This window comes from Triticum aestivum, chromosome 2D (genome assembly GCF_018294505.1).
Source record: "Triticum aestivum cultivar Chinese Spring chromosome 2D, IWGSC CS RefSeq v2.1, whole genome shotgun sequence".
In the NCBI taxonomy this organism is placed as follows: domain Eukaryota; kingdom Viridiplantae; phylum Streptophyta; class Magnoliopsida; order Poales; family Poaceae; genus Triticum; species Triticum aestivum.
This window is the reverse complement of record NC_057799.1, coordinates 541942031-542086209: the sequence shown is the minus strand read 5'-3', so window position 1 is coordinate 542086209 and position 144179 is coordinate 541942031. Positions and strand designations below refer to the sequence as shown.

At 46.3% G+C, this 144179-nt stretch overlaps 3 protein-coding genes and 1 pseudogene across 3 annotated transcripts; 2 read left to right on the top strand and 2 right to left on the bottom strand.

Annotated features, from left to right (window-relative positions):
• The first annotated feature begins 64406 nt into the window (after window positions 1–64406).
• LOC123054361 (DNA-directed RNA polymerase II subunit RPB1-like) lies at window positions 64407–72654 on the top strand (annotated as a pseudogene).
• Window positions 72655–80055: 7401 nt separating this feature from the next.
• Window positions 80056–84527, top strand: LOC123054360 (glutamic acid-rich protein). The gene is made up of 3 exons (XM_044478124.1): window positions 80056–80606; window positions 81004–82948; window positions 84123–84527. The coding sequence occupies exons 1-2, from the start codon at window positions 80218–80220 to the stop codon at window positions 82925–82927; spliced, it is 2313 nt and encodes a 770-aa protein (XP_044334059.1). The 5' UTR covers window positions 80056–80217; the 3' UTR covers window positions 82928–82948; window positions 84123–84527.
• Window positions 84528–88117: 3590 nt separating this feature from the next.
• LOC123049869 (uncharacterized) lies at window positions 88118–90470 on the bottom strand. Its single transcript, XM_044472733.1, has 2 exons — window positions 90057–90470; window positions 88118–89195 (listed from the first exon to the last, which is right to left on the bottom strand). The coding sequence occupies exons 1-2, from the start codon at window positions 90301–90303 to the stop codon at window positions 88273–88275; spliced, it is 1170 nt and encodes a 389-aa protein (XP_044328668.1). The 5' UTR covers window positions 90304–90470; the 3' UTR covers window positions 88118–88272.
• Window positions 90471–92465: 1995 nt separating this feature from the next.
• LOC123049868 (ent-kaurene oxidase 2-like) lies at window positions 92466–97534 on the bottom strand. The gene is made up of 8 exons (XM_044472732.1): window positions 97402–97534; window positions 95348–95508; window positions 94306–94467; window positions 94061–94201; window positions 93439–93693; window positions 93165–93323; window positions 92893–93087; window positions 92466–92789 (listed from the first exon to the last, which is right to left on the bottom strand). The coding sequence occupies exons 1-8, from the start codon at window positions 97532–97534 to the stop codon at window positions 92466–92468; spliced, it is 1530 nt and encodes a 509-aa protein (XP_044328667.1).
• Between the last annotated feature and the right edge of the window lie 46645 nt (window positions 97535–144179).

Below are 144179 nucleotides of genomic sequence, written 5' to 3'. Positions count from 1 at the left end.
TCCTCCATACAACGATAGCCAATCCATTCCCAAAATCACATCCAAACCTTGTGATTCCAAAACAATGAGGTCTGAGGGGAAAACATGCCTACCAATGGCCAATGGTATCTGAAAACATCCTTGGGTGGCCATATACTCTGCTCCTGGCGAGGTTACTAACATAGGGTTTCTGAGAACTTTGGTGGACATCTTAAACTTATTCACGAATCCCCTTGATATGTATGAATGCGATGCACCAGTATCGAAAAGAACAGTTGCAGTAAATGACTTAACCAAAAACTTACCTATTACTGCATCAGGCTGAGCTTCAACCTCCTCTACGCTCACGTGGTTCACGTGTCCTTTGTTGAACGGGTTCGGCTTCTTCCCAGAGCTTCCATTGTCATTTCCATTTTGGGCTTCAGGACATTCATTGGCATAATGTCCATTCTTCTGGCACTTAAAGCAAGTGACTTGGCTCAGGTCCCTCTTGGCTGGGGTAGATGGGTTGGTGCAGTTCTGTCCGTTGCTTCCTCCATTCCCATTACCATTTTTAGAGCCATTATGGTTGTGCGAACTACCTCCTCCATGGGTATGCTGAAACTGTCCTCCCGGCTTTGGGGTAAATCGAGGCTTCTGCTGAGCTCCTGAGTTATACTTCCCTTGTCCATACTTCCTCTTACGGTTTTCAATCTGCTGTTGCTTCCCTTCAATCATGAGAGCTCTATCTACCAGCTCCTGGTAGTTGTTGAAGGTTGCTACCATCAACTGCATACTCAGCTCATCATTCAGTCCTTCCAAAAACTTCTCATGCTTGGCTGCATCTGTAGCAACGTCATCTGGTGCATAACGTGCTAACTTACTGAATTCCTCCACATACTGGCCTACGGTGCGTCCTCCTTGGCGTAGGTTGCGAAACTCATGCTTCTTCATAGCCATAGCTCCTGCTGAAACATGAGCTGTACGGAAGGCTTGCTGAAACTGGTCCCATGTGACAGTGTCAATAGGGTGCGTGGCTGTATAATTCTCCCACCATGATGCTGCGGGTCCATCAAGCTGATGTGCGGCAAAACGCACTCTTTCCGCAGCTGTGCATCCTGCAGTGGTCAACTCCCTTCCAACTTTGCGGAGCCAATCATCTGCTACAATCGGCTCGGTGCTACTGGAAAACACCGGCGGGTTTAGCCTTAGGAAACGGGCTAAGTGATCAACAGGTGGTGGTGGCGGTGGGTTGTTGTTGTTGTTGTTGCCTTGGTTCTGCACTAACACTTGCATCAGGGCATTCTGTTGCTGAATCAACTGGGTGATCTCTGGCGGGAAAACAAATCCGGTGTCGTGTCTCGGAGGCATCTGATAGGTTTAGAAAAGATGAGAGTTAAGAATAGAATGAGGTCTAGAGAGAGAACACTGCCCAATGCTCATGAGACAAATTCAATCAATATCACTAAATCAATTCAAACAAGGCAAAACAATCGATCTAACTAGCGTTACAAAGTGCTTGAACTATACTATTAAATGGGGGAAAACTACTACTGATATGGTGGTCTACTAGAAATTCTGATCCGTTGAAGACTCCATGATGTCTGCTCTAGCTTCATCAATCCAGTCGTCTTCACTTGGTTCCGAGTCGGTGTCGTCCATGATGATGTAGTTATCCGGACAAGTGCATTCGTCGACTTCTGCTTTTGGCACTGGATTTCCCACGAATACTCCAATCTTCCTCTCCAGGTCGTCAATCTTCCCTACTAGTGCGTTGATTTCCTCCAAATAATCTTCGCGTGTAGACTTGAGTTCTTCTTGGAGCTCCTTGATCTTCGTTAATGCCTTCTTCAGTTCTTCCTTGTCCGTGCACATCTGATTCTCCCGGCGTCGAATATGTTGGTTTTGCTCCTGGATGTAAGGTGCAATTGATCCATCCTTCTTGGTCTTGATCATCTCCCATTGCGCGTCTCGACGTCCACAAATTTGGTAAATTGTATCCTTAAGCTCCTGGTGGTAGACTTCTCCAATGCGTCCCATGACAATGTGTGCGGCCATGCTCTTCCCTAAACTCCAAGTTGGTGCTTCGAAAACCAATCTCATGGGTTCCGTAATTGGCACAAACGTCCTTCCTGGAATGATAACTTGAATCTTCCAGCTCTCCTCTTCAGGTAATGTGGCGTTGTAGGTTCCGGTGATGCTTGGTATTCCTATGTTCAAGTACTTGGTGACTTCCTTCAAATGTCGACCAAACGGCGTGTCTTCATCTGGTTGCATGAACTTGCTCCTTGCATTCGCCATTCCTAAAAGAGTAGAAAGTGGAGAGGGGTCAGAAATGAGAAGAGAGAAGCTTTCTAGGGCTTAAACTTAGTGGTCGTGTCCTATAGTCAGCGTGTGCTCTGATACCAACTTTGTAGCGACCAGACCTCAAATGGTCTGTGCTGCTGTGCACCAGTGTCATCCCTGGATCAGTAATGCTGACACGCACAGTACAAATGGAGGATTTATAACAGAGTAGCAATCACACACTTATTACATCGAATATCTCCAAAGAGATTAAGTATGATAAACATGGCTTAAGGCCATCTAAAATGATAACAGCGGAAGACTTGGAAGATAAGTGAGTCCATCAACTCCAGCGGCATCACTGAGTATAAGACCACGACCTAAGGCACCTTACTCGTCGTCTGAAAAGTCTGCAACATGAAACGTTGCAGCCCGAAAACGGGTCAGCACATAGAATATGCTGGCAATGTAACACATAGAGAATAATGAACAATGGTAATGCTATACTACATGCATATATGGCTGGTGGAAAGCTCTATGGTTACAGTTTTGCGAAAAGCCAATTTTATCCTACTTCAAAGGAATAAATTTTATTTAACTATCATGGTGGTTGTGAAACATTGAGATGGTTGACAGCATCTCAATCCCAATTAAATGTCATCAAAACCCAACAAAATTAACTAGTAGTAACATAGTGTTGAGACTCACATGATAATCCAAGTACTAGATACTCAAGTTGTCCATAACCGGGGACACGGCTAACCATGATTAGTTTGTACACTCTGCAGAGGTTTGTGCACTTTTCCCCACAAGACTTGATCTCCTCCGTTGGATTACTCGCACTACATGGTGTTTGAGTAACGGATGACCAAGACACAGTCTTTCAGAAGTGTTTGCACCTTACGTATGGGTAGACAGTTACACCTACTTTCCCCTACATCTGCTAGCCTACCACTGTAAGAGTTCACACAACTTAGTCAACTATGCTAGAGCCCATAATAGCTTGCGGCTGCACACGGAAGTTTCTAGCATGAATAATCTCATGATCCCTTTGAACCTGGGTGGCGGTCCAAAAGAAAAACAGGCAATCCTGGAATACCCAGGTACCTCAATCCACCCAGATGTGAGTTTAAGTTGCCACCTTAAGTAAACCATTAATTAACAATCTCACATCTGTCATGAATTTCACTCAAACCCAATCCACGTCTACGAGCATAGCATGGCAATAATAATAGCAACGTAGAAGTAACTCCCAAGGGTTTGATAATAAAACAGGTAATAGGTACTACCTCAACTACTTCCCAATACCCACAATTTAATTAGATCCTAATCATGCAAGTGTTTGAGGAAAACAGATCTAATGCAATAAAAACTGGGTATGGAAGGTATATGATCAAAGTGTTACTTGCCTTGCTGATGATCCGCAAAACCTAGCGATTCGAAGTAACAAGCGGCACACTCCGGGTACTCTATCGCAAACAAACAAGCATACAATCAGTACTCATCTAATGCACAGGTAAAACTCGAATGAAAGATCCAACCAGAAAGTTCAACTTAAGAACTCCGGTTTTGCAAAAAGAATCAACTCGAAAGAAGCAACAAAAGTCAAACAGCGAAAGAAAGAAACTTCGTTTACTAATCTGGATCTAGGTCAAATTTTACTGTAGCAAAACTTGTTTGAGTAGGTTAATCGAAAAAAGAATTTCGAGACGAAACTCTAGGCGCTTGAATCGCCTGATTCCGATAAACGAGCGAGAAGTTAAACAGAATCGAAAATTCGATCAGAAATCGAATCTAAGAAAATAACGAGAAAATCCGATGAAAAAGAAAAAACGGACGAACGGTTAAAGAACGGACGTTCGTTAACAGAGAAAAACCGACGAACGCGTTCGTTAAAACGAACGGTTCGGTGAACGCTCGCAAAATAATAAAACCGAAAAAAACCGATCGAGGGTTTTTTTTAAACGAAGGGTTTTTTTTAAAAACGAAAACCGGCAAAGTCAACGGGCGGCGGCAGTACCTCGTCGGGCGGCTCCGGCGAGGGCTTCCGGCAGGCGCGGGGCTTGGCGGCGGGGTGCGGGGCTCGGGGGGGGGGGACTCCGGTGGCGAGGGGCGGCGGCTCCGGCGGCTCCCGGCGGCGGCGGCGCCGGGCAAGTGCGGCGGCGGCGCTCGGCGAGATGAGGGGCGGCGGCGGCGGCGCTCGGCGAGATGAGGGGCGGCGGCGGCGGCTCAAGGTGAGGAAAGAGAGAGGGAGGGGGTATTTAAGGAGGGGGGTGGCGGTGCCTTGGGGAGGGGGCAAGGGCGGCGGGCGGCGGCGTAGCCGGCCGGGACTCGGGCGGCGGTCCCGTCTCCGGGGCGGAGACGACGGGGCGGCGGGGCTGGGCCGTCGGCTGGGCCTTTGGCCCAGTCGGCGCACGGGCGGATTTTTTTTTAAGTTCCGCGAAAAAAATTACGTAGAAAAATAAATAAAAATCAGAAAAATATGAAATAAATTTTCCCCGTCTAGTTAGAAAATCTAGAATAGGGTGAACATTTTTTTAACACAAAATAAATATTTTGAAAACATGCAATATTTTTAATGCAATAAAAAAATTGCATATAAAATCCAAATAAATTCCAAAAATGATTTTAACAATTTTTCCTCCAGTATTTCAATTGTTTTGGAGAAGTCATATTTTCTCCTCTCGTTTATTTTAAAATGAAATATTTTTCCGGAGAGAAAAATAATTAAAACCAAAATCCTCGTCTTATTATTTGATGAAAATCAAATATGAAAATTCGAGAAAATCCCCAACTCTCTCCGAGGGTCCTTGAGTTGCTTAGGATTTATCGAGGATTTGTCAAAATGCAATAAAACATGATATGCAATGATGATCTATGTATAACATACCAAATTGAAAATTTGGGATGTTACAAACCACTTCTCCTTGGGGAGATCAACATAAGTAGCAAAAGATTCACAGAAAGAAGCTACTATCTCAGAGTCAAGTCCATATTTAGTGCTAAATTTACGGAAAACATCGGTATCCATAAAATATTTAACACAATCAAACTTAGGTGTCATACCTGACTCCTTACCTTCGTCGACATCCCAATCTTCAGAGTTGCGTTTAATTCTATCCAATAAATCCCATTTGAATTCAATAGTCTTCATCATAAAAGAGCCAGCGCAAGAAGTATCGAGCATGGTGCGATTGTTATCAGAAAGCCGAGCGTAAAAACTTTGAATAATTATTTCTCTTGGGAGCTCATGATTGGGGCATGAATATAACATTGATTGAAGCCTCCCCCAAGCTTGAGCGGTGCTTTCTCCTTCACGAGGCCAAAAATTATATATATAATTGCGATCACGATGAACAAGATGCATAGGATAAAATTTCTGATGAAATTCCAATTTCAATCATTTGTAGTTCCATGATCCCGTATCATCACATAGCCTATACCATATCAATGCATCTCCCTCCAAAGATAAAGGGAAGACCTTCTTCTTAATAAAATCACCGCGTATACCTGCAAGCTTAAATAATCCACAAACTTCATCCACATATATTAGGTGCTCATCAGGATGCTTTGTTCCGTCTCCTGCATAAGGATTAGCTAGCAGTTTTTCTAACATACCCGAAGGAATCTCAAAGTGGACATTTTCATTTTCAGTAGGTTCAGTAGGTTGAGGAGCAACTCTTTGCTCTACTGGTCGGGGTGAAGATACCCCGAACAAGCCCCTCAGAGGATTACTTTCCATAGTAACAAGTGACAGTAAATTTCAGCACACTATATAAATTTTCCTTACCAAATTCCACCTACCAAAGGCGCTTCACTCCCCGGCAGCGGCGCCAGAAGAGAGTCTTGATGACCCACAAGTATAGGGGATCTATCGTAGTCCTTTTGATAAGTAAGAGTGTCGAACCCAACGAGGAGCAGAAGGAAATGATAAGCGGTTTTCAGCAAGGTATTCTCTGCAAGCACTGAAATAATAGGTAACAGATAGTTTTGTGATAAGATAAATTGTAACGAGCAACAAGTAACAAAAGTAAATAAAGTGCAGCAAGGTGGCCTAATCCTTTTTGTAGCAAAGGACAAGCCTGGACAAACTCTTATATAGAGAAAAGCGCTCCCGAGGACATATGGGAATTATCGTCAAGCTAGTTTTCATCACGTTCATATGATTCGCGTTCGGTACTTTGATAATTTGATATGTGGGTGGACCGGTGCTTGGGTGCTGTTCTTACTTGAACAAGAATCCCACTTATGATTAACCTCCATTGCAAGCATCCGCAACTACAACAAAAGTATTAAGGTAAACCTAACCATAGCATGAAACATATGGATCCAAATCAGCCCCTTACGAAGCAACGCATAAACTAGGGTTTAAGCTTCTGTCACTCTAGCAACCCATAATCTACTTATTAATTCCCAATGCCTTCCTCTAGGCCCAAATAATGGTGAAGTGTCATGTAGTCGACGTTCACATAACACCACTAGAGGATAGACAACATACATCTCATCAAAATATCGAACGAATACCAAATTCACATGACTACTAATAGCAAGACTTCTCCCATGTCCTCAGGAACAAACGTAACTACTCACAAAGCATATTCATGTTCATAATCAGAGGAGTATTAATATGGATATAGGATCTGAACATATGATCTTCCACCAAATAAACCAACTAGCATCAACTACAAGGAGTAATCAACACTACTAGCAACCTAGAGGTACCAATCCCAGACTTGGAGACAAGAATTGGATACAATAGATGAACTAGGGTTTGATAGGAGATGGTGCTGGTGAAGATGTTGATGGAGATTGCGCTCTCCCGATGAGAGGAGCGTTGGTGATGACGATGGCGATGATTTCCCCCTCCCGGAGGGAAGTGTCCCCGGCAGAACAGCTCTGCGGGAGCCCTAGATTGGTTTCGCCAAGGTTCCGCCTCGTGGCGGCGGAGTCTCGTCCCGAAAGCGTGCTTATGATTTTTCTTCGGACGAAAGACTTCATATAGCAGAAGATGGGCATCGGAGGGCCAACAGGGGGCCCACGAGGCAGGGGGCGCGCCAGGGGGGTAGGGCGCGCCCCCACTCTCATGGCTAGGTGGAGGCCCCCCTAACGTATTTCTTCCGCTCAATATTTTTATTATTTCCAAAAATAACTTTCGTGGAGTTTCAGGACTTTTGGAGTTGTGCAGAATAGGTCTCTAATATTTGCTCCTTTTCCAGCCCAGAATTCCAGCTGGCGGCATTCTCCCTCCTTATGTAAACCTTGTAAAATAAGAGAGAATAGGCGTAAGTATTGTGACATAATGTGTAATAACAGCCCATAATGCAATAAATATCGATAAAAAAGCATGATGCAAAATGGACGTATCACTTTACTTTATCACTAAGCAGTAGCGATAGTCGTAGAAGTAATAGTTGGCGAGACGACAACGATGCTACGATGGAGATCAAGGTGTCGCGCCGGTGACGATGGTGATCATGACGGTGCTTCGAAGATGGAGATCACAAGCACAAGATGATGATGGCCATATCATATCACTTATATTGATTGCTTGTGATGTTTATCCTTTATGCATCTTATTTTGCTTTGATTGACGGTAGCATTATAAGATGATCTCTCACTAAATTTCAAGATAAAAGTGTTCTCCCTGAGTATGCACCGTTGCCAAAGTTCGTCGTGCCGAGACACCACGTGATGATCGGGTGTGATAAGCTCTACGTTCGTCTACAACGGGTGCAAGCCAGTTTTGCACACGCAGAATACTCGGGTTAAACTTGACGAGCCTAGCATATGCAGATATGGCCTCGGAACACTAGAAACCGAAAGGTCAGGCGTGAAACATATAGTAGATATGATCAACATGGTGATGTTCACCATTGAAAACTACTCCATCTCACGTGATGATCGGACATGGTTTAGTTGATTTGGATCACGTGATCACTTGATGATTCGAGGGATGTCTATCTAAGTGGGAGTTCTTAAGTAATATGATTAATTGAACTTTAATTTATCATGAACTTAGTCCTGGTAGTATTAGCATATCTATGTTGTAGATCAATAGCTCGCGTTTAGCTCCCTGTTTTATTTTTGATATGATCCTAGAGAAAACTAAGTTGAAAGATGTTAGTAGCAATGATGCGGATTGGATCCGTGATCTGAGGATTATCCTCATTACTGCACAGAAGAATTATGTCCTTGATGCACCGCTAGGTGACGGACCTATTGCATGAGCATATGCAGACGTTATGAATGTTTGGCAAAGCTCGGTATGATGACTACTTGATAGTTTAGTGCACCATGCTTTACGGCTTAGAATCGGGGCTTCAAAGACGTTTTTTGAAACGCCACGGAACATATAAGATGTTCCAAGAGTTGAAATTAGTATTTCAGACTCATGCCCATGTCAAAAGGTATGAGACCTTTGACAAGTACTTTCCCTACAAGATGGAGGAGAATAGCTCAGCTAGTGAGCATGTGCTCAGAATGTCTGAGTACCACAATCACTTGAATCAAGTGGGAGTTAATCTTCCAGATAAGATAGTGATTGACAGTGTTCTCTAGTCACTATCACCAAGTTGCTAGAACTTCGCGATGAACTATAATATGCAAAGGATAACGAAAATGATTCCCAAGCGTGATGCTAAAATCGACGAAGGTAGAAATCAAGAAAAACATCAAGTGTTGATGGTTGACAAGACCACTAGTTTCAAGAAAAGGGCAAAAGGGAAGAAGGGGAAATTCAAGAAGAATGGCAAGCAATTTGCCACTCAAGTGAAGAAGCCCAAGTCTGGACCTAAGCCTGAGACTAAGTGCTTCTACTGCAAAGGGACTGGTCACTGGAAACGGAACCGCCCCAAGTATTTGGCGGATAAGAAGGATGGCAAAGTGAACAAAAGTATATATGATATACATGTTATTGATGTGTGCTTTACTAGTGTTTATAGCAACCCCTCGGTATTTGATACTGGTTCAGTTGCTAAGAGTAGTAACTCGAAACGGGAGTTGCAGAATGAACAGAAACTAGTTAAGGGTGAAGTGACGATGTGTGTTGGAAGCAGTTCCAAGATTGATATGATCATCATTGCACACTCCCTATACTTTCGGGATTAGTGTTGAACCTAAATAAATGTTATTTGGTGTTTGCATTGAGCATGAATATGATTTGATCATGTTTATTGCAATACGGTTATTCATTTAAATTAGAGAATAATTGTTGTTCTGTTTACATGAATAAAACCTTCGATGGTCATACACCCAATGAAAATAGTTTTTTTGGATCTCGATTGTAGTGATACACATATTCATAATATTGAAACCAAAAGATGCAAAGTTCATAATGATAGTGCAACTTGTATGTGGCACTGCCGTTTAGGTCATATTGGTGTAAAGCGCATGAAGAAACTCCATGCTGATGGGCTTTTGGAATCACTTGATTATGAATCACTAGATGCTTGCGAACCATGCCTCATGGGCAAGATGACTAAGACTCCGTTCTCCGGAACAATGGAGCGAGCCACTGACTTGTTGGAAATAATACATACCGATGTATGCAGTCCAATGAGTGTTGAGGCTCACAGCGGGTATCATTGTTTTCTGACCTCCATAGATGATTTGAGCAGATATGGGTATATCTACTTGATGAAAGACAAGTCTGAAACATTTGAAAAGTTCAAAGAATTTCAGAGTGAAGTAGAGAATCATCGTAACAAGAAAATAAAGTTTCTACGATCTGATCGTAGAGGCAAATATTTGAGTTACGAGTTTGGCCTTCAATTAAAACAATGTGGAATAGTTTCACAAACTCATGCCACCTGGAACACCATAACCGTACTTTATTGGATATAGTGCAATCTATGATGTTTCTTATCGATTTACCACTATCGTTTTGGGGTTATGCATTAGAGACAGCTGCATTCATGTTAAAAGGGCACCATCTAAATCTGTTGAGACGACACCATATGAACTATGGTTTGGCAAGAAACCAAAGTTGTCGTTTCTTAAAGTTTGGGACTGCGATGCTTATGTGAAGTTTCAACATGATAAGCTCAAACCCAAGTCAGAGAAATGTGTCTTCATAGGATACCCAAAGAGACAGTTGGGTACACCTTCTATCACAGATCTGAAGGCAAGACATTCGTTGCTAAGAATGGATCCTTTCTAGAGAAGGAGTTTCTCTCGAAAGAAGTGAGTGGGAGGAAAGTAGAACTTGATGAGGTAACTGTACCTGCTCCCTTATTGGAAAGTAGTTCATCACAGAAATCTGTTCCTGTGACTCCTACACCAATTAGTGAGGAAGCTAATGATGATGATCATGTAACTTCAGATCAAGTTACTACCGAACCTCGTAGGTCAACCAGAGTAAGATCCGCACCAGAGTGGTACGGTAATCCTGTTCTGGAGGTCATGTTACTAGACCATGAGGAACCTACGAACTATGAGGAAGCGATGGTGGGCCCAGATTCCGCAAAATGGCTTGAGGACAAAGTGTGGACTTTGGTTGACTTGCCCGATGATCGGCAAGTCATAGAAAATAAATGGATCTTTAAGAGGAAGACACACGCTGATAGTAGTGTTACTGTATACAAAGCTAGACTTGTCGAAAAAGGTTTTGACAAAGTTTAAGGTGTTGACTACGATGAGATTTTCTCACTCGTAGCAATGCTTAAGTCTGTCCGAATCATATTAGCAAATTGCCACATTTTATGAAATCTGGCAAATGGATGTCAAAACTACATTCCTTAATGGATTTCTTAAAGAAGAGTTGTATATAATGCAACCAGAAGGTTTTGTCGATCCTAAAGGTGCTGACAAAAATGTGCAGGCTCCAGCGATCCATCTATGGACTGGTGCAAGCATCTCAGAGTTGGAATATACGCTTTGATGAGTTGATCAAAGCATATAGTTTTATACAGACTTGCGGTGAAGCCTGTATTTACAAGAAAGTGAGTGGGAGCACTACAGCATTTTTGATAAATATATGTGAATGACATATTGTTGATCGGAAATAATGTAGAATTTTCTGGAAAGCATAAAGGAGTATTTAAAAGGAGTTTTTCAAAGAAAGACCTCGGTGAAGCTGCTTACATATTGAGCATCAAGATCTATAGAGATAGATCAAGACGCTTGATAAGTTTTTTCAATAAGTACATACCTTGACAAGATTTTGAAGTAGTTCAAAATGGAACAGTCAAAGAACGAGTTCTTTCCTATGTTACAAGGTGTGAAATTGAGTAAGACTCAAAGCCCGACCACGGCAGAAGATAGAAAGAGAATGAATGTCATTCCCTATGCCTCAGCCATAGGTTCTATAAAGTATGCCATGCTATGTACCAGATCTATTGTATACCCTACACTAATTTCAGCAAGGGAGTACAATAGTGATCTAGGAGTAGATCACTGGACAGCGGTCAAAAACTATCCTTAGTGGAATAAGGATATGTTTCTCGATTATGGAGGTGACAAAAGGTTGGTCGTAAAGGGTTACGTCGATACAAGTTTTTACACTGATTCAGATGACTCTAAATCTCAATCTAGATACATATTGAAAGTGGGAGCAATTAGCTAGAGTAGCTCCGTGCAGAGCATTGATTGACATAGATATTTGCAAAATACATACGGATCTGAATGTGGCAGACCCGTTGACTAAACTTCTCTCACAAGCAAAACATGATCACACCTTAGTACTCTTTTGGGTGTTAATCACATAGCGATGTGAACTAGATTATTGACTCTAGTAAACACTTTGGGTGTTGGTCACATAACGATGTGAACTATGGGTGTTAATCACATGGTGATGTGAACTATTGGTGTTAAATCACATGGCGATGTGAACTAGATTATTGACTCTAGTGCAAGTGGGAGACTGAAGGAAATATGCCCTAGAGGCAATAATAAAGTTATTATTTATTTCCTTATTTCATGATAAATGTTTATTATTCATGCCAGAATTGTATTAACCGGAAACATAATACATGTGTGAATACATAGACAAACAGAGTGTCACTAGTATGCCTATACTTGACTAGCTCGTTGATCAAAGATGGTTAAGTTTCCTAACCATAGACATGGGTTGTCATTTGATAAACGGTATCACATCATTAGGAGAATTATGTGATTGACTTGACCCATTCCGTTAGCTTAGCACTTGATCGTTTAGTTTGTTGCTATTGCTTTCTTCATGACTTATACATGTTCCTATGACTATGAGATTATGCAACTCCCGATTACCGGAGGAACACTTTGTGTGCTACCAAACGTCACAAGTAACTGGGTGATTATAAAGGTGCTCTACAGGTGTCTCCGAAGGTACTTGTTGAGTTGGCGTATTTCGAGATAAGGATTTTTCACTCTGATTGTCGGAGAGGTATCTCTGGGCCCACTCGGTAATACACATCACTATAAGCCTTGCAAGCATTGTAACTACTGAGTTAGTTGCGGGATGATGTATTACGGAACGAGTAAAGAGACTTGCCGGTAACGAGATTGAACTAGGTATTGAGATACCGACGATCGAATCTCGGGCAAGTAACATACCGATGACAAAGGGAACAACGTATGTTGTTATGCGGTTTGACCGATAAAGATCTTCGTAGAATATGTAGGAGCCAATATGAGCATCCAGGTTCCGCTATTGGTTATTGACCGGAGACGTGTCTCGGTCATGTCTACATAGTTCTCGAACCCGTAGGGTCCGCACGCTTAACGTTTGGTGACGATTTGTATTATGAGTTTATGTGTTTTGATGTACCGAAGGTAGTTCGGAGTCCCGGATGAGATCGGGGACATGGCGAGGAGTCTCGAAATGGTCGATACGTAAAGATCGATATATTGGGCGACTATATTCGGACACTGGAAAGGTTTCGAGTGATTCAGGTATTTTTCGGAGTACCGGAGAGTTATGGGAATTCGCCGGGGAGTATATGGGCCTTATTGGGCTTTAGGGGAAAGAGAGAGGAGAGGCTGCGCCCCCCCGCCCCCAAGGCCTAGTCCGAATTGGACTAGGGGGAGGGGTTGCGCGCCCTCCTTCCTTCTCTTCTCTCTTCCCTTTCCTTGACTCCTACTCCTACTACTTGGAAGGGGGGGAATCCTACTCCCGGTGGGAGTAGGACTCCTCCAGGGCACGCCATAGGGGCCGGCCCTCTCCCCCCTCCTCCACTCCTTTATATATGTGGCCAGGGGGCACCCCATAGACACAACAACTGATCATTGATCTCTTAGCCGTGTGCGGTGCGCCCTCCACCTTATTCCACCTCGATCATATCGTAGCGGTGCTTAGGCGAAGCCCTGTGTCGGTAGCAACATCATCACCATCATCACGCCGTCGTGCTAACGGAACTCACCCATGAAGCTCTGCTGGATCAGAGTTCGCGGGACGTCATCGAGCTGAAGGTGTGCTGAACTCGGAGGTGCCGTACGTTCGGTACTTGGATCGGTCGGATCGTGAAGACGTACGACTACATCAACCGCGTTGTCATAACGCTTCCGCTTTCGGTCTACGAGGATACATGGACAACACTCTCCCCTCTCGTTGCTATGCATCACCATGATCTTGCGTGTGCGTAGGAATTTTTTTGAAATTACTACGTTCCCCAACAGGTGCCGTACGTTTTATGTGTAGATGTTATATGCACGAGTAGAACACAAGTGAGTTGTGGGCGATACAAGTCATACTGCTTACCAGCATGTCATACTTTGGTTCGGTGGTATTGTTGGATGAAGCGGCCCAGACCGACATTACGCGTACGCTTACGCGAGACTGGTTCTACCGACGTGCTTTGCACACAGGTGGCTGGCGGGTGTCAGTTTCTCCAACTTTAGTTGAACCGAGTGTGGCTACGCCCGGTCCTTGAGAAGGTTAAAACAGCTATAAGTTGACGAACTATCGTTGTGGTTTTGATGCGTAGGTAAGAACGGTTCTTGCTCAGCCCGTAGCAGCCACGTAAAATTTGCAACAACAAAGTAGAGGACGCCTAACTTCTTTTTGCAGGGCATGTTGTGATGTGATATGGTCAAGACATGATGCTATATTTTATTGTATGAGATGATCATGTTTTCTAACCGAGTTATCGGCAACTGGCAGGAGCCATATGGTTGTCGCTTTATTGTATGCAATGCAATCGCTCTGTAATGCTTTACTTTATCACTAAGCGGTAGCGATAGTCGTAGAAGCAATAGTTGGCGAGACGACAACGATGCTATGATGGAGATCAAGGTGTCGCGCCGGTGACGATGGTGATCATGACGGTGCTTCGAAGATGGAGATCACAAGCACAAGATGATGATGGCCATATCATATCACTTCTATTGATTGCATGTGATGTTTATCCTTTATGCATCTTATTTTGCTTTGATTGACGGTAGCATTATAAGATGATCTCTCACTAAATTTCAAGATAAACGTGTTCTCCCTGAGTATGCACCGTTGCCAAAGTTCGTCGTGCCGAGACACCACGTGATGATCGGGTGTGATAAGCTCTACGTTCGTCTACAACGGGTGCAAGCCAGTTTTGCACACGCAGAATACTCGGGTTAAACTTGACGAGCCTAGCATATGGAGATATGGCCTCGGAACACTAGAGACCGAAAGGTCGAGCGTGAAACATATAGTAGATATGATCAACATAGTGATGTTCACCATTGAAAACTACTCCATCTCACGTGATGATTGGACATGGTTTAGTTGATTTGGATCACGTGATCACTTAGATGATTCGAGGGATGTCTATCTAAGTGGGAGTTCTTAAGTAATATGATTAATTGAACTTTAATTTATCATGAAGTTAGTCCTGGTAGTACTAGCATATCTATGTTGTAGATCAATAGCTCGCGTTTAGCTCCCTGTTTTATTTTTGATATGTTCCTAGAGAAAACTAAGTTGAAAGATGTTAGTAGCAATGATGCGGATTGGATCCGTGATCTGAGGATTATCCTCATTGCTGCACAGAAGAATTATGTCCTTGATGCACCGCTAGGTGACGGACCTATTGCAGGAGCATATGCAGACGTTATGAACGTTTGGCAAAGCTCGGTATGATGACTACTTGATAGTTTAGTGCACCATGCTTTACGGCTTAGAATCGGGGCTTCAAAGACGTTTTTTGAAACGCCACGGAACATATAAGATGTTCCAAGAGTTGAAATTAGTATTTCAGACTCATGCCCATGTCAAAAGGTATGAGACCTTTGACAAGTACTTTCCCTACAAGATGGAGGAGAATAGCTCAGCTAGTGAGCATGTGCTCAGAATGTCTGAGTACCACAATCACTTGAATCAAGTGGTGTTAATCTTCCAGATAAGATAGTGATTGACATTGTTCTCTAGTCACTATCATCAAGTTGCTAGAACTTCGTGATGAACTATAATATGCAAAGGATAACGAAAACGATTCCCAAGCTCTTCGTGATGCTAAAATCAACGAAGGTAGAAATCAAGAAAAACATCAAGTGTTGATGGTTGACAAGACCACTAGTTTCAAGAAAAGGGCAAAAGGGAAGAAGGGGAACTTCAAGAAGAATGGCAAGCAAGTTGCTACTCAAGTGAAGAAGCCCAAGTCTGGACCTAAGCCTGAGACTAAGTGTTTCCACTGCAAAGGGACTGGTCACTGGAAACGGAACTGCCCCAAGTATTTGGCGGATAAGAAGGATGGCAAAGTGAACAAAAGTATATATGATATACATGTTATTGATGTGTACTTTACTAGTGTTTATAGAAACCCCTCGGTATTTGATACTGGTTCAGTTGCTAAGAGTAGTAACTCGAAACGGGAGTTGCAAAATGAACAGAAGCTAGTTAAGGGTGAAGTGACGATGTGTGTTGGAAGCAGTTCCAAGATTGATATGATCATCATCGCACACTCCCTATACTTTCGGGATTATTGTTGAACCTAAATAAATGTCAATTGGTGTTTGCGTTGAGCATGAATATGATTTGATCATGTTTATTGCAATACTATTATTCATTTAAATTAGAAAATAATTGTTGTTCTGTTTACATGAATAAAACCTTCGATGATCATACACCCAATGAAAACAGTTTTTTTGGATCTCGATCGTAGTGACACACATATTCATAATATTGAAACCAAAAGATGCAAAGTTAATAATGATAGTGCAACTTGTATGTGGCACTGCCGTTTAGGTCATATTGGTGTAAAGCGCATGAAGAAACTCCATGCTGATGGGCTTTTGGAATCACTTGATTATGAATCACTTGATGCTTGCGAACCATGCCTCATGGGCAAGATGACTAAGACTCCATTCTCCGGAACAATGGAGCGAGCCACTGACTTGTTGGAAATAATACATACCGATGTATGCGGTCGAATGAGTGTTGAGGCTCACAGCGTGTGTCGGGGATATACCCCGCGATGTAAACAGGCCGGAGGTATAACCCGGCCGGACTTGGCGGTTTACTTCAGACCCGGCTGAGACTTGACGATTCACTGGCGACCCATTTGGACCTGGCGGTTTACGATTCATTGGTAATCCGGCAAGCGGGTCAAAGGAGCGACAAAACCCGGTGGCCCAACGGGCGGTTCCTGAAGGCCAATTCATACTATGGTGGGCCGGTTTACAAGGAAAGGCGTGAGGAATATTTGTCTTACAAGGAGTTAAGACCTGGACTTGTATTTGGTTTGTATTAGAGATAGACTAGTCATAATCCTAATAGGACTCCACATGTAACCCGCCCCTTCAACATATATAAGGAGGGGCAGGGCTCCCCAAAGAGGGACAAGGCAACAATCAATAATCTCTAGGGCTAGACACAATTAGAGGAGAGCCGGTTTACGGCGACTCCCTCATGAGCGTAATGAGATCTAGCCTCAAACAGCATGTAGGGTTATTACCGGACGATATTTCCCGGGGCCCGAAGCTGTCTAAATCCTCGTCTTGTGTTGCGTCTCTTGATTCCGCTCAACCCCTCTCAAGCTACTACATAGATGCGCTGGCCTCACGACTAAGTCCTCACCCTAGGACATCTGCCGTGACAAATCCACGACAGTTGGTTATGTTCTTGAAGGGATCTCTTTCCAGTCTAGAAAGCTCGCGACTGGTCAGATAAAGAAAATATGGTTTGATGGTCAGAATCATGTTTAACTTTTGGAGTTTACATCACGAAGGTTTGAAATCAAGATGTTAGGGTTCCGTCGTCTGTGCCGCCAAGCAGGATGAGGCGATCCGCCGAAACCACTTCTGCGCCAAGTCCAAGGTTGACAAGGATTTGATCTGCTGCACGTATACGTACAAATCATTCCAGATTACGGTCAGATCCGCCGGGTTACCCTGTCGATGGCTTCTAAGTCCGAAGGAGGCCATCTGATTTTCGATGAACTGGAACAGCTACTGCTCCCGTGACATTACAAGTTTCTGCCGCTGCTGCTGTTTACCATCAAGCCATCATCAAGCGATCTGTGAAAAAAAATAGAGTTGACCCAGAAGCGGATTGGGTCACGACCCAGAAACGGGGACGACCACAACTCGGTCACCTCCGCCCCGACGGCTGTGGCCTCGCTCGCAAGTTGACCGGCGTTGAGCCGCCGTCTCCACGGCCTGGCCTCCTGCGCCACCCCAGTGCGGGCCCACATCAGACTCGCCAAGCCGCACGTGGTCCGCCGTCAAGCCGCCATGGCCTCACCTACAAGCTACCTCTGTCGGCCGACCTCGACCGCGGCATCGGGCCGCCGACTACATCTGTTCCAGCGGCCGCGGCGACTCTCCGCCGCGGCTCACCTCTACTGCGGCCTCCCCCGAGCCGCCCTCCTCTGTTCGAGTCCGGCTCAACGCCGGCCTTTTCAGGCATGCCGCGCCTCCACTCGGAATCGCCGGACCAGCTTCGCTTCTGAGCCGCGTCTTCTGCCACAAATACGTCGAGTCGCCTCCCACTAGTAGGAAAAGGGGCTTTTACCCCGGTTCATAAGGGCCTTTAGTCCCGGTTCTGGAATCGGGACTAAAGGGTCGTTACTAATGCCCTAGTCCTTTAGTCCCGGTTCTTACACGAACCGGGACTAAAGGCCGTCCACGTGGCCGGTGCGGGGAGCCCAGGCAGGAGGGCCTTTGGTCCCGGTTGGTGCCACCAACCGGGACCAATAGGCATCCACGCGTCAGCACCTGGAAGGAGCTAAGGTTTTTGTTTTTTTGGAAAGGGGGTGGTTTAGGGGTTTTGGGGGGTTAATTTAGGTGTTTCATATATTGTGTTAGCTAGCTAATTAATAGAGAGAAGTGTCCTCTCTTATCTCCGTGCTTGGTCGACGCTACGTACTATATACGTATGGAGAGGAGTAGAAACGCTAGCTAGTAATCAAATGAAGGAAACAGAAGATCGTCATGAACATATGCATACAGAGAGAAGTGATATCGACCACCTCTCCTTCTCCGAGATATTGGTCAAACAACAAGTTCTCGTATATCTATCCGACACTACCGGCTACATATATACAATAGTTATCTCTTACAATACAATCTCCTAATTATATTGTAGGAACACAGGGTCCACATAGTATTCTTCGTTTTCAGCGATCACGTGGTCAAGGAAGAATGCCGCCAATTCCTCTTGAATTCCTCGCATACGATCTGGTGCTAGGAGTTCATCCCGCTTCCGAAACATCTAATTTGAAGAAGGGGGTCAATACATATATATATGAATAAATGAAACTCAACACAAATGATGGTAATAAAATAAAATTGTGAATATTATTGCTTACGCACTTCATATTGTTCTTCAGTGTAGCCCCGCTCACAGGTATGGTAGCGGATGGACTCGCAAACGTAGTATCCACAGTAATTATTCCCGGGTTGCTGCCACAACCACTTTACAAGAAATAGAGGTCAATCAAACTGATAAGCAAGCATGCCAAATGGTATTGATGAAACTACCGCTTGAATCACTAGGAGATGCGCGGAACATGCTACTATAGTACTTACTTTCGGGTGATTAAATTGCAGCTTCTTCTGTAGTCCCGGAGCTTTTGAGGTGAATTTTCTCCAAACCCTGCCAGACAAAGAAAACAATTACTTGATATCAGGAAATTAACAAAGTTGCTGATATGGTGGATAATGATCGATTTAACTTACTTCTGGAGCATTTGAGTCATGTTCGCATAGTCCTGGGGATCTTTTCGTCTCGAGTCTAAGACGGTTACTACTCCCGGCTCTAGCTTAATCTCTAGGAGAATATAGTGGAAGCTGCGCATGCATGCATAAGTCATCAATTACATTACCATAACCTAGACTAATAAGGGAAACCGAATATGCACATGACAGTAACACTCACTTGAAATTGTAAGGAAAGAGTATTATATCTTTGTTTTGATTTAATACCAACGATTGTAGCAAGTTGGCCTCGGCTTCTTTGGGATGTTTTTCAACCGTATATGCATCTATGAGATTTGTGTTAATGAACCCAATATCACCGATTTGTCTTTTCTTCAATTCGGCGATCTTCAATCTGCATAATATAGTGAGGATAAGTATAAATACATGCAATGAAAGAGCTGACCTATATAGAGAGACTTAATGACAGAAGTAGTACTACTTACAGACAGTAGCAAGTGATCGTTGTTTTATCGAGGGCCTTTTGATTGTAAAACTGGAAGAAATCCTCAAATGGAACATTCAGCAGTTCAATTCCAACGAGGTCATGCTCCGGTTTAACTCTCAGCATCAAAGTACTCATCCCATCAGACTCTCTGCAGGTTTTCATGTACCAATCATGTAGTCTTCGCATCATCGTGCTTAGAGATCTGACATCTTTGACGAGAGGCTTCCCGTAATGGTATTTGTGTTCGTCCACCTCCATGATTTCATAATGTACATCGTCGGGAAGGTAATCTCCAAGATTGCTATAACCGGGCACCATACTCAGATCATTAGCGACGATGTCTTTTGACACCTTGAGCGGGGGGCACGATTGGTTCTCTTGTTCGCCGAGCTAGGAAATTTTTTCCCAGCTCGTCGTTCTTTCATCCTTTTATCACTGACAGTACTTCCCGACCGCTCCGCTTCGGCATATGCCTTTGCAAGAACGCGCTCATAGTTGCCTCTCGGCGGAGACTTTGGTGGTTTTGTCAAGGCAGCCAGAGTGCGCTTTGCTTTCACCGGATCTACCTTCTCCTCCGGAGGTGGATGTTTCTTTGCTTTCATGTGACACCCAAGTTTTTATTTGGATTTTTCAAAAGATTTTTATTTGACTTGAGGGGAGTGATTTAAATTTTTCCTTTAAGAGGACTCTCCCTCTCAAATATTTTTTTATGGCAAAAGTTTTATTTGGATTCACCCAAGATCTGTCTTTGGTCTTGGAGGTTCTTGCTTTTCATTTGGACTCAAGACCAAATGTTTTTCTTTTGGGGAAAACAACTTTTAAAAATCTTTTTGGAAATGCACTATGGCTTTTGGAAAACTCCTTTGCCACTTTCAACAATTCCTTCTTGCCATGGCCTTAGTGCAAATCCTCTCTCCTAACCCTTCCCTCACCTTTGGATCATGACCTGCATCAAATCCAGCAAGTTGGACCTCCCCATGTGATCATTTCCATTTGAATATTATTCAAACAAATTTCTGTCTTCTATCCTACTACTTGGAGATTTACAAAGGAACTCCATTTTCTGTTTTGATTTTTGCCCCCAAACCAACTCTCCTCCCTAGTCCTTTGAACCCTCAACCAAGATCCATGAAGATCCACTGGTCTTCAGTTCAAAATTTTCAAACTACACTTGCTGCAAGTTTGGACCAGATTTGTCAAATTTGGTGAAATTCATTCCAAACCTTCTCCAAAAATTCCAAGTAAAATCAGGCAGCCTCTGGGTGCATTGAGTGGTCATCTCACCAAGTTACAGCTCCAGAAAAATTCATCTGATTGCAAAAACCTTCTGTCGAACACCTGCAGTGCACTGTCTTTGTCACATTCAGAAAGTTCAGAGAACACTGCAGTGGCTTGCTGTCGTTTTCTTCAGAGGAGGACGTCGATCTCGCCAGTGCCACCGCGTCGCCTTGCTCCTCGTCCCCGCCCCCTTGTTCCTGCACCGCACGAACGCCTGGCACCTTGCGGGCGGCGGCGACGAGCAGCAGAAGGTGCGCCACCCCGTGACCGACGCCGGCGGCGGCTTTGCGGACGCCAGCGGGAGACACGGCGCCGACGACGCCACCCAGCGCCGCCCAAACCACCGGAGCTCGCCGCGTGGCCTTCCACTCCCCTGAATGCGCTGCCGCTCTCGTCCTGAACCGCAGGGCGCGGAGCACGCTCTCTGCCGCCGTTGAGCCCGTGCGGTCACCTCACCATGGACCGACGCCATTACGCCAAGACCATCTCCGTTTAGCTGTAAAACGACTCCAGTAACCTCCACTGATGCTGCCTGGCCGCTCAAACCCCCTGCCAATCCACTGCTCCGCCGTAATCGCTCGCCGGAGATTCTCCGTTCACGGCCACCCCGTCGATCCGCCTATAAATAGAGGCCCCGAGCTTCAACTCGAGCACCCACCAGCCCTGCACTCCCCCTAGAGCACGCCTAGCCACTGGAAGAGCCCCGAGGAGGTCTCCTTCCTCGACTCCGGCCGCCGCGACCCGCCACGGGATCCAGCCCGATTCGCCCCCGTGTGTGCTCCTCCGCCTCCATGTTTACATTTATTATATCTTATGTCCGAACTGTCTTGCGAGTACTTTCATAGTACTCACCTGGCTTGTTGATTTGGCTAGATGTTGACGAAGGCGATCTCTTGGATGAAGAGTTTGATAGCGCGTCCGATGCCTAGAGGAGTCCCAGTCAGTCCTGCGCGATCCCGGATATTGGTCACTTGTATTGTATACGCTTCCGCCACCCGCAATAAGTCTCCTCGAGCCTCACTCTGACGCTCGAAGAGCTGTAGTCTTCTGGAACCATATCACTCGCTTCGCGGTGATATTTCCACCACCGTTATTATCGTAAGTTAGTAGTTGCCACCCTATCCGCCGTATTGTTTTAGCGGCGTGCTTGTAATAAATTGTTGGGTAGTCTCTGCTCAACCTTGTATTATATTTAGTACTCCTGGTATTTTTCTTCTGTGACCAAGATATTGTCTACCAGTGAGAAGGAATTCTTCCTCGCTGGTCCGTAAAAGGGATTGGTCTCTCAATAATTATTTTATTGAAAAACCGGTCGTGACATTTCACCCCTTCAAAGAAGTTCTTCACTTCGGCTCGCACGATCTCCGTGTTCTCCTTCTCGGTCCTCTCATATGGTAACTTCTCTGGAGTCTTCAGAGAAGGACCGAATCTGTATTGCCTCCCGCCTCTGGCAGCTGTACTGCTAGACGCCGGCAGAGCAGACGGAGCGGCTGCGGCTGTCTTCTTCCTTGCTTACGAGGCAGAGGAGAAGGACTACGACGCGCCGGAGCAGCCGCAACGGCGGCGGGTCTCTTCTGCCCTTGCTGACGAGGCGGAGAAGGAGGAGGCTGGCTGCTCTGGCGCGCCGGCGCTGGCGGAGAAGGAGGCGGAGTGCCGCCACACGCCGGAGAAGGAGGCTGAGTGCCCTGATCACTCGCCGGAGGAGGAGGCGGAGGAGGAGGCGGAGTGCCCTTACTCGCCGGAGCCATCTAGTTCGGAAGCTTGATGAGCTCCTTCCGCCATAGACATTGAGTCTTCAGAGCTAAACCCAGCCGAGTCTCCCCTTCACCGGTAGGGTGGTCAAGCTGGAGGTCCTCAAATCCCTCCGTTATTTCATCCACCATCACCCTAGCATATCCTTCTGGAATCGGCCGGCAGTGGTAGGTTGCACCGGGTTCAGTAGGTAAAACAGAGCCAACAGCCGCCTTGACTTTCAAGTTCTGCCATTCCGCCATAAGGTGGCAATGTTGAGACTCCGTGATAGCATCCCCGCGGTAGCTAGCAGGAGCCGCATGCTCCAGCTGAGGCAGCTCGGTGGAAGCCACGCTGCTTCTCCGCTGAGATGGCGGTGTAGCTTGGGGGGCAGTTTCGGCATCTCGATTGCCGTCTCGTTCCTCTAGCGCTTGAACCCTTTCGTGCAGCTTCTGAATTTGGATCTGCTCCACTTTTTTCCTCCTCTCCTGGGTTTTGTAACCGCCTGCGTATGGAAAACCAGCCTTCCACAGAACGGAGCCTGGCGTGCCTCGTGTCCGTCCAGGGTGCTCAGGATTCCCGAGGGCCATTGTGAGCTCGTCGTTCTCTCTGTCTGGAACGAACGTCCCTTGCTGCGCTGCATCAATATAGTGCTTAAGCTTCTTGACGGGTATTGCAAGTTGCTCGTCCGTCCAATGACACCTCCCTGATACAGGGTCCAAGGTTCCGCCAGCCCCGAAGAACCAAGTCCGGCAACGGTCTGGCCAGTTCATTGTCTCTGGTTCGATCCCTTTATCAAGCAGATCCCTCTCAGACTTGGCCCACTTAGGCCGGGCTTTGAGGTAGCCACCTGACCCCGTGCCATGGTGAAGCTTCTTCTTCGCAGCATTCTTCTTGTTTGTCGCTGACATCTTCTTACTCTTTTCCGATGTCTTGTGGGCCACAAATGCGGGCCAGTGATCTCTGATCTTCTCATACCGGCCGATGAATTATGGTGTCTCTTCTTTGTCGACAAACGTTTTCAGCTCATTCTTCCACCTCCTGAATAGGTCTGCCATCTTCTTAAGAGCATGAGACTTGATTAATTGCTCTATAACTGGCTTCTCCGGATCCTCCTCTGGCGGTAGGGTGAAATTTGCCTTCAGCTCAGTCCAAAGATCATCTTTCTGCATATCATTGACATAAGACACCTCAGGGTCTTCCTTCTTAGGCTTATACCATTGGTGGATGCTGATCAGGATCTTGTCCCTAACTAGAACCCCGCACTGAGCAGCAAAAGCATCCTTTGTCCGGAGGGGTTCAATCGGTTGGCCGTCACGCGCGATTGCTGTGATCTCAAACCTTTCATCCGAGCGCAACTTTCTCTTCGGGCCTCGTCTCTTTACCGCAGTTGTGCTCGATCCGGAGGGCTAGAAAAAAGAAGAAAGACGAGTGTTAATTAATATGTGTACATACCAAAACAATGAATGCATCAATTAGCTAGTCAGCACAGGCTTAACTAATATATTTACCTGGCCGGACTCTGTTCGGTCACCGGAGCCGTCACCACGGGCTCCTTCTTGCACCAGCATCGGGTCACCGTCATGTCTTTCCTCCTCCACTCTTCGATCACCGTAGCCTGCTTCTTCACCCTGTTCTTCCAGACCATCATTGTCGTTAAGATACGACAAGATATCACCTCCGGCTAAGATTATGTCCCCCAACACCTCTTCTGCTTGCTCATCTCGTCCGTGCTCCATTGTTTCTGCAAATATTACAACATGGCAATTATTACACAAACATGACAGCAGGTGGATATATTAGTGCAAACGTAGACCTAGCTTATTCCGGGTTTGGGGTGGCCTAGGCAACGCTTCAAGGGTAGGGGCGCGGCGGGAGGGGGTAGGAGACCGACATCGTTTTTTTCTAGGGTTTGGGTGTCCTCGAGAGTTTTGGTCGAGCGAGAGGGCCGGGGGGTGCTCCCGTGGTATAAGTTATCACGGTCGAGAGGGGGTATACATATCGACCGTCCATCATGTCGAAGTTATCTGGGAGGGAGTTATATATATCGACAACGACGACATACATACACGGGAAAATAATGTTATCGGGGAGGGGGTATATCGACCCCCCCCCACGTGTTGAAGTTATCGGGAGGGGGTTTTATATCGACAACGACGACATACATACACGGGAAAATAATGTTATCGAGGAGGGGGTATATCGACCCCCCCTCGTGTTGAAGTTATCCCCCCTCGTGTTGAAGTTATCGGGAGGGGGTAATATCGACAACGACAACATACATACACGGGAAAATAATGTTATCGGGGAGGGGGTATATCGACCCCCCCCACGTGTTGAAGTTATCAGGAGGGGGTTATATCGACAACGACGACATATATACACGGGAAAATAATGTTATCGGGGAGGGGGTATATCGACCCCCCCCCTCGTGTTGAAGTTATCCCCCCTCGTGTTGAAGTTATCGGGAGGGGTATATATCGACGACGACAGACCCGATAAAACATAAGAAAACGAAGAAGAAATAAAAAGAGGAGAAGAAGAAAGGAATAGAGGAGAGGATTGAAGAAAAAAAGAAGAAGAAAAAAGAGGAGAAGAAGAAAGGAAGAAGAAAAAATAGAAAATATTCTATTTTTTCTTCTTCTCCTCTATTCCTTTCTTCTTCTCCTCTTCTTTTTCTTCTTTTTTCCTCTTCTTATTTATTTCTCCTCTTCTTCCTCTCCTCTTCTTCTTTCTTTCCTCTTCTTATTTTCTTCTTTCCTATCCTTCTTTTTCTTCTTCTTCCCTTCCTAGCTAGATATATAAAACTTTTCTAAAATTGTAACTTTTGCATATATAAAACTTTTCCATGTGGATCATCATTTCTCATATATATCGAATATATATCCATTGTCATATATAAAAACTTTCTATATATGAACAAAAAACTTTCTATGAACAAAAAAACATTTTTGACATATATATTCATACATTTTGAACATCTACATACATACAAATTTTTTTGTTCACATATACATTATAGCCACATACACATATACATCACATATGAACAAAAAAATTAAACTAATAAAAATAAAAAACATATAGCCACATATGAACAAAAACATATAGCCACATACATACACATATACATTATATATATATATGATCAAAAAACAATTAACTAATAAAAAACAGAGCCGGGGCGGCGGCTCTCACAGCGGGGGCGGCTAGGACGATGGCGACGGCGGGGGCGGCGAGGGCGCCGGCGCGCGGGGGCGGGACGGGGCGGGGGCGGCGAGGGCGCCGGCGAGCACGCGCGGGCCGGGCAGGGGGGCTCGGGGCGCCGAGGCGGCGCGCGCGAGCAGGGGAGCACGAGGTGGGGCGGCGCGTGGGGGCAGGGCGACGGCGACGAGCACCGGGCGGCGACCCGTCGAGGCAAGGGCGCGGGGCGACGGCGACGAGGAGCGGGCGGCGACGGCGAGCACGGGCAGCCTGGCGGCGTCGGGGGCAACTGGCGAGGTATCTGAAAATTTCCCAAGTGTTGGCTTATATAGGCACACCTTTGGTCCCGGTTGGTGGCACCAACCGGGACCAATGCCCCCCCTTTAGTCCCGGTTGGTGCCACCAACCGGGACCAAAGGTCCCTTTTCAGCAGCCCAAAGGGCGGGAAGCGGCGGCCTTTGGTCCCGGTTGGTGGCACCAACCGGGACTAAAGGGGGGGCATTGGTCCCGGTTGGTGCCACCAACCGGGACCAAAGGCCTTGCGCTGCCCGCGGCCAAAAGTTTAGTCCCACCTCGCTAGTTGAGAGGGGCTCGGAGTGGTTTATAAGCCCCACTGCGGCTGCCCTCTCGAGCTCCTCTCAAATGCAGGCTTACGGGCCTAATGTCACACTGTGCTGTCTGTGGGCCTATTGGGCCTTCTGCGGGCCTGAATCCTGGCCCAGGTTGGGTTTCTAGTCGTATTCAGGCCGTGGTGGCCCAATAGGTGGCAGTTTTTTTAAAAAAATCCAGTTTTTTGGTTCTGTTTTTTGCATTATTTATTTTCTTTTGTTTTTTGCTTTATTTTTTAATTCTTTTTGCTTTTAGGTCAGCAAAATTATAAACTGTCTGTTAGTGCCATTAGTTTTAGAAAAAATATAAACTTTCTATTAGTGCCATTAGTTCTTTATGAAAATTCTTTTTGCTGTATTTAGTTTTTTTGTTTTCTTTTTTGCTATATTTATTTTGTTTTGTTTCTACTTACAACAAAAAACTTATTTATTTTATTTTATTTTGTTTCTAATTACTTATTTATTTTACTTTATGATAATTCTTTCTGCTATTAAAGTTTCTATCAAAAAAAGTTCTTTATGAAAATTCTTTTTGCTTTTAATGATTAAAAATAAAAAAGAGGCGCAATGCGCGTTGATTTGCTTCAAGCCTTTCGGAATAGTGTAGACTGCACTGCACATAGCTCGATGCAGTCTACCTTATTCCTCAAGGCTTGAAGCTAAGCAACGTGAGCATTGCGCCTCTTCTTCATCGTCTCTGCACTCAGGGCTTATAAACCGCTCCTAGTGCCTCTCAGCTAGCGAGGTGGGACTAAAAAACTGCTTAGCTAGTAAGAAACTCTAGTACCGGTTCGTGCCACGAACAGGTACTAAAGGTGCTCGTGGGGCCACAGCCTCATTAGTACCGGTTCGTGGCACCAACAGGGACCAAAGGGTGGAATTGGTCCCGGTTCGTGCCACCAACCGGGACCAATGGCCTTGCACAGCGGCGTGGTGGTGAGTTTAGTCCCACCTCGCTAGCTAAGAGAGAGCCGCACCTGTTTATAAGGTGCGGTGCGCCTGAGCTGTCGAGCTCCTCTCTAAAGCAGGCTTACGGGCCTAACCTCTCTGTACATGCCTGTGGGCCTACTGGGCCTTCTGCGGGCCTGAATCCTGGCCCATGGATGGGTTTCTAATCGTATTCAGGCCGTGGTGGCCCAGTAGGTGGCATAATTTTTAATTTTTGGCCTGTTATTTTTCATGCATTTACTAATTATTTTGAGCTATAAGACCCTAAAATTGAAAAGCATTTCAAATGAACTCTGAAAAGGTTGAAAGTTGGCATGGTATCATCATTTCATCCACATAGCATGTGCAAGAAAGTTGAGAGGGTTACGGCAAAAACTAGATGCACTTCTTGTACAAAACGGACAATGGTATCATACTCGTCTATTACAAAGTTGGCATGGTATCATCATAATAGTTGCGGGAGAAAGTCTTCACTTTTTCTTCGCTTGTGTCATTTGCTTATTGCGCCGTAACCATGGATAATCTTCATCGTTTATCAGGATGCTTGGGTCAGCCTTGACTTTGAAGGGAGGAATTTCATGAAACTTTTCATAATCTTCAGACATGTCTGTCTTGCCCTCCACTCCCACAATGTCCCTTTTTCCTGAAAGAACTATGTGCCGCTTTGGCTCATCGTATGATGTATTCGCTTCCTTATCTTTTCTTTTCCTCGGTCTGGTAGACATGTCCTTCACATAGATAACCTGTGCCACATCATTGGCTAGGACGAACGGTTCGTCAGTGTACCCAAGATTGTTCAGATCCACTGTTGTCATTCCGTACTGTGGGTCTACCTGTACCCCGCCTCCTGACAGATTGACCCATTTGCACTTAAACAAAGGGACCTTAAAATCATGTCCGTAGTCAAGTTCCCATATGTCCATTATGTAACCATAATATGTGTCCTTTCCCCTCTCGGTTGCTGCATCAAAGCGGACACCGCTGTTTTGGTTGGTGCTCTTTTGATCTTGGGCGATCGTGTAAAATGTATTCCCATTTATCTCGTATCCTTTGTAAGTCAATACAGTCGAAGATGGTCCCCTGGACAACGAGTACAACTCATCACAAACAGTGGTGTCACCTCTGAGACGTGTTTCCAACCAACTGCTGAAAGTCCTGATGTGTTCACATGTAATCCAGTCGTCACACTGCTCCGGGTGTTTGGAGCGCAGACTGTTCTTGTGTTCATCGACATACGGGGTCACCAAGGTAGAGTTCTGTAGAACTGTGTAGTGTGCTTCAGACCAAGAATATCCGTCCCTGCATATTATTGAGTCCCCCCTCCAAGCGTGCCTTTTCCAGTCAGTCTCCCCTCATACCGCGATTTAGGGAGACCTATCTTCTTAAGGCCAGGAATGAAGTCAACACAAAACCCAATGACATCCTCTGTTTGATGGCCCATGGAGATGCTTCCTTCTGGCCTAGCGCGGTTACGGACATATTTCTTTAGGACTCCCATGAACCTCTCAAAGGGGAACATATTGTGTAGAAATACGGGCCCCAGAATGACAATCTCGTCGACTAGATGAACTAGGACGTGCGTCATGATATTGAAGAAGGATGGTGGGAACACCAGCTCGAAACTGACAAGACATTGCGCCACATCACTCCTTAGCCTTGGTATGATTTCTGGATCGATCACCTTCTGAGAGATTGCATTGAGGAATGCACATAGCTTCACAATGGCTAATCGGACGTTTTCCGGTAGAAGCCCCCTCAATGCAACCGGAAGCAGTTGCGTCATAATCACGTGGCAGTCATGAGACTTTAGGTTCTGGAACTTTTTCTCTGGCATATTTATTATTCCCTTTATATTCGACGAGAAGCCAGTCGGGACCTTCATACTGAGCAGGCATTCAAAGAAGATTTCTTTCTCTTCTTTCGTAAGAGCGTAGCTGGCAGGACCTTCATACTGCTTCGGAGGCATGCCGTCTTTTTCGTGCAAACGTTGCAGGTCCTCCCGTGCCTCAGGTGTATCTTTTGTCTTCCCATACACGCCCAAGAAGCCTAGCAGGTTCACGCAAAGGTTCTTCGTCACGTGCATCACGTCGATTGAAGAGCGGACCTCTAGCTCTTTCCAGTAGGGTAGGTCCCAAAATATAGATTTCTTCTTCCACATGGGTGCGTGTCCCTCAGCGTCATTCGGAACAGCTAGTCCGCCGGGACCCTTTCCAAAGATTACGTGTAAATCATTGACCATAGCAAGTACGTGATCACCGGTACGCATGGCGGGCTTCTTCCGGTGATCTGCCTCGCCTTTGAAATGCTTGCCTTTCTTTCGACATTGATGGTTGGTCGGAAGAAATCGACGATGGCCCAGGTACACATTCTTCCTGCTTTTGTCCAGGTATATACTTTCAGTGTCATCTAAACAGTGCGTGCATGCGTGGTATCCCTTGTTTGTCTGTCCTGAAAGGTTACTGAGAGCGGGCCAATCGTTGATGGTTACAAACAGCAACGCGTGCAGGTTAAATTCCTCCTGTTTGTGCTCATCCCACGTACGTACACCGTTTCCATTCCACAGCTGTAAAAGTTCTTCAACTAATGGCCTTAGGTACACATCAATGTCGTTGCCGGGTTGCTTAGGGCCTTGGATGAGAACTGGCATCATAATGAACTTCCGCTTCATGCACATCCAAGGAGGAAGGTTATACATACATAGAGTCACGGGCCAGGTGCTGTGATTGCTGCTCTGCTCCCCGAAAGGATTAATGCCATCCGCGCTTAAACCAAACCATACGTTCCTTGGGTCAGCTGCAAACTCAGCCCAGTACTTTCTCTCGATTTTTCTCCACTGCGACCCGTCAGCGGGTGCTCTCAACTTCCCGTCTTTCTTACGGTCCTCACTGTGCCATCGCATCAACTTGGCATGCTCTTCGTTTCTGAACAGACGTTTCAACCGTGGTATTATAGGAGCATACCACATCACCTTCGCAGGAACCCTCTTCCTGGGGGGCTCGCCGTCAACATCACCAGGGTCATCTCGTCTGATCTTATACCGCAATGCACCGCATACCGGGCATGCGTTCAGATCCTTGTACGCACCGCGGTAGAGGATGCAGTCATTAGGGCATGCATGTATCTTCTGCACCTCCAATCCTAGAGGGCATACGACCTTCTTTGCTGCGTATGTACTGTCGGGCAATTCGTTATCCTTTGGAAGCTTCTTCTTCAATATTTTCAATAGCTTCTCAAATCCTTTGTCAGGCACAGCATTCTCTGCCTTCCACTGCAGCAATTCCAGTACGGTACCGAGCTTTGTGTTGCCATCTTCGCAATTGGGGTACAACCCTTTTTTGTGATCCTCTAACATGCGATCGAACTTCAGCTTCTCCTTTTGACTTTCGCATTGCGTCCTTGCATCGACTATGACCCGGCGGAGATCATCATCATCGGGCACTGGTTCCTCTTGATCTTCAGCAGCTTCCCCCCTTGCAGCATCATTGGGCACATCGTCTGGTTCCTCTTGATCTTCAGCAGCTTCCCCCGTTGCAGCATCACCGTATTCAGGGGGCACATAGTTGTCATCGTCCTCTTCTTCTTCGCCGTCTTCCATCATAACCCCCATTTCTCCGTGCCTCGTCCAAACATTATAGTGTGGCATGAAACCCTTGTAAAGCAGGTGGGCGTGAAGGATTTTCCGGTCAGAGTAAGACTTCGTATTCCCACATATAGGGCATGGACAACACATAAAACCATTCTGCTTGTTTGCCTCAGCCACTTCGAGAAAATCATGCACGCCCTTAATGTACTCGGAGGTGTGTCTGTCACCGTACATCCATTGCCGGTTCATCTGCGTGCATTATATATAATTAAGTGTGTCAAAAACCATTACAGAACATCATGAATAGATAATTAAGTGACCAAATTAATAGAAGTTCATCATCACATTAGAACCAAAGTACATACATAGTTCTCATCTAACAACATATATATAGCTCTCCAGAGCATCTAATTAATTAAACCATACATTGAAACTATGTAAAACATTTCAATGCGAAAACAAATGCGATCATAATCGCAACCAAGGTAACAATTGATCCAACGGCATAATGATACCAAGCCTCGGTATGAATGGCATATTTTCTAATCTTTCTAATCTTCAAGCGCATTGCATCCATCTTGATCTTGTGATCATCGACGACATCCGCAACATGCAACTCCAATATCATCTTCTCCTCCTCAATTTTTTTTATTTTTTCCTTCAAGTAATTGTTTTCTTCTTCAACTAAATTTAACCTCTCGACAATAGGGTCGGTTAGAATTTCCGGTTCAACCACCTCCTAGATAAATAAAATCTATGTCACGCTGGTCGGTATATTTGTCATAAACAATAAATGAATCAAATAGTTATAAAAAGATAATATATACCACATCCGAATCATAGACAGGACGAGGGCCGACGGGGGCGGATACCAAAACCATCGCACTATGTAATAAGAAGGAATAAAATAGTAAGAAAATTAGACAAGTATCTATCTAAAGTAAGAATTTTTTTCTTTCAAAAAGAAGATAAGAACAAGAGGCTCACCACGGTGGTGCCGGCGACGAGATCGGCGCGGGCGGTCGACGGCGGTGAAGACGGGAATGGGACGTGACGGGCCGCTAAACCTAGACAAATCTCGAGGAAAATGGAGCTTTGAGGTCGAGCTTCGAGAGGACAAAGCTTAACTAGTGTGGCTCGGGCATTTCATCGAACACCTCATGTGCATAGGAGGTGAGCTAGAGCACCACAAAGCCCTCCCCTCGCCGGCCAGAGAAAAACAGAGCACTGGAGTGCTCTGCTCGCGGGCGAGGGGTATATATAGGCACCTCATTGGTCCCGGTTCGTGGCATGAACCGGTACTAAATCCGGGCCTTCTGTCCCGGTTCATGCCAAGAACCGGGACCAATGGTTGTGGGCCAGGAGCAAGGCCCATTAGTCCCGGTTCGTGCCTCGAACCGGGACAAATGGTTCCATACGAACCGGGACCAATGCCCACGAGGCCCCGGCCGGCCCCCTGGGCTCACGAACCGGGACGAATGCCCCCATGGGTCCCGGTTCGTGACTGAACCGGGACTAATGGGCTTGCCATGCCCGAACGAAAGCCCTGTTTTCTACTAGTGTCTGGTGCGGACCGTCGTGAGCCGCCGCTGTCACCTCTGCCATCCACACCGGGTCGCCCTAGTGCAAGTAGCCTCGAGCAAATTGATCCACCCCTGCGGTCAACCGCGGCCTCACTATCGAGCCGTCAGGCCTTTTTCCCTCCGCCGTGGCCTTCCGCCGCCTTGTGGCCGAGCGCCTCGCTGTTTTTACTCGAGCGCATGACTTTCCATCCGAATATGGTTCAAGGTATGACTCGTCTCCATACAGCTCAAGCTAGTTCAACCATCAACTTGAAGACTGTGTTAGGTGGTCTTGGCGTGATTGTTTCGCGTGAAGGAGAGCCGGTCAGAAGGAGCTATGTCAACTCCAAGATTCATCAGTCAAGACCAAGACCAAGAAATTGCAGCATACAGATGAAACGCGGTGTTTGCAAATTAAATTCAATCGACCTTGGCAAACTATGACTATTCTTCAGTTGCTTTACAAGCCGCTGTCAGATCGCGTGTGATTAAACCTCAGATGGTTGCGGGTCCTGACACGCGTGAGCAGATCAGTTGACAATAAAGTCTAGCCAAAATTGATGCATGGCCGTCCGCGTATATCCTTCAAGATCTACAAAAATTTCGTTGTGGTCGTTGCTCATATGGCTATCAAGTTACAAGTCATCGAAACCGTTTTTTCCTCCGGTCAGAAAATCAACAAGGCTACGTTCTGAGGTCGTACAAGTCATGGCCATGGACTAGTACTCCTAGTTTCACAAGTATACGTGGTTAAAGTGGAAATATTGCTGACATGATGACCCGGACACAAATGGCCAACGGGCTCGGGCTCCTCCTGCAACCCGCCTCGTTGACCTGCTGCGGTTCCAGCGTCGCCGGTTCACGCGTCCAACTCGTCGACCGCTGTCGAACTGCCGTTCTTGCTGCTCCCACATTGCAGTGCCGACCGAGCGCCTCCGCCCCTGCCGCCAGGTCCCGCCTGGTCAAGCCGGCCTCTGCGGCAAAGGCCTCCCTTCGCCGGCGTCGCCTCCGAGCCAACGATGCGGGACAACAGCCGTGCCTCAAGCTGGTTCCGCCTCGCTTTGCCGGGTCGCCGCGGCCGCGCATTGACCACGACTCGCCGCCTGGCCCGCTGCTCCTCTACGAGCTGCCCGTCCTGATGTCGCTGCCTCCGCCTCGGTCAACCAGCCTTGCCTATGTTACAAGCCGCCTCCTCCGTGGCTACGCTGAGCCATCCCGGCCGGGTCACCTCCGCCCGCGCCGGTCTTAACCCGCGAGCTGCCACCGCGGCCGTGGTCAGCATCCACTATCTCCACGACAGTTGGCGCCCACCGCCGCCGCCGCCTGACTCACCTCCGTCATCCGCGCCTAGAGCCGCTTCCGCCATCCCGTCAGCCGCCGTCGCCGTGACCCGCCATGAGCCGCCGTCTGTTGTGCCGGCCCTAAGCCGCCGCCGCCGCCTGACTCGCCTCTGACGTCTGCGCCCGCTTACTGATGGAACAGGTGTGTGCAAAGTCGCCACCCGTGCAGCTTAATCTACATCAACTCGCCGGAGCCGCGTTGAGCCGCCCTTGCCGCTTTGAGCCGCCGGGGTTATATTAAGTCGCCGGTCTGCGTGAGCCGCCGAAACTATATTGAGTCGCTGGTCTGCCTGACCCACCTCTATCGCGATAAACGGATCATCCATAGTCCAAACAAATCAGGTGATATCCATCCAAGTTTGTTGTATTAGCACATGTTGTTTTTGTCAAAGAACAAGTTTATCTTTGCCTTGGTCTGCAATATTGTTTATGCAGGGCAATCATTCATGACAAAAAGTGATACTATACCACGGAGATGGAGGCACGCCAACATCTTTTGGCATAGGTGGTCGTCGTTACTCAACGGACTCCCGCACCAGCTTACAATGTCGTGGCCGTCTCTCGCGACCACGCCGGCTTACAACAAGGAGGACAACTTGTCCATCCGCGCCGGCTTACAACGGCACGGCTAGTTCATCTGTCTGTGTCGCCTCAGATGTTGCGCTCGTCTTTACCGTCCGTCTCTCACGGCCTGATCTACATCAACACACCGGACCGCACCTGTCTGCATGAGTTGTTTATTGAGTATGAGCAAGTCACTGCTTGGGTAGCCCGGTTTTCTTCCAAACAAATTGGAGGCAAGTTATTATGTCTTATCAGCCGCCGTCTGCACTGGATGGCTCAATGGGTAGGTGCACAAGTCGCCGCCACTATGGTTTAGTTAACTTCAAACAGCCAGTTGGAAGGAACCATTGGCCGAGTTGCTGACACGGCTCATACGGGATCATTTATAACCCGCCGCAGTCACCATCAACCTTCTGTGGATTCACATCATGCTATCAACACCAATGATATACAAGTTATGCCGGTTTATATCACGGTCAAAATATGGAGAATCTCAACAACTCCTCGAGTCACCTTTGAGACTCGGAGGCTACGATGACATGATTCAGCAAATCTTGCCAGTTTCAGCAAATATAAAGAACCCCGGGACGATGGAGGGACAGATAACCCGGTCCCAGTGGCTACTGTTATATTGATGAAAATTTAAAGGCCGTCAGAAAATTTCCGGCTTAGAAAGTATATGACAGTTACAAAATCCCGGCTCAATGAAGAAGTTCCGGGTCATCAGAAAGGATCCCGGTTTAAAATCCGGCTCAAGGGAAGTCAGTCTCACTGAAGCTCTCAAATATCCGGTTTACAATCCGGTTCAAGGGAAATCTGTTCTCCCACAAAGCTCTGAAGCTCTCAAATATCCGGTTTACAATCCGGTTCAAGGGAAATTGGTTCTCCCACAAAGCTCTGAAGCTCTCAAATCCGGTTTGAAAATGTCCGGTTCAAAAAGGAATTAACTTCTCGCAAGTTCGAGTTTAAAGGCCGTTAGAAAATTTCCGACTGAAAATGAAGATTCCGGTTTAAAATTCGGTTCAAGGGAAAGATATCTCCCACAAAGCTTTGAAGCTCTCAATATCCGGTTCAAAATCCCGGTTCAATAAGGATTTATCTCTTGCAAAAAGTTAAAGGGTGCCAAAGAGGACCTGCTGCCATGATGCGCGGTTCAAACATGGGTGTCATGCCTTATTGGCTTATCATATTATTGATCACTTGGGGGCTTGGTCGTATCCGAACCATAGCTACGCCTCTTGATCGGCGTAATGTCACAGCATCACTTGGGAGCATGGTCGAACCCGAACCATGACTACGCCTCTTGATCGGCGTAAAGCCACAGAATCACTTGGGGGCTTGGTCGTATCCGAACCATAGCCACGCCTCTTGATCGGCGTAATGCCACAGCATCACTTGGGAGCATGGTCGAACCCGAACCATGACTACGCCTCTTGATCGGCGTAAAGCCACAGAATCACTTGGGGGCTTGGTCGAACCCGAACCATAGCAATGCCTTTTGATCGGCGTAATGCCACAGCATCACTTGGGGGCTTGGTCGAACCCGAACCATAGCAACACCTCTTGATCAAATTTGGGGCCTCGCAGCCCGTGAAAAGCCTCGACTACAACGGTTTTATTTGCCTTTTGCTAAGTTTCTCTTTCTTTTGATAAGATTTGTGCTGTTTTAAACCGGTGTTCATTAACCCGGCTTGACTTTCAACTACAAGTTGTCAGTATATGATCAGTCATAATCCGGAGATTATCAACCCGTTCTGGTTTTGACCACAAGTCGCCAGTATTATATATGGTTAATCCGGTGTTTATCACAACCCGGCACGGTTTTATCATAAACCGGCACAATATGGAAGGAGTTATCAGTACTCAAGATTGGGGTTATCACCCTTACTACAAAAGTTGGTAAACCAACGATGTGATTCAATGTCACAGAAACAGGTTGAATAAAGCATGATTATAAATCACCGGCGTTTATTAACGGGCCTGGCTTTCGACTATAAGTCGCTAGTATGATGATAAATTATCCGGTGTTTATTAAACCGGCCTGGCTCTAGACTATAAGTCGCCAGTATATATTTGGATTGCGCCATTGAAATCATGCGCTTATAAATCATTGGGTTATATTATTCAAATAGCCAAACTTGGCTGAATTTTCATTATGATATTGAATGAATAAGGTTTTCATACCGGATTATATTATCTTGAATAGCCAACATGGCTGGATTTTATTATGGTTATTAATAACCGGTATTATTGAGGTTTTCAAAGTCGCTTTAGCGCAATGGCTATTATTTTATCAAAGGATATGATTTATTCTACAATGGAAGGAATAGTCTCGAGTCGCTGCAGGCTTACGACCCGGCACTTGGGGGCTACATTATTCAAATTGAGATTACATGCAAGTCTCATGTCGCTGCAAGCATGCACCATAACACTTGGGGGCTAATGCAAAGTCATTTTTTATTGGCCTTATTGAAGACCCGACTCATCACATTATAATGAGCCGGCCCTTGGAGGCTACCAATTGCTCAGGTCAACAATTCAAGGTACACAAGTCTTAAAACCATTATATTGGAAGGTCCATTGCTCGGTTGGTAAAGCACAAAGCTCTTAACCTTGTGGACGTGGGTTCAAGCCCCATGGTGGGGGTTACATTATATGATGTTCTTTTCAAAGAAGTATATATAAAGTACCAGCTCAATATTATCTTACTGAGCCGGCCCTTGGGGGCTACACGTTATTGTTCAAATCTACATGATCATATTTATAAAGTCCCTACTCATTATTGCATAATGACCCGGCACTTGGGGGCTACATATATGGAGTATTCAGTTTTTAATAGTGGCTGAGATAAACAACATGGATTTCTTCAAAGTGGCAGTAATTATATGGAAACAAGTCTTAAGCCATCACTTTTTTCTGCTCAAGACTTGGGGGGCTACAGGTAATATGGATATAAGGGAGAAAAATCTTCAAATTCTCAGTTCTGAGCAAACCAGATTGACCCGGTGTCTGCAACAATTATGACCCGGCGTCGGTAACAATTATGACTCGGTGCCATCCATATTTACAAACCGGTAATTTTGGTAATATTAAACCGGCAAGTTTTACATCTTCAAACTGACTGAATATCAGATGAGTATTTCAAGACCCATATTTCTTAAACCGGCGCTTTGGAAGCCGACTCAAGTGGATTATTCTTCACAATATTTCTCTGTGAGAAACCAATGTCAGCAAATTAGGTATGAAGCTGGCTTGTTGACCCGGATTTTCTAGAAGGAGGAAATGACAAGGACTTAAGGATGATCAGATGCCGGTTTACAAGAATTCTTAACCCGGAGCATAATCTGTCAAATTTGTTCTTGTGTTTGTTTTACAGGATCTGTTTAACATGGATAAATCCAAATTAAACTGGGGGCTAATGTCGGGGATATACCCCGCGATGTAAACAGGCCGGAGGTATAACCCGGCCGGACTTGGCGGTTTACTTCAGACCCGGCTGAGACTTGACGATTCACTGGTGACCCGTTTGGACCTGGCGGTTTACGATTCATTGGTAATCCGGCAGGCAGGTCAAAGGAGCGACAAAACCCGGTGGCCCAACGGGCGGTTCCTGAAAGCCGATTCATACTATGGTGGGCCGGTTTACAAGGAAAGGCGTGAGGAATATTTGTCTTACAAGGAGTTAAGACCTGGACTTGTATCCGGTTTGTATTAGAGATAGACTAGTCCTAATCCTAATAGGACTCCACATGTAACCCGCCCCTTCAACATATATAAGGAGGGGCAGGGCTCCCCAAAGAGGGACAAGGCAACAATCAATAATCTCTAGGGCTAGACACAATTAGAGGAGAGCCGGTTTACGGCGACTCCCTCATGAGCGTAATGAGATCTAGCCTCAAACAGCATGTAGGGTTATTACCGGACGATGTTTCCCGGGGCCCGAAGCTGTCTAAATCCTCGTCTTGTGTTGCGTCTCTTGATTCCGCTCAACCCCTCTCAAGCTACTACATAGATGCGCTGGCCTCACGACTAAGTCCTCACCCTAGGACATCTGCCGTGACAAATCCACGACAGCGGGTATCATTGTTTTCTGACCTTCATAGATGATTTGAGCAGATATTGGTATATCTACTTGATGAAACATAAGTCTGAAACATTCGAAAAGTTCAAAGAATTTCAGAGTGAAGTAGAGAATCATCGTAAAAAGAAAATAAAGTTTCTACAATATGATCGTAGAGGAAAATATTTGAGTTACGAGTTTGGCCTTCAATTAAAACAATGTGGAATAGTTTCACAAACTCATGCCACCTGGAACACCACAGCATAATGGTGTGTCCGAACGTCATAACCGTACTTTATTAGATATAGTGCAATCTATGATGTTTCTTACCGATTTACCACTATCGTTTTGGGGTTATGCATTAGAGACAGCTGCATTCACGTTAAAAGGGCACCATCTAAATCTGTTGAGACGACACCGTATGAACTATGGTTTGGCAAGAAACCAAAGTTGTCGTTTCTTAAAGTTTGGGACTGCGATGCTTATGTGAAGTTTCAACATGATAAGCTCAAACCCAAATCAGAGAAATGTGTCTTCATAGGATACCCAAAGAGACAGTTGGGTACACCTTCTATCACAGATCCGAAGGCAAGACATTCGTTGCTAAGAATGGATCCTTTCTAGAGAAGGAGTTTCTCTCGAAAGAAGTGAGTGGGAGGAAAGTAGAACTTGATGAGGTAACTGTACCTGCTCCCTTATTGGAAAGTAGTTCATCACAGAAATCTGTTCCTGTGACTCCTACACCAATTAGTGAGGAAGCTAATGATGATGATCATGTAACTTTAGATCAAGTTACTACCGAACCTCGTAGGTCAACCAGAGTAAGATCTGCACCAGAGTGGTACGGTAATCCTATTCTGGAGGTCATGTTACTAGACCATGACGAACCTATGAACTATGAGGAAGCGATGGTGAGCCCAGATTCCGCGAAATGGCTTGAGGCCATGAAATCTGAGATGGGGTCCATGTATGAGAACAAAGTGTGGACTTTGGTTGACTTGCCCGATGATCGACAAGTTATAGAAAATAAATGGATCTTCAAGAGGAAGACATACGCTGATAGTAGTGTTACTATATACACAGCTAGACTTATCGTAAAAGGTTTTGACAAAGTTTAAGGTGTTGACTACGATGAGATTTTCTCACTCATAGCAATGCTTAAGTCTGTCCGAATCATGTTAGCAAATTGCCACATTTTATGAAATCTGGCAAATGGATGTCAAAACTACATTCCTTAGTGGATTTATTAAAGAAGAGTTGTATATAATGCAACCAGAAGGTTTTGTCGATCCTAAAGGTGCAGACAAAAATGTGCAAGCTCCAGCGATCCATCTATGGACTGGTGCAAGCATCTCAGAGTTGGAATATACGCTTTGATGAGTTGATCAAAGCATATAGTTTTATACGGTATTTACAAGAAAGTGAGTGGGAGCACTACAGCATTTCTGATAAATATATGGGAATGACATATTGTTGATCGGAAATAATGTAGAATTTTCTGGAAAGCATAAAGGAGTTCTCAAAATGAGTTTTTCAAAGAAAGACCTCGGTGAAGCTGCTTACATATTGAGCATCAAGATCTATAGAGATAGATCAAGACGCTTGATAAGTTTTTTCAGTAAGTACATACCTTGACAAGATTTTGAAGTAGTTCAAAATGGAACAGTCAAAGAACGAGTTCTTGCCTATGTTACAAGGTGTGAAATTGAGTAAGACTCAAAGCCCGACCACGGCAGAAGATAGAAAGAGAATGAAAGTCATTCCCTATGCCTCAGCCATAGGTTCTATAAAGTGTGCCATGCTATGTACCAGATCTATTGTATACCCTACACTAATTTCGGCAAGGGAGTACAATAGTGATCTAGGAGTAGATCACTGGACAGCGGTCAAAAATTATCCTTAGTGGAATAAGGATATGTTTCTCAATTATGGAGGTGACAAAAGGTTGGTCGTAAAGGGTTACGTCGATACAAGTTTTTACACTGATCGAGATGACTCTAAATCTCAATCTAGATACATATTGAAAGTGGGAGCAATTAGCTAGAGTAGCTCCGTGCAGAGCATTGATTGACATAGATATTTGCAAAATACATACGGATCTGAATGTGGCAGACCCGTTGACTAAACTTCTCTCATAAGCAAAACATGATCACACCTTAGTAATCTTTTGGGTGTTAATCACATAGCGATGTGAACTAGATTATTGACTCTAGTAAACCCTTTGGGTGTTGGTCACATAACGATGTGAACTATGGGTGTTAATCATATGGTGATGTGAACTATTGGTGTTAAATCACATGGCGATGTGAACTAGATTATTGACTCTAGTGCAAGTGGGAGACTGAAGGAAATATGCCCTAGAGGCAATAATAAAGTTATTATTTATTTCCTTATTTCATGATAAATGTTTATTATTCATGCCAGAATTGTATTAACCGGAAACATAATACATGTGTGAATACATAGACAAACAGAGTGTCACTAGTATGCCTATACTTGACTAGCTCGTTGATCAAAGATGGTTAAGTTTCCTAGCCATAGACATGGGTTGTCATTTGATAAACGGTATCACATCATTAGGAGAATTATGTGATTGACTTGACCCATTCCATTAGCTTAGCACTTGATCGTTTAGTTTGTTGCTATTGCTTTCTTCATGACTTATACATGTTCCTATGACTATGAGATTATGCAACTCCCGATTACCGGAGGAACACTTTGTGTGCTACCAAACGTCACAAGTAACTGGGTGATTATAAAGGTGCTCTACAGGTGTCTCCGAAGGTACTTGTTGAGTTGGCGTATTTCGAGATAAGGATTTTTCACTCCGATTGTCAAAGAGGTATCTCTGGGCCCACTCGGTAATACACATCACGATAAGCCTTGCAAGCATTGTAACTACTGAGTTAGTTGCGGGATGATGTATTACGGAACGAGTAAAGAGACTTGCCGGTAACGAGATTGAACTAGGTATTGAGATACCGATGATCGAATCTCGGGCGAGTAACATACCGATGACAAAGGGAACAACGTATGTTGTTATGCGGTTTGACCGATAAAGATCTTCGTAGAATATGTAGGAGCCAATATGAGCATCCAAGTTCCGCTATTGGTTATTGACCGGAGACGTGTCTCGGTCATGTCTACATAGTTCTCGAACCCGTAGGGTCCGCACGCTTAACGTTCGGTGATGATTTGTATTATGAGTTTATGTGTTTTGATGTACCGAAGGTAGTTCAGAGTCCCGGATGAGATCGGGGACATGACGAGGAGTCTCGAAATGGTCGAGACGTAAATATCGATATATTGGACGACTATATTCGGACATCGGAAAGGTTCTGAGTGATTCGAGTATTTTGGGAGTACCGGAGAGTTACGGGAATTCGCCGGGGAGTATATGGGCCTTATTGGGCTTTAGGGGAAAGAGAGAGGAGAGGCTGTGCCCCCCCCCTCCCCAAGGCCTAGTCCGAATTGGACTAGGGGGAGGGGCTGCGCCCCCTCCTTCCTTCTCTTCTCTCTTCCCTTTCCTTGACTCCTATTCCTACTACTTGGAAGGGGGGAATCCTACTCCCGGTGGGAGTAGGACTCCTCCAGGGCGCGCCATAGGGGCTGGCCCTCTCCCCCCTCCTCCACTCCTTTATATATGTGGCCAGGGAGCACCCCATAGACACAACAATTGATCATTGATCTCTTAGCCGTGTGCGGTGCCCCCTCCACCATATTCCACCTCGATCATATCGTAGCGGTGCTTAGGCGAAGCCCTGCGTCGGTAGCAACATCATCACCGTCATCACGTCGTCGTGCTGACGGAACTCACCCGTGAAGCTGTGCTGGATCGGAGTTCGCGGGACGTCATCGAGCTGAACGTGTGCTGAACTCGGAGGTGCCGTACGTTCGGTACTTGGATCGGTCGGGTCGTGAAGACGTATGACTACATCAACCGTGTTGTCATAACGCTTCCGCTTTCGGTCTACGAGGGTACGTGGACAACACTATCCCCTCTCCTTGCTATGCATCACCATGATCTTGCGTGTCCGTAGGAATTTTTTTGAAATTACTACGTTCCCCAACAGTTCTTGCCGGCAAAATCCTTGGAAATGGCCTTGTCCCTAGTGACCTTGCCACTCCCAACAACCCCTTTTTCCTTCTCCTTCACCTTGTGCCCTTCTTGCACAAACACTACCTTTTGGGGAGTAGAAGGAGTCGGACCGATCTTCTTCTTGTTATTCTTCTTCTTGTTCTTACCATTCTTGGATGCAGGATCAAACCCAATTCCCTCCTTGGCAACACACTCCTTTTGGTTACTCAAGAGGTCATTAAGGTTTTTCTCCCCTTGGATGCATGATACAAGCCCTTTCTCAAATTGGGCCTTCAACTTCTTATTCTCCTCTTGAAGAGAGGTGCAATCATGAACAAAGTTAGTTGTACAAGAATCATCATTTCAAATCCATATGAGGTATGGAAGTGAGAGCCTTGATGGTTGTAGCTTTAAGTTGAGCATAAGACTCGGTGAGGGAAATGAGGTCACCTTTGACAACCTTGGAACTAGTTACAAGGAACTCATGTTCCTCAACAAGTATCTCGTGACATCAACTAGAAGCTTTTCAACCCTAACATTGAGAGCATCTTTGTTTTCAAGAGCAAGTTGCAAAGCATCATTGGTTTTAACAAGGTCAATTTGATGAGCCGATAATGCTTCCTCAAGTGATTATCTCATGACACTATCTTCATTTAGTTCGTGCTCGAGGAGTTCAACTCTCACTTTTTCCTCTATGAGGAGGTTTTCAATGTTCTCAATAAAGTCATCGCGTCCGGCGAGTGACTTAAGGAGATCTCCAAAACGAGCACGAGCTTCACCATGAAGAGTTTTCATGAAAGCCATCAAGGATTCCTCATCATTATCCATGCCCTCGTCACACTCATCCTCCATGATCTCACATGAGACATTGGGAGTGTAGATGGCGGTTTTTTTTATTTGGACTTTGTTTTTACCTCTTTGGCCATGATACATTGATGAGTGAAAGGCTTGTCCTCGTTTGGAGAGTCGAAGAGGCCGGTGGAGGAGGAGGAGGTAGTGGCATGCATGGCAATGGCGGCCGTGCCCACTTGATCATCATCACCGTCATCTTCATCTCCAGACATGTATTCTTCATGAACAAAAGCCTTGTCATCCTTCCTCTTTGCAAACTTGGTGAACTTCTTCTTCTTGAGTATAAGCTTCTCAAATTTGTCTTCATGTCTCTCATACAGACAATCATGTACAAAGTGTCTTGGGCTATCACAATTGTAGCATTTTCTTCATTCGAACGATCTTCCTTGAAGATTTTTCCCTTTGTTTGCCATGGTCCCGGAGTACTTTTTGACTAAAAGAGCCAAGTATTCCGCAAAGTCATTTGCCGGGCATGAGGTGTCAACATCTTCCTCACATATCTCTTCACTCACTTCTTCATCCCTTGAGGGTTGGCTTATCACTTTCTTGGCCTTCAAGGCAAGATTGGAGTTCTTGGTTGCTTGAGCAATTGCAAAGGTCTTCTTGGACTTGGTCTCCAAAAGAACATGAGGGGAGAAAGTGGAAACAACTTGAGCCGCGGTCAACTTGTGATAATCCGAACATTGATGAATCATCATTACCATGGTATGTTCCGTGAGAACCATAGCATCTATGAACTTGTCCTTGATGAAGTCATCATTTGCCCAAGTGCACCCATAGGTTCTCAAATTGAGCACAAGGGACTTTAACCTTCGGTAAACCTCTTCCGTGGACTCACCCTCATTCCTCACAAAGAGATTGACTTCTTGCTTGAGCAAAGCCAATCGAGATCTTCGAATTGCTTCATCTCCTTCGAGAGCCTCCTCAAGGCAATCCCATATTTCCTTGGCGGTCTTAAGGAGAGCAATGGAGTCACTATAGTCTTCGGTCATGGTGGTGCGCAACATGTTGTGGGCGGTGGCATTAAGTTTCTCATCAACCGCTTCTCTTGGAGTGAGATTCATTGGGTCCTTGGGGTTGAATCCATTGACCACAATCCACCAAAGTTGAGTTGAAGCACTGCGAATATGAGACTCCATATCTAGCTTCCATTTAGCAAACGCATTAGCTTTCAAAGGGGGCGGAGGCCCAACAGGATTATTGCGAGGATGTTGCAAGGGTTGCGGAGAGTAAAAAGGTTCCACGACATTGTACTTGGGAACTTGAGTATGAGCCGGTGATGCAAGAGGTTCTCTCGAGTCATCCGCATCATGAATGGCATTTGGATCAAATGTTTTTGATGTGGATGTTGAGGGCCTTAAGCGAGCATCAATTTCCTCCTTGACCGAGGAACGAACTTCTTTCAACATAGAGGCTTTGAGTTCCGCAAACATTGAAAGAACATCGACCGCGGTCAAGGGGGCACCCGGGTTAATAGGAGCGGCGGGAGCAACGACTGGGGCACCAAGTGCCACAGGCGCGGCGGGGGGTAGGTTTTGACCATCCTCCGCAATAGGTACGTCACCTCCCTCATACCCTAGATCGACCATATCCTCTAAGGTTGTAAAACCTTATATTAGAGCACGAGGCGCTGATACTAATTGAAAGGATCGATACGATCGACTAGAGGGGGGGTGAATCGGAGACTAAAATTTTTATAGTCTTTCTTGTCAATTTTAAGGTTTAGCAGATAAATAGGGTTCACTAGATATGCAACTAGGTGAACACAACCTATATGACAAGCAAGCTTAAAGCAAAGTATGCTAGGCAACTGAAAGTGCAACTATCCCTGGGTGGTTTTGGTAATTCCTAACAACATATAACTCATTGAGCTAATGCTATTTCAAGATGAATATTTCAGGAAAGCTCAATGATTGGCATGGCATGGATTAGAAAGTGGACCCTTCAAAATGATAAGGACAAAAGATTGGCTCAAGCTCAAAGCACAAGACTCTACATTTTCTATTTTAGTGATCCAAGATCACATTGAGTCTATAGGAAAAGCCAATACTATTAAGAAGGGATGAGGTGTTGCTTAATGAGGTTCTTGCTCAAAATGCTTAGTGATATGCTCCAAAACCCTCCACTACTTTCTCATATCCACATATGTCCCAAACCACATATCCAACTCGGCCCCACCGATTCTTTCTATCCGGAGCCACCGAATTCAGTTGACATAGCCACTGCTAGAAACCCTAGTCTTTTCGGTCTCACCGATAGGGATCTCGGTCTCACCGAGATGGGATTGTAATCTCTCTGTTTCCCTTCGTAACGTTTCGGTCAAACCGAGATGAGCGATCGGTCCCACCGAGATTGCAATGCAAACACTCTGTTGCCTTTTCATAACGTTTCGGTCCAACCGAGATGAGCAAATCGGTCCCACCGAGTTTGCCTGACCAACTCTCTGTTTGACTATTACCAAAATCGGTCTCACCGAGATTATGTTATGCCCTAACCCTAATGAAATAGATCCCACCGAGTTGAAAGTCGGTCCCACCGAAATGCCTAACGGTCACATTATGAACCAGATCGGTCTGACCGAGTTCTCTGAATCGGTCGCACCGAGTTTGGTGATTTGTGTGTAACGGTTAGATTTTGTGTGGAGGCCATATATACCCCTCCACCCACTCTTCATTCGTGGAGAGAGCCATTAGAACATGCCTACACTTCGAATACATATTTTCTGAGAGAGAACCACCTACACTTGTGTTGAGGTCAAGATATTCCATTCCAACCACATAAATCTTGATCTCTAGCCTTCCCCAAGTTGCTTTCCACTCAAATCTTCTTTCTACCAAATCCAATCCTATGAGAGAGAGTTGAGTGTTGGGGAGACTATAATTTGAAGCACAAGAGCAAGGAGTTCATCATCAACACGCCATTTGTTACTTCTTGGAGAGTGGTGTCTCCTAGATTGGCTAGGTGTCACTTGGGAGCCTCCGTCAAGATTGTGGAGTTGAACCAAGGAGTTTGTAAGGGCAAGGAGATCGCCTACTTCGTGAAGATCTACCCTAGTGAGGCAAGTCCTTCGTGGGCGACGGCCATGGTGGGATAGACAAGGTTGCTTCTTCGTGGACCCTTCGTGGGTGGAGCCCTCCGTGGACTCGCGCAACCGTTACCCTTCGTGGGTTGAAGTCTCCATCAACGTGGATGTACGATAGCACCACCTATCGGAACCACGGATAAAAAAATCTCTGTGTCAACATTGTGTTTGCTCCCTCAAACTCCTCCCTTTACCTTCATATGCAATTGTTTTACATTCCGCTGCTATACTCTTAGAATTGCATGTGTAGGTTGATTGCTTGACTTGTGCTAAGTTGCTAAAATCTGCCAAGAACTAAAATTGGGAAAAGGCTAGATTTTTATTTGGTCAAGTAGTCTAATCACCCCCCATATAGACATACTTTCGATCCTACAAGTGGTATCAGAGCTTTGGTCTCCATTTTCTTTGATTTCCATAGCTTTTGGTGGTCATAGCCTTGGTTTCACAACCTAGGAGAGTATGGCGTCTAGCGAGGGAAATTACCACCGTAGAGGTCCTTACTTTGATGGTACTAATTTTGCTAGTTGGAAGCATAAGATGAAAATGCATATTCTTGGACAAAACCCCGCCGTTTGGGCTATTGTGTGTATTGGCTTGCAAGGTGAATTCTTTGATGGGAGAGAACCAAATCGTGAAGCTACCGCGGAAGAGTTGAAGATGCTACAATACAATGCTCAAGCTTGTGATATTCGATTCAACGGATTGTGCCCCGAAGAATTCAACAAAATCAGCCGTCTTGAGAATGCAAAGGAAATTTGGGATACTTTGATTGATATGCACGAAGGTACCGACTCTGTCAAGGAATCCAAATTGGATGTGCTTCAAAGTCAACTTGGCAAGTTCAAAATGAAGGATGGTGAAGGTGTCGCTGAAATGTACTCTAGGCTTGCACTCATCACAAATGAGATTGCCGGCTTAGGAAGTGAAGAGATGACCGACAAATTCATCATCAAGAAGACCCTAAGAGCCTTGGATGGAAAATATGATATCGTGTGCACATTGATCCAAATGATGCCCAATTACAAAGATCCTCAAGCCAACGGAAGTCATTGGAAGAATTGTTGCTCATGAGATGTCACTCAAGGATAAGGAAGAGCTTCACAACAAGTCTAGTGGTGCTTACAAAGCCTCGTGTGATGCTCCCACATCATCAAGTGAGAAACAAACCTTCAATGAAGAATTGAGCCTAATGGTAAAGAACTTCAACAAGTTCTACAAGAGTAGAAGCAAAGAAAGAAGTTCCAAGTCAAGGTCCTACAATGAGAAAAGATCTTCTAGTCGTGAGCGTAATTGCTACAATTGTGGAAGACCCGGACACTACTCCAATGAGTGTATGCCCCCCTACAAAAGAAGAGAAGATTCTCCCAAAAGAAGAAGTAGAAGAGAAGAATCACCACCAAGAGAAAGGAGGAGTAGAGATGATCGTTATGAACGAAAACCCTCTCGGAGAAGCAAGGATCCAGAAAGGAAAGAAAAGTCATCAAGGAGCTACACAAAAAGACATCAAGCTCATGTTAGTGAATGGGTATCTGGCTCCGACTCCGACAATCACTCCGAAAGAAGTTATCACTCCGACTCCGAATATACTCAAGATGAAGGTGTTGCCAGTCTAGCACTTGTGTCAACCAACTCCTATGACATATTTGACTCACCAAATGAAGGAATTGGAAGATGCTTCATGGCCAAAGGTCCAAAGGTAACACATCCCGAGTATGTTGATTTCAATAGTGATGAAGATGATTTGCTAGGTGATGATGATTTACTTGTTGACAACTCTAGTGATGAAGACTATGATGAAATGTCAATTAATCATGCTAATCAAGATAAAATGAATGATGATGATAAGAAGGAGATTGAGCGTCTAACTAAAGAACTAAACACTCTTAAGTTAGCTCCTGAAACTACCTTGGAAAATCATCGAGAACTTTTAAAGACTCATGATAAGCTACGCTTTGAAAAGCTCAACCTTGAGCAAGAGGATGAGTTTTTAAAGGCAATCAATGATGATCTTCGCAAGAAAAGTTCTTCTTACATTGCCAAGCGTTTACTCTTGTCTACTTACATGCCACAAGTTAAATCTAGCAACAAGAACAAGAAAGATGCTTCATCTAGTAGTAACAACAATCATGCTAAATCCAATGTTGTTGCTTCTAGTAATTCTCTTGAATCCACTAATGATTCTGTTAGCCAAGTTACACTTGAGCAAGAAAATAGCTTATTGAAGGGAATTATAGAGAAAGGTGTTTACAAGAGTCTTGCCGGAAGTAAGCAATTTGAGGAAATTGTACGCAAGCAAGGAAGACACCAGAAGAATCAAGGTGTTGGTTTTGAACGAAATTTCAATGCCAATGGAGTTGAGTGGGAAGAAGATCAATACCCCAAGACGAAGTTTGTTCCTCAACAAGAGAAGTATGATCCTACTTCTTTCAAAGGGACACAAGCTCAAGATGATCTTCCACCACAAGACCACAAGCAAAAAGGCAAGGACAAGCTTCAAGAGGAAATTGATGCATTTGAAGAAGCACCTAAGGCCTTGGTTAAGTGGGTTCCCAAGACTACATCAAGTTCTACTTCATCAAGTACAACTACAACTCCAAGGATTACCATCAAGATGGTGTGGATCCAGAAGAAGAAGAACTAAAGAGTTCTTGAGGGTGACTCCGCCAACATACTTCACTCTTATCATTTTGGCGAGGACAAGTGCAAACAACTTCCATATCTTGCACTAGTTCAAGGAGTCACAAACCTTCTTGTTGGTAAGACAACGGACAAGGTAACCCAATGCTTTCATGGACATCATCTTGTGTATGCATCACTCTATGTATATGGATATCCTTGTTTGTTCCTTGTGGGACTAACCCGTGTAGGTATTGAAAGTGCAACTCACTCCAAAGGATTGCTCCAAATGATCTACATCAACATTGAGCATCTACATCTTCAACACCTACATGAAGTCATCGTCGACAAAACCCAAGGTTAGTTCATCCCTCTTAGGGGGGATATCACATCTAGGGGGAGCTTTACTCTAATCAATTGAGCTAAAGCAACTCTAATGGTGTGAACACAACAATGCTTTATGTAAAAGTGGTAACCCCACTTGTGCTTAAACGATGAGTATGACCTATGATCAAATGTTCTCATTTGACTCCTAAGTCAATATACTCATATATAGATGACCTAGTCATCGCCAAATTGCTTGATAGATGCTAGAGTGTTTGTGCATGCTTTGTCACATATTTCATTTGCCATTTTATTGTGTGAGCATGTTGGTTGCATATTTTACTCATTCGAGGACATCCATTTGTTGTTTTGATTGTTTGGCTCTGTCTCTTTTGCCAAATGGATGGACAAGAATGCCTAAGAACTCCCTCTAGCTATCTCTGCTTTCCTCGTCTCAAACTCTATTCATGCTACATCACAAAGTTTGATCGAGTCAGATTCGAACCACTCTGTGTGAGGAGCACTCGGAGTCCCCAATTCGTCATAGACTTAAACCTCCAAAACCTCTTTGTGCATCTCGGTCTGACCGATTCATACCTTTCGGTCCTACCGAGATCACTAAGTTGATCTAGGGTTTTCAATCTCGGTGCAACCGATTAGAACCTTTCGGTCACACCGAGTTGCAGTAACTACTTGCAGTTTTGCATCTCGGTGCCACCGAGTCGTTCCACTCAGTCACACCGACAGGGTCAGGTTATATATACCGACGGGCCAAAATTTGGAAATTTTTCCGAACCTCCTCGCCCGCGCGTAACCTGCTCTGCCTCCTCGGGTCTCCGGATCGTCCTCTCGTCGCCAGTGACCTCCTGCCGCTGGTCTCCGCCGCCGTCAACGGAAATCTCCACCGCCGTTGCCGCCGTAGCAAGTTCGTCGCCAAACTAGGGTACGAAGTTGAACTTTGTGCTAATCCTTAACTCCGATTCTTAGCACATTGCTTTGCCATGATTCTTGCCACGATTGAAATCATCCTGTCCAGCGAAAACATCCCGTAGATTAGTTTTGATTTGAAAATTTAGGGTTAGGTCTCCGCCGAATTCATCTCGGACCGACCGAGTTGTAGAAATCGGTCTCACCGATTTTGGCTTAGGCCAGAGCACATGCGTTTTCGGTCTGACCGAAAACTGCAAATCGGTGTCTCCGAGTTCGATTCTCTGTGAAACCCTAGAAGTCTCGGTACCACCGAACTGTGACTCGGTCTGACCGAGTTCATCAGTTTAGGTTCCAAAAGCTGCTTCGGTATCACCGAGTTTACAAATCGGTAGATCCGAAATGCTTTATGTGAAGAACTAAAACTAAGTTTTTAAGTCATCCATTTTGCAAAACTCCTGTACTTTGTGATACTCATCTACTCTACCTCATCTATAACCCATTCACAGGGTCTGCTGTCAGAGTATTTGCAGAGATGTCTGACCAGAGTGATAGTCAGAACAGGTCTGAGCAAGAGGTGCAGATGAGTGAGGGTTCAGATCCCTCTAGCAGCTATGATGAAGGCAGCAGGAGCACACCAAGCAATCTGCCAAAGGCTGCTACCAGGACAAGGAAGAGGAAAACTTCTGACTCTGAGGATGAAGATTATGTGGCAGCTGAAGATGAAGCCACTTCAAAGAAGAAGGTGCTTAAGAAAGAGTATGGCACAGCTGCTACAACAAAACCTGGTTTGAAAACAAAGATGCCAGCAAGAAGATAGCCCATGTCAAAAGTCAGAACATCAACTACTGAAGCTTCAAAATCAGCTGCTGACGAAGCTGAAAAAGGGAAGAAGAGGAAGGAGAGGGTTAACAAAACAATGGCCAGAGTCATTGGAAAGCCCTCCATGATGCAAGAACCTTCAGAAGAAGAGGAAGAGGATGCTGCACCAACACCCAAAGCACAAAAGCTTATGGTAGATGCAATCAAATCAGGGGCTGCTCAATCAAAGCCCAAAGCTGCTCCCAAGGCTGCTGCTCCAACTCCAAAGCCAAAACCCAAGAGAAGCACTAGGAACATACCTGCTGAAGAGAAGAACAAGGCCCCAGTGCCTGAAGCTGCTGAAGAAGATGATGATTCTGTTATTTTGAGGAAGCTGAAGCCCAAGATCCCTGACCACACTGATGCACACCCAGTTGCAGAGAACATGAAGATCAGGAGGGATGCAGGATTGAGACTATGGAGACAGTCTGATCCATATGCTATCAGGAGAAGGACTGTTGTGGACTACAGGTTTCACACTAAGGAGCAGCAGGACTTCTATGAGACTGTTCTGCTTGACAAGAAGCCCATTGTGTGTGATATGAGATGGGTTGACTAGGAATTCATCAAGGAGAATGAGGATCACTTCCCTGGCGTGCTTGATAGCTTCAAGGCATGTGGAGTGGATACTTTTGTTGCCCAGAAGCTCACCAAGTGGAATGATGAGCTCATCATGCAATTCTACTCCACTGCACATTTCTATCCAGATGGAAGGATAGTATGGATGTCTGAGGGTACTAGGTACCAGTCTACAGTTGAGGAATGGGCTAAGCTAATCAATGCTCCTAAGGAGCATGAGGATGACTTGGACATTTATGCAGAGAAGAAGAAGGACCACAACACTATGGCCAACATGTACAAGGAGATCCCGGATGCTGCTTTGGATACACATAAGTTTGGATCAGTTCACTACCTGTTGTCTGGTCTGCCAACAATCAACTGGATCTTAAGGCACACACTGCTACCCAAGTCAGGTGATCCCAAGATGATCAGAGGACATGCCATCAACTTGCTGCACATATTTGATGTCCCACAGAAATTCAAATTTATGAGCCTGATTGTAGAGACAATCAAGAGGACTGCTGCTGACCAAAAGAGAAGTTGTGGGTATGCCCCACACATTCAGAAGCTCATCAACTCAAAGATGGGCAAAGGCAAGTACATTTTGGATAAGGAGCACCTGCCCATCTATCCTGAATTTGAAGATAACACTGTTGTGATGAATGAGAATGAACCATCTTCAGCTCAAGCACATGAGAAGAGAGAAAAGGCTAAGGCAAAGAAGGCTGCAAAGATGCCAACAGCAGAGGAGGCATCTCAGGTATTCTTGAAGAGCAAGCAAGACTAGCTTGGATACCTGATCCAATCCACCCTGAGGATTGAGAAGGGCTTGGCCACCCTGACCAAGAACCAGGAGAGTCTAGAGAGGATCATTGAGCAGAAATTCTATGACCTTGATGTCAAGGTAACAGAGATCCAAACTACAGTTGAGCAACTACAGGAGGAAGCTGAGGAGAAGAAGGGAAAGTCTGCCACAGATGCTTTTGCCAGAGTGCCCAGAGGACAGAGATCTACTGCAGTGCCAGTGACAGACACTAGAGCTACAGCATCAGCACCAGCAGCTACATCTCTAGTTCTACCTCCAGCAGCTACTCCACCAGCTCCAGCTACTTCATCTGAAGCCTTCGTTCTTGGAGTTCTCTCAACACCACCTCACCAAGATCAAGCCTGAGAGTCGCTTAGCACTATGCATTTTTGAACTTTTTGGTAACTTGTTGCCAAAGGGGGAGAAAAAATCTATAGATCATAGGCTTCGAGAGAGAGAGTGTTGGTTTTTATCTCTCTTTGCACTTATTTGGTTTGGTTTGAAACTTTGTTGTGTGCTTGTGTGAGCTTCTTTATGTCCTTGTGAGATACTTGTTTGATCATGTGTTTGATCATATGCTACCCTTAATGCTTGTTGGATGATATTATCTTTTATATTCTAGATGATCATTCACTTGTTTTGGTGATGAGTGCATGCTTTAACTTCTATCATTTTGAGCGCTCCACCAAGATGTATGTGACATGGAAGAGTAACCCATGATCCTAATCGATTGTGCATTTGCATTCAAAAGCAAATTTTAAATAATGCACAAATTTAGGGGGAGCTCTTGCTTATCACATACTTCTCAAAGCGACGATGTTTTTCAATACTATTTATCATTTGTCGAAGCTTTGGTCTATATGTTGTCATCAATACCAAAAAGGGGGAGATTGAAAGTGCAACTATCCTTGGGTGGTTTTGGTAATTCCTAACAACATATAGCTCATTGAGCTAATGCTATTTCAAGATGAATATTTCAGGAAAGCTCAATGATTGGCATGGCATGGATTAGAAAGTGGGCCCTTCAAAATGCTAAGGACAAAAGATTGGCTCAAGCTCAAAGCACAAGACTCTACATTTTCTATTTTAGTGATCCAAGATCACATTGAGTCTATAGGAAAAGCCAATACTATTAAGAAGGGATGAGGTGTTGCTTAATGAGGTTCTTGCTCAAAATGCTTAGTGATATGCTCCAAAACCCTCCACTACTTTCTCATATCCACATATGTCCCAAACCACATATCCAACTCGGCCCCACCGATTTTTTCTATCCGGAGCCACCGAGTTCAGTTGACATAGCCACTACCAGAAACCCTAGTCTTTTCGGTCTCACTGATAGGGATCTCGGTCTCACCGAGATGGGATTGTAATCTCTCTATTTCCCTTCGTAACGTTTCGGTCAAACCGAGATGAGCGATTGGTCCCACCGAGATTGCAATGCAAACACTCTGTTTCCTTTTCGTAACGTTTCGGTCCAACCGAGATGAGTGAATCGGTCCCACCGAGTTTGCCTGGCCAACTCTCTGTTTGACTATTACCAAAATCGGTCTCACCGAGATTACGTTATGCCCTAACCCTAATGAAATCGGTCGCACCGAGTTGACAGTCGGTCCCACCGAAATGCCTAACGGTCACATTATGAACCAGATCGGTCTGACCGAGTTCTCTGAATCGGTCCCACCGAGTTTGGTGATTTGTGTGTAACGGTTAGATTTTGTGTGGAGGCTATATATACCCCTCCACCCACTCTTCATTCGTGGAGAGAGCCATCAGAACATGCCTACACTTCCAATACATATTTTCTGAGAGAGAACCACCTACACTTGTGTTGAGGTCAAGATATTCCATTCCAACCACATAAATCTTGATCTCTAGCCTTCCCCAAGTTGCTTTCCACTCAAATCTTCTTTCTACCAAATCCAATCCTATGAGAGAGAGTTGAGTGTTGGGGAGACTATCATTTGAAGCACAAGAGCAAGGAGTTCATCATCAACACACCATTTTTTACTTCTTGGAGAGTGGTGTCTCCTAGATTGGCTAGGTGTCACTTGGGAGCCTCCGTCAAGATTGTGGAGTTGAACCAAGGAGTTTGTAAGGGCAAGGAGATCGCCTACTTCGTGAAGATCTACCCTAGTGAGGCAAGTCCTTCGTGGGCGACGGCCATGGTGGGATAGACAAGGTTGCTTCTTCGTGGACCTTCGTGGGTGGAGCCCTCCGTGGACTCGCGCAACCGTTACCCTTCGTGGGTTGAAGTCTCCATCAACGTGGATGTACGATAGCACCACCTATTGGAACCACGGATAAAAAATCTCCGTGTCAACATTGTGTTTGCTCCCTCAAACTCCTCCCTTTACCTTCATATGCAATTGTTTTACATTCCGCTGCTATACACTTAGAATTGCATGTGTAGGTTGATTGCTTGACTTGTGCTAAGTTGCTAAAATCTGCCAAGAACTAAAATTGGGAAAAGGCTAGATTTTTATTTGGTCAAGTAGTCTAATCACCCCCCCCCCTCTAGACATACTTTTGATCCTACAGCAACAATCTCATTAGCAAGTCAACAAGCATACAAGGCAAAGTAAAGTGCAGGAAGGATTAACCACAAGTGAGGCGAGGACGCGGATTTTATCCCAAAGTTCACTCTTCCTTGGGGAAGAGCTACTCTCTGTTTAGAGCGGTGCCGGAGCCGAAGCTTGCGGAACGCCACGAAGGCTCACCGTATTCTCTTTCAAGTCACCCCCAACGGATGAACCTCAAATCACTCGGGGTTGGTCTTGAAGGCGACCACCACACCTTTACAAACTTCTACCGAGCACAACACAAGCAAGGAAGCTTCCGGAGGAACCTCTAACCTCCTAGGAGCCCAAGCTCCAAGAGTAACAAGTCATCCACGCGGCAATAATCGGGGGAGGTCATCCAGCTTCAGCGTGCATCAGAAAACGGTCATTGCTAGCTAGCTTGTGTGGCTTGCATCAGTAGAGCACAGAGCGAGGGAGAGGGGCGTATAAGTCCACTCCCATGGGAAGATGTGTTCAAAGAGGAGGCTCGGTCTATAGTTTTCCCCACTGTCAAAGTGGCTAAGCTATCATATATTCCAGGGCTTCACCTCGCCTACACAGGCACCACATTCTAATTGGATGTTAAAGACTCAAAGGTAATTCAACCATTGCTTTGATATTCCTAGGTTTCCGCTATGAACTAATATTAAGAAAATTTGTCTATACATACGTTGATGCTCCTTGCAAGTCACAGCAGCTCATGTTTTATTTCTTTCTGGAACGAGCTGCAACACACGGGCAAGATGAAGATTAGAGAAGGCAATTAAGGAGGGAGAGTCATGTTGAAGTTGAGTTTGTATGGTTATAGATTTTAATCCTTGTGTGGGTGGTGTTCTTGAAGTTTCATTTGGTGCTGCTATCAGCAGGCTTATACTTTCATCATCTTCTACATCAAGTATAGTGGTTAATTATTTTGGTCAACTCTGCATTTTATTTCCTCAGAATTACCTCACTGCATTTTGTGGACAACAAAAGTAACAGTATGGTAATTGGTAAAAGTTTTTGGTCTTATAATATGAGAGCGTGTGTGTGTGAGTGTGTGTCAGAGAGAGAGAGAGAGAGAGTTTAGATATCATTTGGTGGTAGCAAGTAATAGTTTGAACACAATCAAGAAATAGTATAAAGATAATGCATATTACATAAAAATAACGCTGAGAATTTAGATGTATTGTTTGTCATGAAGCTGTAGCTGGCCGATTTACATGAAATTAATTCCCTCAGTTGTGGTAGCAAATATAATACACATAATCCATATTGTTATGCACTAGCGTGTGTGTGTGTGAAATAGATGGATTATGGTCCCGTACCCAATAAAATGGATATGTGTGTGTGTTAGAGATAGAGAGAGCGAGAGAGAGAGGGAGGGAGAGGGGGGAGAGAGTGAGGAAGAGGGAGGGAGAGAGTGTGTGTGTGAGGATTTGATGGTAAAAAAGGTCGCCAATGTCATTTGATATGTATGAGAATATTAAATGTGTTGGGGAACGTAGCAGAAATTCAAAATTTTCTACGCATCACCAAGATCAATCTATGGAGTAATCTAGCAACGAGGGGAAGGGGAGTGCATCTACATACCATTGTAGATCGCGATGCGGAAGCGTTGCAAGAACGCGGATGAAGGAGTCGTACTCGTAGCGATTCAGATCGCGGTTGATTCCGATCTAAGCACCGAAGAACGGTGCCTCCGCGTTCAACACACGTGCAGCCCGGTGACGTCTCCCACGCCTTGATCCAGCACGGAGAGAGGGAGAGGTTGGGGAAGACTCCATCCAGCAGCAGCACGATGGCGTGGTGGTGATGGAGGAGCGTGGCAATCCCGCAGGGCTTCGCCAAGCACCGCGGGAGAGGAGGAGGAGGGAGAGGGGTAGGGCTGCGCCGAAAGAGAGACGTTCTCGTGTCTTGGGCAGCCCCAAACCTCAACTATATATAGGGGGGGAGGGGGCTGCGCCCCCTCTAGGGTTTCCACCCCAAGGGCTGGCGGCCAGCCCTAGATCCCACCTAGGGGGGCGGCCAAGGGGAGGAAAGGGGGGGCGCCACTAGGGTGGGCCTTAAGGCCCATCTGGACCTAGGGTTTGCCCCCTCCCACTCTCCCATGCGCCTTGGGCCTTGGTGGGGGTGCGCACCAGCCCACCTGGGGCTGGTCCCCTCCCACACTTGGCCCACGCAGCCTTCTGGGGCTGGTGGCCCCACTTGGTGGACCCCCGGGACCCTCCCGGTGGTCCCGGTACATTACCGATAACACCCGAAACTTTTCCGGTGACCAAAACAGGACTTCCCATATATAAATCTTTACCTCCGGACCATTCCGAAACTCCTCGTGACGTCTGGGATCTCATCCGGAACTCTGAACAACATTCGGTAACCACGTACATACTTTCCCTATAACCCTAGCGTCATCGAACCTTAAGTGTGTAGACCCTACGGGTTCGGGAACAATGCAGACATGACCGAGACGTTCTCCGGTCAATAACCAACAGCGGGATCTGGATACCCATGTTGGCTCCCACATGTTCCACGATGATCTCATCGGATGAACCACGATGTCGGGGATTCGATCAATCCCGTATGCAATTCCCTTTGTCTATCGGTATGTTACTTGCCCGAGATTCGATCGTCGGTATCCCGATACCTTGTTCAATCTCGTTACCGGCAAGTCTCTTTACTCGTTCCGTAACTCACATCATCTCGTGATCAACTCCTTGGTCACATTGTGCACATTATGATGATGTCCTACCGAGTGGGCCCAGAGATACCTCTCCGTTTACACGGAGTGACAAATCCCAGTCTCGATTCGTGCCAACCCAACAGACACTTTCGGAGATACCTGTAGTGCACCTTTATAGCCACCCAGTTACGTTGTGACGTTTGGTACACCCAAAGCATTCCTACGGTATCTGGGATTTGCACAATCTCATGGTCTAAGGAAATGATACTTGACATTAGAAAAGCTCTGAGCAAACGAACTACACGATCTTGTGCTAGGCTTAGGATTGGGTCTTGTCCATCACATCATTCTCCTAATGATGTGATCCCGTTATCAATGACATCCAATGTCCATGGTCAGGAAACCGTAACCATCTATTGATCAACGAGCTAGTCAACTAGAGGCTTACTAGGGACATGGTGTTGTCTATGTATCCACACATGTATCTGAGTTTCCTATCAATACAATTCTAGCATGGATAATAAACGATTATCATGAACAAGGAAATATAATAATAACCAATTTATTATTGCCTCTAGGGCATATTTCCAACAAAATGTAATATTAACATGATTAATATTGAACTCTTAAAGTTAATATGGCCCCGTTGCAACGCGCGGGCGTTCTTCTAGTGCATCCTAGTCAAATGAAGGACATCATATTCATTTCTTCATGTCCACAATTCATGTTGCGAAAAGCGGCAATCAATTTAAACTTATTACCACATTTATCATAAATGGATATAAGAAATGGTGAGTAATGGCATGTGTAGCAGGTTTTGCATTTTTTTCACCCATTGCAACGCACGGGCATTTGTGCTAGTAAAGATATAAGTCTTGAAACTCTAATCCCCTCTCAATAGTATGGTGGTCCTATGGCTCAATGAAAGAAAATGACCTACAAAATAAATGCTAGGTCTTCATTTCATCTCTATTCTTCTCTGCTGAAGTCCTTTTCTCTCGGACGCCCCGCGTACCAATTGCTTTGACTCAGAAATATTTCTTGGGGGGGGGGGGAGATCTCCGGCACACAAACTCTTCGATAGCAATCTCCTCGATTGCCTTAGCATTCTTCTTTGCTTCGTAGATAATAATATTCTCGGTTTATAGCAAACTACTCTGAACTTCAGGGACCTAATCTCTCTGTGTGCACTAGCAAACAAATTAGTCCCTCACTGTTTCTGTGCAACAATCTCCAAAACTCTCGGGGCACTCAATTGCACCAACACTCTTCCCCTTTTTGAACGATTGTTGACAAAATAGTGAAACATCGAAGGATAGATAGATATGTAACCAGTTGCGTGCAAAAAGTATACATGGAAACATATCTCAAAGATAAAATAAGCTCCCCTAAATGTATGCATCATATAACAAATTTCGCTTTGATAGACCTGCATATATTCCTAACAGGCTTGGTGGAGAGATATTTCAAATCTTCGAGAATAATTGGATTACGCTGTGATGAGTGTTATTCTTACACTCACACACCGTTGTTTATACTGGTTTATTTCATAAAAACTGAGATATTTGGTCCGATATTGCTACTAATGACTAATAAATGCAAAGGATTCCAAAATCCTCTCTTTATTTTGTTTTCATATATAGGAACTGGGGCAAAACACGGACTAAATCAAGCACATACATGGAAAGAAGGAAACTGGAGATAAGAGAGATCAAGTGAGATGCGCACCAAGAGCACTAGAGCGCAAAGACAACCGCTTGTACCATGCATCTGTCGCTCCAGGAGGGCATTATAAAGGGACTTTGTCGAATTCGCAATAGAGCATTGTCCATAATCTCATCTCCGCAACAGAAGCCATTCATCAACCTAGGTTAACTCCATGACGCTTTTGCTTAACAAAATATGTCAAAAATGTAATGAATATGGTCCGGTTTAAATAAAAATCATCCAGTTTGCACGAAAATCGTCTGGTATATTCAAATCCCGTTTAAGATGTACGCTGGCCGTTGCCGGCTTCCGTACCATTGTCTGTGGACGTGTCCGAACTCATCCACAGACGAATCCCGTGTCCACTTTAGGCCTTGTTCGGTTGACAGTGATTTAGGAGGGGTTTGGCATGGTTTGAGGTCGATATAATCTCTTACAAGTCAAAATCCACCCAAATCCCCTCCAATCCTCTTGAGAAGAGGTGTAACCGAACAAGGCCTTAGGGGGTCGGCGTTGAAGATGACCTTAACCAGCATGAGCCAAAGCCTCTCACTCTATGTTGTGTATTGACTGGTGTAGGACCGTGGGAGCATCGGTCAAGACCCTAAAGAACAGGACAAGTACACCACGTATACACCGATATGCAGCACATGTCAATACACAACATCAATCACCATTGGGCAGGTAAATTTAATGCATGGGTGGAGATATGGAGCCTGCTGGAAATTAGGATGTCAGGTAGGAAATTCACCTGGGCTAACAACCAGGAGAATAACATCATGACTACAATTGATAGGATCTTCTGCACCACTGAGCTGAAGGCTATTTTCCCTGTATGTACCTCTCAAGCTCTCCCTAGAACTGGGAGTGATCACACCCCCTTGTTATGGGATTCTGGCTTAGGAAGCAGCCCTAGGCCCTCTAGTTACAAGTTTGAAAAATGGTGGCTGCTACATAGTGAATTCAAAGAGCTGGCCATTAAGAACTGGTCTGCCCCGGTCAATAAAATTAGGCCAATAGATATCTGGCAGGAGAAAGTTAGGAGATTTAGGAAATTTTCCAAGGGCTGGAGTAAGAATGTAGAAGCAGAAATTAGGAAGAAGAAAAATGCCCTCACAGAGGAATATGATGAGCTTGATATCAAGTCTGAATCAACTTGTCTTTCTGATATGGAGAATACTAGGATGAAAAATATCTAGAACTCCAGTTTATCTGGATTAAAGAGGAGACCAAAGCTAGACAAAGGTCTAGAGACAGAGACATTCTAGAAGGTGACAAGAACACCAAATACTTTAATGCAGTAGCAAATCAGAGGAGAAGGAAATCTCTCATCCATTCCCTTGATGGGCCCAATGGCCCTACCTTTGACACTAAAGAAATGTTAAAAATAGCCTCTGATTTTTACAAAGATCTTTTCAAAAAAGAAGATAGAGAGGGATTTAGTCTGAACCAGAATTTTTTCTCTTCTGAGGAAAAAATCTCCGAAGACAGGAATGAGGCACTTCAAACCCCATTCACTGAAAAAGAAGTGAAGGAGGCCATCTTTGGTTCATACTCTGAAGGAGCACCTGGTCCAGATGGCCTCTCTTTCCTCTTTTTGCAAGAGTTTTGGGAGACCATCAAACAAGATGTTATGGCTCTATTTGATGACTTCCATGCAGGCACCCTAGATATTTATAGATTAAATTTTGCCATGATTTCCCTCATACCTAAAGAAGAGGATGCCACCAATATGAGGAAATTTAGGCTTATTAGCTTACTGAATTGTATTTTAAAAGTCTTTACAAAAGTTCTGACCAATAGGCTTGTTGTGGTTATGAACTTTCTCACCTCTAGTAATCAGTCAGCTTTTATTAAAGGAAGATATATCCTGGAAAGTGTGGTGACTGCACATGAGGTGTTGCACTCCACTTTCCATTCAGACAACTCAGGGTTAGTGCTTAAACTAGACTATGAGAAGGCCTTTGATAAGGTCAATCTAGATTTCTTGTTGGAGATCCTCCACAGAAGAAACTTTGGTTCTGTTTGGATCAAATGGATTCACCAAATCACACACATGGGCTCTGTAGGGGTCATGGTAAATGGAGTGGAAAGTGACTTATTCATTACCAACAAGGGGCTAAGGCAAGGGGACCCTATATCCCCCCTTCTTTTTAACATTGTAGTAGATGTTTTAACTAGGATGCTCATCAAAGCTACATCTCATGATCTAATTAGAGGTCTATGCTCTGACCTCATCCCTGGAGGGGTGGTCTGTTTGCAGTATGCAGACGATACCATCCTCTTCATGGATGAGGATGAATCTAAAGCAGCCAACTTAAAAATGATCCTGACCTGCATTGAAAAAGTTTCAGGGATGAGAATAAACTATGCTAAGAGTGAGCTCATCCCTTTAGGTGTGGAGGGGGACAGTCTAACCCCTTTTGTTAATATTTTTGGATGTACTGTAGGTATGTTTCCAATAAAATACCTAGGAATTCCATTACATTATGATAAACTGAGAAGGGAAGATATTCAACCCCTTATTGATAAAATTCTGAAGAGGATGGCTGGTTGGAGGGGAAAACTGCTTTCCTACTCGGCTAGGCTAACTCTGATCAAGGCCTGTTTGGCTAGTATCCCTGTTTACCTACTGTCCTTCTTTAAGTTTCCCAAATGGGCTCTAGATTTAATTAATAATCAGCTTGCTCATTGCTTATGGAGTGACTTTGAGGGGAATAGGAAACTCCATCTAGCCAATTGGCATCTGGTCTGTATGAAAAAAGAGCATGGAGGACTTGGGGTCCCCAATATTAAAGACCTCAATCTATGTCTGTTAGGCAGCTGGGTCAAGAGGTATGCTCAAGATGAGGGCAAGATCTGGAAAAAGATCATAGACAACAAATATCTTAGAAACTCACCTAATATCTTTGCTTGTAGACCACAGGCTTCCTCCAAGTTTTGGCAAGGAGTTATGTGGGCTGCTAAAGCTCTAAAGTTTGGCTATAGATGGGTAGTAGGGAATGGGAGAAAAACCAGATTCTGGGAGGATATATGGTTTGGCACCTCTCCCCTTTCTGTCCAGTTCTGGCCACTTTATGCTATCTGTCATCAACAATGTGTTACAGTTTCTGATGTTTGGGATGGGGACACTATCAAACTTACATTTAGCAGGGTCTTTACCCCTGCTATGATGGAAGAGTGGTACTGCCTTGAACAAATTATAAAAGAGACTACCCTCACTGGAGAGGAAGATGATATGATCTGGCAATATGAATCCAAGGGGGTTTACTCTTCCAGCTCGTTGTATGCCATCATTAATTTTAGGGGGGGTGAAACCTGTCTTTATTCCTTCAGTTTGGTCTATTGTAGTGCCACCCAGAGTTCAGGTCTTTCTCTGGCTGCTGGCCCATAACAAACTGATGACTAAAGACACTTGCTTAAAAGGGGGATTGACAAAACTTCGGGATGCCTATTCTGACCAGGAAACAGTAGACCACTTGTTTTTTGGTTGTGTAGTAGCAAAAAACATCTGGACTGAGGTCTCCTCCTTTCTTTCTGTTGATTTAGGGTCTAGCTATCTCTCTATTGCCAAATTTTGGCCTGCTAATAAAAAACATGAAGTACTAAATGCCTTTTGCGCCTGTCTACTGTGGTGCCTTTGGAAAGTTAGGAATAATCATGTTTTTGATAATGCTATTTGGTCTGATATTAAACAGATCTGGTGGCTGGTCTGGAGGACACTCAAGAGGTGGATGGTTCTATACTCAAAGGATTCGCAGGAGAAAATGCAGAGAATACTGCACTGGATATCCTGCATCCTCAAAGCCCCTTTGTAGCTGGATATGGGGTGAAAATGGGTCTGGTGGACACTGGAGGTGTCTCGCCAACACATTTCCTCCCCAAGCTGGCTTTGGGGATACGTAAATGCGGCTTCAGGAGCCCAGACAATTCAAAATCAAATGAGGCTCCAGAGAAGAAATCAACTCAAGCAAACTCAAGCCCTGCCTCGCCGCTGGACTGGCCGGGCTCCCCAACGCAACCTTTCAAGAAGATGAAGGGGGGAATCCTGGAACAGATCAAGGAGGTTCGCCTGATGCTTGCTGCTGAAGACAAGAAGATGCTGGCTGTTGAGAGTGACCCGCTCCCCGCTGAGACGCTGGAAGATTACGTTGCTTAGTTCTTTCTTCGCTCACCATAGATGTTCCACTTTGAGGGATCATAAAAAGCATGTATCTTGGCTGTAGGCCATTTTCCTTTTTCCTTTCTGTTCATTTTCTTTCTCTGAACATGCATTGCAGCATGCGCGAAAAGCGTCTGAGACTTCTGTTATGGGTTTCATTTTATTAATGGAAAGGGGGCTCCCCTGATGATCTAAAACAATTTCACAAACCGGATTCTCAAAAAAAAAAAAAACAATTCCACAAACCGGGCCCTAGGTTGCTTGGCTGCCACGCTCTCACACAAAATCATGTCACGCGGCCTCGGCTGCTCTCCGATAACGATTGGCTCGGAATCCTGGCTCGCTGCCGCACAGCTGGCACTCGCCCGTTGCGCTTTCACCGGAAAGCGAACCCACCCCACACCAGACCCCTCATCTTCACCGTCCACTGCGCATCCAACGCGCCACGCACCCACGGCATAGGCGGTTCGCTCTCGCACCCCGTCACGAATCCGTACCCCGAATCGCCTCCACCCGCCCTCCCACGGTGAAAAGGGCCCCCCACCCTCCCCTTTCCTCTTTTCTCGGACGCGCCCCCTCTCCCTCCCCGGCGGAGGAGATCGGATAAGATCGGTCCTGTCCCCATCTAGACTTCCAGAATCCGAGGGGCGGGCGACAATGGACGCGCGGTTCCCGCACTCGCCGGCGGAGGTGGCGAAGGTGCAGCTCGTGCGGTTCGGCGCCCTCAGCCCCGACGAAATCGTATTCCTCCGCCGCCGCCTTTCTCTGTTTGGTTTCTCTTCTCTCTGCTTTCGGGTGGAGTTGGAAGTAGCAACTCGAGCGGGTTTGGTTTGTGTGGTCGGCCTGGCTAGTTTTCGATCGAACTCGAATGCTGGATGGATGAACGAACCGCCATCGGGGCACCGGTACTGGTCGTTAGCTTTAATCCGCAGTCGGTTTGGGTAGGGAACTAGTTTCCGGTCGAACTCTGGATGGATGAACGAACTGGTTGTTGGATTTTATGGTAGTGTCAGTTTGGTTGGGCAGCGAACTAACTGGCCTAACTCGGTTGACCTGACAAAGTACAAGATGAGGCAGAATCATTGTAACTTGCCAGTACAAAACTAACTTTCCAAGGGTTAATTCTGACAGAGGGAACATAACCTGTTCTATGATTGCTGTTTGATTAGTGCTTGGTTGTTGTAGCTTGTGAAGTACATGGTTCGGTTTGAGTTACAAGTTGTGCTCGGTGTATTACATAACATATGGGACACATCAAAAGTTTGACATATTTAACAAAAGCTAATAAATGTTCTTATTACCTGTTGTGATCTGAGCTTTTACAATTTGAACAGTTTTGTGAATCACGAGTGCTACACATGCTTTTGCTACAGTAAGTATGCCAGCTCTTGATTGGGCCAAGCTCAATACAAGTTTTAATAAAGTTACACATGTCTGGTTGCTAGTTGCTAGATCATTTGCAGAGTACATCTAATAAGATGGATTTTGCAGGGTTTAACAGTATGATTTATTGATTGGGTTTAAATGGACATTGACTGTTGTATTGATGGCGGGTGGTCCATATGGAGTTCCTAGGTTATGTGTATGCATCATAATTTTGCGCTAGATCGAGTTTAACAGTTCTTCTGTTGCTTTGCTTGTTTTTTGTAGAGGCAAATGTCAGTGGCGGTGATAGAGCATGCAGAGACCAGGGAGAAGGGGAAGCCAAAGCCTGGGGGTTTGAGTGACCCTCGTCTGGGGACCATTGACCGCAGGACAAATTGCGAGACATGCATGGCTGGGGCGGCCGAGTGCCCGGGCCACTTCGGCCACCTTGAGCTTGCAAAGCCCATGTTCCACATCGGCTTCATCAAGACCGTGCTCTCCATCATGCGCTGCGTCTGCTTCAACTGCTCCAAGATCCTTGCTGATGAAGTTGATCCGGTACATGTGCTCTCAATTGTTGGTTGGTGCATATTAGCTAAACTGAAATCATAACAATCATAGTCCTCACCATTCACTAGCTATATTTATGTTCACTCAACATGCTATTGGTAGAACAAAAGAAGAATGCATTGATGATGTGCCCCCCTACTTATTGTCTTTGGTAAAATAAATCAGAACCATGGAGCATTATTACAAACAACTTGCAGTTTCCTCGTGAAAGAATTCTGAAAAGGTTGTTCTTGCAAGTTAGCTGCTAATTAACTATTGTCATAGGGTGGGCCATCTATATATGCTTGTGTGCCTCCCTTGATCTTGGCATATGTTATTTACCAGTCAGTGATATCTCTTGCAGATGGATAACAGGTTCATGGAGGCTTTGAGAATCAAGAACCCCAAAACAAGACTAAGAAAAATAAACGAGGCTTGCAAGAGCAAAAAGGTTTGCTCTGTGGGTGAGGATGATCTCGAGGGCCAGGATCAGCAGCACACCAATGAACCAGTGAAGAAAAGAGGTGGCTGTGGTGCTCGGCAGCCAAACATCACGATTGATGGTATGAAGATGGTTGCAGAGTTTAAAGTAACAAACAAGAGGAATGATGATCAAGACCAACTCCCTGAACCAGTGGAGCCAAAGCAAATTCTCTCTGCCGAGAGGGTATTTTATACATTATTGTCTTTACTACTCAATTCAGTATGCTAATACTACTAGGCTATAAGAAATTTTTTATCTAACCACATCATGGTAAATTTGTTGGGGCAGGTTCTTAATGTTCTCAAGCATATAAGTGACAGGGACTGCCTTTTGTTGGGCCTGGACCCTAAATATGCTCGTCCTGATTGGATGATACTACAAGTCCTCCCAATTCCTCCGCCGCCTATGAGACCATCTGTCATGATGGACACTTGCTCCAGAAGTGAGGTTAGCACAGTACTACTGAAATAATTTTTATGAATCCAATGCTCGGTTGGTTCACATGGCAGATGGCACCCTTTCACTCACTGTTGGTTTATCTTGCCATTTCTACAGGATGATTTGACTCATCAATTAGCAATGATAATTCGGCATAATGAGAATCTGAGGAGGCAAGAGACAAATGGAGCCTCAGCCCACATTATAACAGAGTTTGCTCAGTTGTTGCAGTTTCACATTGCGACATACTTCGACAATGATCTTCCAGGGCAACCAAGGGTGAGTAGTCAGTCTATAAGTGCATTTTCCATAATAATTAATCACCAATGGACAAGTGACCTGGTTCTCTTTTGTCAAAATGTTCAGACCACTCAGCGTTCTGGAAGGCCTATTAAGTCGATCTGCAGCAGGCTGAAAGGAAAAGAAGGCCGGATTAGAGGAAACTTGATGGGGAAGCGAGTTGATTTTTCAGCCCGTACTGTCATCACACCAGACCCGAATATCAACATTGATGAATTGGGGGTGCCATGGAGTATTGCATTGAATCTAACATACCCAGAAACTGTTACTCCATATAACATCGAGAGGTGCGTAATTTATTTGCCATTCTTATTTAATCACTGTTCTTGCATTGTTATTTGATAAGTTATGTCTGAATCTGATCTGATTATACCAGGTTGAAAAAACTAGTAGAATATGGGCCTCACCCTCCCCCAGGAAAGACAGGTGCCAAGTACATTATCAGGGAAGATGGCCAGAGGCTGGATCTTTGCTATGTCAAGAAAAGTAGTGATCAGCATTTGGAGCTAGGTTACAAGGTTAGTACTAACAGACATAGTTGCAGTATCCACTGTTTTAACTAATGGTGACATTGCAAAAGTGCTCACCTGTGATTGCTTGACTTGTCAGGTGGAAAGGCACCTTACTGATGGAGATTTTGTTCTTCTCAACCGGCAACCCAGTCTTCACAAAATGTCTATCATGGGGCACCGCATTAAAATCATGCCCTACTCAACTTTCCGCCTCAACTTGTCTGTCACGTCGCCATACAATGCAGATTTTGATGGGGATGAAATGAATATGCATGTTCCTCAGTCATTTGAAACCAGAGCTGAGGTTTTAGAGTTGATGATGGTGCCAAAGTGTATTGTCTCACCTCAAGCGAATAGACCTGTTATGGGTATTGTCCAGGACACACTTCTTGGTTCTAAAAAAATTACCAAAAGGGATACTCTCATCGAAAAGGTGAACACTTACTCTCCTTAAACAACACCTTCAATAGTAGTATTGTTTCTGTAGTTTTGTAGCTTAATTAGTGTTGTGAAATTTCTCCCAGGATGTATTCATGAACATCTTAATGTGGTGGGAAGATTTTGATGGGAAGGTCCCTGCCCCTTCCATTTATAAACCAAGGCCGATTTGGACTGGCAAGCAAGTTTTCAACTTGATTATCCCCAAGGAAATCAATTTAATTAGATTTTCAGCCTGGCATGATGCTGATGCTGAAAAAGAAAGCGGATTTATTACTCCCAGCGATACTATGGTCCGGATAGAGAAGGGAGAGCTTCTGTCTGGTATACTTTGCAAAAAAACACTTGGGACATCAATTGGAGGTCTTATTCATGTTATTTGGTAAGTTATAAAAGTCCTACTGCAGTTTCTCTTTTTAGTACACAATGTTCTCCACTGCTAAATACTCCTTCCGTTCCACAATATAAGACGTTTTTGCAAGCTATATATGTAAGCTTCCAAACATGTCTTACATTATGGGGCAGAGCAAGTAATAATTTTGGTTTAACTGTTTGCAGGGAAGAGGTAGGGCCAGATGCTGCGCGCAAGTTCTTGGGTCATACACAGTGGCTGGTCAACTACTGGCTCCTGCAACATGGTTTCAGTATTGGAATCGGGGATACGATTGCAGATGCAGGTACCATGAAGAAGATTAGTGACACAATATCAAAAGCTAAGAATGATGTGGATGAGCTTATCAAGCAAGCACATGACAAGAAGTTGGAACCTGAGCCAGGACGCACAATGATGGAATCATTTGAAAATAGAGTGAATCAGGTACTAAATGCCATTGTTTGGTTATTTCATCATCAGTGTTTTTTGGTAGACCTGTTTTGACATATCCGTTTTCCATGCTAGGTTCTTAACAAGGCTCGCGATGATGCTGGTAGTAGTGCTCAGAAGAGTTTGCCTGAGAGCAACAATTTGAAAGCTATGGTCACTGCAGGCTCAAAAGGCAGTTTCATTAATATTTCGCAGATGACTGCTTGCGTCGGACAGCAGAATGTTGAGGGCAAGAGGATCCCATTTGGTTTTGCTGGTCGTACATTGCCCCACTTCACGCAAAACAACTATAGCCCTGAAAGCCGTGGATTCGTGGAGAACTCTTACCTTCGAGGCCTGACACCACAGGAATTCTTTTTCCATGCTATGGGTGGTAGAGAAGGTTTGATTGATACTGCTGTGAAAACTTCTGAGACTGGATATATTCAGCGGAGGCTCGTGAAGGCCATGGAGGACATCATGGTGAAATATGATGGTACCGTGAGGAACTCCGTGGGTGATGTCATTCAGTTCTTGTATGGAGAAGATGGCATGGATGCTGTTTGGATTGAACCGCAGAAATTGGACTCCCTGGGGATGAAAAAGGCTGAGTTTGATAGTGCATTTCGTTATGAACTGGATGATGAGAACTGGAGGCCCACTTACATGTCGCCTAAATATGCTGATGATTTGAAGACCATTCATAAATTCAGAATTGTGTTTGAGGCAGAGTTTCAGAAATTAGAAGCTGATAGATTACAGCTTGGGACTGAAATTGCCACAACTGGCGACATTACATGGCCTATGCCTGTCAACCTCAAGCGACTTATCTGGAATGCTCAAAAGACTTTCAAGATTGATTTGAGAAGACCTTCTGACATGCACCCGATGGAAATTGTGGAAGCAATGGACAAGTTGCAAGAAAGACTCAAGGTTGTCCCAGGAGACGATGCCATGAGCATCGAGGCTCAGAAAAATGCTACTCTGCTCTTCAATATCCTGCTCCGTAGCACATTTGCTAGCAAGAGGGTCTTGAAAGAATACGGGCTCACAAGGGAATCTTTTGAATGGGTCATCGGTGAGATCGAATCGAGATTCCTCCAGTCTTTGGTAGCTCCTGGTGAGATGATTGGATGCGTGGCTGCACAGTCCATTGGAGAACCAGCAACTCAGATGACGCTGAATTCTTTCCATTATGCTGGTGTTAGCGCTAAGAATGTCACTCTTGGCGTACCCCGGTTGACGGAGATCATTAACGTCGCGAAGAAGATAAAGACCCCATCGCTGTCTGTTTTCCTAAAGCCTGAGGTGAGCAAGAAGAAAGAATTGGCCAAGAATGTCCAGTGTGCCTTGGAGTACACTACACTATGTAGCGTGATCCATGCCACCGAGATATGGTATGATCCTGATCCTCTAGGAACCACCATTGAAGAGGATGTGGAATTTGTCAAGTCATATTATGAAATGCCTGATGAGGATATTAACCTGGATAAGTTGTCTCCTTGGCTGCTGCGTATCGAACTGAACCGTGAGATGATGGTCGATAAGAGGTTGAGCATGGCTGAAATTGCAGAGAAGATCAAACATGAATTTGATGACGACTTGTCATGCATATTCAACGATGATAACGCAGATAAGCTCATCCTTCGTATCCGCATTAAAAATGATGACGAAGCTCCAAAACAGCATGAGAATGATGGTGTCTTCCTCAAGGAGATTGATAGTAATATGTTAACTGAGTTGGCCCTTGGAGGCGTTCCAGATATTAACAAGGTCTTCATCAAAGAGGGGGAGGTGAATAAATTCGATGAAAAAGATGGTTTCACTCAGAAAGCAAAGAACAAAGAGTGGATGCTTGATACAGAAGGTGTAAACCTCTTGGCCGTGATGTGCCATGAGGATGTTGACGCTACGAGGACAACGAGTAACCATCTGATCGAAGTGATTGAGGTTCTTGGGATCGAGGCTGTCCGCAGATCTCTCTTGGATGAGCTGAGGGTGGTGATATCTTTTGATGGATCCTACGTGAACTACAGGCACCTGGCCATCCTCTGTGATACCATGACATACAAAGGTCACCTGATGGCTATTACTAGGCACGGTATAAATCGCAATGACACGGGACCTCTCATGAGATGTTCTTTTGAAGAAACAGTGGATATCTTGCTTGATGCTGCTGTGTATGCGGAGTCTGATTACCTGAGGTGTCACCGAGAACATTATACTTGGCCAGCTCGCTCCTATTGGTACAGGAGGCTGTGGATTGTATCTGAATGAGGAGATGCTGAAGCAGGCCACTGAGCTTCAGCTCCCGAGCTATGTTGAAGGTCTGGACTATGGTAGTGGCATGAACTCAGCATATTCACCCATCTCTGAGACACCGTACCATGATGAAGGAATGATATCGCCAGTGCTGAGTCCAAATTTTCGGGCTTCTCAATTCTCACCATATGTTGGGGGCATGGCAATTTCTCCGGTCCAATCAAACTACAGCCAATCCTATACTTCTGGCTCTCCTTCCTACAGTCCGACCAGTCTATCATACTCGCCAACATCGCCGATCTATAGTCCCACATCACTGACCTATACTCCAGCATCACCAGTTTATAGCCCAACATCGACAGTTTATGGTCCAACATATCTTGCATATAGCCCAACATCGCCAGTTTATAGCCGGACATCTCTTGCATACAGCCCAACGTCACCATCTTATAGTCCAACATCTTCACTCTGTAGTCCGACCTCTCCATCATACAGATGGACGTTGCCATCTTATAGCCCAACATCACCATCATACAGTCCTACATTGCCCTCATCATACAGCCCTACGTTGCCTGGTTACAGCCGGACGTCACCGAGCTACAGCCCTACTTCACCGAGCTACAGCCCTACGTCACCAAGCTATAGCCCTACTTCACCGAGCTACAGCCAGACGTCACCGAGCTACAGCCCTACGTCACCAAGCTACAGCCGGACGTCACCAAGCTATAGCTGGACGTCACCGAGCTACAGCCCGACGTCACCGAGCTACAGCCCTACGTCGCCCTCGTGCAGTCCTTCACATGCTTATTCTCGAAGCAGGGCAAGGATGATGAGCCCGTACAGTCAGGCTCCTCCAAACTACAGGTATTCTGTTGATAGTTTTTTCTAGGGGTTTGTGTTGATAGCTTTGGCATCTGTTTATTCATGCGTGTCTCACTCTCACCGACTTACTCGCCCACCTCACCATCATATGCTGCATAACCAAGCCCATCGTACTAGCTGTTATTATGACAATCAAGACATGGGTTTCCTAACGCATTGCCTGTGTTGCAGCCCGCACACTACCGCTGGAGGAGCTAGACTAGATTACAGCCCAGCTTCCCCCAACTACAGGTAATGCATCAAGTTAATCTCATTTGCCCGGCCTTGATGAAAGCATAGACCATCCATTAGCTCTTCTGAGAGTTGTACCGTGCAGGCCCAGCGCAAGCTACTCCCCCATTGTACCGGGCTACTCTCCGTCATCCACCAGGCCACAAACTACTGACATGGATGACGAGACTGCTCGTTGAAGCCACTGGCGATGAAAATGGCTGCTGGCTGATGCAGGCCTTTGCTAGCTTTTTCGCTGCCCTGCTAAAAGCAGCACTAGAGTGTATGTAGGGATGCAAGGCGGCGCCCGAACCCGTCCTGCTTTGTGTGTCAAATTAGAGGTGTTAGCCTAATTTGTGCTGATTCAGCACTCCGGCGGGCCTATGCGGGACGCCGCTCGACACAAGTGTATGTACGATCGATGTAATATGAGTGCCTCGTCTCTTAGTGTCGGCTGTTGTTGGGCTGTTCAGAATAGGCAAGTCTTTAATGATGCTTTCTTGTAACTAATGTCCACTGGAGCTTTCCTTTCTAAAAGGAGTTCAGCCTTCTTATTCGTCGAAATTTTTAAAAGGAGCCTAGCCTTCTTATTCGTCGAAATTAATGCAGTGAAGAAGTGAGTTAATAGTGAAGCGACGAAATGAGGTACTGCCATTTTCTGTCACTAGCTTTACTAAGACAGTGAATCATTCGGCTGCATTATCTCAGTTGTTGAATACATCGTGTTCAGGTAAGGGAGAATGAGAAGTTTACTCTTGTAGGAATGAGTAACTGGCCAAAAAAAATTGGTACTACCTCACTTCCAGCGTTAGCAGAAACAACTGACAAAGAGGGCAGCACCGCACCGGCAGCCACTGCTTCTTGTCCAATCTGGGCCTTTGCTAGTTACTATTTTCTATCTGAAGAACTCAAGAGCATCCCTGACCCAATCCTCCCTTCCAAACACAGGCCAGGCCAACCGCTCCGAGCTAGCATATGAAACAGTTACCACAACTGTGCAAGTACACAATTGCTAGCTACTAATGCCTATGCGACTCCAAACGCACCCCGCATCAGCTGGAGCTGCATCAGCTCAGTGCAAAATTCAGATAACAGCATGATCCCTGAAAATTCAGATAACGGCATTGTCCCTAAAAATTCAGATAACAGATAGCATCAGCTGGAGCTGCATTATATATTAAATCTGGAAATTCAGTACAGCTTGAGCAAAGACCCATAAGAAAAAGGAAATTACAGCATGGTCCCTGAACATTGCAGAATAAAGTATGCAGTGAATATTGAACTACAGTTTAGATGGCATAGCAGAATAAAAATCTTCACATAATGCCCTCAATGCTGACAACACCACATATGAGTACCAATGACACATTAATCTTCAGAATTCATAGGAGAACCAGGGTGATGCTTGGTTTCTTGATGCTGTTGCTTTGCTCCAGAACTCATAGGAGCACTAATGACACATTAATCTTCAGAATTCCAACAAAGTGCATCATGCTAGAAGGAACAGGAGGATCGACTTGTCTACAAGCCTTGCAAAATGCCTATAGTAGAACAACCAAAAGAGAACCAAAACCATTAGTATGTCAAAGGAGAACAACCAAAAGATGACACCATTACTCTATCAAAAACTGAAATCAGGATTACTATACTAACAATATCAAATCATGTTTTTCTCCAGTTCATGGGATGCAATCAAACATTTCTCATGGGCTGCAATCAAACATTTCCATGCCAGGTTCGTGTATGAAGGAGTACCACCATACTAACAAAATATCTTAGCTAAAAACCAAAACGTTTTAAAGATTACTAGCATTGTAGACTCTCACACTAGAAACTGCAGCTTGCTTGTGATTTGTGGCAGAAGAGGCCAAGGTACTAGTGGGCGAGCTGTTTGGTGTGTGAAATTCTTTAGACTTACATGACATCATTACTCTATCAGGATGATCATCGAATACATTTGTATTTCAACCTCACAAAACAGAAATCTAGATATGAGTAAATGAACATATGTACTTCAAGACTAGGTTTACCTAATATTGCAATCAATGACCATAAGCATCAGCACGTGTTCCATAAATAACATCGCTTATTATTGTGTCGACATGAGTAGTTCCTGGAATGACAGAAATAAAATGTTGAAGTTTCTCATAAAAACACCAAAGCATGTTAAATAGCACTAAGAAGAGAGAGTTTATTACGGCGAGGCCTCATACAATCTTGGACAGATTAATGCCACGAGATCACCAGGTTAGAACTTGTACTAGCTAGTACTACTGCAGCATGAGCAAGACATCTTCAGTTCAGGATAACAAGATAATGAGATGTAGCAGATGGAAAATTGCGCATTGTTGTTGCTGTGTTGCGACAAAAGCCTTGATGTATGGATGGATGATACATGTTGGTCAAGAACAATACAAAAGACATGATCAAATAACATTCTTTCCTGTTCCATAAATGGTATTGAAACAGGTTCCTAATGTAGTTTCAAATCGTCTCCCCATGAAATTTTTTTCACTGCATACTGGCATCTTTTCTTTTTGAAGAATCTTGAACGGTAGAAGCATCTTTAACTCAGTTTCAGTTTAATATGAATGTCTGCTTAATTGCTAGGAAAAGGTAACACTGTAGTACATTTCTGAGCAATACAAATGGTTGAAGTTGAATGCTTTGCAATCTTAGTGCATTGTTTAGAAATTTGAATGGACAACAGATCAGGAAGTCAGCCATTAGCCCATTACCAATCCTAGAGCCGCCACATCCTAAAGGAAGATCATATATACATGGAAGAAGATCTTGGAGGAGGGGAAAGGAGAAGCGAGGATGCAGGCCTTGCGGAAGTGGACGGCGACGAAACAACAACTTCAATGGAAGGGAAGCGACGGAGGAACAACCTCTTCAACGTGCGAGGGAGGCGCTGGTGGAGACGTGAGCGACGGAGGAACATGCATCATCACCGTCTTGGAGGAGACGTGAGGGAGGCATGAGGCAATTCTGATGTGGAGATGGTGGCGGCGCCACTAGCGACCCCATCATCAGGAATGGCAAGCAGGTCGGCGGCGGAGGCAGGGCGTCAGGTCGTCGTAGGCGTCGGCAGGTTGGAGGAAGGGCGAGTAGGGTTGTTCAATTTTGAAGAGGTTATATATTTCAAACTATTATAAACAACTCTTTGGGCCTCCAGTGGACAATGCGGTGTCCCTGCATGAGCTTGTAGTTGGGGATGTTCCTCAGCTTCGGTCAGATGAAAATGAGATTCTATCTGCACCTTCCACGGAGAAAGAGGTTTTCGATGCGATATCACAAATGAAGCCGAATAAAGCACCGGAACCAGATGGGTTCCCAGCGGAATTCTATAAAAAATGTTGACATATTATAAAGGATGATCTTATGTCTATGTTTCATGACTTTTTTTATGGTCACCTGCAACTCTTTCATCTTAACTTTGGCACGATAAACGTTGCTACCAAAGAAAGAAGAAGCAGTTCGAATCGAGCAGTTTAGGCCAATTTGTCTTTTGAATGTGAGTTTCAAAATATTCACAAAAGTCGGAACCAATAGACTGACACGGATCGCCCATTTGGTGGTGCAACCGAGTCAGACTGCTTTCATGCCTAGGAGACATATCCTAGAAGGGGTTGTTGTCTTACATGAAAGGCTACATAAAATCCATTCAAAGAAACTCGATGGGGTGATCTTCAAAGTGGTTTTTGAGAAGGCATGTGATAAGGTCAAGTGGTCGTTCCTTCAGCAGACCATGCGCATAAAGGGGTTTAATGAAACATGGAGGAATCAGGTGGATTCCTTGGTCAAAAAGATAGTGTGGGGTAAAGGTGAATGATGACATCAGGCATTATTTTCAGACTCATAAGGGTTTAAGGCAAGGAGATCGGATGTCTCCTGTATTACTCAACATAGTGGCTGATATGTTGGCCGTGCTTATTGGTCGTGCAAAGGAGAACGGTCAAGTGGGTGAACTCGTCCCTCATCTGGTCGATGGGGAGTCTCCATCTTACAATATGTCGACGACACTATCATCTTCATGGAGCATGATCTTGCAAAGGCTACAAATATGAAGCTAGTGTTGTGTCTCTTTGAACAATTGTCGGGACTTAAGATTAACTTTTGTAAGAGCGAATTGTTTTGCTTTGGTAGGGCCAAAGAGGAACAAGATGCATATCGACAATTGTTCGGATGTGATTTGGGATCCGCTATCTAGGCATTTCGATTCATCATCGTAAACTAACTAATAAAGAATGGAAATGCATCGAAGATCGATTTGAAAAAAAATAAGTTGCTGGAAGGATAAGCTTATGTCCTATGGAGGTCGGCTGGTGCTAATCAATTCAGTACTAACCAGTATGCCGATGTTCCTGTTATCTTTCTTTGAAGTACCAAAAGGGGTACGGAAGAGATTGGATTTCTATCGATCTCGATTTTTCTGGCAATCATATGACGTTAAGGCGAAGTATCGATTGGCAAGATGGAATATCATCTGCCGACCCAAGGATCAGGGGGTCTTGGAATTGAGAACCTAAAGATTAAAAATAAATGTCTACTGAGTAAATGGCTATATAGGTCATCAGTAGAGATTGATTGTATGTGGGCATAGATTTTACATAACAAATATTTACATTCAAAATCTCTGGCTCAAGTTACCGTAAGACCTAATGATTCGCCATTTTTGGAAGGGACTCATGAGGACAAAAGATTCATTCTTCCATAGGGCCAAATTCATTGTTGGTAATGGGACGACAACAAGATTTTGGGAGGATACGTGGTTAGAAGAGACGCCTCTAGCCTTACAGTACCCCACCCTGTATAATATTGTACAACGTAAGGAGGATTATGTGGCTACAGTATTACATGCGGTGCCCTTAAATATCAGGAGGTCTTTAGTAGGGGAGCGTTGGAGTTCTTGGCTACACTTAGTGCGGAGGTTGATGGATGTTCAACTCTCCAAGCAGCCTAACTCCTTAAACTGGAAGTTAACTGGCAGCGGAGTGTTTACGGTCAAATCTATGTATAAGGATCTAATTAATTATGGTCCAATCCCGAGATCGGTACATATTTGTAAAGTTAAGGTTCCCTTGCGTATCAAATTTTTTATGTGGTTTGTTCACAAGCAAGTGATCCTTACCAAAGATAATCTGCTAAAGCAACATTGGGTAGGTAGTGCACGATGTTGTTTTTGGGATCAAGACGAAATAATACAACACCTCTTCATAGATTGCCCTCTCGTGAAATTACTTTGGCGAACCATTCATATAGCCTTTAACATTACTCCTCCAGCTAGTATTGATGTGTTATTTGGGACGTGGCTAATTGGAGTAGAACATATTACCGTGGCTCGTATTTGGATTGGAATATGCTTGTTACTTTGGGCTATATGGAACTGCAGGAACGATATGATCTTTAACAGACAAAACATCTTAAATTTCTTGCAGGTTATCTTCGGAGCTATGGCATGGATCCGTACGTGGTCGTTAATCACTCATACGGACTCGAGGGAGCCTTTGGTTACTGGGTGCAACCAGTGGGAGATGGTAGCACAGGGTATCTTCAACCGGTTTGGATGGCGGTCTCATAATAGGATAGGTGCTTAGCGATCTGGTCCTATTATCCTGCCGGTTGTGGCTTTGATGTTATTTTGTTTTCCTTTTTTTTCTCCGTTTGCAAGCTGTACTGGATCTCAGACTTTGTTTTTTGTTGGCACTTTTTAAAAATATGGTCTCATGCATCTTTCGGATGCAGAGGCTACGGGTAAGCCTCCTTTTCCCAAAAAAAGGTGTGAGGTAACGCAATGACGCGGTTATGCGCCCACTGGACAAAGCGGCGCGTCCGAGCTTGAGCTCACTACTGATAACGCGGTTAGCCCAGCGGCAGGTTCGCGAGCTATTTTGCAGGAAGACGCAGCGGCCTAACCGGATAACCTGTCCACCTTTGCAACCTGAGCCGCGACATTCGGTGGCACACCCTCCTCCATCCTCTCCACCACCCGGAAAGCCAAGCAGCAGTCGCATTCCCCTCATGGCATGATGGGTCCCCTCTTATCCTTTAGAAGCAGAGCGGCGACGGACCGGACAGTGTGATCGGTGAGCAAGCAGCCTTGGAGGCTCAGGTGTGTGAGGCTGCCAGGGAGCGCAGGAGGCTCGTGAAGAGGCTGTTGTAATAGGCCATTGATGGGTGCAAGAAAAGATGAAGATACTTGAGGTTCTTCTTGCAGCCGTGGATGAGCGTCGTGACGGGAGCGATGTCATCAGGCACTTTGTTGGAGAGCTTTTTGCAGATTTCGATCCTCATCGCCTTGACTTTGTCGTACTCTATCGATAAAGATATATAAGAGGGCGAGGGAGTATGTTATGCCACGGCCCAACCCAGGAAGGAGGCCCAAGGCCCGTCGTCGCTCACGCCTGCTGGACCTGGCCTGGAGGGCAGGAAGGACCGAGTGTGGTGACACGACATCGGGAGATAAACAGAAGCAGGTGGAGATGGAAAGGGTCGTCGATTGGCAGAAGCAATTCCCCACTTTCCTTCTTCCTCTTAGAATTGTAACGAAACCCTAGCTACCTCCTCTGGAATTCGAGATTGTAAGCAGAGATCGTAAGCAGAGGCATAACAGAGTACTTGGCGACGCCGAAGAAGAGGACGAGCCACGAGGAGGGAGGCCGCCCTTATACTGCAGTGACTCAAGGCAGGTGGTCTACAGCTCGTCGTCGGTGGCATGGTGGCAGCAGATCATGACGAAGCTTCGCAAGTAGGGGCTAGCCACTATGATCTCGGCTATGCTTGGGCACTGCTCCAGCGTCAGGCTGGCGAGGTGCGGGTAGCTTGAGATCAGCTTCTGCTCCATGATCCTCGCGAGGCAGAGCGTCTTCATCGACTTCTCCGGCAGGTCGAGCATCCATCTCGTCAGCCGCAGGCAGCGGAGCGTGGGGCATTTCCGAAAACCACCACAATTGCGTCATGCAGTGCCAAAAACCACCGTTTTCATAAAAGCTTGCCGAAAACATCGATTTTGAGTAATTGTTAGCTGAAAGCACTAAACAAGTTTGATGTGAAATATGACAGGCTGGGCCCGCTATCAAAGGCTGACGTGGCACCAATATCTACACCGTCTGTTGGAACGTTAAGTTAACAAAAGGGCCCATTCGTCAGTAGACCGCACATACACTTCAGCCGTGTATTTTATGGAGCATGTTGGGTGCAGCATGTTCATCGCCGCCCACGCTCGCTGCAGCGCACTCGACGACCGGAGCTGCTCCCGCCGGTGAACTCACCACCGGAGTGCCGCCCCACCGCTGACCCTCCCTTCTCGCCGAAGCCCTCCTCTGGCCAGGAGATCGCTCCCCTCGTCTTTGATCCGGTGCCCCGTCGACGGCGCAATTCCCGCCTGGTTTGCGATTTTTTTGAGAAACGCCTGGTTTGTGATGGGCTCCATCTCCGCTCCTTGGTCCAGGACATCCAGGGTGCGCTTGGCCCAACTATGATGGTCCAGTACGTGGACTTGTGGTGCCAGGTTTGACACATCGAGCTCTCTGACTCTCCCGACATCCTTCAATGGCGGTGGACTGAGCCTCTACACGGCTAAATCATGCTATGACATGACGTTCGCCGGATGCATCCCTGATCCGCATTGGCGCTCGATATGGAAGACATTGACTGAGTAGTTCTGCCCTACACGACTATTCTAGTGTTTCCTTTTCGCCATCCTGTTGTGTACGAATTCTGTGTAACACCATTACTCATGTTTTCTTTTTCTACCTATATATCAATGAAAGATTCGCGGGAAAAATATATATATCTCAATCAAAAATACTACCTCGTTTGAAACGAAAACACAAATGGTAAAATCTCTATAGGACATACACGTGCACGGCCTACCAGAATCAGACACCGACAGGTGGGCACCACGAAACCGTCTCGAACCAGTAGGAGCCGCCGCGGGGTAAAATCAGGCCCACTCCTCCTCCTCCTCCTCCTCCTCTCCCGTCGTCTTCGAATTGGGGATCTCGCGTCCCAACCAAGCCCCGCAGAAAAGCCACACGAACCCAACCCGCTCCAAACCTAGGGTTTCGCCGACCCGCCGTCTCGCAGGCCGCTCGCCGGCGCCGGCGCCTCCACCGCCGCCATGTACAACGGCATCGGGCTCCAGACCGCGCGCGGGTCCGGCACGAATGGGTACGTGCAGACCAACAAGTTCTTCATCCGCCCCCGGACCGACGGGGCCGCCAAGGCGCCGCTCCACAACTACGACCACGACCCCGACCGCCACAAGCTCGGCGGGATGCGGCCGCCCAACAAGGAGATCCTGGAGCACGACCGGAGGCGGCAGGTGGAGCTGCGGCTGGTCGAGCTGAGGGACACCCTCGAGGAGCAGGGCTACACCGAGGGCGAGATCGAGGAGCGCGTCGAGGAGGCGCGCAAGGAGGCCGAGCTGGAGGCCGCCGCCGCTGCCGTGGTCGCGGAGGCGGGTGGTCGCGCGGGCGGCGGGGGGCCAGCAGCGCGTCCGGGCGAAGGGTACGGATCTAAGAATTGCTCATACCCTTTTCTGTTTATACTGTATCTCTGTATCTGTCAGTTATCCTTTTGCTATGTGAAAACTGTCAGTTATCCTTTTGCTATGTGAAACTGTTGGAGAGGAGGCCAGCAAAATACGTCCATGTGCAGTTTATAATCTGATTTCTTCATCTCGTGTTCGAGGATATTTCACATTGAAACATAATTGGTTCTTAAAGTTTGATTTAGTATGAAAATTTATCTACAGCTTTTGTTGTTCCTAGTGAAGTATAAACCCCCGGTTCCTCTGCTCCTGCTTGTGTTAAGCGTTTTGTTATTTTACAGTTCATATGTGCAGTTGTTTGTTCTGTTGGTAGATTGTCAATAGTTTCTGACAAGACATGTGAAATCTTCTCAGGTTCACGGGCACACAGAGCCACCATGTCGCAGCACGGAAGGAGAAGCAGCTTGAGACGCTGAGGGCTGCTCTTGGGCTAGAAGCTGAGGTTGGAGAGAAGAACGCTGAAGTAGACAGTGATCCGGAGTCTGGGGAGCTTGTACCTGGGAAGGAGTCTGAAGAGATGGATGTTGATGTTCAGAACGATAGGAAGGCTTCAAAGGATGGTAAGAAGCATGCAAAGAAGGGAAAGAAGGAAAAAGGGAGTGATAGGAAGAGTCAGAGCAGAAGTTTGAGGAAGAGTAAGCACGGGTATGATTCAGAAGATGATTCTGAGTCTGACCATGATGAGATAAAGGGAAAGAAATACATAAAGAAATCCTTCTTAGATAGAGATGTTGATTCTAAGATTGTTCATAAGAAGGCAAAACAGGGAAAAGGCACACGCCATGATTCTGAGGCTGATTCAGACAGTGATCATGGCAAGAAGGCAAAACACACGAAAAGCAATCGTGATGAGGGAAAGAAGGGGCCTGTGAAGAGCTCTCGTCATGACTCTAAAGATGAGAAGCCCAGAAGAAGCAAGTACAAGGATGATTCGTACAGTGACTCGGAGAGTGATGTCTCGTACAGTGATTCAGAGAGCGACTATGATCGAAAAAAGAAAAAATCCTCCCACCACGGTTCTAAAGATGATAAACAGGCACCAAAAAGCAAAGAGAAGGAAGCCAGTTTGGTTAAGAATGTTGATAAGCGCAAGAGACATGATTCTGATTCGGATGGTTCTGCTCATGATAGGAAAATACACCTTGATGCAGCTGTTGCTAGGAAGGATCATTCCCGTGATAAACCGACGATTGACCCAAGCAGTGATGAATATAAAAACAAAAGGCCTGTGAAGACTTCTCGCCATGACTCTGAAGATGAGAAGCCACACGGCAAGGTCCCTCGGAAGGAAAAGTATGCCGAATCAGAGACTGACTCAGAGAGGTATACCAGTGAAAAGAAGAAGCCTGCAAAATCCTCTGTCCATGTTTCTAAAGTTGATAAGGAAGCACCAAAACATAGAGAGAAGGAAGGGAAGACTAGTAGTAAAAATGTTGATAAGCGCACGAGGCATGATTCTGATTCTGATTCTGATTCGGATGGATGGCAAAGACACCCTGACACAAAGGTAAAAAAGATTGTGGAAGAGAAAAAAAGGGTGATTAGCTCAAGTGAGAGTTCATTTTACAGCAGCAGCAGCAGTGAATCAGATGTGAGCGATGAAAGCCGTGAGAACAGGAAATCTGACAGAGGATTGAAGAATGGTAATGGTCAGAACCATGCTAAAAGGGCTTCTTACAAGAATGAGTTAGAGGAAAGGAAAAAGGGTCAAGATGGGAGAAGGAAGGAAGAGAGAATGGAGCAGGAGAAACAAAAACAGAGGGAGGAAGAGAGGAAAGAGTTGGAGAAGCAAAAGCGTCTGGAGGAAGAGAGGAAAGAGTTGGAGAGGCAAAAACGTCTGGAGGGAGAGAGGAAGGAGCTGGAGAAGCAAAAGCAGAGGGCGAAGGAGGAAGAGACACTGAAAGAGAAGGAACATGAGCGGAGGAAAGGCGGGCATGGTGTGGAAAGGGACAGCAAAAGAAAGGTTGGAGAAGATAGGTACGACCCAAATTCAAACAGACTCAGCGATGATGAAAATAGGGAGGACCGAAAGACGCGTGAAGATTATGGTCGACAGAAAACTACAGATTCAGATAGGTATGACCCAAATTCAAACAGACATAGTGATGATGAAAACAGGGACCGGAAGAGGCATGAAGAGTACGGTCGACACAGAGCTAGATTTTCAGATAGCCATGATTCAAAGAGGTCTAGATATGATGACTCTTATAACCACTCGAGGAGGGATTATGAAGAGCGCTATTCTAGAGATGAGCACAGAGACAGGAGGCATCGTTGAATGCAGAAGTTATCTTAAAATGTAAGTCTCAGTTTTTACCATTGCTTGTTAGTTTGCATCACTGTGAAGGAGTAAACACACATTTTTACGTTTGTGTTAATGCTAGTCTTTTAGGTGGTTTGACCTTTAGTCCTAATATATATTCCCTCTGCCCCAAAATAAGTGTCTCAACTTTAGTACAATTTTGTACTAACCTTAGTACAAAGTTGAGACACTTATTTTGGGACGGAGGGAGTATTATATAATCTCTCGCAGTGCGTTTGGTTGGGGGAGTAGGACGTGGGGAATGGGAGTGACAGGGTGTGAGATTCAACGTCCCATGATTGGTTCAGGTAAATGGGAATTCATCAGGGAAGGGGAATGGGAATTTGAGGGTGAAACTCCCACAGATCTCATCCCTGGTAGGGGCAGGTAATTGAGACGAGGGAGAGGGAATTGTGTGGCCTTTTTTCTTTTGAAAATGCCCCTCTGTTCGTTCCCAACAGAAGGCAATGGAAAACCAGCGAAAATCATTGCTAATACGCGGGAAAATCCATTGGTTATAGATAGTACGCATGGAAGTCCTAGTAATCTTACCATCTAATTGGTGACAGCAGGTGCGATTGATGTAGATCTATTCCCCTTCTTTTCTTTGTTTGTTCATTTTCTTTTGCAGATTGATAGCCAGTTAGCCACCAAAAGGCTGCATGTGTGTAGCAATGCTTCCTTGTCTCTCCGTGTGCTTGTTAACAAACCAATGTGTGATTATGAATCACATTGTTGTAGATAAAGTGAAAGAGAGCAAGAGTTTGAAACTAGATTGTGAGTGCAAAACTAAGTCTGAGAATCGTATGGTGTGTTAGTTTGTGCTGCATGTGCTTAAACACGATCAGAGCTGCGGGCCGTGTTTAATTAGACTAAAATATGTTTAACTGAGATTCTTTTTTCATGTCTTAATTCACATTCTCCTATTAAATTATCACTAGAAATCCCTTTCAATCACCAAACAGGGGAATGGGACTAACGTCTATTTCCCACGTCTAAACCCCGCGGCCAACTCCCACTACTAACTCCAATTCCCCTTCCTTAAGACTACCAAACATGTTGTCAAATTATTTCACTTGGATGATGAGCCTTATAGCAGTTCTTTTTTTTTTCTGCAATCTTTTGTGTTTATTGTTCTTCATTCTAATGATGCTCTGGTGCCCCTTTGCAGGCATCTCATTTCTATGAAGCGAAGTGCAGCGCTGGTACATCTTGTTGAGCAAGGACAGTAACATTGGCGCCATTGAAGAAGGCTCAGTCGCCTAGCGCAAGATTTTGGCCATATGTGTACTGCTAGTCGTCATCCAGCAACGCTGTTTTGCCGCTGCGGGGAAGTTTTGTTTGCTCATGTTTGTATGGACTTTCTCCTCTCTGTTTTGTCAGTCTTGAGTATGTAATGTGGAGGTTATATTGTTACACCGGTGGCATCATGTTGCCCAGCAACAATGTGGGAGATGTATCTAACCTATGCTTTTTTGTTGTTGGAGATGATGAACCTTGCTAAAGCTTTGTCCACGGCCTTAGCTTGCCTTGATGCTCGCTTTACAATTGCTTGATGTGACAAGGCTTGAATGCATCAGTTTGGCATCTGTTACCCACTGTGACTATTTCTGGTCGGAAGATGATGCTGGGTTCCTTTCTCGCTTCTTTTAATATGCAGAAAATGCCCTTCCTTGTGGTGCTGATTTTTTTGGTGAATACGCATTGTCGCGTATCATTTCATTGATTGGGGGGGGGGGGGGGGGGGGGGGGGGGGGGCGACCCGGAGAGTGCAACATGAGCAGAGGGGAGGGTGCTCAGCCTCGCTACAATAGATCTTAGGTCACGTGCCCACAAGCGGGCCTCGTCTTTGATTGTGCGAGCAAGATCATCATTTGAGGGCCGGGCATTATCGAAGACAGCGGCGTTTCGGTGCTTCCAAATGGACCAGGCAGTGAGCGCGACGAGCGAGTTGATCCCCTTGCGAGATGAAGCTGGGGCAGTGTTGTTGGTCTTGCACCACCAGTCGAAGAAGGCGTCGGTGGAGCATGGCGTAGGGATTGGTAGGCGGCACCATGAGAGGATTTCGTGCCAAGTAATCCGGGAGAAGACGCACCGGGTAAGTAGGTGGTCCAGGGACTCGAGCTCTTGGCCGCAGAGCTTGCAGAGGGGATCGTGAGGCAATCCATGGCGAGCGCGGCGCTCAGCCGTCCAGCAGCGATCCATCGAGGCGAGCCAGAGAAAGAACTTGGCGCTGTCAGGCGCCCATAATCGCCAGATGAGACGCCAGAATGGGCTGGCGGTCGATCCATGGAACAAGGCTTTGTACGCAGAGCTTGCCGTGTAGATCCCATTGTCGGTCCATTTCCAAGTGATTCTGTCCGGTTCGGCCGATGGTTGAATGCTTTGGACCCGTCACCACAAATCGACGTACTCGATCGCAGCAGCGGCGCCCATGGCACCATGGATGTCCTCAATCCAGAGCGAGTTTTGTAGGGCCTCAGAGATGTGGGCGCCGCCGCCGGCGCGGCACGAGTGCTACGAGAGCGGGGGCAATCTCGGCGGCCGAAGACCCATTGATCCAATGGTCGATCCAGAAGCGGCAAGTCCGTCCATCCCCGATGGTCCAGGTGGTGGACGCGCGAAAGAAGTGGCTTGTTTCCTCATCACGCGGGAGCGGAAGGTGGCTGCATGGGCGGTCCGGATCAGTGGCTTGCAACCATAACCAGCGGGCGCGTAGGGCGATGCCCGTACGGTGGAGGTCGCGCACCGCGAGGCCGCCATGCTCGAGCGGGCGGGAGAGTTTGGGCCAGCTCACGAAGCAACAGCCGTGCCTGGCGTCTTTGCGCCCATGCCAGAGGAAGTCCCGCACCAGCGTGGTGATCTTCTTGAGAATTGTGGGGTTCAGAGCCATGGCGAGCAGGAGTGGTGCTGATTTTGGCTTGTTGCTGTAGTATTTTCTTCTACAGCGAAGAAATAGCCGATGTCATGGGCAATGGAATCATTACAAGCTCTTTTGCAAAGAAACAACTTTAAACTCGAGGAAACTATAGTAAACAGAAGAAATTTGGCCTCACGGAAGACAACACAATGATTCGGTCCGTACCAGCAGCTGCAGCAAATTGGTACGACTAGCAAACTGGAATGGGGGCAGCCGCAACAGTGATTCAGTTTCAACAATGTTGGGAGCAAGGCGGAAACCCAATTCGGCTCCCAGGTCTGCTTCTGCGTGCGAAAAGCGATTTTTAAAAGTCAAAAAATCCCAACAAAATTTTGATGCGTTTTGGCTTCGGGTGCATTTGCCCCCACATGAACAGTAAAATACAAAAAAATAGTATTTTAAAAAAAAATCAGTTTTTTCAGTTGATGTTCGTATTAGTGTCGCAAGCATGCTTGACAATCTTCATGCAAACCGGAGCAGCAGTGTTTCTTCCATGTTGGTGTCGCAAGCATGCTTGACAATTTTCATGCAAACCTGAGCAGCAGTGTTTGGTCGGTGAAATTATTTTGGGGGTAGCAATTGGTGTCTAATTTGTCTTTTTTTTGTGCAGGAAAAAATGCTTAACATCTTTACCTAAGAATTTGTAGATATCATTTGGATGTGACTATGAACAACATTAAATTTTTGTTAAGATTGTTTTGACATTTCAAAAATCATTTTCTCACGCAGGAGCACGTGCAGAGCTGAATTGGGTTTCCGGTAAGGCTATAGCGCTTTAGCTTGAAGTGCATCCATCTGCTATGTCTTGCTGTTGCCCCATTCCAGCTCCATGCATTTCTTCATCCATTCGTAGACGATTTCAGAGGAGCGTTCATCGTTTAGCCGATTTGTTTGTGCAAGTGTCGTCTCTTAAGCCATTCTTTGCTATGTGAACCAAATGGATTTGCTGCGACTGCGAGGGTTATCCAAAATAAGTACCCCAGGCGAGGTAAATGCTGATGGCCGGAGGGAGTATATGTAGGGTGCTTCAAATCTTGCGCAGTCCTCCCATGCATATATATACCGCTTGTTCAGGTTGTGCAGTTCATCATTTTCTTTTTCAGGAACAAGCGACTTTTGCCTGTTATTTTCATTGGTTAATTACATACTACTCCCTTCGTTCCTAAACATTAGTTTTTTTAGAGGTCTTAATATGAACTATATATGGATGTATATAGATGTATTTTAATGTTTAGATTCATTTTTTTTGCTCCGTATGTAGTCCATATTAGAATCTCTAAAATGGCTATATTTAGGAATGGAGGGAGTATTATACAGGGAGGTGTTACGAGTTCTGACCCTGACCTGCCATCAGCCTAGCTTTGCTCCCAATCTCCTTCTCGAAGTAGGCTTTCGTCCCGTTTTATATATAAAGCAACGAATCAAAGTACACGGCTGAACAATACAACATGGTGAAGAGACCCTCTTATAAAGCAGATTAAAAGATAAACATGAAGCCTAGAACAAGCCTAACACGTCGCCGAGTTCTGACCGGCCCATGAGCCGCCAGTTAGCTGCCGCGCCACAAAATTGAAAGTGTCCAAAAGTAGTTGAAAAACTTTTGTAAAATTAGCACTGCGATGATAACCATTATGGGAAAGGTTTAAACTTCTTTGTCAAACAGGTTAAAAATACAAAATTAACCCATTTTTGGTCAAAATTTGACTAAACAATGGAAGTGTCCAGAAAACTTTGAGACAAATTTGCAAAATCAACACTACCATGATGATCAGTTTATGGAAGTTTCAAAACATTTTGTCAAACAGATTAAAAAATAGAAGAAAAATAAATATTCAACCCCTTTTTGGTAAAAAAAATGAAAGTGTCTAGATTTTTGAAATAAATATTACCATAATGATAATTATGGATAGTTTCAAACTTTTTTGCCAAACATATTAAAAAATACATACTTTCAAAAAATTTGATAACATTCTGTAAAATCAACACTAACATGGTGATAAGTATGGAAAAGTTAAAACTTTTATATGTCAAAATTTTTTAGAAATACAAGCAAAATACTGGGTGACGCCAGCTGACTAAGTAGTCAACTGGCCAAAACCACTTCAACCCACCAAAAACAGTCTAAGGAGAGGGCGGGGTTGAAACTTGATCGGTTTTGACAGTTCATGATTCTAACTTGAGGATTTCAACATTCAGCGTTGCCTCTTAGACATTTGTGATAGTCCATGGCTGGATATGTTCTTCTCTCAAAATAATATCTATCACCAACAATACAAGACAACACACAAAGATAATTCCACATACACAACAACAACATCCCAACATTTTCAAAGTGCACAACAAGAAATCTAGCCATAAAGAGAGCAAGTTTACACATATAGCTAGGACACAAAACTGTTGGTTAATAATCATTCCAATCATACTCATAGTCGTCGTCGTCGTCGTCGTCATCACTTCTAAGCTCCTTCCTCCAGTTGTAGCGATTGTCTTCTTCTAGTGCACTGTCAGGGATGTCCAAAGTTGACCAAGTCACCTTCACCTCTATAGTGACCATGTCAGGAATCTCGAAACTCACGGTCGAATCTCCATGCTTCTGAACATCAAAGAGATGAAAACGATAAACACAATCCGAGCCCCCGCCGCGGCCAACCTTCAATAATACAACCAATTTGGTGAGGCTCATCACAGCGAACACAAACTTGCCTAGGTCACATGGTGTCTCTCCCACAATGCCATCGAAGAGACGGGCCTGCTGTTGTAACGCACTGCCAGAAGCCGTCAGACACAAGCTCAAGCCACTGCCGCATGCTTCTGATATCCGAACCTGTATTGTGGCCTCTGCTGCTTCATACATATGTGCTAGATTTATGTCCACCGCCCCGCCCTCACCACAGAGCCGTCGCGTGAAGGCCATGTTGATCGGCGGGTCCATGTCGCTGAAGCTGACGGCCCCGTCAATGAGCTGTAGGTCATCTTCTTCTTTTTCTCCAATCTTGATCCTCATGTCGAACTCAACCAGCACAGGAGATGTCATTTCAATGCCTCTCTTGGGGCTAGACATTTGTATCAACCAATCATCATCCTGAACTATTTCCAATGGATCATCTCTACCGCGGTTGAACAGGTAATTACGCCTTGGGTTCAGGATGTCCCGGGCAGCCAGGAATCCATACACCTGAACTGGGCCATCGAAGGAATCAACAGAAATATATGCTAGCTTCAGCCAATATATCTGCATCATATTACAATATCCATGCATTTGGCAGTCCCACGAGTACGGCTGACAATTGGGTTTCTTTGACATCATCATTGGTTCCACAGAAGCTGAGAGCAGCAATAGAAACGTTGTACATGCATTAATTTGATGACAACAAATGAAATTACTAAAGCATATATTTGTGCGACAAAAGCAGGTGCTTAATTTATACCTAGTGTTTCCTAACGCTAGAAAACAAAAAAAAATAAGTATGATAATCTTCAGCGCTCAAATAATGCCATCTTAATCTTAATTAAAATTGGGGTAAAAAAGCCACCCAACAAGAACAAGAAACTCATAAGACACTGTCTCTTGATAAATTGGAGACAATGAATGTTAATCCTTTGCCACATGTTTTCTGTGATGAAAATAAGACAAGTTAACCATTTATATTCTATATATATGTGTAGTTGCAAACGCTGTCCGGAACATAGTTGCCCGGACTTTATTAAGGGTACGTCTGGCTCTCAATTAGGTCAACTGCATGATGGAAGAGAAGAAACGTTTTGTTGTTAACAAACATATTTGGTTGATAACCAAGTAGCTAATCCCCAGCGGACTTTCGCTGCCACACATAGCAATTGCGAACGCGTGGGAAAGTTTTTGGTTTAGGAGGTGTGTCATTTTTACAACATGCATGGCTGTTTTTTAAATTTATTTTTAAGGCAAAACCCAACAGAAACTGCCATCCACCAGATCTAGGGTAGGCGCAAGGCACACACAACCTAAGTTATCATTTGAATTAGGAATTGGCGCATCGTTTTGGTGTACTCCCCAGCTCAATACATAAATCGCAGGTAAAAGTAACACAATTTCAATAATAGAATCCAATAAAAACAGGGAAGTTTATGGCTTCCCCTTAATTTAGCATAGAAAGGTAGCCTTTTAGGATTTTGATATGAATAGAAACAAGATGAGATCAGACTTACTCTCGTCCGTGATGTTCACACGATACATTTTATGCCACCAACATGATTCACGCAGGATGGATCCATCACGATGCTTGCTGTCCACCAGGAGCGGCTTGATTGTCACGCCGCCGTCGGGACGGTGGGAGCCGTCCAAGATTCTCTTCCGCGAAGGTACGCCGGGAAGGGGCGGCACGGGGCCCGTCCGGATCACCGTGCGATCGGCTGTGCGCGTGGAGGAGCTACCGCTCTCCGCCGCCCCTCCCATCCCGTCGCCCGTCGGGATCGCCGTGCCGTTGGTGGTGCGCGTGCTACTCTCCTCGATTTGATCGATTGAGGTTCAGCTTTGGGGTTGGTGGGTTACATGATCCGTTTCCGGGCCAAGCTTCCTGTTTTGTTCTTTTCTTTTACGGTCCTCTGTCAGGAGTCAGGACTCCGAATCTCTGAATCTGATGAACAACTAGGGGACAAGCCTCTGTCAGGAGGATAACGCTTCGGCAAGCACGGGCGGCCAGGATGGAAAGCGACAAGTGAGGATCGGCGGACGAAATCGCTCCTCCCTAACCAGTATTGGATTTCGTTTGGCAGGTTTTTTTTAATATCACTTTAATTAAAAAGAGGAATTTACTCTTTACAAATATGAAGCTATTTTTTTTCGTTGTAGGATCAAACAAAGGCTTTTTACTATGGGCCCTGATAGGCGCCGGTGCGCCAGCCGAAACTTTCGGCCGGTCATATCCCGCACGTACGATCTGGATGGTTGTAGCCGCACGATCTGCGTCGTTGTAACTGCTTGGTTTAGAAAAACATGACAAAGAAAAATCCATGGCGCCTGTCACCCGCGTCCATGCCGTGATCCTTCAAGACGCCAGCCAGCTCGCCGGCCGTCCTCGCCCTCGTCGCCGGCGGTCGTCCTCGCAGCACCAACCTCCCTGGTTCCAGCAAGGATGTGTCGCCCCTGTAGCAAATCGTCGCTGCCTTCTAGCACGCCTGCCATCTCTGTAGTTGCAGCACCTAGCCGCCGCCATCGTAGCATGTCGGTCGCCGCACAACCATGCTGCCGGCCGCAGCCCTCAACATCGTCGTTCGCGCAAAAATCGAAACGCCGGTTGAAGCTTTTTCTCACACAATGGAAGCTTTTTTTCCACGCCGGTTTAAGCTTTTTACATAGAATTGAAGCTTTTCCTGAAGCTGACTGAAGCTTTTTTCATCACGGTTTGAAGCTTTTCCTAAGCTGTTTGAAACTTTTTTCCATTGTTGAAGCTTTTTTTCCACGTCCATCGGCGCCCGTCGCCCACCTGTTTGCAGCATTGCCGCGCACCGGGTGTATCAACTCCGTATGTCGGTTACAACATTGTAGGGTCGTCGGTTGACGCTTTCATATAAGAGTATGATTGTAGCTTTTTTAGTTCGCGGTGGTTCGATTGAAACTTTTTCAAACTATGGTTGAAACTTTTCATATAAATCGGTTGTAGCTCTTTGGTCACAGAGTTGTCCAGTTGAAGCTTTGTATACTGCCGGTTGAAGCTTTTGAATTAAACGGTGGAAGCTTTTCTCAAGAACGGTTGTAGCATCGTCTCAGCTATCAGACGCCATGGATGGTCGTGACTCGTGAAACATCGACGGTTAACAGCGTCGTGCGCAAAACTCTTGCAACTCCCCTCGTGGCGACTTCTCTGGCCCTCGCCATCTTCTCCGCCCCGTCGTGGCTTGCCCTAACAGCTAAGGGGGCATCATGCTTGTGCGTGGGGTGCGGAGATGGAGGAAAAGAACGGTTGCAACTACCCCCACGCCGTGAGGAAGAAGAAGTGCGAGAGAAGGAAGAAAAAACGATTCGGAGAAGTGCTTGTGGCCTGTGCGACGCACGATCCAGACGGATCGCAAGGCTCGGGTGCGACCGGCCCAATCTTCGGCGGGCGCCCCGGCTCGAAATGTTTTCCTTTTACTATCTGGTTTCTAAGACTTTAACGTTGTGGTTACTTAGCCTCTGTTGGCTTTACTAATTTAAAGCTGGGTGCTTCTTGTGTCTATTTTCTAAAAAAAATGTTATGTCATATATGCATCTCTACCTCTATGTACTAAAAAGTATGTGATTGTCGCTAGCATTGAACACATTGTTCCTTAATAAAAGATTCCATTATCTAGAAAACTATTGACTGTCGCCGTGTTGAACACATTGCTCTGCAATAATTTGATGTTCCCGCAAAAAAAAAGCAATAATTTGATGTTACGAAAACCAACCAAGCAGCTGTGACCGTGATACAGTCTTCTTTTTGGTTCCGACCTCAACCCCAAAAGCTCCAGCGCAATAATCGCGAGGCAAACAGTGTAAAAATCCGAACAAATTGTTGAGGTAAATCATTAAAACATGCACCCATATTATCTCGTTTGGCCAACTCCACTGTCAAACAAGCACACCAGAACGGTCCTTCACTGCCTCCCTCTCCTCGGTGAGAGATACACGTAGAGGGGGTGGAGCTTGTAGCCCATGAGCTGGACGGTGTCCACCTTGTCCTCGTCGCCCTCCTTGAGCGTCCAGGTGAACTCCTGCACGAACCTCGCCATGGCGGCACACGAAATGGCCGTCGCCTGCGCGCTCCCGGCGCAGACCCTCCTCCCGGCGCCGAATGCAATGGTCTTGTACATGTCAGCGACGTCGAACCTGCCGTCGTTCAGGAACCTCTCTGGTCTCCACTCCTCGGGCTCCTCCCACTCTTTCTTGTCCATGTTGCACGCGTACACATTGACGATCACCTGGCAAAGGTCAAAACATACAAGTCATTTTTGTGAGCAGACAGCACTTGCATCAGTGTACGCCTTCCGTTATGATGAGCAGTGTCTTTAAAAAAAAGATTACCTCTGTTCCGGCCTGGACCTTGTAGCCGGCGAGTGTGGTGGTTTCATGGACGAACCTTGGAGGCAGAAGCGAGACAGGAGAATGGCGCCTCAGCGTCTCGTGGAACACGGCATTCAGGTACGGCAACCGAGGAAGATGGTCCTCCGTGACCATGTCCTCACCGCACACCTCCTGGATCTCCCGGTAGAGACGATCCTGCCGTGAGAAATCTGGTGTTAAAGATGCATCCCCGAAAGCAACAAGCAGTCACTAGAAGGGTAAGCTCAGCTTGCCTGTTTTTCGGGGTTTTTGGCAAGCTCGTACATAGCCCACTCGGTCGTCACCAAAGTAGTATCTGCACCCTCTATGATTGCCTCCCACACTAGCATTGTTACTTGGTCATCTGCCAATGTGTTCTCTGCCAACAAAAAGTCCAGATAGGATGTCTTTGCCTGCATATCACAAATTGATTGCGTTATCATCACTTCATCAGTCTCTTGTACACTAATGTAAAAACGTCTTATATTAGTGTACAGAGGTATTAGTATATAGGTAGATTGCTGCCACCTTGCCGCGCGCAATTCTTTCCTTCTGTTGATCGATCAAGGCTCGCATCACCGTGGTTCGCCTAGATTCCGTGGTAGCAACTGCTGTATCAAAGCTCTTGTTTGGAATCCAGCTGAGGTACGGGAAGAAATCCCTCCAATCAATCTCAATGACGCACATCATCATGTCAGCCACAATGATCTGGTAGATTTCATCCTTTGATATGTCCCGCCCAAACTCCTTCACATAAACTGAACTCACATCCTCACCTAAACCCTGAAAGTGCAGCATGCATGAACGCCAACCCATACCATCCTTACTGTTCACATTAAGAAAGTGTGGTGCTATCGTGTAGGCAGACTAATTAAGTAATGGTGTTTGTAGATAGACCAAGGTTTTGGATTCCTAAGGATGATTTTTTCTCATGGGGCACCAAAATACTCGGTTACCACGGTAACCAAAAATACGGAACAACTTTTGGACGAAATGTAAATCAATTTTTGAATTCTAATATTTTCACCTAGATATATATACATGTTGAACCACAGTTTAACCAAAATGACCTCCTAGCCTAGTGGTATAACATTCCCTCAACCTCCCCGCTGGTGGAGAGGTCGCAAGTTCGGTTCTCTGAGAGACTAACCTGGATCAAGGATAAGCGGAACAGCTCCTCCTTGAAAACTTCTCGAAAGTTCCGAGGAGCATGTGGGTCATCGGTCACCAATGTATGAAAGGTGCTTAACATGTTATCCATCATCATGTTTCTCGTCTCCCTAAATTTTCTCTGCAAGCATCCCGCATTGTTAAATCTTAGCTAACTGAACTCGCAAGCGTATTTGAGAGGTGGCATAATAAGTTGTACAATTTTGAAACTGTTTAGACTCATACCTGAGCAGAAGAACCCAACAAACCTGCCATAACAAAGCGTTTCACCATTTTGTGGAAGTCACCATAGTCACATGTAGCAACCATTGTTTTATCACGACTCAACACTGATAATGCTTTAGGTAGCTTTCGAGTAGATATGGATGAGAATTTCGCAACAATTGCCTGCAAAATATGAGTCAATTGTGAGATATTCCTACCATGCTGCTATGAATTTTTTACTTTTGCATTGCTTAGTTTTGGCTATATGTGTTGCAATGATTGTGTCTTTAAAAGGACGAAAATTCATGATCTTGTACATGTTATATCCAAGCTAGGATACCGGTGGATCCGTCGGCGTGAGGAGGACTGAGCGTCCATGGATTCTGGGTCAAATCTATGAGAGATGGTAGCTAGGGTGTATTCAGATTATATGGATGATGGTCCGCTAATATAATTAGTGAAGCAGGAGGCACCATGTAATATTTTTCTTGCAGTTGTCTTAGCCCTGTTTTGGCCTTGGCCTTTTGTATCCCGTGTGAGATGTTAGATGTCAAGGCCTCGCATAAGAGGCCCATCAATTGATGCATAGGGTGGAGTTTTTTACCCTCCTTTTCTCAAAAAACAATGTTATCAAGAAAACAATATATGCATGTTCTGAGTTTTAGTGTGTGCTGCATTTTATCTAGGTAGTTGTTTGAGAAAGAAGGTCAAGTAACAAAGCGCTTGTATCCTTTTCACGTGACAATACTTGTCAGAATCCTTATTTATCAACAGAATGACAAAATGAGCGAGATCAAAATAACCTTCATATTAGCTGTAAACTTCAAGTACTGAGGTGAAAAAGAACCCATGTAGCAATATTTAATTTTATTGTTGTTTAAGTGCAAGATATGCTAAGATAGTCATGGACTTGGTAATTAATGTTACAAAACTAATGGAGAGATAATTAAAATGCCAAACTGTACCAGTTACCTAGAATTGCAAAAAGGATTTTATGTTTCTACAAAATAAAAATGCATTATTAATTGAATCTAAGAAAGATGAAAATTAGAATTTCAGTTACCTCCTTGGCTACTTCAGTTGAGTTGACCACAGCTACAGATGAAGCCCCAGTCCTTATTGTGTATATTGGCCCATAAATATCAGACCATTTTGCAAATGTTTTATGCGGCTTCTTTTCCGTCAGTTGAAGCAGGTTTCCAATTATAGGTAAACCAGGAACAACTGCATGTCAGTTAAATAGAAAAAAGAGGATTAATTTTTTTTCACTTGATATAGAATTGGTATTATTCTTTTTGAAGACAAGGATTGATATTTGAGATAGATCAGTCTGACAGTTAGTCAACATAGATGATAACATGCCAGCAAAAAAAAAACATAGATGATAACAGGCTGGATACATGGAGATAACATAACCATGCAACATTTCTTCTTCTTCTTTTCTCACGTATTTTTCATCAGCTACTGTTACACGAGGCTACAATCATGTAATTATAAAGCATACATAAATGGTTTGAAGTATAAATCTTTGAAAAGTAAAAATAACTTTTTTCTAGGAGATGTATTGTAATTACATGAAGTATTCATGAACGATAAGAAGTACTGCTTATGTTGATGAACCCTTTAAATCTTCCCAATATGATTGAGTTCGATCTTAAAATCTTAACATCCTACTGCACATAGTACTACAACTTTGTAATGTTTTTAAACTTCTAAATGTACATGATTCATAGGGTTGAGGATTAGCAGTTATTGTTCACAATACAAAGAATGAAAGATGAAATATAAAGAAGTTATTCTGCGTGTGAGAGGTCAAAATTGATTTTAAGAGCATGAACTAGAAATTTATTAAGAATTCACTAAGATATTATAAATTTTATAAGTTGTCCAGGTGCATTGTTGTTGGGGGTTAGGATTAGTAACTATTGTCATATTTAGAGCATTCGCATTCGTAGTGCCTATTAGACACAAAGGTGGATACATCAACTTTCTCTCTTCAACCCAATTCTAAGATTTTTTTTTGCTATATCCCTTATTGACACCAGTAAGTGTTAAGGACATTAAATTATGGTATGTAACTCGATCATACCACGTGGGTTTATGCAAAAATTGGTTGCTATATATGTCAATGAGATTTTATTGTATGAAACGTCTATATTTGGATCAAATACTATGATAATTGATACTATAAATACATATGATTTATAGTATTTGATTAATGTGTAGCTTAAAAAACATTCTTATATTATGTGACGGAGGGAGTAATTAATAACTATAAATGGGATAAAAGAATGGGAAGGGCTCAGCTTTTTTGCAAGCATGGTTGCATGTTGAGGTGGATCTTTTCTCTACACGGTTTGAGGGTGAAGATGTTTGCATGTATAGAGAAATGCATTAGTGGAGATCATCTATTTAGTTATAGAGTTAGCGGGAAAATTGAACTAATAATTTAAGTAGTAGCATTATGTGCTAAACTTTATGTTGTTGTTAAGCCTTGAAATAAAGGAAGGTATTATGTGTGAGAGGTATAAATTGATGTTGGAAACATTAAGTGGAAATTTAGTGAAATTCTTAATCAATTATCCTCGTTCACCATAAATTAGAGCATGTGATTAGGGCCTGCGCCCGTGCTTGTTTTTCCTAGTCACAAAAAGGTTCCAAGCAATTTCACAGCGAAAAAATAGTGGCTACACCCAAGTTCATTGCACCTACAATAAATAGTAAAATTGAAACAAATAGCAAAAAAAATTCTGTTACTTCGTGGCATTAATTATGAACAAATATTTTAGGTGCTTGCAAGCTTTGGTGGCCAAATAACATCAAATGATCTGCATACGAACGAAATACAAATTATGCTTAAACAGTGCAGATATGCTCAAGCACAAATTTTTTTTTTGTAAACTCCTCCGATGTCATCTGGCAACCAAAATTTTCAAGCACCTAAAACATTTGATCATAATCGAGCCACAAAGTTTCAGATTTATTTTATTTGCTATATGTTTCAATCGTGGGTGCAATGTCCTGACTGTAGAAAAACCACTCTTACACTTTCACAGGGACATAAGCAGCGCATTAACAACAACAGAGCACGAAAAGATTCAGTGTGATTATCGCTACCTGGGGGCGTGTTGGCCCGCTCCTTGTTCCCCATCCGGACTCCGGCGACCGCGGCCGCCGCCGCCAGCCCTCCAACGGCGGCAGCAACAGCTCCGCCGCCACCCGCAGGGAGTGCAGCCAGGAGCGCCTCCATCGGTCCGCTGGGGTTAGCCTTGTCTTGCCGAGTTACTAGCTAGCCGGTGGGGAGCGGAGGAGCTAGAGGCGGTGGTGGTGCACCGTGCGCCGGTTCAGTCTACATATATACTGAGCTAGCAGATACGGCGTGAACGCTTCAGTTTATGGCATGCAGATGCGGCGACGCAGTGTTAGCAGGGTCGATGCGTCGAGAGAGGCATCTAATCCCCGAGCTGAACCCTCGATTCCGTCGTGGCGGACTTGTTCGTCCGCACTCGCGCTGAGCGCGTACGGCAGTGGTTGACGAAATCTGGGCCGGCCGCCATGGTCGATCAAGCCGAGTACCAACCGACGAGCTCTGTGACGCGCGCGGATCACCGTGTTGCATCGCTCCAAAACCAGCACGCGGTTTGTATGTATACTCCAATTAGGCTGCGACGCTGCGTTCGTATACCGGTACATGTACGCAGGGTAACTAACATAGAGGTGGCGACACATGTGTGTGCCGAACTTGCGCACTGATGGACAGCCCTCCCAGTCAGTTTAATCAGTAAGTACTCTATCGCTGTACTAATTGAGGAGACTACGATAGTGCATTCGTATAGGGTTCTCGGGTACCTGAGCGGATTTTCAACTCCTAGGTACCCGTGAACCACCCCTCAAAAAACAAAGTACCCGAGAACCCTATATGAAAATTAAAGTAAAAAAATACTAGGAAAAGTAAAAAGAAACTAGAATTTTTGGGTATCAAACGTGGTCGACCATTCTACTCCTGTGTGAAGTTTCATGATGAAATAACATCCGTGATATTCTCGGTAAAAAAGTTTAAAAATATTATTATATAAAAAACTATTTGAATGAATTGTAGGTCGGACTGTATTTTCTTCGCTAAAGATACCACGGGTGCCATTTCTTCACGAAACTGGCTGGTCTCTGGTGGTTTCAACCAAATATATCGGGCTAGGGACAAGAATAGAGCAAATGTGGATCAAAAGTAGCCTGTGAGCTGAAGGAGATTCATCTCCAAAATAGGAAATTTACATGGAGCAATGATTGCGCTAACCCAACTTTGAGCAAGCTTGACAACTTTTTCTGCAATGTTTGGGACATCGAATTTGGCACCCACATCCTACACGCCCTCTCTTCATCCCTTTCAAAGCACTGTTCGTTTCTCCTTGCGAATGATAAGGGGTCATCGAGAACATAATTTTTCCGCTTTGAGAACTTTTGGATCGAGATGCCCGGCTTCAAAGAGGTGGTTCATGAGGCTTGTAGTGAAGGGATGTAACATATTGATCCTTACCATTTCCTTTTTCATAAGCTCAAACTAACAAGTTAGAAGCTTGGAAAGTGGAGCAAGACGATCTTTGCCTATTCAAAAGTGCAAATTCACATGGCCCTCGAGATTATCCTATGGTTGGATATGACTCAAGAGCATAGGACCTTGAGTGTCGACAAGCGTGACATTAGAAGAAGGCTAATGCGGAAAGTGGTTGGATTGACCGTGCTTGAAAAGTGTGCAAAAGACAGAGCTCGAGAATCACCAATCTCAAGGAGGGGGGGGGGGGGGTGCTCACACTCACTTCTTTCATCTCCGAGTCAACCACAAAAGGAGGAAAAACTTCATCCATCGCCTCAAACCAACAATGGTTGGGTCACCAACCACGAGCACAAAATGTCCATCATTCAAAAACACTTTGCCGAGATCGCCAAGCGAGGCCCACCCAGGGGCAATGACATAAATTGGGAGGATATCCCCGCTGCCACTTGTAACCTCTCGGACCTTGGGGTTGTTTTTACCGAGGACGAAGTCAAGGCTGCCATCTTCGATCTTCCCATTGACAAAGCGCCAGCGCCTGATTGGTTCTATGGGGCTTTCTTTAAGGATTGTTGGTATATCATCAAAGGGGACATCATGCTTGTTGTTAACTACTTCTCGAGCTTACATACTTGCAACCTCCATTGGCTCAACTCGGCAAATATTGTCCGCATTCGAAAGAAGGATGGGGCGGACTTCCAACCTATTAGCCTCATACATGCCATTACCAAGAATATCGCAAAAATTATTGCCACACATCTCGCTCCACACATGCCTACTCTTGTCTCCAAAGCCTAAAGTGCTTTTATTAAGAAGAGAAGCATCCACGATAACTTCATGTACGTACAAAATTTTGCAAGACATTTCCACCGCAAAAAAATCTATGTTGATTTTCAAGATCGACATCAAGAAGCTTTTGACTCCGTGAGATGGGATTTTCTGACGGAGCTCTTGAGACACCATGGCTTCCTGAGTTGCTTTAGAGAGTGGGTTTCGGCCCTCCTATCCATAACATATTCGCGAGTGTTGATCAATCGTGTGATTGGAGACCCGTTGAAGCATGGTCATGATCTTCGACAAGGGGGTCTGCTCTCCGCTCTCCTCTTTGTATTGGCAATCAACCCTTTGCATCACATCCAAAACTGGGCCACGACTCAAGGTCGGCTTCATCGTCTCCATGCGAGGACCCCAACAATTCATGCATCTCTGTATGCTGATGATGTTGCCATGTTTGTGGCGCCCATTAAGGTGGATATTCAATTCCTTGCTGCAACTCCTTACTCCTTTGGTGAGGTGACTGTCCTTGTCACAAATTGCTCCAAAATCCTTGTGGCTCCCATCCAATGTGACAATGTCAATCTTGACTACATCCTCCTCTCATTCTTGGCCGTGCGAACATCCTTTCCAATGAGATACTCCCCCCTTGTCTGTCAAGCGCCTTAAAAGAATCCACTTTCAACATTTGAAGGATAGGGTCGCCAACAAGCTACCCCCTTGGATTGGAAGACACATCGCCTCTGCGAGTCGGATTGTCCTTATCAAAGTTGTTCTCACAGCCATTGCCATCTACCATCTCACTGTTGGGGAACGCAGTAATTTCAAAAAAATTCCTACGCACACGCAAGATCCATCTAGGTGATGCATAGCAACGAGAGGGGAGAGTGTTGTCCATGTACCCTCGTGGACCGAAAGCGGAAGCGTTATGACAACGCGATTGATGTAGTCGTACGTCTTCACGATCCGAACGATCCTAGTACCGAAAGTACGGCACCTCCGCGATCTGCACACGTTCAGCTCGGTGACTTCCCATGAACTCTAGATCCAGCTGAGTGTCGAGGGAGAGCTTCGTCAGCACGACGGCATGATGACGGTGATGATGAAGTTACCGACGCAGGGCTTCGCCTAAGCACTACAAAGATATGATCGAGGTGGAAATCTGTGGAGGGGGGCACCACACAAGGCTAAACAATCAACTTGTGTGTCTATGGGGTGCCCCCTTGTCAGTGTCAAAACCGGCGGATCTCGGGTAGGGGGTCCCGAACTGTGCGTCTAGGATCGATGGTAACAGGAGACGGGGGACACAATGTTTACCCAGGTTCGGGCCCTCTCTATGGAGGTAATACCCTACTTCCTGCTTGATTGAACTTGATGAATATGAGTGTTACAAGAGTTGATCTACCAAGAGATCGTAATGGCTAAACCCTACAAGTCCAGCCTATGAGTATATGGTAATGAATCTGTCCTATCCAGACTATGCCCTCCGGTTTATATAGACACCGGAGAGATCTAGGGTTACATGGAGTCAGTTACATAGGAGGAAATCTTCATAATCGGTCGCCTAGCTTTCCTTCCACGCCAAGTAGAGTCCAATCGGACACGGGTATAGTCTTCGGCCTTCATGTCTTCATAGCCCATCAGTCCGGCCCAACAGATAACTGGCCGGACGCCCGAGGACCCCTTAGTCCAGGACTCCCTCAGTAGCCCCTGAACCTGGCTTCAATGACGAGGAGTCCGGCGCGTAGATTGTCTTCGGCATTGCAAGGCGGGTTCCCCCTTTTCCGAACTCCAAGATAGTCTTCGGATGCGATGATTGTATCCGGACCTGTCACACACCATGCACAACCACAGAGAGAATATATACATATGTTTACACAAGTCCCATCTGTTGACAGCTTTTTACGACATTATGTCTGTCTGGCCATAATCTCGAACCGTTTTTTTCGCCATCCCACGTTTCAAAACGCGGTTGCTATTGTCATGTCTTGCCGATGCATAGGTCGTGCCCCCCTATTGCGGGATTCTCATCAATGTAGGCATGGGTAACCTAACCGCGCCATTTGCACGACCCTTGGGAATAGGCGAGTTCAAGGCGAGTGGGGAGGCGCTTGATATTCGCGGCCTCTATAAGGAGGTAAGGATTCCTCCTATTCACCCACGCCCTCAGCCCTTCCGTCTTCGAGCTCTAGCGCCCAAGCTTTTAGCTTTTCCCTCGCCCGAGAAAGTACTCCAAAGATGTTCGGATCCGGAGCTGGAGGCAAGTGGATGGCCTCCTCCGTCAAGAAGAAGGATATCAAGGAGCTCCGGGAGGCCGGGTATCTGGCCGAAGAGATTGTTCATCGACTCCTGGCCAAGGGACAAGTCGTCCCCACTGCCGAGCCCCATTAGAGGGTTGTGTTTCTAGCACACTTCGTCCGCGGGCTTGGGTTCCCTCTTCACCCATTCGTCCGCGGGTTGATGTTTTACTATGGGCTGGATTTCCATGACCTAGCCCCCAACTTCATCCTCAACATTTAGGCGTTTATCGTCGTTTGTGAGGCCTTTCTCCGCATCCCGCCTCACTTCGGCCTGTGGCTGAAGAACTTTAATGTGAGGCCGAAAGTAGTGCGCGATCGACAAGCAGAGTGCAGAGGCGCTATGGTGGGCAAGATGCCCAACGTTACCTGGCCTGAAGGTTCATTTGCGGAGACGGTGAAGGGGTGGCAATCGGCGTGGTTCTACATCACCGAGCCACGCGACGCTGACTGGTTGGCGGCCCCCAAATTCCGATCCGGAATCCCGATGCGGCTCACCTCCTGGCAAGAGAGGGGCCTAACCTGGGGTCCCTCGGCCGAGCTGACTGGGCTCCAGACATGCATCCAGAACATGATAGAAAATAAGATCAAGCTTGTCAACGTAGTCCAGGTCATGCTTGTTCGTCGGGTCCTTCCGTGCCAACGCCGAACTTGTAATTTGTGGGAGTTCAAGCCGGCCAAGCACCAGATGCTACTGGAGCTCTTCGGCACAACGCACGAAGAAATCTGGAAGGTGCTCTTCAAGGCCGGCGAAACGCCACCACCTGTGACCGAAGACCGCGGGCTTAGCTTAAAGCGCCAGTCCAACCCGGTCAGTTCCTTTAATGTTTTCAAGGAGTATCCCCTACTAGCATATTTTGAGGGGAGATTTAAGCTTCCTTCCCCTATTTTCAGGCCTGGATTAAGTTGGCCGAGAAGATTAACTGTCCGGCTCCGCTACCCGAGGACCAGGAATTTCCATTATTGGAGAAGATGTTGTTCCCTGCACCTTATGAGGTGCCGGAGAAGGCGGCCCAAGGGGCCCAGAAGGGCCTTCGCCGGAGAAGCATTTCGGACGAGACGTCCGGAAGCGAGACTTCCTCTTCGTCCTCTGACGACGACGATGAAGAGGAAGAAGAAAACGACTCCTCACCTGAGGCGGGGAGGAAGAAGAGAGCATCCCCCGCAAGTCCAGAGGCGAAAACACCTAAGAGGGTTAGAGGCTCCGTCGCGGATAATTCCGCATGGGATGTTGACAGCAGTCCGGAACAGCCTTTCCGGACCAAGCCTCAGGCCGCTTCGTAAGCATCAGAGTTTGCGAATATCTGGCCTTTCTGGTTTGTGATATTTGACATATTGTAAATTTTGTCCTTGCAGTCCAGCACGCGATGGCTCTCCGCGATCCTCGATTGAGGATTCGCTAAACACGGAGGAGATGGCTAGCATGTCTCCGCCACCTGCTCATTCCCTCTCACCTAAGGGTGATGACGAGGTGGTGTCCAAAAAGACTTTCCCAGGCTCGGGGGAGGTTCCGAAGATCATCGGGGTGACGCCCCAGGACGACTCCCCGGACGCCGGACACATGGGGGAAAAAGCCCCCATGGGGACTGGTGATGGGGCCCGAGTTTCCTTCGGCCCTTAGCTGGATACCCTTCCGGAGATGTACACGGCTCCGGGGTCCAGCGAACGGCATTCCCCGCTAGGAGGGAGTGTGCCTGTTCCACCGGTGACCTCTGTCCAGCCAGAGGCACAGGAGAATCTCCTGGAGGCGCTACGAGGCGCCTCTATCGTGGATGAACATCGTGTCCTTATGGACACGGTAGTAGAGAAGGTTCAGTTTGTTAAAAGCGGACTGACCGAAGCCTGCACTAGCCTTCTAACAGGCTTTGAGGTAAGTAATGTGATTGTAGGAAAAGTATCATAGTGTAGACAGTAGCCCCTGATACTCTGTTTGGTGTTCGGGAAGAAAAAGCCGAACAGAGGATCAAAAAATCGTAGGAGTCTAACGTGAGTTGTCTATGTGAATAAGCAGGTGTCCCTACAGGCTGCCACTGCTCATGCTGCGGAGGTCTCAGGACTAAAGCAGAAACTAGAGCGGGCCGAGGAGGAGCTCGGCCGTGTGAAGAAGCAGTTGGAGGACAGCCAAGGTATGCAATAGCCTGTAGGTACATTTAAAAAAAATGAGTAGTCCGACTTGTCTAAAACATCGTAAACTTTATTAGGGGCCATGGTCGAGGTGGCAACCCTGAAGAAGGTGCTAGCCGAGGCCGAGGACAAAGCGGCCAAAGAGCGTGTTTTGCGCGAAAAGCACGAGGCCCGGGTTGGCGAGGTGCAGCGATAGCTCCAGGGCGCGATAGAGAGATTTGAGGCCCTGGAGTGCGATTGTAAGGTGCAAGAGTCCGAATTGATGAAGGCTCGCCAAAGCGCTCAGGATGCGCGAGCCGAAGCCCAGAGCACCCTCCAGGAAGTCAAGATGGCCAAGAAGATTGCGGCGGGTAAGTTCTTCACCATGCAGAGCGGGCGTGTAGAAGCAACGTCCCTTGTACTTATCCTTAATTTTGGTTTTCCAGGGGCATTTACAGGTCTGCCGCACAGTGCGTCAGATGCGGCCGAGCATTATAGAGCCGAGGGAGTGTGACACCCAAGTTTTTATTTGGATTTTTCAAAAGATTTTATTTGACTTGAGGGGAGTGATTTAAATTTTTCTTCAAGAGAACTCTCCCTCTCATATATTTTTCTTTATGGCAAAAGTTTTATTTGGATTCACTCAAGATCTGCCTTTGGTCTTGGAGGTTCTTGCTTTTCACTTGGACTCAAGACAAAATGTTTTCCATTTGGGAAAATAACTTTTGAAAATCTTTTTGAATTTGCACTATGGCTTTTGGAAAGTCCTTCGCCACTTTCAACAATTCCTTCTTGCCATGGCATTAGTGCAAATCCTCTCTCCTAACCCTTCCCTCACCTTTGGATCATGATTTGCATCAAATCCAGCAAGTTGAACCTCCCCATGTGATTATTTCCATTTAAATTCTATTCAAATAAATTTCTGCCTTCTTTCTAGCACTTGGAGATTTACAAAGGAACTCCACTTTCTGTCTTGATTTTTGCCCCCAAACCTTTTTCCCCTCCTAGTCCTTTGAACCCTCAACCTAGAACCATGAAGATCCACTGGTCTTCAGTTCAAAATTTTCAAACTACACTGCTGCAAGTTTGGACCAGATTTGCCAAATTTGGTGAAATTCATTCAAAACCTTCTCCAAAAATTCCAAGTAAAATCAGGCAGCCTCTGGGTGCATTGAGTGGTCATCTCACCAAGTTACAGCTCCAGAAAAATTTATCTCATTGCCAAAACCTTCTGTCGAACACCTGCAGTGCATTGTCTGTATCAAGTTCCGAAAGCTCAGAGAATACTGCAGTGGCTTGCTGTCGTTTTCTTCAGAGAAGGACGTCGATCTCGCCAGTGCCACCGCGTCGCCTTGCTCCTCGTCCCCGCCCTCTTGTTCCTGCACCGCACGAACGCCTGGCGCCTTGCGGGCGTCGGCGACGAGCAGCAGAAGGTGCGCCGCCCCGTGACCGACGCCGGCGGCGGCTTTGCGGACGCCAGCGGGAGACACGGCGCCGACGACGCCACCCAGCGCCGCCCAAACCACCGGAGCTCGCCGCGTGGCTTTCCACTCCCCCGAATGCGCTGCCGCTCTCGTCGTGAACCGCAGGGCGCGGAGCGCGCTCTCTGCCGCCGTTGAGCCCGTGCGGTCACCTCACCGTGGACCGACGCCATTACGCCAAGACCGATCTCCGTTTAGCTGTGAAACGACTCCAGTAACCTCCACTGATGCTGCCTGGCCGCTCAAACCACCTGCCAATCCACTGCTCCGCCGTAATCGCTCGCCGGAGATTCTCCGTTCACGGCCACCCCGTCGATCTGCCTATAAATAGAGGCCCCGAGCTTCAACTCGAGCACCCACCATCCCTGCACTCCCCCTAGAGCACGCCTAGCCACTGGAAGAGCCCCGAGGAGGTCTCCTTCCTCGACTCCGGCCGCCGCGACCCGCCACGGGATCCAGCCCGATTCGCCCCCGTGTGTGCTCCTCCGCCTCCATTCTCTTGCCAGTAGCTTCACCTTGCATCCCTCGTTCTGACCCGCGCCTCAATTCGTAGCTTGCAGCCCTCCACCGGAGTTCCCCATCCTCACCCGAGCCGCCGTCCGCCGGAGATAGTGTCGCCGTCGACGTGGTGCTCCCCGTTGGACGAGTCCACCACCCACCGACGCGGAAGAAGACGCTGAAGCTCTTGGTACCCTCCGTTTCTCCTAACTCGCCGTGGTTCGACGCCGGCGTCCACCGCAGTCTTCGGGCGCCGGCGAGCTTTTCAAACCTGACATGTGGACCCCGCGTGTCAGCCTCTATTCTTTATTCCTCGAACCGTTTTCTGTTGGCGCCTTCGGGCAAATACGTTTTCTCCTTTGCGCTTGCGCATTCCCAACCGAAGCGTTTTCTGTTTTCTCAGTTAAAACCCTGGAACTTTTCTGTTTCATTACAGATAAGTCCCTGGACAGAAACCTTTATAACTTTTTAATAAAAAGGTATTTTTGAGTGATTCTTTTTCTGACAATCTTCAAATTTTGTCTAGTTTTTTATGGGATTTATTTGAAAAATATTTGGAAAAGTTTCTGTGCATGTGTTGGTTTTCACGTTAGTACCCGTTTCGTGATTGCCGTAGGTTCCGGAAGAGGTGACGGAGCCGCGAACTTCGCCGAGCTAGACTCCGACTTCTCCGAACCAGGCAAGCATGTTTTGAACATTTGATATGACAGGTGTTTTACATGTTCGCGTGAAAGTTTGTGCGTGGCATATGAGTGTCGGTAAATACCTCGTTGCTTGTAAGGCAACGACCCGGTTGTTCCAAAGTCGCGATGATCTCTGATGAGAGATGGCCTAATCATGTGGTGACATGAAGGGCAGCAAGGTGGTACTGTTGTAGCATACCAGCCTTGCGTCATCCGACTTTCTCCGACGTTAACGTGGTTGGAGCCACGTTATCGTTCTTTTCCCGCATGTTCCAAAGTTGCGATGATCTCTGATGAGAGATGGCCTAATCATGTGGTGACATGAAGGGCAGCAAGGTGGTACTGTTGTAGCATACCAGCCTTGCGTCATCCGACTTTCTCCGACGTTAACGTGGTTGGAGCCACGTTACCGTTCTTTCCCCTTCCGTGCTACCACATGTCTCATTGCCAGGATGCGGTTTAGTAAGTTGGTAACCTCTTTCCGTGTACACACCAAACAGAGAGGCCGGGATGATGGTACCTTGGCCCAGGATTAAAGCCAGTCATCCGGTCAGGGGGCATGGGTGTTTCCGGTTGGGACCGAGAGGGGGGCACCCCCTTAGAGCGCGCGTATAGAAATTTGATCCCATGCTACGCGAGGTTGTAGCCTCCCCGTCTCAAGGTTTTTCTTGAACGTTGCCGAGGGTGATCCCTGGCTTCGGATGGTTGAATTGGGTGTGTACTGGTTAGACGTGTTTCTTCCAAAACACCGTAGACGGAACTAGTCCCCGTGACTACTGAAATCCGTTGGCTGTGGTTAAGTACAAACTCTGCAGAGTCAATTCTTTCCAAATCATCGTATCCATGATCAAGTAGTGTAAACATTATATCCATATCTATCCGTGTGGAAAACTTGTCCCCGGTGAACAAGCTCAAGTGGTAAATCCAGTTTTATTGTTATTCCTGTGGATGGACTAACTTTATATTTGTCGCATGCTTGTGATAATTTATGTTCCCGAACGATTGTATTATTGAGCTGTGATATAAGCCCTTTATGTGACGTCGCGCAGACGTCCGACTGTGGCGTGTACTTGTTTCTTACTTTAATATAAGCCCTTTATGTGATGTCGCACAGACGTCCGACTGTGGCATGCACTGTCTTTATTTTCTGTTACAAGCCCTTTATGTGGTGTCGCCTCGACGCCCGACTGTGGCATTATTATTCTGCATTTTCCTCTCGAGGAGTCTTTCAGACACTCGTTTGGCACCGCATTATTATTCCGCATTTTCCGCTCGAGGAGTCTTTCAGACACTCGTTTGGCACCAGTATTACTATTCTGCAGTTTCCGCTCGAGGCGTCATTCAGACCCTCGCTTGGCACCCAGTATTTATTATCTCTATGTCTGATCGCACTGGTTAACTTGTTCATGTGCTTCATGTTTACATTTGTTATACCTTATGTCCGAACTGTCTTGCGAGTACTTTCATAGTACTCACCTGGCTTGTTGATTTGGCCAGATGTTGACGAAGGCGATCTCTTGGATGAAGAGTTTGATAGCGCGTCCGATGCCTAGAGGAGTCCCAGTCAGTCCTGCGCGATCCCGGATTTTGGTCACTTGTATTGTATACGCTTCCGCCACCCGCAATAAGTCTTCTCGAGCCTCACTCCGACGCTCGAAGAGTTGTAGTCTTCTGGAATCATATCACTCGCTTCGCGATGATATTTCCACCACCGTTATTATCGTGAGTTAGTAGTTTGCCACCCTATCCGCCGTCTTGTTTTAGCGGCGTGCATGTAATAAATTGTTGGGCAGTCTCTGCTCAACCTTGTATTATATTTAGTACTCCTGGTATTTTTCTTCTGTGACCAAGATATTGTCTACCAGTGAGAAGGAATTCTTCCTCGCTGGTCCGTAAAAGGGATTGGTCTCTCAATAATTATTTTATTGAAAAACCGGTCGTGACAAGCTTGGTATCAGAGCCAGGCTGACTGTAGGAAGCCACTAGGTGCGATCGCTAATCGGTTATTAGCGTCTTTTGTGCTTTTTCAGCATTTTGCAATTGTAGCTATTTTCTGTTGGTCATCATAAATTTATGACATGACTACTCAGAATTTTTGCCTACTTTTGTAGATGGCTGGCAGCAGCTGTGAGAATCGAGTGTTCACCAACGTGCCCGAGGGGTTTGTCAAGCTCCTCGTCTCCATCACCAAGCTCGCGATCGGGCCAGCAGCTCGCCCGGAGTTCACACTCTATCAGCACAAGCTCAGTGACGACGTGTCTATGCACCAAGCGTGGTGCAGTTCAAGGGAGGACGTTCTGCTGCTCGCCACTTCCGTTTTGTGGGAAGGGCCATGCCTACGGAGAGGCATGCCATGCAGATGGCTGCCCGTGAGGCGATAGCTCGCCTTCGGGACATCCTTCCTACGATGAAGACTCGTCGCTACCGCTACCTCCCATGCCATGTGCCTACACCAGCCACTATGCGTTCGCCTGCCATCGGGGAGAACGAGATGAAGCCATCGAGATGGTTGTGGAGTATCTCAAGGCTCTGGAGGAGTCTTTCGACAACCTCGTAGATGATCTTGTGGCTGCCCGCATGGACTTAGTCCGGGGCGGTCCTGCCAGCAGGAAGGAGCTTCTCCACACGGCGCCGCCTCTGACATTCGTCTCGTCTTCAGCCTCGTATGCACCGGCCGTTTTGGCCACTGCTCGCCGTCTGCCTACCACTGAGGAGTTCGACCGAGTCATCGCTCCTACTCCAGTCAGAGCCGCACCGCCTGCCGCACGCGCTCTACCACCAGTCGCCCCCGCACCATCACCGCAGCGCAGCGTCACGCGCCAGGAGCCAGCTAGAGAGGAGGTGGAGGTTGACTCTCCTGGACCGCTGAGCCTTGCCATCGGCAAGGGGAAGGAGATCTTCACCATCTCCGACTGAGAGCACCGAGTAGCCGCGTGTTATGTCTGCTTGTATGATGTGCTGTTTTATCTGTACGCTAGTTTGTATTGGTGTGTTTGCTGCCTTCCGGAGTAGTACGCTAGTTTTAATAACATGTCAGGATTGTGTACGCGCATCCTGAGTGCTGTATCTGTGTTTGCTTTTCGCATGTAAGATTTATGTTAAGCACTTCTTCTCCATGAAAAATCATTTGTGTTTCTTTGAAAACCTTGAAGCCTTTTAATTATTGCCTTTGCGAGATTTTTCTTGTGCTACACAGTTTTTCTCATGGGTTTTGCAAATAATACCCCAGACTGGAAAAATGTCTCGCCCGTGGACTCGCTCCATGCCCAATCAGCCAGAAGAGGTTTACGGGACACAGACCAGCAACAATTTCACTCAGGGTCAGTCCAGCCAACAAGACAGCGAAGCAGCACTGTCTCAAGTATGCCGTCTCTTCGAGCAAAGCCAGCAACAGCACCAAGAGATGATGAACCATGTCATCAACATGGGAAACCACCGTGAACCCTATCAACCACATTCCAAGTTATCTGAGTTACAGAAGACTCGCCCCTCAACTTTTGCTCACACCGACAGACCGCTGGAAGCCGATGATTGGCTTCGTGAGATTGAAAGGAAACTGATTATTGCTCAGTGCTCAGATCATGAGAAGGTGCTTTATGCACCACACTACCTTACTGGAGCAGCCGCAGCATGGTGGGAAAACTTCCTACACATGCATCCCAGGGAACACAACATCACCTGGGAAGAGTTCAAGGAAGGCTTCCGTGGGGCACACATCCCCAGGAGCATCCTAAAGATCAAGAAGAGAGAGTTTGATGACCTGAAGCAAAGAGGCATGTCAGTGACAGAGTACAATGGTCAGTTCACCCAGCTGTCTCGTTATGCCTACGACGAGCACATGACAGAAAGCAAGAAGATGGAAAAATTCCTGGACGGCCTGGCACCAGCACTGAGATGCCAACTGATTGTGCACACCTTTCCGGATTTTAAGACGCTGGTGGACAAGGCCATCACCTTGGAGAATGAGCGCCGTAGTCTGGAAGATATCCGTAAGCGGAAGAGGGACAAGACGACTCTTGCCCGCAGCAACCGAGGCAAGACTGAGGTCCCAAGGACAGACGCAAGGAGATCCACGACTACTGAGCCAAGGCCCGTCGGACAGTTTCATGCCAGGGACAAGGAGTTCACATACCGTCCAGGGGTCACCTGCTATGCTTGTGGTCAACAAGGGCATTATGCTAAACAGTGCCCGAAGCCAAGAGACTCGGCACCCAAGCCGAACAATGGTGGAAACAATCCCGCCCCCAAGCGCAACAACTTCAACCCCAGCAACAACCACAGGAAGGGTCACCTGAACCATGTGACCAGGGAAGAAGCGCAGAATGCCCCAGACATCGTGCTCGGTACGTTCCCTGTCAACACAGTACCTGCCACGGTTTTGTTTGATTCTGGAGCTTCCCATTCGTTCGTTTCGAAGAGTTTTGTTTCGCAACACGGTTTTCCGATACTTCCCTTGGAAAAATCTATGATCATCAAGTCCCCCGGAAATAAGCAAATCGCTCAGGGTTACTGCCAAGGAGTGGTCATTGAGTTCGAAGGACTACAATTCCACGCGAATCTCATCGTGTTGGAAAGTAAAGGACTGGATGTCATTTTAGGGATGGACTGGTTGACCACCAACAAAGGATTCATCGACTGTTTCAATCGGACAGTGATTCTCACTCACCATCACGGCAAGACAATAAGAGTTTCCGCTCAAGAAAGGCCACGATCACAGAAACCAAAACTGAACAAAATGGACATTGCAGAACTGAGAAAAGTTCCAGTGGTATGCGAGTTTCCTGATGTGTTCCCTGAAGAACTACCAGGCATGCCACCAGACCGAGAGATAGAATTCAGCATTGAACTAGCACCTGGCACCGCTCCCATCTATAAGAAGCCGTATAGAATGGCACCCTCAGAATTGGTGGAGTTGAAGAAGCAGATAAAGGAATTATTGGACAAAGGATTTATACGAGCCAGCTCCTCACCATGGGGTTCGCCCGTGTTGTTCGCCAAGAAGAAGGATGGGACACTGAGGCTGTGCATAGACTATCGAGCCCTCAATATGGTCACCATCAAAAACAAATATCCGATGCCACGGATAAATGATTTGTTTGACCAGCTCGCACAAGCCAAGGTATTTTCAAAGATTGATTTGAGATCGGGATACCATCAACTGAAGGTACGGACAGAAGATATCCCCAAGACAGCATTCACTTCCAGATATGGGTTATACGAGTTCACAGTGATGCCTTTTGGACTAACGAACGCCCCCGCATATTTCGTCCACCTCATGAACAAAGTGTTCATGAAATTCATGGACAAATTTGTGGTGGTATTCATTGACGATATTCTGGTTTACTCAAGGACACCAGAAGAGCATGCTGAGCACCTCAGAATTGTTTTGGGAGAATTGAGGAAACATCAGTTGTACGCCAATTTAGCAAATGCGAATTTTGGCTAAGACAAGTTGGTTTCTTGGGCCATATACTGAACCAAGAAGGCGTGGCCGTAGACCCAGAAAAAGTCAAGGCCATACTGGACTGGAAGCCGCCCGCCAACGTCACAGATGTGCGGAGTTTCCTAGGAATGGCCGGATATTACAGGAGATTTATTGAAGGATTCTCCACTGTGGCGAAACCTATGACACAGTTACTCAAGAAGGACAAGAAATTCGTATGGACGGAAGCATGCGAGCAGAGCTTCCAAGAACTCAAGAAGAAGCTGACAACCGCACCGGTCTTAACTGTGCCAGACATACACAAGAGCTTTGAAGTGTATTGTGACGCGTCCCGAAAAGGTCTCGGATGCGTACTAATGCAGGATGGCAAAGTTGTCGCATATGCCTCCAGGCAGCTGCGAAAACATGAGGAAAATTACCCAACACATGACTTGGAGCTAGCAGCAGTCATACATGCACTCAAGGAGTGGAGGCACTTTCTGTTGGGAAATCGCTGTGAAATATATACAGACCATAAGAGCCTCAAATATATTTTCACACAGCCAGAGCTGAATTTACGCCAACGACGCTGGTTGGAACTGGTCAAGGACTATGACGTCGGCATTCACTACCACCCAGGGAAAGCAAATGTAGTGGCCGATGCCCTTAGTCGAAACCCCAGCCCGGACAATGACGGTCAGCAAAATTTGAGGCCTGAGTTTCAGCGAGAGTTCGCTAGGCTCAACATGATGTTAGTCTCTGAGGGCACCGTATCGAATCTGGAGATACAACCCACCCTGGTGGAACAAATCAAGAAGGCTCAACAGGGACATCCCAGCATCGAAGGCATAAAGAAGAAAATGAATCTTCGTAAGACTTCCGAGTTCGTCACCGACAGTGAAGGAACATTATGGTACCGAGACAGACTTTGCGTACCTAACATTGAGGAACTCAAGCAACAGATCTTGACGGAAAGCCACACCGCTCCATACTCGATCCATCCTGGAGGAACCAAAATGTACAAGGACATCCAGGAAAGATTTTGGTGGCACGGTATGAAAAGAGATATAGCCACATTCATTGCTTGTTGCGATTCATGTCAGCGCATCAAGGCCGAGCATCAAAAGCCAGCAGGGCTACTCCAGCCAAACAGGATACCGGAGTGGAAATGGGATGAAATAGGAATGGATTTCATCGTCGGATTACCCCGATCACAACGTGGGAATGACGCCATATGGGTCATCACAGACCGACTAACCAAGGTTGCTCATTTCATTCCCGTGAAGACTACCTACTCCACACAAAGACTGGCAAAACTTTATCTCTCCCGTATAGTTTGCTTGCACGGAGTCCCAAAGACTATAATATCAGACCGAGGCACCCAATTCGTCTCCAAATTTTGGGATCACCTACAACAAGCTCTGGGCACGCAACTAGCTTTCAGTACAGCATACCACCCTCAGACTGATGGACAAACGGAACGTGTAAACCAAATCCTAGAGGATATGCTAAGAGCCTGTGTGCTCACCTATGGATCCAGTTGGGAAGAGAGTTTGCCGTATGCCGAATTTGCTTACAACAACAGTTACCAAGCCAGCTTGCAAATGGCACCCTTTGAAGCATTGTACGGACGAAGGTGTCGTACCCCACTGAATTGGTCAGAAACAGGTGACAGCCGTATCTTCGGCCCAGACATGCTTAAAGAGGCCGAGGAGAAAGTTAAACAAATCAGGGACAGACTCAAGACAGCACAGAGCCGACAAAAGAGCTACTATGATCAGAAGCATCGTGAGGTCAGCTTTGAACCCGGTGATTCCGTATACCTCCGAGTATCTCCTATGAGGGGTCTGCAACGGTTCAAAATAAAGGGGAAGCTAGCCCCAAGATTTATTGGACCATTTTGTGTAAAGGCACGAAGAGGCACGGTAGCCTACCAACTAGACCTACCCAAGGAGCTGTCAGACGTCCATGACGTATTCCACGTCTCACAGTTGAGAAAATGTGTGAGTAACCCGGAGAAAGCATGTACCTCATGAGGACATTGATATGCAACCAGATCTCACCTACAGAGAAAGGCCAGTAAAGATTTTAGAAGAGTCTGAACGGAGGACCCGTCAGAAAACGACAAGATTTTTCAGGGTTCAGTGGAGCAACCACACTGAGGATGAAGCCACATGGGAAAGGGAAGGTTTCCTCCGAGCAGAGTATCCATATCTATTTGAGGATCAGCAGAAATCTCGAGGACGAGATTTTTCCTAAGGGGGTAGGTGTTGTGACACCCAAGTTTTTATTTGGATTTTTCAAAAGATTTTATTTGACTTGAGGGGAGTGATTTAAATTTTTCTTCAAGAGAACTCTCCCTCTCATATATTTTTCTTTATGGCAAAAGTTTTATTTGGATTCACCCAAGATCTGCCTTTGGTCTTGGAGGTTCTTGCTTTTCACTTGGACTCAAGACAAAATGTTTTCCATTTGGGAAAATAACTTTTGAAAATCTTTTTGAATTTGCACTATGGCTTTTGGAAAGTCCTTTGCCACTTTCAACAATTCCTTCTTGCCATGGCATTAGTGCAAATCCTCTCTCCTAACCCTTCCCTCACCTTTGGATCATGATTTGCATCAAATCCAGCAAGTTGAACCTCCCCATGTGATTATTTCCATTTAAATCTTATTCAAACAAATTTCTGTCTTCTATTCTACCACTTGGAGATTTACAAAGGAACTCCACTTTCTGTCTTGATTTTTGCCACCAAACCTTTTTCCCCTCCTAGTCCTTTGAACCCTCAACCTAGAACCATGAAGATCCACTGATCTTCAGTTCAAAATTTTCAAACTACATCTGCTGCAAGTTTAGACCAGATTTGCCAAATTTGGTGAAATTCATTCAAAACCTTCTCCAAAAATTCCAAGTAAAATCAGGCAGCCTCTGGGTGCATTGAGTGGTCATCTCACCAAGTTACAGCTCCAGAAAAATTCATCTCATTGCAAAATCCTTCTGTCGAACACCTGCAGTGCACTGTCTATGTCAAGTTCAGAAAGTTCAGAGAACACTGCAGTGGCTTGCTGTCGTTTTCTTCAGAGAAGGACGTCGATCTCGCCAGTGCCACCGCGTCGCCTTGCTCCTCGTCCCCGCCCTCTTGTTCCTGCACCGCACGAACGCCTGGCGCCTTGCGGGCGTCGGCGACGAGCAGCAGAAGGTGCGCCGCCCCGTGACCGACGCCGGCGGCGGCTTTGCGGACGCCAGCGGGAGACACGGCGCCGACGACGCCACCCAGCGCCGCCCAAACCACCGGAGCTCGCCGCGTGGCCTTCCACTCCCCCGAATGCGCTGCCGCTCTCGTCGTGAACCGCAGGGCGCGGAGCGCGCTCTCTGCCGCCGTTGAGCCCGTGCGGTCACCTCACCGTGGACCGACGCCATTACGCCAAGACCGACTCCGTCTAGCCGTGAAACGACTCCAGTAACCTCCACTGGTGCTGCCTGGCCGCTCAAACCACCTGCCAATCCACTGCTCCGCCGTAATCGCTCGCCGGAGATTCTCCGTTCACGGCCACCCCGTCGATCTGCCTATAAATAGAGGCCCCGAGCTTCAACTCGAGCACCCACCATCCCTGCACTCCCCCTAGAGCAAGCCTAGCCACTGGAAGAGCCCCGAGGAGGTCTCCTTCCTCGACTCCGGCCGCCGCGACCCGCCACGGGATCCAGCCCGATTCGCCCCCGTGTGTGCTCCTCCGCCTCCATTCTCTTGCCAGTAGCTTCACCTTGCATCCCTCGTTCTGACCCGCGCCTCAATTCGTAGCTTTGCAGCCCTCCACCGGAGTTCCCCATCCTCACCCGAGCCGCCGTCCGCCGGAGATAGTGTCGCCGTCGACGTGGTGCTCCCCGTTGGACGAGTCCACCACCCACCGACGCGGAAGAAGACGCTGAAGCTCTTGGTACCCTCCGTTTCTCCTAACTCGCCGTGGTTCGACGCCGGCGTCCACCGCAGTCTTCGGGCGCCGGCGAGCTTTTCAAACCTGACATGTGGACCCCGCGTGTCAGCCTCTATCTTTTATTCGCGAACCGTTTTCTGTTGGCGCCTTCGGGCAAAATACGTTTTCTCCTTTGCGCTTGCGCATTCCCAACCGAAGCGTTTTCTGTTTTCTCAGTTAAAACCCTGGAACTTTTCTGTTTCATTACAGATAAGTCCCTGGACAGAAACCTTTATAACTTTTTAATAAAAAGGTATTTTTGAGTGATTCTTTTTCTGACAATCTTCAAATTTTGTCTAGTTTTTTATGGGATTTATTTGAAAAATATTTGGAAAAGTTTCTGTGCATGTGTTGGTTTTCACGTTAGTACCCGTTTCGTGATTGCCGTAGGTTCCGGGAGAGGTGACGGAGCCGCGAACTTCGCCGAGCTAGACTCCGACTTCTCCGAACCAGGCAAGCATGTTTTGAACATTTGATATGACAGGTGTTTTACATGTTCGCGTGAAAGTTTGTGCGTGGCATATGAGTGTCGGTAAATACCTCGTTGCTTGTAAGGCAACGACCCGGTTGTTCCAAAGTCGCGATGATCTCTGATGAGAGATGGCCTAATCATGTGGTGACATGAAGGGCAGCAAGGTGGTACTGTTGTAGCATACCAGCCTTGCGTCATCCGACTTTCTCCGACGTTAACGTGGTTGGAGCCACGTTATCGTTCCTTTCCCGCATGTTCCAAAGTTGCGATGATCTCTGATGAGAGATGGCCTAATCATGTGGTGACATGAAGGGCAGCAAGGTGGTACTGTTGTAGCATACCAGCCTTGCGTCATCCGACTTTCTCCGACGTTAACATGGTTGGAGCCACGTTACCGTTCTTTCCCCTTCCGTGCTACCACATGTCTCATTGCCAGGATGCGGTTTAGTAAGTTGGTAACCTCTTTCCGTGTACACACCAAACAGAGAGGCCGGGATGATGGTACCTTGGCCCAGGATTAAAGCCAGTCATCCGGTCAGGGGGCATGGGTGTTTCCGGTTGGGACCGAGAGGGGGGCACCCCCTTAGAGCGCGCGTATAGAAATTTGATCCCATGCTACGCGAGGTTGTAGCCTCCCCGTCTCAAGGTTTTTCTTGAACGTCGCCGAGGGTGATCCCTGGCTTCGGATGGTTGAATTGGGTGTGTACTGGTTAGACGTGTTTCTTCCAAAACACCGTAGACGGAACTAGTCCCCGTGACTACTGAAATCCGTTGGCTGTGGTTAAGTACAAACTCTGCAGAGTCAATTCTTTCCAAATCATCGTATCCATGATCAAGCAGTGTAAGCATTATATCCATATCTATCCGTGTGGAAAGCTTGTCCCCGGTGAACAAGCTCAAGTGGTAAATCCAGTTTTATTGTTATTCCTGTGGATGGACTAACTTTATATCTGTCGCATGCTTGTGAAAATTTATGTTCCCGAACGATCGTATTATTGAGCTGTGATATAAGCCCTTTATGTGACGTCGCGCAGACGTCCGACTGTGGCGTGTACTTGTTCTTACTTTATATATAAGCCCTTTATGTGATGTCGCACAGACGTCCGACTGTGGCATGCACTGTCTTTATTTTCTGTTACAAGCCCTTTATGTGGTGTCGCCTCGACGCCCGACTGTGGCATTATTATTCTGCATTTTCCTCTCGAGGAGTCTTTCAGACACTCGTTTGGCACCCGCATTATTATTCCGCATTTTCCTCTCGAGGAGTCTTTCAGACACTCGTTTGGCACCAGTACTACTATTCTGCAGTTTCTGCTCGAGGCGTCATTCAGACCCTCGCTTGGCACCCAGTATTTATTATCTCTATGTCTGATCGCACTGGTTAACTTGTTCATGTGGTTCATGTTTACATTTGTTATACCTTATGTCCGAACTGTCTTGCGAGTACTTTCATAGTACTCACCTGGCTTGTTGATTTGGCCAGATGTTGACGAAGGCGATCTCTTGGATGAAGAGTTTGATAGCGCGTCCGACGCCTAGAGGAGTCCCAGTCAGTCCCGCGCGATCCCGGATTTTGGTCACTTGTTTTGTATACGCTTCCGCCACCCGCAATAAGTCTTCTCGAGCCTCACTCCGACGCTCGAAGAGTTGTATTCTTCTGGAATCATATCACTCGCTTCGCGATGATGTTTCCACCACCGTTATTATCGTGAGTTAGTAGTTTGCCACCCTATCCGCCGTCTTGTTTTAACGACGCGCATGTAATAAATTGTTGGGCAGTCTCTGCTCAACCTTGTATTATATTTAGTACCCCTGGTATTTTTCTTCTGTGACCAAGATATTGTCTACCAGTGAGAAGGAATTCTTCCTCGCTGGTCCGTAAAAGGGATTGGTCTCTCAATAATTATTTTATTGAAAAACCGGTCGTGACAGGGAGGGATGTCTACGGAGAAGCTGTTCTGGTCCCAATATGTGGGATCCGAACATCCGGTGCCCTTCAGTGACCAACTAAAGCAGTTGGTCGAGCTACACAGGTTGGCAGAGCTAGCCATGAGGGACTTTATAGTCCGGCTGTGGCCTGCCGATCCAATGCCTGGCAGCTACTTCAGACTTGTGCGGCGGCTTGTGAGTGCCTATCCGCGGCTCGAAGCCGTAAAGCGGTCGATCTGCATTGAAGGTGTGCACATGGCCTTTGCCCGCGTCAAGACGCATTGGGCGAAGCTGGATGCCAAGAAGCTGATGACCGAGGGACCGCCGGAGGGAAAGGAGCATCGTCGACCCGAGCATTATTTTGATGGTGTCCTGGAGGGGTCCCGCCTTGCGGCGGAGCAATGTTCGAAGGATATTATATTCCCGTAAGAACATGTGTATTATCTTGCCCTGTATATATGGAACAAGGATGTTATGTAGTATAATGTATGTGATTTTTAAATTTTACCTCCTGTGCGGCCGTTTGTTAAATCTGAGGGATGACCAGTCGTCGGCTTCTGCCCCCACGTAGGTAGTACAGGGGTGTTCGGGATAAATCTAAACACTCTTTAGTCCACATTCTGGTCCTTAAAGGAGGTGTTTAGCGCAGCGAACAAGGCAATTAGACTATGCGGCCTTTACCGCCCCCACTTAGCCATAGGAGTTTGACAATTAATAAAGTCGGCGAAGCCCCTGGTGTTCGGAAGGCCGAATTAGGGCCGCTATACATGCCTAATCGGAAGAACCGATTCTTCGCAAGAAGCGGGAAAAATCTCCAACGATTTGGAACCTCACGAACAGCTGACCGGCTCTCGCCGCATCATGACAGTCGGTTTTCGGCTTTCTCTACTGAGGTGCTCGTCCGGAAGAACCGGGACACAATCACAGGAGTTCTCCCTTTACTACCCTAGCCGATATAGCGGAACGTAAGGTAGTAAGCACAGGAGCCGGGCAACCCAACTATTGACCAAAGACATGATTCGGAGCCGATGCATATAATGCTATAAGTTCGGGGTGCCGAACTGTACTGTAAAAGTGTTCGGACTTTTATTGCCGTGATGCGGGGTGTACTTAAGCCCCTAGCGTATTAGTATGTACCATGGTGTACTTGTGCAGTGAGGAATAAATATTGAGGTGAGTGAACGGAAAAAATGAAGTAATGGGCTGACGCCCTATTTATTCACCGTTGTTATGTAATCGGTACGTCAAGGCGTACTTTGTACTAGTAATGCGATAAGCAAGTAAGGCTATTGAAAATGCCGTAACCAAGGGCGAGCTGCATGCGGGTATGTAAAACAAGTAGATGAATCGTTTATTAGAAACCACCTGGGGGTTCTCGTGTATGCCGGAGCCCCTTGCTTCCTTGTAGTGTTCTGCAGGCAGGTCATCCGTATAGCCCTTGAAAAGAGAAGAAGACCTGTACAAAGAAAAAGCAGAAGCGTGCGAATCCCAGGGTCTATCAAGCCGTACTGTGGATTGCGAGCGAGTTGTGCCTCCGTCAGTACCCATGAGTGCGTAGCTTATGTGCTCGTGGTACTAATACCATTGCCTTGTCTGGGCTTGGACGGAGGGCGAATTTTGCTACTTTGGCCCGTGACGAGCCGAGCTGTCCTGCTGCAGTATCTGGACCCTCTTAATGGTGTCCAGGGGCTCGGCAACCGGATTGTAGTGCTGCTTGAGAAGGCCACGCCGTACTTCTGCTGCTAGGGCGATAGTGTGCTCCTCTGTACGGAGGGAGCGTTCTGTGTTTCCATTTACTGTAATGACGCCACGTGGACCGGGCATCTTGAGCTTGAGATAAGCATAATTTGGCACCGCGTTGAATCTAGTGAATGCGGTTCGTCCGAGCAATGCGTGATAGCCGCTGCGAAATGGGACGATATCGAAGGTTAGCTCTTCGCTTCGGAAGTTATCGGGGGAACTGAATACTACTTCCAGCGTTATTGAGCCCGTACAACGGGCCTCTACGCCTGGTATGACTCCTTTAAAGGTAGTCTTCATGGACTTGACTCGTGAAGGGTCAATGCTCATTTTACGTACTGTGTCCTGATAGAGCAGGTTGAGACTGCTACCGCCGTCCATTAGGACTCGAGTCAGGTGAAATCCATCGATGATTGGATCGAGGACTAGTGCGGCTGAACTACCATGCCGGATGCTAGTTGGGTGGTCTCGTCGATCGGGGGTGATCGGGAATGATGACCGCGGATTGAACTTCGGGTAGACGTCCCTGAGTGCTCGCTTGCGCTCCCTTTTGGGGATGTGTGTAGCATATATCATGTTCAGCGTTTTGATTTGGGAGGGGGGGATTTCTTCTGCCCCCCAGTGTTCGGCTGTCGGGGCTCTTCGTCGTCGTCTTCGCTCTGTGATTCCCCTTCTTTGCTTCTGTTATTTACTTTGCTGGCTTGTTTGAAGACCCGACAATCTCTGTTAGTATGGCTGGCTGGTTTGTCTGGGGTACCATGTATTTGGCAAGGATGATCGAGTATGCGGTCCAAGCTGGATGGTTTTCCGCTGCTCCTTTTATAGGGCTTCTTTCGTTGGCCGGACTTAGAGCCACTGAATCCGGCATGAAATGTTGTGTCATCGGTGTTATCGCCATTGCCTCGGTGTTTGTTTCTGTTGCGCTGGAGCTTGCTGGCGCTATTTCTGGCCTCGGAGGGACTTATTTCGTTCGCCGTATTTGTACTGCGGGCCAGCCAACTATATTCTCCTGCGCAAAAGCCGGTCATAAGTGCCGTCAGGGCTGCCATGGACCTCGGTTTTTCTTGGCCGAGGTGGCGGGCGAGCCATTCGTCTCGGATACTATGCTTAAAGGCCACTAGGGCTTCGGCATCCAGACAGTCAACGATTTGATTCTTTTTGGTTAGGAACCTAGTCCAGAATTTTCTGGCTGATTCTCCGGGTTGTTGAACTATGTGGCTTAAGTCATTGGCATCTGGTGGCGGATTCTCCGGGTTGTTGAACTATGTGGCTTAAGTCATCGGCATCTGGTGGCCAGACATAGGTTCCTTGGAAGTTGTTTAGGAAAGCTTCTTCCAAGTCCTCCTAGCTGCCGATAGAATTTTCAGGCAGGCTGTTATGCCAGTGCCGAGCTGACCCTTTGAGCTTGAGTGGGAGGTATTTAATGGCGTGGAGGTCATCTCCTCGAGCCATATGAATATGGAGAATGAAATCCTCGATCCATACTGCGGGATCGGTTGTGCCGTCGTATGATTTGATATTGATGGGCTTGAATCCCTCGGGGAATTCGTGATCCAGTACCTCGTGTGTGAAGCAGAGAGGGTGTGCGGCACCTCTGTACCGGGTCGTGTCGCTGCGGCGTTTGGACCGGGCATTGTTAGGTTTGTTACGTCCGAATAGGTGGCCATCTTCGTGCCTCGAGGCACTTCCTCGCGATCCGTAGATCGATCTTGTATGTCCTACTCTACTGTCCGGGGTCTGTCGGAGGTCATACGTGTGACCCCGAACTCTTCCGTCTTTATTATTGCGGGGCGGTTGGGCAGGCTGCTGTTCGGCCTGAGTTGCCGCTTTATCCCGACCGCGTGGTGGCCGGTCGGCCGCCCTGTCTCAACCACGTGGTGGTCATTTTGCATTGCGGAGATGTGTGGTCTGGTGCCTCCTCATCGAATTGAGGTAGCAGTCTTCGTTTCGGGTAGCTCTTGGCTGGGCGCTTGAGACCGTATTCTTCCGCTGTCAGGACGTCAGTCCATCTGTCGACGAGCAGATCTTGTTCAGCTTGAAGCTGCTGCTGTTTCTTTTTCGGGCTCCTTGCGGTGGCTATGAGTTGAAGCTTAAAGCACTCCTGCTCCAGAGGGTCCTCAGGCACGATGAAATCTTTGTTGCCGAGGCTTGTCTCCTCTTCGGAGGGTGTACGGTAACTATCATCCCCCGAGTCATCTTCTATGGCCTGCTCATCAGGGTTGTCTTGTCTGTCGTCATGTTCCTCCTGTTAGGATGCAGCACCGACAGGGTCTTCATTGTTTTTGGCATCGCCCGGAGTGCTATTTTCTCCGGTACCAGTGTTGCTATCTTTTGAGTGGCGAGGCTTAGAACGGCGTTTGGGGCGCCGGCGCTTGGACTGCGTCTCAGAAAGTTTATTCTTATCTGGCTCTTCTTTGTCGTCGCCAGATCCTTTGGGTGTATCAACCATGTAGACGTCGTACGAAGAGGTGGCCGTCCAACGTCTAGTGAATGGTGGGTCTTGGCCTTGCTCATTGTCGGCATCGTTGTCCATACCGGTGATGTCTTCAGAGCCATAGTCAAGCACGTCGGTTAAGTCGTCGACGGTGGCTATGAAGTGGGTGGCGGGTGGGGAGCAAAATTCCTCGTCGTCCGCCTCTAGCTCGAACCGAACATAGTTCGGCTGTGAGTCTTCCTTTAAGGACAAGTTCTTCAAAGAATTTAGTACGTCACCCAAAGGCAAATGTTGGACGATGTCTGCGGCGCTAAATTCGAAAATCGATAACCGATCCAGCTCGGTGTCCGCAGGCACACTTGATCTGGAACATGTAGCCGGAGGCGAGTCCGGAGTTCCATTAATGCCAGCATTGCAGGATGTCGAATCCGTGTGTGGCTCCAATGCCGCGGACTTTATGGCCTCGGAGGGGATGACCTGCTTCGGTACTGAGGCCGTTGCAGCAACAGGATCCATCTCCTGGGTGTGCTCCGATGACAGATTTGAGTCATGTTCATCGGAGAGAAGGAGAGCGATCGCCGCGGTCTCGAATCCATCGTAGATCAAGTCTCCACGGATATCCGCGGTGTAGTTCAAGCTTCCAAAACTGACCTGATGGCCAGGGGCGTAGCTATCGACCTACTCCAGATGGCCAAGCGAGTTGGCCCGCAGTACGAAGCCGCCGAACACAAAGATTTGTCCGGGGAGAAAGGTTTCTCCCTGAATGACGCCATTACCGACGATTGAAGGGGCCATCGAGCCTTTCGTCAACGGCACAGTGGAACTCTCAATGAAAGCACCAATGTCGGTGTCAAAACCGGCGGATCTCGGGTTGGGGCTCCCGAACTATGCGTCTAGGATCGATGGTAACAGGAGACGGGGGACACAATGTTTACCCAGGTTCGGGCCCTCTCTATGGAGGTAATACCTTACTTCCTGCTTGATTGATCTTGATGAATATGAGTGTTACAAGAGTTGATCTACCACGAGATCGTAATGGCTAAACCCTAGAAGTCTAGCCTATGAGTATATGGTAATGAATCTGTCCTATCCGGACTATGCCCTCCGGTTTATATAGACACCGGAGAGATCTAGGGTTACATGGAGTCGGTTACATAGGAGGAAATCTTCATAATCGGTCGCCTAGCTTTCCTTCCACGCCAAGTAGAGTCCAATCCGGACACGGGTATAGTCTTCGGCCTTCATGTCTTCATAGCCCATCAGCCCGGCCCAACAGATAACTGGCTGGACGCCCGAGGACCCCTTAGTCCAGGACTCCCTCACCCTCCCCCATACATAAAGGAGTGGAGGAGGGGAGGGCCGGCCCCCTCTATGGCGTGCCCAAGGGGAGTCCTACTCCCACTGGGAGTAGGATTCCCCCCTTCCGTAGTTGGAGTAGGAGAGGAAAGAAGGAGGAGAGAGGGAGAAGAAAGGGGGGCCGGCCCCCACCCCAATTCGGATTGGGCTTGGGGGGTGGGGCGCCCCCACCTTGGCCGCCTCCTCCTCTCTCCCACTAAGGCCCAATAAGGCCCATATACTCCCCGGGGGGTTCCGGTAACCCCCCGGTACTCCGGTAAATGCCCGAACTCACCCGGAACCATTTCGATGTCCAAACATAGGCTTCCAATATATCGATCTTTATGTCTCGACCATTTCGAGACTCCTCGTCATGCCCTTGATCATATCCGGGACTCCGAAACAACCTTCGGTACATCAAAACACATAAAATCATAATACCGATCGTCACCAAACGTTAAGCGTGCGGACCCTACGGGTTCGAGAACTACGTAGACATGACCGAGACTCATCTCTGGTCAATAACCAATAGCAGAACCTGGATGCTCATATTGGTTCCTACATATTCTACGAAGATCTTTATCGGTCAAACCGCATAACAACATACGTTGTTCCCTTTGTCATCGGCATGTTACTTGCCCAAGATTCGATCGTTGGTATCTCAATACCTAGTTCAATCTCATTACCAGCAAGTCTCTTTACTCGTTCCGTAATGCATCATCCCGCAACGAACTCATTAGTCACATTGATTGCAAGGCTTATAGTGATGTGCATTACCGAGAGGGCCCAGAGATACCTCTCTGAAACACGGAGTGACAAATCCTAATCTCGATCTATGCCAACTCAACAAACACCATCGGAGACACCTGTAGAGCATCTTTATAATCACCCAGTTACGTTGTGACGTTTGATAGCACACTAATTGTTCCTCCGGTATTCGGGAGTTGCATAATCTCATAGTCATAGGAACATGTATAAGTCATGAAGAAAGCAATAGCAACAAACTAAACGATCATCGTGCTAAGCTAACGGATGGGTCAAGTCAATCACATCATTCTCTAATGATGTGATCCCGTTAATCAAATGACAACTCATGTCTATGGCTAGGAAACTTAACCATCTTTGATTTAACGAGCTAGTCAAGTAGAGGCATACTAGTGACACTCTGTTTGTCGATGTATTCACACATGTACTAAATTTTGGGTTAATACAATTCTAGCATGAATAATAAACATTTATCATGATATAAGGAAATATAAATAACAACTTTATTATTGCCTCTAGGGCATATTTCCTTCAGTCTCCCACTTGCACTAGAGTCAATAATCTATTACACAGTAATGATTCTAACACCCACGGAGTCTTGGTGCTGATCATGTTTTGCTTGTGAGAGAGGCTTAGTCAACGGGTCTGCAACATTCGGATCCGTATGTATCTTGCAAATCTCTATGTCTCCCTCCTTGACTTGATCGCGGATGGAATTGAAGCGTCTCTTGATGTGCTTGGTTCTCTTGTGAAATCTGGATTCCTTTGCCAAGGCAATTGCACCAGTATTGTCACAAAAGATTTTCATTGGAACCGATGCACTAGGTATGACACCTAGATCGGATATGAACTCCTTCATCCAGACTCCTTCATTTGCTGCTTCCGAAGCAGCTATGTACTCCGCTTCACACGTAGATCCCGCCACGATGCTTTGCTTAGAACTGCACCAACTTATTGCTCCACCATTCAATATAAATATGTATCCGGTTTGTGACTTAGAGTCATTCGGATCAGTGTCAATGCTTTCATCGACGTAACCATTTACGACGAGCTCTTTGTCACCTCCATAAATGAGAAACATATCCTTAGTCCTTTTCAAGTATTTCAGGATGTTCTTGACCGCTGTCGAGTGATCCACTCCTGGATTACTTTGGTACCTCCCTGCTAAACTAATAGCAAGGCACACATCAGGTCTGGTACACAACATTGCATACATGATAGAACCTATGGCTGAAGCATAGGGAATGACTTTCATTTTCTCTTTATCTTCTACAGTGGTCGGGCATTGAGTCTGACTCAACTTCACACCTTGTAACACAGGCAAGAACCCTTTCTTTGCTCGATCCATTTTGAACTTCTTCAAAACTTTGTCAAGGTATGTGCTTTGTGAAAGTCCAATTAAGCGTCTTGATCTATCTCTATAGATCTTGATGCCCAATATATAAGTAGCTTCACCGAGGTCTTTCATTGAAAAACTCTTATTCAAGTACCCTTTTATGCTATCCAGAAATTCTATATCATTTCCAATCAACAATATGTCATCCACATATAATATTAGAAATGCTACAGAGCTCCCACTCACTTTCTTGTAAATACAGGCTTCTCGAGAAGTCTGTATAAAACCATATGCTTTGATCACACTATCAAAACGTTTATTCTAACTCCGAGATGCTTGCACCAGTCCATAAATGAATCGCTGGAGCTTGCACACTTTGTTAGCATCCTTTGGATTGATAAAACCTTCGGGTTGCATCATATACAACTCTTCTTCTAGAAATCCATTCAGGAATGCAGTCTTTACATCCATTTGCCAAATTTCATAATCATAAAATGCAGCAATTGCTAACATGATTCGGACGGACTTAAGCATCGCTACGGGTGAGAAGGTCTCATCGTAGTCAACTCCTTGAACTTGTCAAAAACCTTTCGCAACAAGTCGAGCTTTGTAGACAGTAACATTACCATCAGCGTCAGTCTTCTTCTTGAAGATCCATTTATTCTCGATGGCTTGCGATCATCAGGCAAGTCAACCAAAGTCCACACTTTGTTCTCATACATGGATCCCATCTCAGATTTCATGGCCTCAAGCCATTTCGCGGAATCTGGGCTCATCATCGCTTCCTCATAGTTCGTAGGTTCGTCATGGTCAAGTAACATGACCTCCAGAACCGGATTACCGTACCACTCTGGTACGGATCTTAGTCTGGTTGACCTACGAGGTTCAGTAGTAACTTTGATCTGAAGTTACATGATCATCATCAGTAGCTTCTTCACTAATTGGTGTAGTAGTCACATGAACTGATTTTTGTGATGAACTACTTTCCAATAAGGGAGCAGGTACAATTACCTCATCAAGTTCTACTTTCCTCCCACTCATTTCTTTCGAGAGAAACTCCTTCTCTAGAAAGGATCCATTTTTAGCAATGAATGTCTTGCCTTCGGATCTGTGATAGAAGGTGTACCCAACAGTCTCCTTTGGGTATCCTATGAAGACACATTTCTCTGATTTGGGTTCGAGCTTATCAGGTTGAAGTTTTTTCACATAATCATTGCAGCCCCAAACTTTAAGAAACGACAACTTGGGTTTCTTGCCAAACCACAGTTCATAAGGTGTCGTCTCAACGGATTTAGATGGTGCCCTATTTAACATGAATGCAGCCGTCTCTAAAGCATAACCCCAAATGATAGCGGTAAATCAGTAAGAGACATCATAGATCGCACCATATCTAATAAAGTGCGGTTACGACGTTCGGACACACCATTACGCTGTGGTGTTCCGGGTGGCGTGAGTTGCGAAACTATTCCGCATTGTTTCAAATGAAGACCAAACTCGCAACTCAAAATATTCTCCTCCACGATCAGATCGTAGAAACTTTATTTTCTTGTTACGATGATTTTCCACTTCACTCTGAAATTCTTTGAACTTTTCAAATGTTTCAGACTTATGTTTCATCAAGTAGATATATCCATATCTTCTCAAATCATCTGTGAAGGTCAGAAAATAACGATACCCGCCGCAAGCCTCAATACTCATCGGACCACATACATCAGTATGTATGATTTCCAACTATTCTGTTGCTCGCTCCATTGTTCCGGAGAACGGAGTTTTAGTCATCTTGCCCATGAGGCATGGTTCACAAGTACCAAGTGATTCATAATCAAGTGATTCCAAAAGTCCATCAGAATGGAGTTTCTTCACGCGCTTTACACTAATATGACCCAAACGGCAGTGCCACAAATAAGTTGCACTATCATTATCAACTCTGCATCTTTTGGCTTCAATATTATGAATATGTGTGTCACTACTATTGAGATTCAACAAAAATAGACCACTCTTCAAGGGTGCATGACCATAAAAGATATTACTCATATAAATAGAACAACCGTTATTCTTTTATTTAAATGAATAACCGTCTCGCATCAAACAAGATCCAGATATAATGTTCATGCTTAACGCTGGCATCAAATAACAATTATTCAGGTCTAAAACTAATCCCGAAGGTAGATGTAGAGGTAGCGTGCCGACGGCGATCACATCGACTTTGGAACCATTTCCCACGCGCATCGTCACCTCATCCTTAGCCAATCTCCGCTTAATCCGTAGTCCCTATTTCGGGTTGCAAATATTAGCAACAGAACCAGTATCAAATACCCAGGTACTACTGCGAGCATTAGTAAGGTACACATCAATAACATGTATATCACATATACCTTTGTTCACCTTGCCATCCTTCTTATCCGCCAAATACTTGGGGCAGTTCCGCTTCCAGTGACCAGTCCCTTTGCAGTAGAAGCACTCAGTCTCAGGCTTAGGTCTAGACTTGGGCTGCTTCACTTGAGCAGCAACTTGCTTGCCGTTCTTCTTGAAGTTCCCCTTTCTTACCTTTACTATTTTTCTTGAAACTGGTGGTCTTGTTGACCATCAACACTTGATGCTCCTTCTTGATTTCTAACTCCGCAGCCTTTAGCATTGCGAAGAGCTCATGAATCATCTTATCCATCCCTTGCATGTTATAGTTCATCATGAAGCTTTTATAGCTTGGTGGCAGTGATTGAATAACTCTGTCAATGACACTATCAACCGGAAGATTAACTCCAAGCTGAGTCAAGTGATTATGATACCCAGGCATTTTGAGTATATGCTCACTGACAGAACTATCCTGCTCCATTTTGCAGCATAGAACTTATTGGAGACTTCATATCTCTCAATCCGGGCATTTGCTTGAAATATTAACTTCAACTCCTGGAACATCTCATATGCTCCATGACGTTCAAAACGGCGTTGAAGTCCCGGCTCTAAGCCGTAAAGCATGGCACACTGAATTATCGAGTAGTCACTAGCTTTGCTCTGCCACGGCGTTCACAACGTCCGACGTTGCTCCTGCAGCGGGTCTTGCACCTAGCGGTGCTTCCAGGACGTAATCTTCTATGTAGCAATGAGGATAATCCTCAAGTTATGGACCTGGTCCGTGTAGTTGCTACCATCATCTTTCAACTTAGCTTTGTCTAGGAATGCATTAAAATTCAAAGGAACAGTAGCACGGGCCATTGATCTACAACAACATAGACATGCAAAATACTATCAGGTACTAAGTTCATGATAAATTAAAGTTCAATTAATCATATTACTTAAGAACTCCCACTTAGATAGACATCCCTCTAATCATCTAAGTGATCACGTGATCCAAATCAACTAAACCATGTCCGATCATCACGTGAGATGGAGTAGTTTTCATTGGTGAACATCACTATGTTGATCATACCTACTATATGATTCACGCTCGACCTTTCGGTCTCAGTGGTCCGAGGCCATATCTGCATATGCTAGGCTCATCAAGTTTAACCCGAGTATTCTGCGTGTGCAAAACTGGCTTGCACCCGTTGTATGTGAACGTAGAGCTTATCAGACCCGATCATCATGTGGTGTCTCGGCACGACGAACTTTGGCAACGGTGCATACTCAGGGAGAACACTTATACCTTGAAATTTAGTGAGAGATCATCTTATAATGCTACCGCCGAACTAAGAAAAATAAGATGCATAAAGGATAAACATCACATGCAATCAATATAAGTGATATGATATGGCCATCATCATGTTGTGCTTTTGATCTCCATCTCCAAAGCACCGTCATGATCACCATCGTCACCGGCACGACACCTTGATCTCCATCGTAGCATCGTTGTCGTCTCGCCAACTATTGCTTCTACGAGTATCGCTACCGCTTAGTGATAAAGTAAGAACAATTACAGGGCAATTGCATTGCATACATAAAAGCGACAACCATATGGCTCCTGCCAGTTGCCGATAACTCTGTTACAAAACATGATCATCTCATACAATAAAATTTAGCATCATGTCTTGACCATATCACATCACAACATGCCCTGCAAAAACAAGTTAGACGTCCTCTACTTTGTTGTTGCAAGTTTTACGTGGCTGATACGGGCTGAACAAGAACCGTTCTTACCTACGCATCAAAACCACAACGATTTTTCATCAAGTTTGCTGTTTTAACCTTCAACAAGGACCGGGCGTAGCCACACTCGATTCAACTAAAGTTGGAGAAACTGATACCCGCCAGCCACCTGTGTGCAAAGCATGTCGGTAGAACCAGTCCCGCGTAAGCGTACGCGTAATGTCGGCCTGGGCCGCTTCATCCAACAATACCGCCGAATCAAATTATGACATGCTGGTAAGCAGTATGACTATTATCGCCCACAACTCTTTGTGTTCTACTCGTGCATATAACATCTACGCATAGACCTGGCTCGGATGCCACTGTTGGGGAACACAGTGATTTAAAAAAAAATCCTACACACACGCAAGATCCATCTAGGTGATGCATAGCAACGAGAGGGGAGAGTGTTGTCCACATACCCTCGTAGACCGAAAGTGGAAGCGTTATGACAACGAGGTTGATGTTGTCGTACGTCTTCACGATCCGACCGATCCTAGTACCGAAAGTACGGCACCTCCGCGATCTGCACACGTTCAGCTCGGTGACGTCCCATGAATTCTAGATCCAGCTGAGTGTCGAGGGAGAGCTTCGTCAGCACGACGACGTGATGACGGTGATGATGAAGTTACCGACGCAGGGCTTCGCCTAAGCACTACAACGATATGACCGAGGTGGAAATCTGTGGAGGGGGGCACCGCACACGGCTAAACAATCAACTTGTGTGTCTATGGGGTGCCCTCTCCCTCGTATATAAAGGAGTGGAGGAGGGGAGGGCCGGCCCTCTCTATGGCGTGCCCAAGGGGAGTCCTACTCCCACCGGGAGTAGGATTCCCCCCTTCCCTAGTTGGAGTAGGAGAGGAAGGAAGGAGGAGAGAGGGAGAAGGAAAGGGGGGCCGACCCCCCACCCCAATTCGGATTGGGCTTGGGGGGGGGGGCGCCCCCACCTTGGCCGTCTCCTCCTCTCTCCCACTAAGGCCCAATATGGCCCATATACTCCCCGGGGGTTTCGGTAACCCCCCGGTACTCCGATAAATGCCCGAACTCACCCGGAACCATTCCGATGTCCAAACATAGGCTTCCAATATATCGATATTTATGTCTCGACCATTTCGAGACTCCTCGTCATGCCCGTGATCATATCCGGGACTCCGAAAAAACATTCGGTACATCAAAACACATAAACTCATAATACCGATCGTCACCGAACGTTAAGTGTGCGGACCCTACGGGTTCGATAACTATGTAGACATGACCGATATTCATCTCCAGTCAATAACCAATTGCGGAACCTGGATGCTCATATTGGGTCCTACATATTCTACGAAGATCTTTATCGGTCAAACCGCATAACAACATACATTGTTCCCTTTGTCATCGGCATGTTACTTGCCCGAGATTTGATCGTCGGTATCTCAAGACCTAGTTCAATCTCGTTACCGGCAAGTCTCTTTACTCGTTCCATAATGCATCATCCCGCAACTAACTCATTAGTCACATTGCTTGCAAGGCTTATAGTGATGTGCATTACCGAGAGGGCCCAGTGAGGGAGTCCTGGACTAAGGGGTCCTCGGGCGTTCAGCCTGTTATCCAGGGGCCGGATTGATGGGCTGTGAAGACATGAAGGCCGAAGACTGTACCCGTGTCCGGATTGGACTCTCCTTGGCGTGGAAGGCAAGCTTGGCGATCAACTATGAAGATTCCTTCCTATGTAACCGACTCTATGTAACCCTAGACCCCCCGGTGTCTATACAAACCGAAGGGCGTAGTCCAGAAAGGATATACTCATTACCATAGTCATACAGGCTAGACTTCTAGGGTTTAGCCATTACGATCTCGTGGTAGATCAACTCTTGTAACATTTATATTCATCAAGATCAATCAAGCAGGAAGTAGGGTATTACCTCCATAGAGAGGGCCCGAACCTGGGTAAACATCGTGTCCCCCGTCTCCTGTAACCATCGATCCTAGACGCACAGTTCGGGACCCCCTACCCGAGATCCGCCGGTTTTGACACTGACATTGGTGCTTTCATTGAGAGTTCCACTGTGCCATCAACGAAAGGTTCGATGGCCCCTTCAATCATCGATAGTGACGCCGTCCAAGGAGAAACTTTCCTCCCCGGATAGATCTTTGTGTTCGGCAGCTTCGTACTGCGGGCCAACTCGCTTGGCCATCTGGAGCAGATCGATAAATATGCCCCTGGCCATCAGGTCAGATTCGGGAGCTTGAACTACGTCGCGGACGTCTGCTGAGACCTAGTCTTCGACGGATTCGAGACCGCGGCGATCGCTCCCCCTCGCTCCGATGAACATGACCTAAATATGTCATCGGATCACATCCAGGAGATGGTTCCTGTTGCTGCAACGGCCTTAGAACCGGAGCAGATCATGCCACCCGAGGCCATAGAGTCCGCGGCGTTGGAGCCGCACACAGACTTGACACCCTACAATATTTGCGTCAACGGAACTCTGGACTCGTCTCTGGCTATAAGTTCTGGACCATGTACCCTTGCGGACACCGAGTGGATCGGTTGTCGATTTTCGAATTCAGAGCCGCAGACATCTTCCAGCACTCACCTTTGGGCGACGTGCTAAACTCTTTAAAGAATTTGTCCTTGGCGGGGGACTCATAGCCGAACTATGTCCGGTTCGAGCTAGGAGCTGATGACGGAGAATTTTGCTTCCCACCCGCCACCCACTTCATAGCCACTATCGATGACTTAACCGACGTGCTTGATTATGGCTCCGAAGACATCGACGATGTAGACGACGATGCCGATACGGAGCAAGGCCAAGACCCGCCATTCATGGGACGTGGAACGGCCGCCTCTTCGTATGACGTGTGCATGGTTGATACACCTAAAAAAGCTAGCGATGATGACAAAGAAGATCCAGTCGAGAATAATCTCCTGAGACACAGCCCAAGTACCGGCGCCCTAAACACCGCTCTAAGTCATATCGCAGCAACGCTGGCACCGGAGAAAATAGTACTCCGGACGACGCCGAAAACAATGAAGACCCTGTTGGAGCAAGATCCGAACAGGAGGAACAAACGGGCAAGCGAGCCCCGATGAACGGGCCCTGCCCAGTGACAATTCGGAGGACGACAACTACCTTCCGCCCTCCGAAGATGAGGTAAGCCTCGGCGACGAAGACTTCATCATACCCGAAGAACCCCTCGAGTAGGAGCGCTTCAAGCGCAGACTAACAACTACTGCGAGGAGCCTAAAAAAGAAGCAGCAGCAACTTCAAGTTGACCAAGACCTACTCCATGACAGATGGACCGAAGTCCTGGCCACCGAAGAATACGGCCTTAGTGGCCCAGCCAAAAGCTACCCGAAGCACATATCTCTACCTGCTACCTCTTGAGCACTGCGTTGGTTTTCCCTTGAAGAGGAAAGGGTGATGTAGCAAAGTAGCGTAAGTATTTCCCTCAGTTTTTGAGAACCAAGGTATCAATCCAGTAGGAGGCCACGCACGAGTCCCTCGCACCTACACAAACAAATAAATCCTCGCAACCAACACGATAAGGGGTTGTCAATCCCTACACGGTCACTTACGAGAGTGAGATCTGACAGATATGATAAGATAATATTTTTGGTATTTTTGTGATAAAGATGCAAAGTAAAAAGAAATAGCTTGTTGTTGGAAGATTATTATGATGGAAAATAGACCCCGGGGCCATAGGTTTCACTAGTGAATTCTCTCAAGAGCATAACTATTTTACGGTGGGTGAACAAATTACTGTTGAGCAATTGACAGAATTGAGCATAGTTATGAGAATATCTAGGTATGATCATGTATATAGGCATCACGTCCGAGACAAGTAGACCGGCTCCTGCATTACTCCACACATCGACCGCTATCCAGCATGCATCTAGAGTATTAAGTTCATAAGAACAGAGTAATGCTTTAAGCAAGATGACATGATGTAGAGGGATAAACTCATGCAATATGATATAAACCCCATCTTGTTATCCTCGATGGCAACAATACAATACGTGCCTTGCTGCCCCTACTGTCACTGGGAAAGGACACCGCAAGATTGAACCCAAAGCTAAGCACTTCTCCCATTGCAAGAAAGATCAATCTAGTAGGCCAAACCAAACTGATAATTCCAAGAGACTTGCAAAGATAACCAATCATACATAAAAGAATTCAGAAGATTCAAATATTGTTCATAGATAAACTTGATCATAAACCCACAATTCATCGGTCTCAACAAACACACCACAAAAAGAAGATTACATCGAATAGATATCCACAAGAGAGGGGGAGAACATTGTATTGAGATCCAAAAAGAGAGAGGAAGCCATCTAGCTAATAACTATGGACCCGAAGGTCTGAGGTAAACTACTCACACATCATCGGAGAGGCTATGGTGTTGATGTAGAAGCCCTCCGTGATCGATGCCCCCTCCGGCGGAGCTCCGGAACAGGCCCCAAGATGGGATCTCACGGGTACAGAAGGTTGCGGCAGTGGAATTAGGTTTTTGGCTCTGTATCTGGTAGTTTGGGGGTACGTAGGTATATATAGGAGGAAGGAGTACGTCGGTGGAGCAACGTGGGGCCCACGATGGTCGAGGGCGCGCCCAGGGGGGTAGGCGCGCCCCCTACCTCGTGGCTTCCTGGTAACTTTCTTGACGTAGGGTCCAAGTCCTCTGGATCATGTTCTTTCCGAAAATCACGTTCCCGAAAGTTTCATTCCGTTTGGACTCCGTTTGATATTCTTTTTCTGCGGAACTCTGAAATAGGCAAAAAACAGCAATTCTAGGCTGGGCCTCCGGTTAATAGGTTAGTCCCAAAAATAATATAAAAGTGTATAATAAAGCCCAATAATGTCCAAAACAGAATATAATATGGCATGGAGCAATCAAAAATTATAGATACGTTGGAGATGTATCACTACCTCAGTCTGATGGCGAGGCGTTGGGCCCGTACAATCATCACACAAAGCGGCAGGCCATCGACAACTCTGTCTGGATAAAGAGGCAACTCAAGCCGAATACCAGATCGCCCCACCTCGCCGCAAAGACAAGAATAACATAGCTCATGGCTGTACTGACGACCTCCAACGGGACTCGGATAGTAGAGCAGGACACGCAAGATCGATCTATGGATCGCGAGGGCATGCCTCGACACACGACAAGGGCTACCTATTCGGATGTGACAAACCTAGCCACGCCCGAGACGAAAGCCACAATGGGCTCCTTCAGAGTTACGTCACAGTGTGGCCCAACACAGAGGCGCTGCACACCCTCTTTGCTTCACTGATGAAGTAATGGATCATGAATTCCCCGACGGATTCAAACCCGTCAATATTGAATCATATGACGGAACAACCGATCCCGCGGTATGGATAGAAGAGTTTATCCTCCACATCCATATGGTGCGTGGAGATGACCTCCACGCCATCAAATACCTCCCACTAAAGCTAAAAGGGCCAGCTCAGCACTGGCTAAACAGCCTGCCTGAAAATTCCATAGGCAGCTGGGAAGACTTGGAAGAAGCCTTCCTTGACAACTTCCAAGGAACATATGTCCGGCCACCAGACGCCGATGACCTAAGCCACATTGTCCAGCAGCCCGGAGAGTCAGCCAGGAAGCTCTGGACTCGGTTCTTAGTCAAAAAGAACCAAATCGTCGACGGTCCGGACGCGGAAGCCCTTGTGGCCTTCAGACAAAGCGTCCGGGACGAATGGCTAGCACGCCACCTCGGACAAGAAGGACCTAAATTCATGACAGCCCTTACTGCTCTAATGACCCGCTTTTGCGCGGGAGAAGACAGCTGGCTCGCTCGTAGAAGCAACACCGCCAACGACCCGGGCACTTCCGAAATCCGAGATGGCAACGGCAAGCCACGACGAAGCAAACACAACAGTCGCAATGATAATGAAAGATCACGCGACACAGTGGTCAATGCCGGATTCAGCAACCCCAAGCCCGGTCAATGGAAGAAGCCATTCAAGGCAAACCGAGACGAACCATCCAACCTAGACAGGATATTGGACCGACCCTGCTAGATTCATGGCCACCCCGATAAACCAGCTAACCATACTAACAGAAACTGCTGGGTCTTTAAACAGGCAGGCAAGCTCAACGCCGAACACAAAGGGAAGAGGCCGCCAGGCGACAGGGACGACAGAGAGTTTCACCAACGAAGTACCAGGGGCCAGAAGCAATTTCCACCCGAGGATCAAATGCTCCCGGAGCGAAAATAGCAGTCTGGCTTCCGCCGCCCACCTCGTACAATTGCAAAATTTGTGCCGCACATACATCATTACACACTCAAGATACCATGGGCATTGGCGGAAGCACACTACGGACAAGCCTGCAAGCACCCCCGTAACATTTTTATCCATTTTCTTTTTTATTTCTTCCTTCACTATCCCTTAAAAACAGGTGACGAATAGGACAAACATCGGAAACCGGCGCTATCGGAGTCCGGATCGATACACTCACCTAAGGGGCTATTTCCATCAAGGATTCCTCCCGCCGAGGACTGGCGGCGTAGACGTGCAACAGGAGATCCAAAATAACTTTTTGTATACCGCACTCTCTATTTTGAGCCTGTACTATGCCCGTTCCTCCGCCTCCGACCCCGAGCATGTCAAATAGCCGGGAGGATGGCTTATATATATATATATATATATATATATATATATATATATAATAAGTAATCATTGGCACATCGCTCAGCTCCCAGTAAACAGTATTCGAATTAATCATCCGTGTTGTTTCACCACTGAATACGGCTCCCATGGTTGTCTCACAGATATACCTTGGCATAACCTGCCAGGGGCTCGGTATGGGAACAAATGAGTTGCCAGCAAAAGCCCGAACAGCTCTACAGCGTACTTCGGCGTCGCAAATTTGGCCTTATATGCATCAACTCCGAATCATTGTCTTGGGTCAATAGTTGGGTTGCCCGGCTCCAGTGCTTGCTACCCTACGTTCCGCTCTACCAGCTAGGGTAGTAAAGGGAGAACTACTGAGATTGTGCTTCCGGTTCATCTGGTCAAGTACCTCAGTAGAGAAAGCCGAAAACTGACTGTCATGATGCGGCAAGAGCTGGTCAACCACTGACGACTTATTGGAATCTTTAGCGATTCTCCGTGTCACGTGAAGGATCTTTTTCAGATCAAATATGTAAGGCACCATACGCCGCATACATACCAGGGGTTATGTTGTAGTCCCACCATAAAACTCCTATGGCTAAGTGAAAGTGTTAACGCCCTATAGTCCGATTGCCTGGTTCGCCACATTATCACCTCCTTTATGGGCCAAGATGTTGGATAAAGAGTGATTAAATGCTTTCCCGAACACCCCCGTACTTCCTACGAGGGGGCTGAAGCCGACGACTGGAAAACTTTCAGTTTATATTAAAACGGCCGTACAGGAGGAATTCAAGCTTTCAAGCAAAACATAAAAAAGATCAACTATAAAATGGTCTTTTACAATTCTCATACACCTCACTCGAACATTACGTTTTTCGAGCACTGACCCTCTATCAAGCAAGCGGCCTCCAGGACGTCTTCAAAATAATCTTCCGGTTCAGGACGGTCCTTGCCCTTGGGTGGACTCTTCGCCGCAACATCGATGGCCTTCATCTTCCCCCAGAATGTCTTGACTCGGGAAAAAGCCATCCGTGCACCCTCAATACACGCTCATCGCTTCACAGCGTCGATACGCGGCACCGCGTCAACAAGCCTCTGCACCAATCAGGAGTAGCTATTTGGAACAGGATTGGTTGGCCACAACCGGATTATGACGTTCTTCATGGCAGCGCCAGATATCCTATGAAGTTCGGCCCATTGGGACATCTATTCATTGAGCAACAGAGGGCGCTTTGATGCGCCAAACTACGACCAAAAAAGCTTCTCCGTTGCATACCCATCTCGCTCTTGATAATACTGCGCCGCATCGGAAGAACTCTTCAGCAGGTCTAAAAACTCGTCCGGAGAACTCCACACTTGGTTAAGCTGAACATAGTTCGGATCACCGAACTTAGCTTGCAGCAGAAACGGCTTACCAGCCGCAATCTCCCTAGTTTGCCGGATCTCCTCACGGGTTGCTCTGGATTCCGACCGCGCTTCTCTCGCCTCTTGTAAGGCTTTGTCCAGTTCAACCGTTAAGGCTTTACTCTCCTTCTCCAGAAATTCACAGCGGCCTATAGCATTCTCCAGTTCGAGCGTCATCGTGGATATCTTCTCCTTGTCTCGGCGCCGTGTAGCTTGTTCAGCTTTTAACTCAGTCGATGCCTTTTCGGCAGCCGCATTGCTACACCAGGCCTGCTCCTTGGCCCAGGCCAGCTCCGCTCGAAGAACTTCAACGGCAGCAGTACCATCTGCAGCCACGCATATTCCAGCATACAGATTTTAGCATCATGCTTATACCAAAAAAATGTATGGGGATTGCCCCAAATACATACCTTGCGACTCGTCAAGACGCATATTGATTAACGCAAGGTCATCCCCTGCTACATCAAGCTTCCGTTGCAGCTCAGCAATATCCATAGTCTGGGAAGTAGCTAAGGGGGAAACAGCCTGCGTTCCAGTTCATCAGATCAGTCCTTGAGTGATCCTTTTTGATCCTCCGATTCGCTTCCCAGTGGAAGCCAACCCGAGTCTCACGGGCTACTACCTATACACAGGTGCATCTTTGCAAATAAAACATAGCTGAAGATATTATATCACAAACCTCGAAGCCTTTTAGCAGGCTCATGAATGCTTCATTCAATCGCTCTTTATGGACAAAATCTTCTCGACCACTGTACTCATCATGGTACGCTGTTCTCCCGAGACAAATGCTTTTCGCAACATGTCCCGCAATATATCCGGAGCCTCCGGGTCTCCGGAAGCCGCTCTAGGAGCACCACCATCCTTTGAAGGAATCTGTTCACCCGTCTCCAGAATCACTGTCGGCTGCGAGCCAGACAGTCCAGGGCCTTTATTATCAGCCCCAGAATCTCGGACGGTCTTAGATCCACCTTCGGGTACTGCCTCTTTTATCCCCTGTGTAACTTGTTGATCAAGAAGAACCCTCCGCGATGACACTTCAGAGTCGTCCGCCTTATTGGGTGAGGAGGTTGGGGGAGGCTTCTCGCTCTCCATCATCTCTGGGAGGAGACCTCCCGAGGAAGAGGATTGCCCAGAAACACTCTGCGCCGACCTATAAAAATGCACGGACGTGTTACGTACATCTTCGGTAACGGCAAAGGAGCGGGACGCTATCAAAGTATTTCGGATTTACTTACTGTTTGGCCGAGGGCTTGTCCCCTTGTCGGAGCTGTTCAACGGCGTCGCTTTCCAAACCCAAGCCTCTTGACGGTGATATCTTGCCCCTTTTGAGGGACCGGCCCCTGTAACATCCCAAATTTTCGATTTGGAATGTTATACATAGATCATTCATGCATATCATATTTTATTGCATTTCGTTTCGCGATCCTCAAAATCCTAAGCAACTCAAGGACCCTCGGAGAGAGTTGGGGATTTCATTGTTTTCATATTTGAATTTTATCAAATATTGAAACGAGGATTATTTGTTTTAATTATTTTTCTCTCCGTAAATATTTCATATTAAAATATATGAGAGGAGATAATATGACTTCTCCAAAATAATTGAAATGTTGGAGGAAAAATATTAAAATCAAATATTGGATTTTATTCGGAGTTTATTGCTATTTTATTTGCATTAGAAAAATTGCATGTTTTTCAAATTGCATTTTAAGGCCAAGAAAATGTTCATCTTGTTCTAAATATTTTATTTAGACGGTGAAAATTTGTTTTGGTATTTTAAGATTTTTATTTATTCTTCTAGGATTTATTTAAGTTCCGGCAAAATTATTTAAAAAAAACTATAGCGCCCGACTGGGCCGAAGCCCAACCGAGCCAGGCCGGCCCGCCGCGCCGCCACCGCCTTCCCCGCGCGCCCGTGCCCACACCGGACTCCGCCGGAGTCCGGGAGTCCGCCGCCGCCCCGGTTTCCCCTTCTCCAAGCCAACCCCGCCCCCTTTTTATATGCCGCCCCGCCCCGCCGCCACCACCCCGTCCCGCCCGCAGCCGCCGCCCGCCGCCGCAGCCGCAGTAGCCGCCGCCGCTGCTTGCCACGCCGCCGCTTGCCGCGTCGCCGGCCAGCGCCGCCGCCCTCCGCCGTCGCCGCCGACGCCACCCAGCCCCGCCGGAGCCCCGAGCCACGCCGGATCCGACGAGGTAGCCGCTGCCGCCGGTTTTCTCTAGAAAACCGATCCGGTTTTCTCTAGAAAACCGATCCGGTTTTCTCTAGAAAACCGATCCATTTTTTAGAAAACCCTAGTTTTCGTTTTTTTGAATAGACCGTTTTTTTTTCTCGGTTTAGTTTATTTAGCGGACATTCGTCCGTACGTTCGTTTTAATGAACGGTGTTCACTCGTTAGCCGCAGACAGCGAACGTTCGTTCGTTAGCCTGTTCGTCAGTTTTTCTTTTTCTCAGATTTTTTGCGATGATTTTCGATCGCGATTTCTGATCCGATTTTCATTTCAGTTTATCTTCTCGCTCATTTATCGGAATCAGGCGATTCAAGCGCCTACATCTTCGTCTCGAAACCCTCTTTCTGTTTAATCAACTTGAACAAGATTTTGGTACCGTAAAATTTGACTTTGGTTCAGATTAGTAAATGGATCTTGTTTCTTTCGCAGTTTGAGTTTCGTTGCTCCGTTTGATTTGATTCTTTTCGCAAACCGGAGTTATTAAGTTGAACTTTCTGGTAAATTCTTCTTATTTGAGTTTTCCCCGTGCATATTTGCTCGAATGCTTATGTATGCTATTGTTTGTTTGCGATAGAATTCCCGGAGTGCGAAGCGTGCTACTACGAGTCCCTAGGTTTTGCGGATCGTCAGCAAGGCAAGTAACACATTGATCATACTCCTTTCATACCCTGTTTTTATGCATTAGTTCCAATCCTCAAACATTGCATGACTAGGATGTGATTAACTTGTGGGTATTGGGAAGTAGTTGATGAGGTAGAACCTATTGCCCTATTATATTCAAACCCTTGGGAGTTACTTCTACGTATTGCTTATATTGCTATGCTATGCTCGTAGACGTGGTTTGGGTGAGTGAATCCATGACATATGTGAGATGATTTAATTAATGGTTCAACTTAAGGTGGCAACTTTAATACACATATGGGTGGATTGCTTGTCGGGCACCTGGAGAATCCAGGGTTGTCCTAGGATTTCCTGGAGTACCCGTGTGATAATCCTAAGGTCCGCCACCCAGGCTCAAAGGGAACTGAGATATTTTCATGCTAGAAACTTCCGTGTGCAGCCACAAGCTATTATGGGCTCTAGCATAGTTGAGTAGGTTGCATGAGCTCTTGAAGAGGTGGATCAGCAGGTAGAGGGATGTAGGTTGGTATGGTCTGCCGGGAGTAAAGAGTTAATGTTTCTCAAAGACTGTGTCTCGGTCATCCGTTTCTCAAACACCATGTAGTGCGAGAAATCCAACGAAGGAGATCGAGTCTTGTGGGGAAAAGCGCGCAAACATCTGCAGAGTGTACAATCTAATCATGGTTAGCCGTGTCCCCGGTTATGGACATCTTGAGTATCTAGTACTTGGATTATCCTAAGTATCTCATCACTCTAAATTAATATTGTTGGGTTGATAATTACTTTTAATTGGGATCGAGTTGGAGGAACCTTCTCAATGATGTTCCAACTACCATGATAGTTAAAATAAAACTTATTCCTTTGTTGTAGGAAAAAATTGGCTTTTCGCAAAACTATAACCATAGAGCTTTCCACCAGCCAAATATGCATGTAGTAATAGCATTATTCTATTCTTGCTCTACTGTGTTATATTGCCAGCATATTCCATGTGCTGACCCGTTTCCGGGCTGCAACGTATTATGTTGCACACTTTTCAGACGAGGAGTAAGGTTCGTTAGGTCGTTGCCGTGCAGCTCAGCTATGCCGTTGGAGTTGATGGACTCACTTTATCTTCCAAGCCTTCCGCTGTTATCGTATTAGATGGCCTTAAGCCATATTTATTGTAATAAGTTCTCTTCTGAGACATTCGATGTAATAAGTGTGTGATTGCTACTCTGTTATAAATCCTTCGAGTACTGTGTGTGTCAGCATTACCGATCCAGGGATGACACTGAAGCACAGAGACTTGACCGTTTGAGGTCGGGTCGCTACAAGATGGTATCAGAGCACATGCTGAGTGTAGGACACGACCACTAAGATAAGCCATAGGTCACTCTTCTCTACTCATTTCTGACTCCTCTCCATTTTCTACTCTTTAGGATGGCGGATTCGAAGAATAAGTTTGCACAACCGGATGAAGACACACCCTTTGGACGCCACTTGAAGGAAGTCACTAGGTACCTGAACATCGGAATACCAAGCTTCACCGGGACTTACAACGCCACTTTACCAAAAGAGGAGCGCTGGATGATTCAAGTTCAAGTTCCAGAAAGGACGTTCTCGCCAACCACTAAGCCCATAGAATTTTCTTTTGAAGCACCCACCTGGAGTCTAGGCAAGAGCTGGCAGCCCACATTACCATGGGACGCATTGGAGAAGTCTACAACAAGGATCTCATGGACACTATTTACCAGATATGTGGGCACCGAGATGAGCAATGGGAGATGGTCAGCACCAAGAAGGACAGATCCATTGCAGCTTTCATCCAGGAGTTAAACCAGCACATTCGACGCCAGGAGAATCAGATGTGCGCAGACATGATAGATTTGAAGAAGGCGAAGACAAGGATCATCGATCTGGAAGAAGAACTTAAGTCTACACACGATGGATATGAGGAGGAAATTACAACACTATTGGAGAAGAATGACGACTTGATAAAGAAGATCGGAGTATTCATGGGAGACCCCACGCCAGGAGGAGAGGATGACGATTCCACTTGCCCGGAGAACTACATCATCATCGACGACACCGACTCCGACCCCAGTGAAGATGACTTTGAAGACGAAGCTGGAGCAGACATTATGGAGTGCTCTACCGATCAAAATTTTTAGATGACCACCAAATAATTAGTAGTATTCCCCATGTATATAGTAGTAGTTGAGCACTTTCAACGATAGTTCTAGACCGTTTGTATGCCTTGCTTGATTGATTGAGTGGAATGATTGTGTTTGTCTCATGTGCATATGGGTAGTGCTTTCTCACTAGACCCCTTTTCTATTCTAATCTCTTCCCTCTAAACCCACCAGATGCCTCCGAGATGTGACACCGGATTTGCCTTCCCGCCAGAGCTTACTCAGTCGATCCAGCAGCAGAATGCCTTGATGCAATTGTTAGTCCAGAACCAAGGCAACAACAACAACAACAAAAACCCGCCTCCAGTTGACAACTTAGCTCGCTTTCTGAGGTTGCAGCTGCCGGTGTTTTCCAGTAGCACCGAGCCTATAGTTGCTGATGATTGGCTATGCCGTATTGGAAGGGAGTTGACCACCGCAGGTTGCACAGATGCTGAGAAGGAGCGCTTTGCCGCACATCAATTGGATGGACCAGCAGCCTCATGGTGGGAGAATTATACGACCACTTTCCCGATAGCCAACGTCACTTGGGATAAGTTTCAGCAAGCTTTCCGCACAACCCATGTCTCAACTGGAGCTATGAATATGAAGAAGCGTGAGTTTCGCAACTTACGCCAGGGGAACTGCACTGTGGCTCAGTACGTGGATGAGTTTAGCAAGTTATCTCGCTATGCCCCTGATGATGTGGCCACAGATGCCGCAAAGCAGGAGAAGTTTATGGAAGGGCTGAATGATGAGATGAGCATGCAGTTAATGGTGGCAACATTCCACAACTACCAGGAGTTGGTAGATAAGGCTCTTATGATTGAAGGGAAGCAGCAGCAGATTGAGAGCCGTAAGAGGAAGTATGGGCAAGGGAGGTATAACTCAGGAGCTCAGCAGAAACCTCGTCTAACCCCGAACTCGGGAGGACTTGTTCATAACCATGGAGGTCATCACCACACCGG

Coding starts and splice junctions, on each gene's coding strand:
- LOC123054360 (XM_044478124.1), top strand. CDS start 80,218: ATGTACAACGGCATCGGGCTCCAGACCGCGCGCGGGTCCGGCACGAAT. Junction 80,607..81,003: donor GCAGCGCGTCCGGGCGAAGG/GTACGGATCTAA, acceptor AAATCTTCTCAG/GTTCACGGGCACACAGAGCC.
- LOC123049869 (XM_044472733.1), bottom strand. CDS start 90,303: ATGGGAGGGGCGGCGGAGAGCGGTAGCTCCTCCACGCGCACAGCCGAT. Junction 89,196..90,056: donor TGTGAACATCACGGACGAGA/GTAAGTCTGATC, acceptor TGCTGCTCTCAG/CTTCTGTGGAACCAATGATG.
- LOC123049868 (XM_044472732.1), bottom strand. CDS start 97,534: ATGGAGGCGCTCCTGGCTGCACTCCCTGCGGGTGGCGGCGGAGCTGTT. Junction 95,509..97,401: donor GCGGGCCAACACGCCCCCAG/GTAGCGATAATC, acceptor ACTGACATGCAG/TTGTTCCTGGTTTACCTATA. Junction 92,790..92,892: donor AGGTCCAGGCCGGAACAGAG/GTAATCTTTTTT, acceptor GACCTTTGCCAG/GTGATCGTCAATGTGTACGC.